The 144,179-nt window shown below is 39.6% G+C and overlaps 3 protein-coding genes across 7 annotated transcripts; all 3 read left to right on the top strand.

Annotated features, from left to right (window-relative positions):
- The first annotated feature begins 34,463 nt into the window (after positions 1 to 34,463).
- On the top strand, positions 34,464 to 59,046 carry pif1 (PIF1 5'-to-3' DNA helicase homolog (S. cerevisiae)). 2 transcript variants are annotated; one of them, XM_052012131.1, is made up of 14 exons: positions 34,464 to 34,536; positions 34,659 to 34,850; positions 35,565 to 36,135; positions 39,011 to 39,140; positions 40,160 to 40,285; positions 42,758 to 42,911; positions 44,533 to 44,647; positions 45,484 to 45,590; positions 47,269 to 47,408; positions 49,213 to 49,319; positions 50,633 to 50,720; positions 52,979 to 53,124; positions 57,059 to 57,250; positions 58,794 to 59,046. In XM_052012131.1, exons 3-14 carry the CDS (start codon positions 35,572 to 35,574, stop codon positions 58,836 to 58,838), a joined length of 1,914 nt encoding a protein of 637 aa, XP_051868091.1. In that variant the 5' UTR covers positions 34,464 to 34,536; positions 34,659 to 34,850; positions 35,565 to 35,571; the 3' UTR covers positions 58,839 to 59,046. The 2 variants fall into 2 exon arrangements, with proteins under 2 accessions (XP_051868091.1, XP_051868090.1); XM_052012130.1 differs by having other exon boundaries at positions 34,517 to 34,850.
- Positions 59,047 to 61,362: 2,316 nt separating this feature from the next.
- rad54l (RAD54 like) lies at positions 61,363 to 97,011 on the top strand. Of its 2 annotated transcripts, XM_052011094.1 has the most exons (19): positions 61,363 to 61,445; positions 63,988 to 64,112; positions 64,892 to 64,960; positions 65,853 to 65,972; positions 68,120 to 68,180; positions 72,643 to 72,778; positions 73,692 to 73,761; positions 74,599 to 74,887; positions 75,963 to 76,087; positions 80,114 to 80,264; positions 80,512 to 80,638; positions 81,601 to 81,675; positions 84,319 to 84,458; positions 84,987 to 85,097; positions 86,092 to 86,215; positions 88,868 to 88,946; positions 91,800 to 91,979; positions 94,129 to 94,292; positions 94,934 to 97,011. In XM_052011094.1, exons 2-19 carry the CDS (start codon positions 64,110 to 64,112, stop codon positions 95,133 to 95,135), a joined length of 2,226 nt encoding a protein of 741 aa, XP_051867054.1. In that variant the 5' UTR covers positions 61,363 to 61,445; positions 63,988 to 64,109; the 3' UTR covers positions 95,136 to 97,011. The 2 variants fall into 2 exon arrangements, with proteins under 2 accessions (XP_051867054.1, XP_051867053.1); XM_052011093.1 differs by lacking the exon at positions 61,363 to 61,445 and having other exon boundaries at positions 62,725 to 64,112.
- Positions 97,012 to 109,845: 12,834 nt separating this feature from the next.
- On the top strand, positions 109,846 to 141,671 carry atpaf1 (ATP synthase mitochondrial F1 complex assembly factor 1). 3 transcript variants are annotated; one of them, XM_052011098.1, is made up of 10 exons: positions 109,846 to 109,983; positions 110,639 to 110,919; positions 113,243 to 113,351; positions 128,969 to 129,025; positions 131,428 to 131,490; positions 132,744 to 132,794; positions 132,888 to 132,935; positions 133,855 to 133,950; positions 137,029 to 137,136; positions 140,140 to 141,039. In XM_052011098.1, the coding sequence occupies exons 2-10, from the start codon at positions 110,690 to 110,692 to the stop codon at positions 140,323 to 140,325; spliced, it is 948 nt and encodes a 315-aa protein (XP_051867058.1). In that variant the 5' UTR covers positions 109,846 to 109,983; positions 110,639 to 110,689; the 3' UTR covers positions 140,326 to 141,039. The 3 variants fall into 3 exon arrangements, with proteins under 3 accessions (XP_051867058.1, XP_051867055.1, XP_051867056.1); XM_052011095.1 differs by lacking the exon at positions 109,846 to 109,983 and adding an exon at positions 110,293 to 110,507 and having other exon boundaries at positions 140,140 to 141,671; XM_052011096.1 differs by lacking the exons at positions 109,846 to 109,983; positions 128,969 to 129,025 and adding an exon at positions 110,293 to 110,507.
- Positions 141,672 to 144,179: the final 2,508 nt, after the last annotated feature.

A 144,179-nucleotide genomic window follows, 5' to 3' on the forward strand; every position in this document is an offset into this window, starting at 1 on the left:
CATTTCTTTTACTTCAGAACTCCATGGCTCATATTCTATTCTACACATGGTTACACAAACATTCATTCCTTGGGAATATGCCAGTAACCAGCAGTCCTCTATCATCTAAGATTACACCTTTAAGGACCTCATTCATACTTTTAAATCTTTTAAATTTACAGACACACTTCACCCTAACCTTGCAATCATTTGAGTTTCACATTCTACTTATATCTGTTGCTTCCCCCACTTAGCATTAATGCTTATCTGCATAAACTCCCATATTGGAGACCTATCTTTGAAATGAAATGGCCTGTCATGTGAAACATTTTACAAAACACTTTGCCATGGTACCCCTCTCCCACCCTTTAACAACTTTCTAATTTGTCCTATCTTCAATTTCTCCTCTGTTCATATTAATCCCTCCTTTGTTCCAATGAGAATCCCATTCTTCTTATAAAGTTCTCAGTTATGACATTCCATGTGATGGACATTGCATATTACAGGAAACAAGCAAGTTGCCAGAACTGTTCCTTTACAAATTAAACGAAAATCCTGCCTGCGTTTTCATTTCTAAGTTAATAGAACTAACTATTGATGATATGTAGTATGCAAAGTTCCCCATGCATTTAACACTGTAAAACATGACTCATGATTGCTGTTACTTTCCATACCTCATTGAGTTATATAGATCATAGAGTCATATATCACATAAACAATCCTTCAGCCCTCCATGTCCATGTCTTGGTGGCATGAATTAATTTGATCACAATTCACCAGTCACTTCCTTTGATGGCAAGGAAGCAGTGTCATCTTTGGATAAGATGGCAATAATTTAGGCTCCCTGGGGAGAATTGTTGAGTAGTTCCATACAGTTTCTGAACATAAAAGCAGTCCAGTTGGAAAGGAGAGATTTACCGAGCCGTGGGGAATTACAGAAGAGCGATACTAATTAATACAATCCAATACAAATAATCCTATCATTGCCCTATATAAGGAAGGTATTCAGTATCTTTAATAAGTTTATAAGATAAATGATCATGTTCGTGATTTTAAGCTAAGTCCCTAAAATACATGCAAAATAGACTTATTGGACCAAGAAAATACCTGCATATTCACATTAGAACATAGAACAGTACAGCACAGTACAGGTTCTTTGGCCCACGATGTTGTGCCAACCTATATAAACCTACTCCATGATCAATCTAACCCTTCTCTCCTACACAGTCTATAACCCTCCATTTTTCTTACATCCATGTGCCTATCTAAAAGCCTCTTAAATGTCCCTATTGTATCAGCCTCTACCACCACCCCAGCAGTGTGTTCCAGGCACCCACCACTCTCTGTGCAAAAAACCTACCTCTGACATACCCCCTAAACTTTCCTCCTCTGATCTTAAACTGATGTCCTCTGGTATTGGCCATTGCCGCTCTGGGGAAAAGGTGCTGGCTGTCCACTCTTTCTATGCCTCTCATAATCTTATACACCTCTATCAAGTCGCCTCTTCCTTACTTTATGCAAATTTGGGAATTACATACATTTTATTATCTCTGGAAATATAATATGGATGGAAACACTCACACTGAATGGTTGTATGTTCCTGCAGTTGTGTTTATAATGCCAGAGTCCATGGATCCACTACTTGGAAGTTCTTTTCAGTTGATAGCAAGCTTCCATGATTTCCTCTTTGGTGAAAGACAAAATGCAGCCTTTTTAACATATCTAACTGCATTGTGATTTACACATAAGTCCTCTAATTCCTTGATCTACCCATACTCTTTCCTGGCTGAAGAATCCTTTATCTGCCTAAGCACAAGGAAAATTTGTAAAGGAATGCGCTAACTAGAGTGATGACATGAATGCTTGGGAAAAATGAATTGAATAATGAAATACAATAAGTGAAAACAAAAAAATAATTTTCTTCCTCTGTGGGAAGAATCTTACCAACCTTTCTGTTCCTTAAAATTTGTTGCAATTTACAGCAGAGCACATGACTGGAATCCCTTAACCAAATAGCTTTATTCAGATTGTGTGTTATACCTTCTACAAATATTATCAAATATTACCTGTATTCCACTTATTACTTAAATTTTCCACTCACAAATCGCCAAGATAGCTGATAGTTGCTGTGTCAGGCACATGTCAATTACAAAATGCAAACAGTGGCATTAGTAGTATATTAGTAAAGGCAAAACCTAGGGGTGAAAATCCTCATCCCCTCCCAGCGAGAAAAGTAGAGCAAAATTCATCTGGGAGTGGGGAACAGTGAAAAACCTGGTTCGGTGAGTGAACCCTGTCCACTCTGGTGCTCAGGTTATCAGGAAGGCTGGAGGCATGGAAATTCCCATTGTAATGATTCCCTTCCTTTGGTTCAGTCACCTCTGATGTCAGTGACCGTATTTGAATCAAATGGAAATCCCAGTGGCTACAAACAAGCAAGGTCATAGCCAACAATTTTCATTAGAGGGATCATTCATTTCTGGATGTTCTTGCCTGACTTGTGCTACCTTGCTCATGGACCTCAGCCAAAGGCACAGAGTCTCCTCCTTTAAATAATTAGCTGCTTCGTTGTTTGGTTTTCTTGTGGCCTATGTATTTATCTTATAATTATATTAATCTAAACTACCAACCATTCCTTACTCAAGTGAGGAAATGGTATTTCTTTGCCTGGATTTCATATGAGAGCCAAGTGTCATTGTAAGGATAAAAAACATGCAGCTTTCATATCTAGATAATGAGAGAGAAAAGGAATGTTAATGGATAGTTTGATTGAGACAATTTTTATATGTTGTATCTTCAGATCCTCTAACCCTGGCATCAGCAATGTTGCTTTATATTTGGTACACTGAAATTGAAGTCAAACTATAAAAACTCTAATTTAAAAATCTTATTATCTAAATACACCATTTCTTCAAAGAAACCAACAGTACTCACATCTATAATAACATAATAGTGCACTGTATTCTCTTTCTTCATTTATCAGTTACAATCTTGAATTTATGATCAAGAATTGCAAACATTATTCTGATTCCGGCCAGTCATTCCTTCAGCCCACACATAATTTTGTAGTCCAAAATATCATCTATAATTAACATTTCAAAATCAAGATGATAATATTTCTGACTAATTATTTATCACAGGCATTTTAGTTCCTTTTCTGAATTTCACTTGCTTATTTATCTTCAGCTTGCAGATAAAGCAAAACCTTATTTTCATATATAATGACTTTCATTTGTAAATGCATCAAAAAGTAATAAAGCAGCTTAAAAGAGTAATCTTCTCATGCTTTCTTAATTTTCCCCTCTCTCTCTTCCTCTTTATTCCACTTCTCTACTGTGAGCTGGAGTCAGATTGTCAGGAAGAATGAAAAAACCATGATTGTAATAATATTTATTGCAAATCAATCTGAAAGAAAACAGAGAAACAGAGTCACCCTCTGTTTACAGTCTACAGAGCAGTACCTCTATGGCCATACATATGCCTGCCGGATTGACCATGTACCTTCCCCGCCAACTTAGCCTGGTATCCTTACTTATCAAAATGATTCCAATATAACCATGCAATCCCTTTCAGATCTCCTTTTGTGGTACTGTACGATGTTGTGGAATTGTTAATAGTTTTATTACATCAAATCCATGTGTTCAAATCTCTCCTACAGCCCAGCCAAACTCCCATATATTCTGTCTACAATCCAATTGATCATTGTTTCAGCCTGTGCCACAGGGTTCTTTCCTGTCTAACAAATGCATTGAAAACAAAAGATCTTTCTTTTGTTCCAAACAGCCACTGTCATTTTTTCATCTGGGCATCACCTAAAAGGGCAAGCATTTATTGTCCATCCCCAATTGCTGTATATTATAATGTGACATGGATCTCAAATCTTCTGAGTACAGAGACAAGAGTGTTACTGACTGAGTTAAAGTACCACACTGTGTTGAATGATTCACTTCTTGTTTCGTCAAAGCTTTTCCACCATTGAAACAGCAGATGATGAGCATGTTAAAATTCTCTTTGCATTGGATCACTATCCTAGCACTGTTCAAAGCAGCAACATTATAAACTCATCACAAATGTAGAATCATAAACTCGTCACCAATGTAGCATCTCTAAGCTCCTTGTATTGCTTTGTGTATTAGCAAATAACAGGTAAACCTATAAACAGAACATCCTTTATAAAGAATAGTAACTTTACAATTAACACTAACGGTACAATAATGTATGAAAGTCATACTACATGGTACACTCAGTGGCAACACTTAAGTCTACTATGTTGCTTCTCTTCGAAACAAAAAGAGAAAAATTTATAGTATCCACCAATCCTTTACGTGCATAAGATCATTCAACCAATTCACTGTTTACATCAATTTACAAGTCATCCAACAAGGATATTACCAGGACTTGAGTTATAGGAAAAGGTTGAATAGGTTAGGACTTTATTCCCTGGAGGGCAGGAGAATGAGGGGAGATCTTATAGAGGTATACAAAAGTATGAGGGGCATAGACAGGGTGAATGCATGCAGGCTTTTTCCCCTCAGGTTGGGTGAGACTAGAACGAGAGGTCATAGGTTTAGGGTGAAAGGTGAAATATTTAAGGGAATCTGAGGGGAAACTTCTTCACTCAGAGTGTGGTGTGAATGTGGAATAAGCTGCCAGTCGAAGTGGTAGATATGGGTTCAATTGTAAGGTTTAAGAGAAGTTTGGATAGGTACATGGATGGAAGGGGTTTGAAGAGATGAGGTCCAGGTGCAGGTCGATGGGACTAGGCAGAAGATCAGATCAGCATGGACTAGATGGGCCAAAGGCCACACTCAGAGTGTGGTGTGAATGTGGAATAAGCTGCCAGTTGAAGTGGTAGATATGGGTTCAATTGTAAGGTTTAAGAGAAGTTTGGATAGGTACATGGATGGAAGGGGTTTGAAGAGATGAGGTCCAGGTGCAGGTAGATGGGACGAGGCAGAAGATCAGATCAGCATGGACTAGATGGGCCAAAGGCCCTGTTTCTGTGCTGTAGTACTCTCTGACTCTGTAAATTTATCTATCTGTTGGTCTCTTTATTGAAGATTTGTCACTGCAGGCTGTACTTGTATCAATCTCATTGCAAACCCACTTCTGAAGATAACATATTTCTATTCACTGCTGTTATGCTTCACAACAGCTTCATGTCACATAATTTTCCTTTAAATTTCTTAATTACACAACAAACAAATGCTTCATCCAAACCACTGTCCTCAGTCCTCCCAGGAAAGCCTCAAGTTTAACTTCTTGGTTCCATTTTTAGCCCAAGCTTCACATTCCTTGCCAGATGGATTCCAGCTGCAATGGTGCTGTCCTTGTGGAGAGAGCTTTCTGTATTCACTGCACTCTCATCCTGGGATGTACTGTCTGTCAATGTCCTAAGTAACTGCATTGTAGTTATTGAACTATAGTTTTCTATAGCTACCTTGTTAGAGCAGCAGGCTGTAACCCTGGTGTGCCAGCCTCTGCTAGTTGAAGGCCTCTTGCATTTCCCAAGCCCAATTGATCAGTTGTCAATGTAAGAGTAGTGCCTGGATCTCCTCGCTGGCCAATGGTACAGTCACTTAATCTGAGTGACATGATCCAGTCTATGCCTGTGAATGCTGGTACATCCTCATGACCCATTACTATGGCAGGTAACTGGACCTGTCCATCTCTTCTAGTAACCCAATAGTTTACCTTTCCCAATACACAGAGAGGTCTTCCCACATATATTCCCAACACCCTCTTACTCTGCCTCAATGGAAAATATTCGAGGTCACAAGATCACAAGATCACAAGACAAGGGAGCAGAAGTAGGCCACTCGGCCCATCGAGTCTGCTCCAAAGAAAAGGAAAAAAGAAAAAAAAATGAGAAATTGGGGGGTGGAACAAAAAAACTATTCTAACCCCAATTTCCGGCCTTCTCCCCATATCCTTTGATACCCCGACTAATTAGATATCTATCTATCTCTTCCTTAAACGCCTCCAATGATCTGGGCTCCACTGCTGTACGTGGCAAGGAATTCCAAAAATTCACCACCCTCTGGCTAAAGAAATTTCTCCTCATCTCTGTTTTAAACCTGTACCCCCTAATTCTAAGATTGTGCCCTCTGGTCCTGGACTCACCCACCAAGGGAAACAGCTTGGCCACATCTACTCTGTCCAGTCCTTTCAACATTTTAAATGTTTCTATGAGGTCCCCTCTCATTCTTCTGTACTCCAGTGAGTACAGTCCAAGAGCCGACAAATTCTCATCGCTCAGATGCATGTCCTGGCCAATGACAGACCCACTTGATGCAATAACAATGTGCATAGTTATAGCTGCTTCCCCAATCAAAAAGATGGCCTTAAGTGTACTGTCCTTATCACTCTCCTTAGGACTGTGATAGATTCTATGAAGTATTTGGAAGCACTGTTGCATAATCTGAGCCATGCAGAGATTACCATCTATACTGGCAGTTACTTACTTCAGGGACTTGCAACTGTAATATGTAACAATTGCAGCATCAACCCATGTTGAACAGGTATTCTGAGGCTAGCTTTCATAGTCACCACCACTCTCATGTGACCTATATGTTTCTTGCCACAGGGAAGCCTGGTGGCAGTTTGTGCTGCTGTCTCACAGCTCCAGAGACCTGAGTTTGATTGTGACTTCAAATGTTGTCCATAACCTCTGCATAACTGCATGGGTTTCCTCCAGCTGCTCCAATTTCTCCCCACATACTAAAGATAAGTTAATTGATTACTGTAAATTGCCCTTAATGTAGGTAAGAGGAATGGGACTAATGGGATTCCTCTACTGGGAGCTGGCATGGATCTGATGGGCTGAACAGCCTCCTTCTGTGTTGTAACAGGTAAGTAAACCTGTTTGTAATATCCATGCAATGAAGAAGACCATGCTACCATTATCACCTCTGTGGGCTTGTTTCCTGTTTGCATCTTGGAATTATGCCCAGAGTAAAATTGTCTCATAATTTTGACTGCCCACTCCACGATGACGGCTAGCCTATGCACCCACTTGAATGTTAGGTCCATTATATTAAATAGTTTGACCTGAATTCATCATAAGCCAGTCTACAGCCAAAAAAACTTGGCAACCTACAACCTGGAAGGGTCTGGAAATTATATCATTTCCTGATGCCTTTGGCCTGACCACATACTCACCAGCTATTTCCTCTGGACCACATCTGCATGTACAAAACTTTCAGCTCTTGAAATTCTTTGACTGTGCCAAATTAAAATATGTTTTCAAGTTTTCATTACATCCTCATATCGGACCTTGTCCATAGTTCATGTCACACATGGACTCATTGTATTGGTATTGGTTTATTATTGCCACATGTACCAAGGTACAGCGAAAAGCTTTTGTTTACGTACCATCCAGGCAGATCATGCCATACATAAGTAAAAAGATAAACAAAATGCAGAACGTAGTGTTGCAGTTACAGAGAAAGTGTAGTACAGGTTGACAAGTAAAGTGCAAGGTTCACAACAAGGTAGATTGGAAGAACAGAGGCTCTTTTTTCTGGTTGCACAAATAACAGAGGAAGAGCTATCAACAGAACATCCTTTACTGAAGGCAGTAATTCTGGGCAGGCACAGTAGTGTAGCGGTGGGCAGGCACAGTAGTGTAGCAGTTAGAGTAACACGATTACAGCGCCAGCGACCCGGGTTCAATTCCGGCTGCTGTCTGTAAGGAGTTTGTACATTCTCCCCGTGTCTGCGTGGGTTTCCTCTGGGTGCTCTGGTTTCCTCCCACATTCCAAAGACGTACAGGATAGGAAGCTGTGGGCATGCTATGTTGGCGCTGGAAGCATGGCGACACTTGTGAGCTGTCCCCAGAACACTCTACGCAAAAGATGCATTTCACTGTGTTTCGATGTACATGTGACTAATAAAGATATCTTATTTTATCATATCTTATCAACTAACAGCAATGTGTGGTACAATGATGTATCAAAGTCATACAACTCAGTTCTTATAGGTATACTTGAACTTACATACACTACAGACATAAGCTGCCAAGAACACTCTAGTTCTCATAGTCATAACACATCAAATTGATCTTAGAACTTCCTCTTCACTCTATACCACAGCTCCATCAGAGATCTATTGCACCACCAGATGAACGTAGCATTTCCAGTTGCGACCCTACTATATGGTTACGGAGTCATAGGGTCTTACAGCACAGAAACAGTCCTTTGGCCCACCTTGTCTATGATGCCTGTTGTACCTGTCTACACTAATCTCATTTACCCTCATAAAGTTTGTATCCTTCTATGCCTTGACAATTCAAGTACTTTTTTAAATGCTTCTTAAATGCTGTGAGAGTATCTGCCTCCACCACCTCTTTAGGCAGCATATTCCAGGCTCCAACTGTCCTCTCTGAAAAAAATTCTCCTCACATCCCCTCTAAACTTTCTACCTCTCCCCTTAAACCTATGCCCTTTTATCTTAGACACCTTCATCTGGGAATTTTTTTTACTATTTACCCTGTCTACCCCCCCTCATAATTGTATATTCTTCTGTCAGATCACCCCTCAGCCTCTTCCACTCCAATCATAAATCATTTCTACACTTGCTCAACTGAAGCCCCTTTGCAGACCTGCTTGGTGACTTACTGCTTCTACTCCCACACCAGAAGAAGCCTGGGAAAGTAAGGATGGTTTAACAATCAACAAAGAGCACATTGAGAATCAAATGAGGATTGCAACAGGACTATTCTTGAATATATCAGTTAAATGAGAGGTGTCTAGTCTTCCTGTATGTGTACATCCACATATAGAAATGACAAAGGTTGCTTTTTACCATGCACAGAATTGCTATAAATATTTGCACTTCCTCTTCTCAGCATTTTTTAGAACCAGACATGTTTGGGCTGGGTTTGCCTTTCATTAAATTTTACAGTACCAGAAATGACTTCTATCAATATACTGGACTGGATCATGCTGATAACAGGATATGAATTGGAGAGGGGAGAGGAAAGTAATACATTTAGCCACAAAAAAACAAAATTAATAATGACTACTTAATCCATTATGATAACAATACATATGTAACCACAATACATATCTGGTCGGAGATTTGGCTACAATCTCTGACAAGCTTTGCTGGCCAATGTCTATTTCTTCATCTGAAATTCATTATTAAAAAGATATTATTTGGACAATGTATTTACTGGGCAGTGATGTGTAATATGCAATATTCTTTCTTCAGTTATTAGCTGAGGGAGTTGCTATTTTAATTTTATAGGCATGTTTCAAATGCAAAAACAAGAATCATGGAGGGATGGCTGGATAATTCTCATCCCGCAAGCCACTGATTTTGACAGGCGATATTTTATTGTTGAAACTGGTCTCCCAAAAGAACAAATAAATAAGACATTGTAATAAAAATTGAATGCAGACTCTTACTGCATTTTTCAGTGAGTATCAAGCAGAGGGAGAAAGCAATAAGCCTGGAAAATACTGTCAGTTGTGTGTATGAGATGGAAATGCCAGCCTGTTAAATATCTTCTCTGACCTTTCTGATCTGTGTCTCAGTTATAGCTCTATGCAGCTTAATTCCACTTGAGCAACAGCATCTCATATTAGATTAGATGCTGTACAATCTCAATATTGAGTTCAGCAACTTCAGACCATAGCCATTGCTCCATTCTTCCTTGACTTTAGATTGTGAAGTTACCATTCGCATCTCCTCTGTTACTATCTTTCTGTCTTTATTATCTCATGACCCTTAAGCCTCCATCATTTCTGTAAATTTAAACAACCATTTTATCTACTTTATAAATCACAAATCTTCTCTTTTGCTCTCTTCTTCCTTCTTCCCTCCCTAATTGCTTGGCTCCACATTTGTCTATATACGGTTAAGTTTCTAACTTCTAGTTTTGATGGGAAGTCCTTTGCATTCAACATTAACTTTGTTACTCTATCGATGCTGCATGCTCAGTTTTTTTATTTTAGACTTCCTGTAATTCCATTGCTGTACTATTATTTTTGCAGAGAAAGGAACTTTTTAGTGTTCATATGATAGCGTTATTATGCATTATCATACCCATCATTCAGGAAGTATGGGCATATACTCCAAGGAATACAAGTTCAAATCTCACCATGCAAATTGAAAATTTTAATTCTTTTCAAAACAATCTGAAAATAAGTAATGGATACCAGTAAAAGTGGCAAGAAGCTGTTGGATCAGCATAATAATCCACTGTTTTCATTGATTTCCTTTAGGGAATGAAATTTGCCCTGTGTTAAAATTCAGTCTAACACTAATGAGGTTGGCCCTTAACTGTTCTCTAAATAAGCTACTCAGATGCATCAAACCGCTAGATAAGAAAATAAAATTAAAACCAAATGGATCACTCAGTTGCTGTCTGGGCATAGAATCAAGACATGAGAACAGCACAGTCAGCCCTGAAAACTCATCTGGGAAATGGTGTCAAAATTAGAACTGCCCACAGACTAGACAAGCAACAGGCTGGTCAAGTCATGGTCAAAACATCATACCTGTCATACAACTTCCCAGACTCATCATCATGTATTCTACCAGTGGCAGGACAGACTGACCAGAGGAGAAGGAAGAGAGCCATAAAGTCATAAAGAAGTGCAAAGGGAGTCCCCAGTATTGACGCTGGATTCCATGAATATGGTTTAGGAAACTTCCTGCTTATTTTTATTTACAATCTCTGTCAGCTGATGAATCAGGATTTGTTCACATTGAACATAAATAGGAGGATGCATGAATGGTATCAAGAAATGTACAATGGGCGGGGAACTTAAATAAAAATATCCTAGTGTAACTTAATAGGAGCACCACTGACCAAACTGGAAGAATACTGAGTTGTATAGTTGCTAGACTGGGCGAACGAATGGTAAGAGAAATTCCCTTAGATCTCCTCCAAACCTTCTACCTTTCACCTTAAATCTGAGGGAAATCTACTGCATCCCTCATGTTGCAAGACCTGGAGAACAACCAGGCTTAAGCTGCAAGGTGGCAAACTGTGTTCACATACCAAAAATGGTAGCCAATTAACACCTCAAATTGGATCAACCCTGATTACTTCTCCTTGATATTCATTTGTACACCATCATTGAATCTCCCAATCTCCAAATCTCAGTGGGATTATGAGTGGAAAAGAGAATGTAAAGAAGCTTCAAGGGGATATAGACAAGCTAAGTGAGTGGACAAAAATGTGGCAGACGTAATATAATGTGGAAAATATTATCCAAAATGAGTATTTTTAAATTGTGAGAAACTGCGCAACGTTGGTGTTCAAAGGGACACAGATGTCCTTGTACTCAAATAACTGAAAGCCACCATTAATTTAAAATGATCAAATGCAAAATTAGAGAACCTGGAAATATTTAAATTGTATTAGTACATTAGACATAATGAATGATAAATAGTATTAATGCAAGGAAGAGAATAACAAAAAAAGACCAAAAAGTCATTAGGAAAGGAGTTGATAAACTAATCATTCCTAAAGAACATAGTTCTCTGGTCAGGTTGGATTGCATCCATGCATAACAAGTTAAGGAAGGGAGAGCAAAGACTTTTTTTTATATATATGACTATTTGTTAAAAAAATGGAATAGTGCCAGAGGACTGGCAAACAGCTGATGCAATTCCTTGGTTTAAAAAGGAGACAGAGCAAGTCCATGGTATTAAAAACCCTTTGGCTAGTATCATGGATTGTATGCTGTCATGGAGCAAGCATAAAATGGAATGAATTCCTGTGGGCAGCAGAATTTGATGAGGATTCCACAGTCTCTGCTGTTTAATGGAGTCAAAGGCTTTGGTTAGGTAGAGAAACGCCTTGTATACAGACTGGTGCTGTTCTCTGCATTTTTTTGTTAAAAATGTTGTGTGGGCAAGATCATGTCCAATGTTCCTCTGGGTGTATGGAATCCACACTGTGATATGGGGGTGGGGGCACTTTGTTGGTCACTCAGAGGAAGTAGCTGAGGAGTCCCCTGGACCCTGGGATTGACTCTCCCTCTGGAAGGCAGCAGGGAGACCCCCTTGTAGTTACCAGTCAGACTTATCTCTTTTCTTGAAGATAGTCACAGCATTTCTGAGGAATATCCCACTGGTGATCAGGTTGTGAATTTGTGACTGAAACTCTTCATTGCTGAGCGTTAGGATTTCAGTGGGGATACTGTCTGCTTCCAAAGCCTTGATATCTCGATTTCTTGTCAGTGATGAGTAATGGCAAGTGATAAGTTTCTTTGGGATGTAGTCAAGTGCACTCACATCAAGGACAGAGTCATGACTGAAGAGGTTTTCAAAGTCTTCCATCCAATAATCATTGACTTTCCCTCATTACCTTTTGAGTTCACTGCCATTCTGGCTTTTGCCATTCTATTGCTTCTCACTTCCTACAGGAGTAGAGTAGATTTTCAGAACTAATGGGAAGCTGTTCAACATAATGGTAACCACTGTTACCCAAACCTCTGTATGTGAATAATGCCTGTGCTTGGAATTGGAATTGGTTTATTATTGTCACTTGTACCGAGGTACAGTGAAAAATTTGTCTTGCATACCATTCATACAGATAAATTCATTACACAGTGTATCGAGGTAGTACAAGGTAAAACAATAACAAAATGCCGAATAAAGTGTAATAGCTACAGAGAAAGTGCATTGCAGGTAGACGATAAGGTGCAAGGTCATAACGAGGTAGACTGTGAGGTCAAGAGTCCATCCTATTTTACTAGGATATCAATAGCTTTATAACAGCAGGATAGAAGCTGCCTTGAGACTGGTCATGTGTCCTTTCAGGCTTTTGTATTTTCTGCCTGATGGGAGGGAGGAGAAGAGAGAATGTCCTGGGTGGCTGGGGTCTTTGATTATGCTGGTTGCTTTACTGAGGCAGCAAGAAGTATAAACAGAGTTCATGAGAGTGAGGCTGGTTTACGTGATGTGCTGAGCTGTGTCTGCAACTCTCTGCAGTTTCTTGCAGTCACAGGCAGAGCAGTTGTCATACCAAGCTGTGATGCATCCAGATAGGATGCTTTCTATGATGCATCAATAAAAATTGGTGAGGGTCGATGGGGACATACTAAATTTCCTTAGCCTCTTGTGGAATTAGAGGTGCTGGTGAGCTTTCTTGGCCATGGCATCTATGTAGTTGGGCCAGGACAGATTATTGGTGATGTTCACTTCTAGGAACTTAAAGCTCTCAACCCTCTTGACCTCAGCATCATTGATGTAGACAGGAGCATGTGCACTGACCGCTTCCTGAAGTCAATGACCAGCTCCTTTGTTTTGATAACATTGACGGAAAGGTTGTTGTCATGACACCATGTCACTAAGCTCTCTATCTCCTTCCTGTAGTCTGACTCATTGTTGTTTGAGATACGGCCAACTACGGTGGTATCATCTGCAAACTTGTAGATGGAGTTAGAGCAGTATCTGGCCATGCAGTCATGAGTGTATAGAGAGTAGAGTAGGGGTTGAGGACGCAGCCTTGTGGGGCACCAGTGTTGAGAATAATCGTGCTGGAGGTGTTGCTGCCTGTCCTCACTGATTGCGGTCTGTTTGTTAGAAAGGCAAGGATCCAGTTATAGAGGGAGGTGTTGAGTCCTAGGTCTCAGAGTTTGGTGATGAGTTTGCTTGGAATTATAGTATCGAAGGCGGAGCTGTAGTCAATAAACAATAGTCTAACGTAGATGTCTTTACTGTCCAGAGATGAGTGTAGGGCCAGGGACATGGCGTCCACTGTGGACCTGTTTTGGCAGCAGGCGAATTACAGTGGGTCAAGGTTGTCTGGGAGGCTGGAGGTAATGTGTGCCATGACCAGCTTCTCGAAGTACTTCATGATGGTGGATGTCCAAGCCACCGGGCGGTAGTCATTAAGGCACATTACCTTATTTTTCTTAGGTACTGGGATGATAGTGGTCTTCATAAAGCAGGTGGGAACCTCATACTGAAGCAGGGAAAGGTTAAAAATGTCTGCAAATACCCCGGCCAGCTGATCTGTGCAGGATCTAAAAACACAGCCAGAGTCACCATCCAGGCCAAAGCTTTCGGCAGGTTCACTCTCCGGAAGACTAATCTTATGTCTGCAACAATGACTGTGGGTTCAGGTTCATTGGAGGCTGTCAGGTTGGTGGTGACATTCCAATCCCCTTCTGTTCAAAACGTGCATAGAGTGTGTTAATCTCATCAGGAAGGGATGCGCTGTTGGCGGGCATGCTGCCCAACTTAGTTTTGTAGCCTGTTATAGCATGTAAGCCCTGCCACAACTGACAGCTGGTCTGGGACTTGATTTTGTACTGGTATTGGAGATGCCAAGACTCTTTGTGCAGACTCAGATGCTGAAGTCCAAGCCATCGTTGATACTTTCACTAAAGCACACCAAAGGACAGATTTTACACTCAACATCTGCAAGACAAAGGTCTTCTGCCAAATTGTCCCCATCGCACCACATAGCTCTCCACCAAATAAAACATGAATCACTTCCCATACCTCAGGAGCCACCTCTCAGTGCAGGAAAACATTGATGATGAATTTCACACTGCCTCTAATGCACCACCATAATCTAGGGTCAATGTTTGCAGATCAAATCAAGTTGAGTTTATTGTTACACAAGTACAGTGAGGTGCAGCTACAATGAAAGACTTGTTTGCAGCAAGATCAAAGACATATAGATTCAGACAACATACAGAACATAAATTATACAAGTCAGCAAAGAGAAAAAAATGATCAAGACCTCAGACCTGACGCAAAATCATGTCCACTGGGCAGTAGTGATTCCTGCCCTCCTAATTGCTTCTGATACCTGGACTGTTTACAACAGGCACCTCAAGGTACCAGAAAAATACCACCAAAACCGTCTTTGTAAAATCCTTCATAGTGGATGGAAGGATAAATGAACCAACATCAGTGTCGTCTTCCAGGCCAACATAGCACTCAGGTACCTACATTGGTGTAAACCAAGTCATTTGCCTGTCTGACACAAGACTCCTGAAACAGACACTCTATTCTGACTCTGTCATGAGAGGAGACTACTATCAGACAGAGGAAAAGAATTAAGGATATGCTCAAAGCCTTCCTGAAGAAAAGCAACATCTGACTCCTGGTGATTTCTAGCCCATGACCAGCAAAATTGGAAAAGCAATATTGATAACCTTGAGTCCATGCACTGAAAGCACACAGGGGCTCTGCGTTAGCAATGGAAGGAGTGGACCACCCTCCCCAACCCGCACCTTGTCAGGCACCACCTGCTTCTTCTGAGAAGGAGTCTGTGGTTCTCACATTGGCTTCATCAACCATCTCAGAACCTATAAAACTTGAGTGAAGGTTAACCATTCTTGATCTTATGAGATTGCCTCAGAAGAAAATGAGAAGCTAATTAGCTGAACCATAGTAATGCAATAAATAATGGTATCTTTACTCAAAAACATAATACCAGATCATATACTAAGTGAAAATTTAATAAAGGGAAGTCTGAACAGATTTCAAAAAGGAAGGGCATTCTTGACCAAACTTTTTGAATTCCTTGATGAAAGGGTGTAATGGTAATTTGGTGGATGTAATATATTCTGAATTCCAAAAAGCCTTCACCTGGAATGGTCCAGCAGGTTCCTGAGTAAAACATTTCCACTTCCAACAGACAATTCAGGAGAAAATTCTTTACCCAGGGAATGGTTAGCATGTGGAATTCATTTGCAGAAGGAGAAGATGCATGGTTGAGCACAGATATATTTAAGAGGCAATTAAACTAAGGAGAAAGCAGATAAAAGGATATTTTGGTAGGGTTAAATGAAGAAAGATGGGAGGAAGTTTGTGATCCATGTGAACCAACTTGGCTGATTGGCACTACTGTGCTGTGAGCATTATGTGATAATTAAATTGATATGTAGCCATGCACTGTTAATAGCCATGTTATTTAACACTTTTGTTCTCATTGTGAGTTGGGTGAATGTAATTTCAAAGTAGGCAAAGCAATGGAAAATGTATTTGCACAAAGATAAAATAAAGTTGTTCCTTTTATAAAGGTCAAAGCTGATCTTTTTGTGTCATTGCCGGTTTCCTAGGATACAAATTCCTGCTAAACAAACTTAAAATTTTGTAATAGCTTGTTAAGACTTTCTATAGTGAATTAGCTTCATCGCTGTCAATCTTTTTTCTTTTTTTTATCTTTACCTATGCCAGAGAAACGTTTGAGTTCTTGTGAAATATATTGCATAAAAGAGGAAGAGAATGAAGTGCAACCCACATGAGAACAAAACAAAGTTAGGCAGGCAATTATTAAATGCCGTCATTGAAATCTAGTTCTGTTAATCAATGTCTGAAAAGTATTATTTATCCTTCTGATGCTAGATGTGACACCTCTGCTGATAAATGCAAAGAAGTTAATGTCATAGTAAAAGGCAAGTCTCAAATCACGGAGCACTAGTCGAGAACTAACATCTGCATTGTAGAGGAATAGGCAGCCTGGAATAGCAAGGAACCAGTAAGCTATGCTACGTAGCAATCAAAACTCTGCATTATCGGTTTTTGGTCCAAGAGTTGTTGGAGATTCAATTCAGCTCATTCTGAGCCTCATAAAAGGAATTCAGATCCAGCTCCGAGATTGAGTCAAAATTTGAATGACTGTGAACAATAAGATAGATAAGGTCAGCACAAATAAAATGTATCTGAGTGAGTTGAGGAAAGTTAAAGGCGGAGGGGTCTGCTTCTTAATCAATAACTTGTGGTGCTCAGACGTGATGGTGCTGGCAAGCTCCTGCTCACCCAGCCTGGAATATCTAACGGTGAAGTGTCGACCATTCTGTCTGCCAAGGGAGTTCGCTTCAGCTATCCTGATGGCAGTCTACATCCCACCACAGACGGACATGAAGCCTGCACTCAATGAGCTATACTCCGTGGTCAACAACCTTGAGACAGGATACCCTGAGGCCCTCTTCATCATCGCGGGGGACTTCAATCAGGCCAACCTCAAGAGTGTGTTACCAAAATACTATCAGCACATCTCCTGCTCCACCAGGGGCGCCAACACCCTTGACCACTGCTATACAACCATCAAAGATGCCTTCCGAGCCACCCCTCGTCCTCACTTTGGGAAATCAGACCACCAGGCTGTGCTCCTTCTCCCTGCATACAAACAGAAACTGAAATGGGAGGATCCAGCACGGAGAGTCATGCAGTGCTGGTCTGAGTAAGCAGATGAGCTCCTACGTGACTGTTTTGAGACGGTGGACTGGTCCATGTTCAAAGACTCAGCTGCCAGCCTTGATGAGTATGTCATCACCATCACAGACTTTATCAGCAAGTGTGTGGAGGACAGTGTACCAAAGAAGATAATACGGATGTTCCCAAACAGGAAACCATGGATGAACCGGGAGATCCACTCCCTACTGAAGGAAAGGACTGCTGCACACAAATCTGGTCATCCTGATCTGTACAAGAAATCGAGGTATGACCTTTGGAAAGCCATCAGGGATGCCAAGAGGCAATACCAACTCAAAATAGAGTCCCTGACCAGCCGCCAGTTATGGCAGGGCTTACATGCCATAACAGGCTGCAAGACGAAGTCGGGCTGCATAGCTAACAACAGCACATCCCTTCCTGATGAAATTAACGCATTCTATGCGCATTTTGAACAAAAGAGAAGTGGATTGTCACCGTCCACCCTGACAGCCACCAATGCAGCTGAACCTGTGATCACAGTGGAGGACGTAAGATCAGTCTTCCGGAGAGTGAACACGAGGAAAGCACCTGGCCTAGATGGTGTCCCGGGCCGCGTGCTCAGATCTTGTGCTGATCAGCTGGCAGAAGTACTTGTGGACATATTCAACCTCTCCCTGCTTCAATCTCAGGTTCTCTCCTGTTTTAAGAAGACCACTATCATCCCAGTACCAAAGAAAAGTGAGGTAACATGCCTCAATGACTACCGAGCAGTGGCTCTGACATCCACTATCATGAAGTGCTTTGAGAGGTTGGTCATGGCATGCATCAACTCCAGCCTACCAGACAACCTGAACCCCTTGCAATTCACCTATCGGTGAAACAGGTCTACAGCGGATGCCATCTCCCTGGCCCTACACTCAGCTCTGGAGCATCTGGACAGTAAAGACACATATGTTAGACTATTGTTTATTGACTACAGCTCTGCCTTCAATATATTAATTCCAAGCAAGCTTGTCACCAAACTCCGAGACCTAGGACTCAACACCTCCCTCTGTAACTGGATCCTTGACTTTCTAACAAACAGACCGCAATCAGCGAGGATAGGCAGCAATACCTCTGGCACGATTATTCTCAACACTGGTGCCCCACAAGGCTGCGTCCTCAGCCCTCTACTCTACTCCCTATACACTCACGACTGTGTGGCCAGTTTCTGCTCTAACTCCATCTACAAGTTTGCAGATGATACCACCGTTGTAGGCCGTATCTCAAACAGCAATGAGTCGGAGTACAGGAAGGAGATAGAGAGCTTAGTGGAATGGTGTCATGACAACAACCTTTCCCTCAATGTCAACAAAACAAAAGAGCTGGTCATTGACTTCAGGAAAGGGGGCGGTGTACATGCACCCGTCTACATCAATGGTGCTGAGGTCGAGAGGGTTGACAGCTTCAAGTTCCTGGGAGTGAACATCACCAACAACCTGTCCTGGACAAACCATGTGGATGCCATGGCCAAGAAAGCTCACCAGTGCCTCTACTTCCTCAGGAGGCTAAAGAAATTTGGTTTGTCCCCTTTGACTCTCACCAACTTTTACCAATGCACCATAGAAAGCATCCTATCTGGATGTATCATGGCTTGGTACGGCAACTGCACTGCCCAGGTCCACAAGAAGCTGCAGAGAGTTGTGGACACAGCCCAGTGCATCACGGACACCAGCCTCCCCTCCTTGGACTCTTTACCTCTCGTTGTCTTGGTGTAGCAGCCAGCCTAATCAAAGACCCCACCCACCCGGGACATTCTCTCTTCTCTCCTCTTCCATCAGGTAGGAGATACAGGTGCCTGAGGGCATGTACCACCAGACTTAAGGACAGCTTCTACCCCACTGTGATAAGACTATTGAATGGTTCCCTTATACAATGAGATGGACTATGACTTCACGATCTACCTTGTTGTGACCTTGCACATTATTGCACTGCACTTTCTCTGTAGCTGTGACACTTTACTCTGTACTGTTACTGTTTTTACCTGTACTACATCAATGCACTTTGCACTAACTCGATGTAACTGCACTGTGTAATGAATTGACCTGTACAATTGGTTTGTAAGACAAGCTTTTCACTGTACCTCGGTACAAGTGACAATAATAAACCAATACCAATAGGAAATATTATAAATGAAAATTCATGTATTTGTATAAAATTACGTGAATCTCCCAAATCTATTACTTCACAGACCAAGAACACCAGAATCTACTGGTTTCCCTTTAAGTTGCACACCCTTCCAGTTTGGAAATACATTGCTGCTCCTTCCTCGCTACAGGGTGTAAATAGAGAAACTCCTTCCTAACAGCACAGTGGGAGTACCTTTATCACATGCTCTGCAGCATTTCAGGTAGTTCACAACCACCTTCTCAGGGGCAATTAGGGATCAACAATTAATCCTGACTTGTCCTGCAAACTGTGAATGAGAAAGAAACGCAAGTGTTAAAAAATTATCTATCTCTCTGTACGTACTGCAGCTAAAGTCTAATAAAAGCAAGAAATATTTCTGCAACTCTTACGTACAGTCTTTGTCACCTCTGAATCTTAAATATTTAAACTATTTGTTGGCAATATAAATACAAACTACCCAGTAATAGTAGCCGCCATTAGTTCTGGAGAATGATTCCACTAACAATATAGAATGACCTTGCAATTGCCATTGCTATCTCCTGCTAGTGTAAAATTACTGCATATGTTACAAAATGAGACCAGTAGTTCAAAGCTACAATTTAATCTCTCCATAGACACAGTGAAGCAACTTCTGTCTTTTCTTTAGAAAACCAATTATCATGAGTAATATACAAGTCCTGAACTAATCAGCAATGGCTGATATGATGACTAGCAAGTTTAGGGAACCCTGGCTTACAAGAGATATTGAGGCTCTGGTCAACAAAAAGAAAGAAGCAGACATTGGGTTCAGCAGGTTGGGGATGAGTGGATCCCTCGATGACTATAAAAAGATTAAGAATACACTTAAGGGGGAAATCAGGAGGGCAAAGAGAGGGTATGAGATGGATCTGGCCATTAAGGTTAAGGAAAATCCCAATAGGTTCTATAGATTATTAAGAGTAAAAGGGTGGTTAGGGTGAGAGTAGGTCCCCTTAGAGATCAACAGGGCCACCTATGTCTTGAATCACAGGAGATGGGTGGGATTTTTAATGAATATTTCTCCTCGGTATTTACTGAGGAGAAAATCATGGTTGCTCAAGAGATATAGGAAACAAGTGGAGATGTTTTGGAGAACATTTATATTACCAAGGAGGAGGTATTTGCAGCCTTACAGTGCATTAAAGTGGATAAATCCCCAGGGCCTGACTGAGTGCATCCTTGGACTTTGTAGAAGATTAGAGAAGAAATTGCAGAGGCCCTTGTGCAGATATTTGCTTCATCATTGGCCACTGGTGAAATTCCTGAAGACTGAAAGGTGACTAATATCATTCTGTTGTTTAAGAAGGGGAGCAGGGACAAGCCAGGGAACTACAGGCTGGTCAGCCTGACATCAGTGGTGGGGAAGATACTGGAGTGAATTCCAAGGGTCAGGATCTACCAGCAATTTGGATAAACAGAGTACGATTAGAAGGAGTCAGCACAGCTTTGTGCATGGGAAGTCATGTTTGACAAATCTTTTAGAGCTCTTTGAAGCGTTAACCAAAAGTGTAGATGAGGGTAGGGTAGTGGATGTTGTCTATTTGGACTTTATCTTTCAGAATCAGAATCAGAATCAGGTCTATTATCATTGTCTTATATGATGTGAAATTTGTTGTTTTGTGGCAGCAGTACAGTACTAGTAAGGGCTTCAACCAGGTCCTGCATGGTAGGCTGATCTGGAAGTTTAGGTCCCATGGAATCCAGGGAGAGCTAGTTAGGTGGATTCAAAATTGGCTCAGAGGTAGGAAGCAAAGGGTGGTGGTTGAAGGTTGTTTTTTGGAATGGAGACCTGTGACTAGTGGTGTGCCACAGAGGTTGTTTTGGGACCCTTGTTATTTGTTATTTATATAAATGATTTGGATGTGAATGCCCAAGGCTTGATCAGCAGGTTTGCAGATGACACAAAATTGGGAGGTGTTGTTGATAGTGAAGAAGGTTATTGTAGATTACAGTGGGATCTTGATCAGTTAGGGAAATGGGCCAAGGAGTGGCAAATAGATTTCAATACTGATAAGTGTGAGGTGATGCATTTTGGAAAGTCAAACCAGAGTCAGACTTATACTATATGAATGGTAAGGCACTGGGGAATGTAAATGGAACAGAGGGATCTAAGAGTACAAGTGCATAGTTCGTTGAAAGCAGCATCACAGGTAGTCAGGGTGGTGAAAAAGGTGTTTAGCATGCTGGCCATCATCAGTCGGGCACTGAGTGTAGGAGTTGGGACATAATGTTGCATTTGTATCAGTCACTGGTGAGGTCGCACTTGGAGTACTGTATACAGTTTTAGTCACCCTGTTATAGGAAAGATGTGGCTAAACTGGAAAGAGTGCAGAAAGATTTACAAGGATGTTGCCAGGACTAGAGGGCCTGAGTTGCAGGGAGCGGTTGGCCAGGCTAGGTCTTTATTCCTTGGAATGTAGGAGAATGAGGGGCGACCTGATAGAAGTGTTTAAAATTATGAGAGGCATAGATAAGGTGGATGGTAACAGTCTTTTCCCTAGGGTAGGAGAGTCCAAAGCTATGGGGCATAGATTTAGGGCGAGAGGGGTAAGATTTAAAAGGGACCTGAGGGGCAACTTTTTCATGCAGATGGTGGTGAGCATATGGAGTGAGCTGCCAGAGGAAGTGGTTGAGGCAGGTACAATAGTATCATTTAAGAAGCACTTGGATAAGTACATGGAGGGGAGGGGCCTGGACGGATATGAGCCTAATGCAGGAATTTGGGACTCGCTAGGTGGGCACTGTGGTCAGCATGGACTCATTGGGCCAAAGGGCCTGTATCCAGGCTGTATTGCTCTATAACTCTATGACTCCCATCTCCAAGTTGAATTGGTTCATTAATTTCACACTCCAAGACCACTGTTCAATCTGACCTCAGAGAGGGAAGAAGACACATACAGAAAAATAGTTTTTTCTTGTATATGGCTGCAGCAACACTTACATTTTGTATTTGCAGTTCAGAAGCCACAATAAGGCCTTTTTGGAGAGGGTAATTATCCCAGTGGTATCACCATTGAATTTGTATTGAGAATAGGGTGTGATATGGTCCAAAGCTTGATCCAGGCAAGGGAGTGTTGGTTTTGCAATATATGCATTAAACTGACCACATTGCTCATGTCCTGTTGTGATCCTGTTTAAAAATGCCCATGTCCTTTAGGGTTGCTGAAATCCAGGGAACATTATCATTGGGTCTTGAATGAATTCCTTACAATGGAAGATATCAGCTGACTTGCAGCCCACGCTGTTAAATAGAATACAGCTTAAGTGGATACTCTGACTAATGTCATTAAATCGGTGACCAAACATTAGAAAAATAACTCCCAGTCAATAGGGCAACTTTCAAGAAAAATAACTGATATAAACAAATAAATGTAAACACTGATATGGTCCATGATCTAAAAATGATGCGGCATAGAAAGAGTTTAAACAATCCATTATGCCTTTAACACTTCTTCAAAACATTCAGTCCCCTGTCCTTTTCATATAGACTTGCAAATTTTTTGTCTTTGAGTATTTAGAATTTCCTCTGAAATTTTTGAATCTGCTTCTACTACTCTTTCAGGCAGTGCATTCCAAGCTACTGACTCAGAGGCTCACTCCAGAACATCAACCATAAAATTATGCTGGAGTTTCCTGGTCTAGACTTGCCTGACACCAGTAGGAATCCTGTTCTGCTTGTGTTGATCTTAGAAGCCATTGGGGATAATTTTCCAGTAGGTTTATTTGGCCTCCATCCATTTTCCAAAGGGAAACCGCTCATAGTCATAGCTCACCACGTATGCGGGCGGGTTCTGTTAACCGAGTGGATTCTACAAATAGCTGTCTGTTTCACACCTTACTTTTTGAAAATAGGCATTCGTCACCAGTGAAACAATTAGCCGCTGTCCTTCACCACCAGTGGATTCTCACTCAGCGAGACTCTAACCGTATGAATTCATACCACATTTACTATTCTTCATTGTTGACACAGACAGCTCTTCTTTCCAAATCTTCAGTAGTTTTTCATATTTCAAAGGGATAAAGATGTTGGAATATCATCAGCATCAAATTGAAATATTTGAACAGGTAACCATATTTCCAGCAGTGGAAGACAGGAACTATTTTTCAGCAGTGTATGGCAGACAGAACTGGAAATGAGCTCTGTGTTATTTACCATGCCAGAAATGAATCAGCGGTGGTGCTTTCATTTCTGAGTCATAAGATCATGGGTTCAAGCTCCACTCCAGCACATAATTTAAGTTGAGACATAGGGTAGTAATGAGGGGTGTTGCTCAGATGATGATGTTGTTTCCAGTAGAACGAGGAGCAAACCATCCAGCGTCTGAACCAGTTCTAACATTGAACTGGAACATGCGTGCTCTATCCATTCATATCCATTGGTACCCTTATTTGACACAATGGTATGGGAACAGTGACCCTCAAAGTCAAGATGGAAGCCATCTGAGCTCTGAGGGTTGTTGAAAGAGGCTCCAAAACAATGGGTGCTACTGTTATACTGAAGAGCTATTCACTTACTCAGTGTTGTGCAGAATAATCTTCACGTTTCTGCATAAAGTCTTGATACCATTTCAAAGCGGGACCCTCCAAATTCAAGTCATTGCACCCAAGCTCGCACCTATATTTTTAAGTATGTGTCCATCTATCTTCTTCAGTAGCCTGAACAGCCTAAGCTTATCCTTCGATTGGCACGTCCTGCAATCCAGACAGTCCCAAACGATTGAGGGAACAGATCAATAAGTAAAGTGCTAATGGAGTAGAATTCCACCATAGCTCATTTTGTCTCCATATTCTGTGTCTACTGCCCCTGGCCTAACTCCACCCACCCCCACATCCCTTTGGCCCCCACAATCTCCCACTCCACTGGGTATAAATCAATATTTCAGGATCTTGGCCTTTTTACGTAACTCCTCTGCCCAAATTGAGGGAATAGAATGTCATTAGGATACATCTGCTGACATTAAAGTATCTGACCTGAGCTCATTGCGGTATTTATAGGGAGTCAATGCCAGCCACAGAGAATGAAAATCTTTTTTCTCCTATAATTTTAAAATATTTTCTGTGAAATCAGCTTAGTGCAAATTTAATTCAGTGTCCATTGGGCATGTGTCAACAGCATTGAACTAGCTGGACAACTGACAATAATTGACATTTAAAAATAAGTAAAACCAATAGAAAAATTAAGTTTTTTTATCCATGATGAATATTCCATTGACACTACAAGACATGTCTTTAGAAGAAATTAGCATCCATAAATTTACAACATACCTGGTATAAAAACAAATAACAACTCAGAATTATATCTTCTGGTAAGATGATTCAGACCACTTTGCATTGAAATATACTTAAATGGCTTTATTTTAAACCAATAGTAGTATTACTCATGCTTCAATCTTTGATCTAGGATCTTTGAGTCCTTTAATGCTTCAATCTAGGATCTTTGAGTCCTCGTTGTCCATGGGAATGGTACCAGAGGATTGGAAGGTGGCAAATGTTGTCCCCTTATTCAAAAAAGGTAGTAAGGATAGTCAAGGGAATTATAGACCAGTGAGCCTTACGTCTGTGGTGGGCAAGCTGTTGGAAAGGATTCTTAGAGATAGGATCTATGGGCATTTAGAGAATCATACTCTGATCAGGGACAGCCAGCATGGCTTTGTGAAGGGCAGATCATGTCTCACAAGCCTGATAGTGTTCTTTGAGGAGGTGACCAGACAGATTGATGAGGGTAGTGCAGTAGATGTGGTCTACATGGATTTTAGTAAGGCATTTGACAAGGTTCCACATGGTAGACATCTTCAGGTCAGAGGACATGGGATCCAGGGAAGCTTGGCCGTGTGGATTCAGAATTGGCTTGCCTGTAGAAAGCAGAGGGTTGTGGTGGAGGGAGTGCATTCAGATTGGAGGGCCATGACTAGCAGTGTCCCACAAGGATCAGTTCTGGAACATCTGCTTTTCATGATTTGTATTAATGACTTGGATGAGGGGGTAGAAGAGTGGGTTGGCAAGTTTGCAGACGACACAAAGGTTGGTGGTGTTGTGGATAGTGTAGAGGATTGTCGAAGATTGCAGAGGGATATTGATAGGATGCGGAGCTGGGCTGAGAAGTGGCAGATGGAGTTCAATCCGGAGAAGTGTGAGGTGCTACACTTTGGAAGGAAAGGCAGAGTACAAAGTTAATGACAGGATTCTGGGTAGTGTGGAGGAGCAGAGGGATCTGGGGATCCATATCCACAGATCTCTGAAAGTTACCTCACAGGTGGATAGGGTAGTTAAGAAAGCTTATGGGATGTTAGTATTCATAAGTCGTGGGACAAGTTTAAAAGCTGCATTTAAAAACTCTGGTTAGACCACACTTAGAGTACTGTGTCCAGTTCTGGTCGCCTCATTATAGGAAGGATGTGGAAGCATTGGAAAGGGTGCAGAGGAGATTTACCAGGATGCTGCCTGCATTATGAGGAGAGACTAAAGGAGCTAGGACTTTACTCTTTGGAGAGGAGGATGAGAGGAGACATGATAGAGGTGTATAAAATATTACAAGGAATAGGTAGAGTGGACAGCCAGCGTCTCTTTCCCAGGGCACCAATGCTCAATACAAGAGGGCATGGCTTTAAAGTAATGGGTGGGAAGTTTAAAGGAGATATCCGAGGAAGGTTTGTTACCCAGAGAGTGGTTGGGGCATGGACTGCGCTGCCTGGGGCGGTGGTGGAGGCAGGTACATTGGTCAAATTCAAGAGATTGCTAGATAAGCATATGGAGGAAATTAAAATAGAGGGATATGTGAGAGGAAGGGGTTAGATAGCCTTAGGCAAGGTTTAAAGGTCGGCACAACATTGTGGGCCGAAGGGCCTGTATTGTGCTGTACTGTTCTATGATTCAAACATAAGGCAAGTAGTTTATTAATGATGCCTATATTGAAGTAAATAATTCCAACTAATATTTTATGATACTAATGGTTTGAGGACTTGACTGGAAACCCTGAAAAGAGCATGATGGATTTTTTCTTTGAACTTTAAAGTCCTTGCACTTATGATGCTGTTAGGTAGAACTCTTCAATAGTTTGATTCCATGAATGTTGAAGAGGATGCTGTCACATGTTTGGTAGAGATCTTCTGAATGTTTTTTTCCCTTAGGTTTCTCTCCATTTCCCACTGCTTTACCTATTCATTATAATTTAAATAAAATGGTTGGACTGAATCACAATGCAATTTCAATATTTTAAAGAATCACTTCCTTGTCTGTAGTTATGACTAAGAATTGTTCTTTTCAAATCTTCTGTGCTCTTCAAGCTTTGGCTTCTGCAGTTCTTCCCTCCCACCTGCTGTCCCTCATTCCAGCTTCTTTATTTCATACTGTTGATTGCTGAGAATTCAGACATCTGAGTGCTAAACTCTGGAATTCTATCCCCAATGTGCCTTTCCTATCAACTTCTCCCACATCCTTTTAAACCTACCCCTCTTTAAACCTACATCCCTAATTAAGCAAGTGCTGGTCCATCTTAATATTTCATGATTTTGGCCCCATTCTAATTTTGTCAGATTACACGTGTGTAAAACAATTTGTAACTTTGTATTATGCTTTAGAACTTTATTAGCCCTAATTTTGTTATTTACGTGTCTTTCAAATTTTGGCTTAGTTCTTACCTCTTTAATCTATGCATGGGACTTTATTTTTCATTTTACCTGTTTTCACATCATAGGAATTTATTTACTTTCTGTACAATCCATTTCAAAGTTTGAAATCATTGACCCATCAGCCAGATTGCTCAAGTTTCTACACAATTAGTTTAGCTGTTTCTTTCCTAATATTCCTTTATATTTTTGGTCCAGTACCCTCATCTTTGACCCTTCCTTATAATCAAGCCACGTTATTGCTTTCTCCCATCTGTTCTACGTCCACATCATTTATTTGTTCCAATACATATCCCAGCAACAAATCATACTGGACAGGAAGCAAACTCATAGAGTTAACAGACTTGGATTGAATCTGATAACATGCATTTCCTCTGTTCCAGTCTATCAGCTGAAAATCAAACACTATTTTGGTCAATTTAAGAAGTCTCTCAAAATTCCCTGTAGAACAAACTAAACCTATGTCCCATCTCCATTACTTGCTTGTCTTTAATGCATTTCAAATATGATTCCATTACCCTTCCCATTTTCTAATTCTAGACATACAGATTCTGTTTTAACACGATCCTTATTGTTTCTAGCAATGCGCTACGATTTCATACTCAGCCTGTCCCTACCCTTCTCTTTTCTCTCTCTACCTCATCTGTAAATGTTCAAGTCATCACTATTGAATGTGCATGTCCAAACTAAATCTAAGTTTTCTTTAAACCGATTACACCAGATCCCTCCGTAGTTATTAACGCTTCAATTCTCCAATTTCATTTTGACTGCTTTGCGTAATCAAATACAAACAACTTCAGCTTGATTCCAGACTTTTTGAAAAATGCTCCTTAATTCTTATGCCATGACTGCTCCTTTTTTGTTTCTTTTTCACTTCTCTGTACCAGTGAATACAGGAAGGCTCCCTACATTAATATTAGACACTGGGGAGTCAAAGAGACTGGATAATGTTGCAGTTATATCATTGATGTAATAATGGAGAGAAAATGGGCTAAAAGTTGTGCACAGAAACTGATGCTAAAATTGCACCATGGAGTTTATTATGTGGCCACAAGTCATCTTTTCACATGCTTAATATGCAATGCATTGTGCATGTATGTAGCATGATTCAGCAGGTTTTTGCAGTAAACACGTGCAATCTCAGAAGCCAAGCAAAAGAGCATGTGATTTCCTAACAGGACAGGATCTCATAAAACAGTGATTCTCAGTAGAAATTATTGCTGCAAATGGAGGTGCTGATTTTACTGTCCTTACATTAGGAGTGGCAGGACAGTCCAACTTCTCTGTCACTTGATCAGACATCGTGACAGCAGAGGGAAATACCTGGGGCAAGGATTGGAGGAGTTAGGTCAACTCTCCCTATGGAATATGGATGGATTTGTTCCATCAGTGTACTTGAAAATACATAGTTGAGTGACTTCACGTTTCCACAGATGATAGCCTCTTTGTATTAGTGTGTCACATCTGCAGAAATGTGTAATTTAATTTTCCACGTGCACTATTCAAGCTTGGAATTGCTTAACAATTTCCATTCCCATTCAGATGTACATGATGCGATTGTATTTCTGGGTCAGTGAGTTTAGACTTCAGCATGACCATTTGTACAAAGTGTTTAAAAACTCAGAAATCTAAAAGGTGGTATAATTAAAATTGACCATATAGCTGTTGCATTATTGTGGTTTATGAAGGTCTCTTAAGAGTAGGAAATCTGTATTCCTTATTCATCCTGACTTGACCTGTATGTGACTCCTAGGCCAGTAAGCCATTCTATAATTCAAACCACCATCTTCCCTTCCCTTGCCAGTCACATCTACATACAGGGAAGCAATTTAAAAAGGACAGTGTTGAAATTTGCTTTTTCACTTCAAATGAGCATTTATTATTAGAAAGCATGATGTTTACCTCAAGGTTAAACTCTTTGAATGCGCACTCCTCTGTGTGATCATGGGCCAATGGTCTCCAACAAAGAATTGGGCACAGAAAGACCTAGCTACTCATAGTTTAGTTTTTTTTTAAATATTCAGCAAGATAGGCAACATGTAAAACAGGAAAAGACAAGTTGACATGACACTGTAATCTTTCAAAGTCAGATTGAATGATGGGTGGTTACTTACCTTCACCCCTCAACAAGTTACTGAAAGCGGAGGCTATTGTAAATGTTATGTCAGCATAGCCTCAATCCATGTTGTCCTACCTTTACCTTGCTTTTTTTTTATATTCATTCACACAATATAGCCATAAATAGAATTTGTTTACTGAAAGAGGCAGATGATTCTGTGGTCTCAAACCAATTTATTTTTAGAAAAAGATAATAGACTTTGGGATTGTCATAGGTTTTATGCTGCAACAGGCTATGTATCATGATTGAACAATACATCCAGGATCAGATTCACATTTTCAGGAAACAAGGGCTATAAAAGGAGTTGTGTACACTTCAACGCAATTTATTTTTATATCTGTAATCTTTCCAGGATAAATTAATTTCTTGGTTTGAAAGGGAGAATTTCTGAAGGTTCCAAAATGCACAAGATAAAGACAAAAATCAGCACAAGGATGCTTGTATGAACATTCACTATGGTATACACAATAATACAAAAGAAAGCAGACAAGGCCTCAAAGGAGGATTGCAGGGAAAACAACAAATTGCTGGAAAAATCTGAGACCACATCAACAGACGTTTCAATCAAACATTTCAAGATGCTTTATTCATTTTATTTAATTCTAATTCCTTCCTCATGGCACATATCCAAATTTCTTTAGAACCATAGAACCATACAGCACAAAACAGGCCCTTCGGCCCACCATGTTGTGCCGTCCATCAAACCACCCTCACACTACCTAACCCCTTCCTCCCGCATATCCCCCCATCCCACACTCCTCCATATGCCTATCCAACAAGCTCTTGAACCTGTTCAATGTATCTGCCTCCACCACCACCCCAGGCAGTGCATTCCATGCACCAACCACTCTCTGGGTGAAAAACCTCCCCCTGACATCTCCCCTGAACCTCCCACCCATAACCTTAAAGCCATGACCTCTCGTCTTGAGCATTGGTGCCCTGGGAAGGAGGCGCTGACTGTCTACTCTATCTCAGTATTTTATATACCTCTATCATGTCTCCTCTCATCCTCCTCCTTTCCAGTGAATAAAGCCCTAGCACCTTAAGCCTCTCCTCATATTCAATACTCTCCAATCCAGGCAGCATCCTGGTAAATCTCCTCTGCACCCTCTCCAACGCCTCCACATCCTTCCTATAATGAGGCGACCAGAACTGAACACAGTACTCTAAGTGTGGCCTAACTAGAGTTTTAACCTGAGTTATCGCAATGATATATGGATCACATAATAGGATAATAAAGTGCAGAATTACATTTCTCAGATCTAAATGAGAGCTGCTGGAACCTTAGCATTATTGTGACAAATGCTCATCATTAAGTTGTTAGGAATCAATAAAGTTGGCACTCATTCAGTGACGTACACATCATTCTAAAGCTGGCTTCTGATCAGGCGATATAAACCAGAACAGGATTTGAACAATGCTGCAGAGATGCATTCAAGTTTGCCAGTTGAGAGATCAAATAGCTGAGATACTTGCAAAGGGATGAGCATGATATCACACACAGACCTATACAGGAAAGGTAATTAGGTGCGAAATAAAGCAGAGCAATTAAATGACCATTGTTTATACCATTTGATCAATTGAGTTTCCCCTCCAATATGGAATGAATCATCCATTTCATGCTTCTGATTGAACATAGTTGTGAATGCTTCAATCTTGTCTTTAGCAAGGCTTCAAGAATGATAATCTTGGAACCTCGTCCTCCAATTGTTTAATTGCTCATCACTTATTCATTGCTAGATGTGGTTGGACAAGAGCCTCAGTCTGATCCACTGGTTGTGAGATTGCTTAGTTCTATTAATTGCATGCTGTTTTTGTTGCTTAGCACACCTGTTGTACTGTGTTGTAGCTTCATTACACTGGCACCTCATTTTTGGGTTCACTTGGTGCAGTTCTTGGCATATCATTCTGGATTCTATGAACCAGCATGGATCCCCTGGCTTGTTAGCAATGGTAGAGTGAAGGATGTGGTCTGAGGTAAGACTGTGTTGAGCTACTGCTCATGGCTTTACACCACCTCAGTGATGCTGAGTTTTGAGTTGTCAGATCTGATCTATCATATTTAGTCTTTCAGCATCTTTCAGTCTATTCAGTGTTTCAGCAGATTTACGGGACTGTTTGTGTTCAAGTCTTTTGTATGTATACATTACATCTACATTGAAATAGCAATCAGCAATGAAATTTGATTGGTGATTATGCCTGGAACTAAGAGGTGGCGTTGATTAGTACATATTCCTTGCACCACCAGGAGGTGGATTTAAATTCTTACTGAACAGACAAGAAAAGATTGTGCTTCCTGTGAGTTACTAGTTCACCTCCATTTGAGTCAAATATTTTGGGTTTAGAACACAGTCAGCAAGTCAGGTAGCAATTGTGGAAAGAGAAACAGTAAATGTTTCAGGTTCAAGTTCAGAATCCCTCAGCTGAACAGTGAAAGGGGGAAAACAAGTCAGTTTTAGGCAGCAGTGAAGGTGTTGGGGGGGGGGGTTGCATGGAACAAAGGGAATCTCACTGATTAAGAGCAGATGATTTAATGTGGCAAATTAATTGCAGCAGCAGCAATGTTTACTATTTTTCATTTACTGTTTTGTGTCTAAATTCTGCTTCAAGTACTGAGCACATCCTATTGGTTGACAGTTTCACAAGATCACAAGACAAGGGAGCAGAAGTAGGCCATTTGGCCCATAGAGTCTGCTCCAAAGAAAAGGGAAAAAAGAAAAAGAAATGAGAAATGGGTGGGGGTGGGGGGGGGGCGCGGGTATGTTGGTATGATAGTTGAAGGTATGTTATTATCTTCAGGCACAGTAGTGTAGTGGTTAACATAACGCTTTACAGCGCCAGCGATGCGAGTTCAATTCCGGCTGCTGTCTGTAAGGAGTTTGTACGTTCTCCCTGTTGTCTGCATGGGTTTCCTCCGGGTGCTCCGGTTTCCTACCACATTCCAAAGACGTACAGGTTAGGAAGTTGTGGGCATGCTATGTTGGCGCCAGAAGCGTGGCGACACTTGCGGGCTGCCCCCAGAACACTAGATGCAAAAGATGTATTTCACTGTGTGTTTCGATGTACATGTGACTAATAAAGATCTTATCTTATCTATTCTTCAGATGTGACATTACACTTTAAATCCCATCCCTTGTTTAAGTGAGCATTAATGACCTCTCAGTACTTGTATCAAAGTTTTTCCATCAACTTTGATAACACAACCAAATTACTAGTTATTGATCTCTGAAATCATCACACTTCTAAAAGATGCTCTGTGTGCAATAACTGCTACATAATTACAAATCTTTTGTTTTTAACTGCTGCATAGATTAAATCTTCTGGATAATTTTAAATACAAGAGGGAGTGGGAGGATGGAGGAAACAGACATTGCTGAATATCTGAAATTAGAACAGAAAATATTTGAACTATGTACCAGGGACATCAGGATACTAAATTAAGGATTTGTTACTTCTCCCTCTTTTGCTTTATACAAAAAAGATTTAACACAATCTTTCCTTTTCAGTGAATAGTTAAAACTCAATCTGCAATGTGTCCTATATTTTCAGTATTTTTAGATTTTAGTACTGAAACAGAATTCTGGTGACAAGCCCATAACTAATGGTAAAATAAGCAAGATCATTCTTATGACCAAAAGAAGTTCATACAAGAGATTCCCAAAAGAGGTAGAGTGAGAAAGAAGGCAGGTTTCCAACAAAGGAGCATACACAGAGCTCAAGCGAACTAGATTTGGAGATATTAACCTGAAACCCTAACACTCTCTCTCTCCCCTCAGATAATCCACAGTATTTCATGCGTTTTCTGTTTTCACACCAGTTACAACCTCCTTATTTTTTGGATTTCCAGCAACTGTATTTGTTTTTTTTTGATTAGTTATAGAACATTACAGCACAGTACAGGCCCTTTGGCCCACAATGTCGTGCTGACATTTTACCCCGCTCTGAGATCTATCTAACCTTGCCTCCCACATAGCCCTCCATTTCTCTATCATTCATGTGTCTATCTAAGAGTCTCTTAAATGTCCCTAATGTATCTGCACCCACAACCTCTGCCAGCAGTTCATTCCACACACCCACCACTTTTAAAAAAAAACTTGCCTCTAACATCCCCCTTATATCTTCCTCCAATCACCTTAAGATCATGCCCCCTCGTGTTAGCTATTGTTGCCCGGGGAAAAAGTCTGACTGTCCACTTGATCTATGCCTCTCATCATCTTGTACACCTCTATCAAGTCACCTCTCATCCTCCTCCTCCTCCTCTCCAAAGAGAAAAGCCCTAGCTCATTCAACCTGTCCTCATAAGACATGCTCTTCAATCCAGGCAGCATCCTGGTAAATCTCCTCTGCACCCTCTCTAAAGCTTCCACATCCTTCCTATAATGAGGCGACCAGAACTGAACACAATACTCTGTGTGGACTAACCAGAGTTCTATAGAGCTGCAACATTACCTGGTAGCTCTTGAACTCAGTACCCCGACTAATGAAGGCCAACACACTGTAAGTCTTCTTAACAACCCTGTCAACTTGTGCAGCAAATTTGAAAGAACTATGGACTTGGACCCCAAGATCCCCTTGTTCCACCACACTGCTAAGAATCCTGCCATTAACCCTGTATTCTACCTTCAAATTCGACCTTCCAAAGTGAATCACTTCACATTTCCAGGCTGAGCTCCATCTACCAACTTCTCAGCCCAGGTCTGCATTCTATCAATATCCTGTTGTAATCTACAGCAACCTTCTACACTATCCACAACAGCACCAACCTTTGTATCATCAGCAAACTTACTAACCCACCCTTCCACATCCTCGTCCAAGTCATTTATCCTGGCTAAACCCGATAATTAACAAAATGCTTTGCTCCCAATTAAGAGTGACACACTTTAAAAAGTACTGAACTGAAAAGCACGGGAAAGTCCACACACAATTAAAGGCACGAAGTCATCTCCGCGATGATTGTTCGTCCCCTCTCCTTTTTGTTTTGCTTACTTGTCTGACTAAAGTGTGTAATAAAACAAAACATTGCATATAGCTTTTAAATAAATTAATTAAAACCTACTACAATAGTTCCTTATCCACTACTGCCCTGTAGATTGTATAAAGTTTATCCGGCGAACGCAAATACCATCCTCTAAAACTTTCGGAAAATTCACCATTTCTCCCGTCCGTTCCCAGAAAAAAATAACTCGGATATGGATTTCTTAAATAAAAAGCAGATGCTGAACCTGATAAAAATATAAACTCTAAGCCTTTAGCGCTTCCTTACAACAGCGACAGTGTCTATTTCCAGCCCTCAGTATAATTCACCCAATGTGTTACAGCAGAACCCGTCGCAGTAACGTCACAATAGCGAATACAACCTCTGACCCGGTGGACACAAACGTGATTGGTTAGAAATTTAAAGCACCTTGCTTTGATTGGTTTAATTCACGCCGGCAAATTTGAAAATTACAGCGGATGTCGTGGGGAACAAACTAAAAATGTATCACCCAGGTTGGGGCATATTGTGAAAATATCAGGGCGGGACGGAAATTAATTCTCAGTATGTGAATGAACCTGAGACGTCTGTGTTTCACTAGCAAGGAAATATCTGCTGCTATCACTTTTGCTCTCAGGATCTGCTAGTTGATGAGTGAAATCGTACTGGGGCAACGCTGGAGGCTGACACGAGCCTGCGAGGAGGGAGGAAGAACACAAGAAGCTCGCCTGAAGGGTACACAGTCATCTACATCTACGGACTGCAGGTGAACTCGAAATAGGACTGAAATTTAGGAGCCAACTCAGATTCAGAAAGTAAATTTCTGACGGTAGGATGCTGCCCTTAAATTCTTGTCTATTCCAGTTATAAATTTCGTCACACTGTCTTTCACGTTAATTATTTCCATTACCTTGCTCTCAATATCAAACATTTAGTTATTTAATCACTCGTTCATTTTTACTTTAACACACTCTTCATATTTCCCCCGTCCCTCTTTGCCAACAGCACCACCCACTCCGTTCCTCTTTGCCACCAGCACCCCCACCCCCTCCCCCCGGTCCCTCTTTCCTCCCCCAACCTCCGACTTGTCTCTTTTATTTGTAATAATATTATTGGAATATTTTCTGCTCTTGTATGACAATATGAAACTTAGTTTGATCTACTCCAATAGTAAATGCCACAGGCACGGAGTGCAGATAGAGACCGAGGTTCATACCTGACCCTGGGTGCTCTCTGTAGAGTTTGTACATTCTCCCTGTTGCTGTGTGGGTTTCCTCCTGTACTTCCGTCTTCCTCCCACGTCCCAAAGACATGTGGGTTGGTTGGTTAATGGCCACTATAAATTGCCCCTAGTGTGTAAAATCTGACGGGCGTTGATGGGAATGTGGGGAGCATAAAATGGGATTGGTGTAAATGGGTGCTCAATGGTTTTGTGGACTCAGTGGGCCAAAGGGCTTGTTACCATGCTATAACTCTCTATAAGGACATCTGGTAACTAAGTTTTATTTCGAATTTTTGCGGTATCTTTTGCTTCTCCCTGGAGGAGTAAAATGCTCCCTGCTTCAGGCGTGGAGGTCCAGTGCAGTGTTACAGTGGAATACCTCAATCAGGCTGGTGAAGCTACCAAACGCAAAAATATCCGTAATGCTACTGTTACACTTGGGCGCAACGAATTTCGAGAGATTCTCCTCCTAGTGAATGATGGGAAGCTGTCACAAAACTTTGTCTTGCGTGAAATCCAGTTTTTTACCCGGTTCATTCGGGATGGGAAGAGTTCCATCAAATTGATTCCTGAAAATATTCAGATCCTAGTTTCGAACAGCCCACCGGACAAACTGAAAATGCTTTTCAAAACATTATCCATTAAGTATGCTGCAGATAAAAAGATCAGCAAGACAGTCAGTGATCGAACACGACTGCTCTCCACACTTCCACGGACTTTTGATACAATTAGTCCTGTGCAGGTCCAGGACATTGAAAGAGCTAATAAACTTCAGTTGCAGAGCAACGTGCAGTCACCAATTTCTACTAAAGGACTGAAGAATCAAATAGGTAACACTGGTCCACACAAGCAGATCAAGCGATCACGGACCACCTCATCAGAAAACTGCCTGGTATGTAATCTTTTCCTCCTCATTTCTTTTATACACAGAGTGGTAGGTGCCTGGAACATGCTGCCAGGGGTGGTGGTGGAAGTGGTGCCAATTCAGAGGCATTTAGACGGGCACATGAAGATACAGGGAATGGAGGGGTATGGATCATGAGCAAGCAGATAGGTTTAGTTTAATTGCACATCGTGATTTGCATAGTCATTGTGGGCCAAAGGGCCTGTTCCTGTGCTGTACTGTTCTATGTTCTGTTTTCTGTTTAATTTTAATTTCAGGACAAGGTTTGCATCAAAATGCCACTAAGAACACATAAGGATGGTTGACTAGATGAGTGATGCAGGAGCTTCGGTGTATTATTGTACCATGTATTTCGATATTTTTCTCATGCCAGGTAGATTGTTGACAAATAAGTCTCAATCAAGCAAAATGTTTCTTTCACTGAGGAGAAAGTATTAGGATAGTCTCCCTCTGTGGCTCTGGTATATCTGTTTCTTTATGATTTGTAAATGGGGCTGCATTGACAGTTTGTCTATCTACTTTATTCATTAAGGGGTCTCAGGTAGATGAAAATAACTTTTAAAACTTTATTGCAGGGATGTTTTATTCTGTAATAGAATAGGATGTTGGTCTCTTGACTGTTAGCCAGGAGGCCCTAATGTGAATAGGTCCCACCAGTTTTTGATATTTAAAAGCTGTGGTCTTTCCATACTTAAAGTATAGTAGATTAAAACAAAAATATTTTCCTTACTCTTGTAATCATTCTGATTGAAGTGTGCTGGAATGGCCAGGAACCAGATCAGCTCTTAAAACCACCTCTTATTTTATATAAGAATTCCCCTTACCCATCACATTCTTTGATACTTATAACTAGCAAGAATCTGTCAACACTGATCTTGAAAAGCTTGCTGATCCTACTTTTTAGATAGAGCATTTAAGACTTTCACCCTATTGTGTAAGGCGATTTGGAAAAAAAATTGTAATATCCCTTTACAAAATGGATGTGTCCATTTTGGCCTGAGGGGTGGACTCAGCATCTCCCTCTGCTACGAACCCAGCTGACTATGTGTGGCCTGAGTTCAGCTAGTAGTTGAGTGAATGTCCACTAATGATGTCTTGTATTAGGTGGCTTCTCTAACATATTGCAGTGTATCAGTGTCAGAGGTCACTGACAGGTGAAATCTTATGGCATTGGCAGGGTTGCTGGCTGGCCCACGGTTCATCTAGACTCAATGGGCTGGACACTTCTTCACACAACTCCAAAAAACAACAGTGCTGTGCAGTTGAACATAAGCCTAATCTGAAGCAGAACAATATTGTGCACACTTCTAGTCACACAGTAAATCATTGCTTTCATTGGTACCTGGATTTTCATTTGCCTTTTTGCCATTTTTCTGAGAAAACTCCAAGTGACATCAATTATCTTGCAACACCTAAATTAATCTCCAATCTGATTTTTCAACTTTACTGGTCTGAAAAATGACATATACTTACAGAACAACTAACTTTTACTAACCTTGCTTCCCCTATAACAGTACTATTTAGAGGGCTAATACTCAGACTGCATTCTTTTTTGTCACTACGATCAGGGACCTCTGCAATATCAAATATTGCCTTACAAAGTTGATATTGCAGGACTACTGTTATTGAAGTGCCTGGACCACTTTGATCTTGGAGGTCAGGGTCATGGTTGCTCCCTGTTTCCTAGCCTAGGGATTGTTGCAGCCTGCTGCTGCTGAGCTCTGCCACCTCTCACAGTTTGCTCCTTGTACTTTGGAGAGGTCACCTAAACTCCATGCATGATGAGAAAAGACTTCATCTACTTTTCCATCTGGAGCAGAGTGGGCATGGTGATTGGCCCACATTGTAGGCTTAATCAAAATGCAGACTTTCATAGATTGCAATCATGTCATATTATCCCTGGCAATTTCCTGAGTGCCTTTGTGTGCCTTGTATACAATGCAAGTAACTTCTGCGGGGTACTGTTCTTCAGCCTTTCAAGATCTTTCAGACTACCTCTCGCCCTCCTCCCATTCCTGCATCATCCATTCACCAGGCACCAACACACCTTAGCGGCTGGTTTGTGGTATTCCCCTTTAACAACTGGTTACTAAGGTTGAAGCTGCTAGTCTAAATGCTGACAGATGTGAGATTTTGTAATAGATTCATGTAACAGCACCTCACTGAAACTAACACAGTGTGATGTTACACTGGGAAACTCAACAGTCTGGTCCTCTGAACCACATGATTGAAGGCTAAGCTATTTAATGCCACTTAAAAACAATGTTAGGGGGACTGACAATAATACTTAAACACTATTTTAAGAAATTTTTAGCCCTATCTGTTTAAGTGTTTATAATAGATGGCTGCACAGAAAATAAAGCATTGCTCCCATTACTGCCTGTTAAGTCTTACTTGCCATTCCATGCCATTTACAAACATGCAAAATAGGTCCAGCAGCACAATTTAGTCATCGAGGTTAAATGGTTTACCTTTTGGAAAAGCACAAGGTTGTTTCTATCATTATGCAGTATAAAGATTGTATTCAATTTAAAATGTAAAAAGAAAGAGACCTCTAATTGTTCCCATGTCTGATGTGGAAATGCTCAATGTTGGTGCTTTAAGCAAAATATTTCATGAGTCACTTCTTGGCCATGGTCCATTCCTTGTCAGCAGAGCATCTCCTTTCTCTCTTATCACCACAAAAATATATGATGTGTATTTGAATTGTGAGTTGATAATGTGACCCCAAAGCATTTGCTTCCTCTGAGTGTCTGCAGGTAAATACCTGTAACTTGACATTATATTTTGTGAATGGGTGAAGAGAAGATAGGGTGAGAAAATACTGAAAAGGCTTTGAATGTTGTATGCTGTTCTATTGCAGAGTACAGAGCTAAAACCAACCAAAAAGCCCATTTTGTCAATGCCAGTGGGAAGGAAGCTCTCAAAGGAACAGTCACACGTCCTTGCCATGATCCTTAAAGGAAAGAATATCTTCTTCACTGGAAGTGCTGGTAATTTAATGGGTGTAATTAGGCTTGAAGAGGCAGACTTTGGAGGCTTTTCCTTTACAGAAATATTGTGATCTGCAAGTCAAGTGTTTATGTGAGTCTAAGTAAGTAAAAGGTATAGACTTAATTTCTTATGAGGCTGGGCATAGCCTGGAAATGATGAGTTTATTTGGAGTGCAAATATTGTCCAATGCATTTCTGAGGGAATTTTGGATCATCTTATTCCCTCTTTTATTCTCGAGTCTTTTTTTTTCTCTCTAGCTGAACTAGCATTTTCCTGAATGAACTCTGCCAAATGAAGAATTGTGTAGACTGGGGTGGGGGGGTTGTTGGAGATCTGAAATTCAGGACAGGCTTATTCTTTCCCTGTTGACTCTGAAGAAAGAATACAAATTTAGTTGTAGATGAACCTTGTGCTGTAACAGGCAGCAGTGCTGCCTCACAGATCCAGTGAATGGGATTCATTTCTGCCCTCCAGTGCTGTCTGTGTGGTGTTTGCGTGTTTCCTTGTAACCACATTGGTTTCCCCCGGGTGCTCTAGTTTCCTTCCACCTCCCAAAGATGTGTGCATTGGTAGGTTAATGAGTCAGTTTAAATTGGCCCTAGTAAGTAGGTGGGTGATAGAATCTGGGGGGAGTTGATGGAAATGTGGGAGAGTAGGTTACAGGAACATTAAAAGGAACATTTATAGACTTGATGGTGAATGGCCTCCTATCTTAAAGAAATATGAGATATCAAATGATATGAAATGGTGTGATTATAAATCTGCAGTCCAAACCTATCCAGATATTTTGGACATCTATACTTAATATGAGCAAGTGATGCTCCGTAAATGTAAGGTTGGCATGGGAAGCTTAATTGACATAGAGATTGGATCTAATGCAGAATACCAGGATAGGAAAGGTAGACTTGCATCCTATTTCCTAAAATATTTACATATTAGGTAAAAGTTAACTGATTCTTCCTACAGAATGTGTATGAATTTGTACTTTCCCAAACACAAATCTTTATTTTGCTTCAAGGAACTGGGAAATCTTTCCTACTGAAGAGGATTGTGGGAGCATTACCACCAAAGAGTACATATACCACTGCCAGTACTGGAGTAGCTGCCTGTCATATTGGAGGGACAACTCTCCACGCATTTGCAGGTCAGTTGTGCACCATAGTACATGGTAAGCAGGCAAAAGATCAGGACTAATGAAAATATGCACTGAAGATTTAGCCACATGACTACATTTCATGAAAAAGAAAGACCACACTGTGAGGAACTTACTTCTGTCACACCCCTGTGAATAAGCTAGTGCTCATTGTTTTATGAGCCTAACTTTTTTTTGACTGATTATGTCCATTAAAATGAATTCTCTTCGACTGGAGAGGTTTAGAACCGCTACTTGTCTATGGTGGCCTTTTCTTGAATATTCAAAATTTAATTCAAAATTAATTTTAAAAAAATTCAATAAATAATTACAAAAAAAGGGATGCTGCCTGGTTTGGAGAGTATGGATTACGAGGAGAGACTAAGGGAGCTAGGGCTTTACTTTTTGGAGAGAAGGAGGATGAGGGGAGACATGATAGAGGTATACAAGATATTAAGAGGAATAGATAGAGTAGACAGCCAGCGCCTCTTTCCCAGGGCACCAATACAAGAGGGCATGGCTTTAAAGTAATGGGTGGGAAGTTCAAAGGAGATATCAGAGGGAGGTTTTTTACCCAGAGAGTGGTAGGTGCAAGGAATGCGCTGCCTGGGGTAGTGGTGGAGACAGGTATGTTGGTCAAGTTCAAGAGATTGTTAGATAAGCATATGGAGGAATTTAAAATAGGGGGGATGTGGCAAACGAGATGAGAATCTGAGGAATGTGAATGAGAATGTGGGACGAAGGGGTTAGACAGTCTTGTGCGTGGTTTAAAGGTCGGCACAACGTGGTGGGCCGAAGGGCCTGTATTGTGCTATGGTTCTATTTATCACTCTTCCCATCAGCCCAGATATTCCTGTGTTTCAAATGCTTATCCATTTATCCCTTTAAAAGTAAGTCTGTTTAATCTCCTCCAAATGAATGGCAATTCCAGGTAAAATTCAGATGACAGATGTGGTCTTTCCCTATTATTCCCCAAAAGTAATATAATGACAGCTCCAGGATAGCTGGTACATGGTAAATGAAATTTAGTGAAAGTATTAAGTGATTATGTTTCAATAGGAAGAATAAGCAGAATCATTGCAAACTAACTAGTACAATACTAAAGGAGGTGCAGGAACAAGCCGAAGGATGCTAATATTTGAATGTGGCAGGACGAGGTGAGAATCTGCTTGAAAACATTGATGGGCTCTTTGACTTTATTGAAAGACAAATAGTATTATAAAATTAAGGATGGTGTGCTAATCATTAATAAATAAGGAAGTTTAACTAATCCTTAGGCCTCAGTTGATGTATTGTATTCAGTTCTGGGCAGCAAACTTTGGGAAAGATTTCAAGATTCTGGGTTGAATCCTGAAGAGATTTATCATCATTTTACTTGGCACCAGGAATATCAGTTCTCTGGAAAAGCTTGAGTCCTTTCTTGGGGTAGAGAAGATTAAAAGGAGAATAGTTAACATTCTCTATTCCGAGGAGAAGGACCCAAACTTCTCTGGTCTCTCTAGGGAACTGAAATCCTTGATCTATGGTGCCATCATGTTCAAATCACGAATGCTTTTGGTAGCATAATTGTATTGGATTGTTTTCACTGAAAACGGTCAGAACAAGAAGACACCAATTTAAGCTAATTGACAAAAGAACTATAGCCAGCACGAACAGAACATTTTTTCCACAGTGAGTTGTTTGTAAAGGGTCCTGGCTGCACATTCAATGGTAACCTTTGGAAAAGAAAAAAATTGGAAAAAATACTTGAAAAGAAGAAATTTAGGGCTGTGGGAAGACTTGGGAATAGATTAATTGGTTAGCTGCAACAAAGAACTGGAACAGGCATGGTAGGCAAATTGTTGTCTTTGGTATTATTCCAACTGTTACTTCCCCTTTGTTCCAGCTGTTATTGTCCATATTATTAGTCAATCACTGCATTTCCGTAGACAATAAGTTTGAATATATCAGAAAATTCTGTATTGTGGAAATGGGGATCAATAACCAGAGGTCATGATCCACAATGGCACCAATGACATGGGTAGTAAAAGGATTGAGATCTTACAGGCTGATTTTAAGGAGTTTTTCCTTTTTAATAGAGTTACACCAACTTAACAGAAGGGCTTTCCTATTATGACTGATGTTTTATTGGTCATCAAACAATCAGACACTTTTACTAGATTTCATGATGAAAGAAATTTGAGGCAACCGGGAATTTCCTAAACATCTCAACAGGCTTACACAATATAAAAAAGACAGCCCTAACAAACAGAGGCCAATGTCAAACAAAGAATGGTCATTGACCTTAAATGTTAACACCCTCAGTAGATTCTACCCGACCCACTGAGGATTTCAAGTATTTTCTGTTTACATTTCAACTTGTTGGCACCTTGCCAAAGTGAGAGAGACTCTCTTACCAATTTGAGATTGAGACATTGAAAAGCTAGCAGTAAATACTACTTTTCCCAAAGTATGTTACAAATTTTGGATTTATTGTGTCTATAGGAATTGGATCAGGAAAAGCTCCTCTGCAACAATGTGTAGAGCTGGCTCAAAGATCTGGGATCCTCAGTCACTGGCTAAATTGCAGGCACCTTATCATAGATGAAATCTCTATGATAGAAGGAGAATTCTTCGACAAGCTTGAAGCCGTGGCCAGGTATGTCATGCAGTTAAAAGGGAACTGCACCTTGTCCATTGTATCTCTCTGGCCTTGGAAAAGGATAGTGCTCTGTGATGTTTGAGAGAACATGTTCTTCAGAGCTGACCATTAAGAGGTGTGTAAGAGTTTGTCAGAGCCTCAGGCTGATAAATATTGCCACCTTCCTTGTGAGAAGTTGTCCAGCCTTTCATTGTACTTTCACACAACAGCAGAGGAGATCAATTTTGTACATTGATTGAATATAGATTGCTAATGTTCCTCATTGCACTTTATGCTATTTAACTGGTTATTCATTACTATATGGTAGTTATTAAATGTATAATTTGCTATGTTTCTGAGTACCATTAAGTGTTTGTAATGATATCTGTACTCTTGAACTTACAAATGTTCAAGGGGTCTCTAAGTATAACCACTATTACGTAGGTGAAAATGCTTGTTTTCTCAGCGTGCTTTCTGTACAAGTACATGATAATGATGCAATTTACCCTACAAGCATAATAAAAGGCCTAATTTGGTGATATCATCCAAAATATGCAGTCAGCTTTCACATTTTCACTGGCAATTTTAGGCTGTACTTCAAGACCTCCTAAACGTCATGTAAATACCCTTGCTACTGATATAATCTCACTCCTTTGCTGTCTTAGGTTAAGTAAGACTTGATAACCTTGGCGTCATCTTTCCCCCAGAGATGAACACTTGATTCGAAATCCACAAGGTGCACCTTGCCTCAGCTCATCTGTTGTCAGACCTCCAACCCACGTCTCTTGCCACTTTCAGATTTGACTTTTTACATTGCTCTCCTTGTTGGTTTCCCATGCCCCACACTCAAGTTCAGCTCCTTCAGAAGTCTCATACCTATATCCTCTCCTGTACAAAGTCTACTTCATCTATCATCCTTATCTTTAGTAACATGCATTTATTCCCAATCCTCTAACACTTCCAATTCAAAATTGTCCTCTAGGCATGACCTTGGCTCCTCCTTTCTCTGTAACCAACAACTTTATTTTTCCCTTCATGCCATCTGACTCTGGCTTCTGCTCTTTGGTCTGCGATTGGTGGCTGTAGCTTCAGTCTCCTAGTCTGTTTGCTCTGAAATTCCTTCCCCCTATTTCCCAGGTACCTTTTCTGCTTTGCTCCTCATTTTAAATTCTGCCTTATTCATCCCATCCTACAATTAATTTCTTTGCTGGTGCCAAGCTTTTTCTTTTGATCCTGCCTCTGTTTAACTTCTTGTTGTTTATATATAAAATTAAAATGGATGTGATTTTCAAGGGCTTTACAAGTAAATGACAGATGTTTTCTGTGACTATTTGTTGCCAATCAGCTATAATTGCCTTCTGCTTAATGTGTAACAGATGGAAATTGCTGGATGTTGCTGATTATTTGTGGATCTTGGCTTGTGTTGTACTGTCAACTTTTTTTTGTTGCTAATTTTTTTTATGTAGCTATGTAATTACAACATATCTAAGTCTCAGCATCTCAAGTTAATCGAATCTAATGTTTATAAATTGCTGTAATAATGACTAACTTCTTCATGAAATATTTCAGATGACTCTCCTATTCTCATGCAGTTGCTCATTACCTTAAGCTATATCAGTGTTCCCTTTCACTTTTGCAGGATCGTTCGAAAGTGTAATGAGCCTTTTGGTGGAATCCAGTTAATAGTTTGTGGAGATTTTCTACAGCTTCCTCCTGTGACCCGAACCAAGGAAAAATATAAGTTTTGCTTCCAGGTAAGGAGTTGACAAAGTTAAACATTTATTTTGGAGAAACCCAGTATTTTTATGGGGGGAAGAAGAGAATGAAATTCACCTTCATGTTCTCCCTGCAATTTTCAATGTGTTTAGGGTTGGGCATCAATCACAGTACATGTCCCTGATGCAAAATGGATAACGGTTCCTGAGGAGATTTGTTTTCCTTTAATAGCCTGGGTCCAAAGTTATCGATGTGCAGTGCAAAATAACTTTCATTTCTATTGTAAATATCTCATTGATAGTGACATACTCTATAACCTTTAACAAAAGACCATTTTTAAGTTTGTCAAAATAGTCAATAATTCAGCACCAACTGTCTGCAAAACATCAGTCACTCCTTTATCCAATGAAGTTTTGAGGACACTTGTTGCTTATTGATTGTGTTTGTGACCTACATTAAGCCTTTGGAATGTAGAAATAAGAAAAGTCTCTTGAATGAAGTGATGAGAGTGAGAGAGTGTGTTGTCTGCTATAACTGGAGGGGGTGGGGGGAGGTGTTTATTCATTAGGATCTTGATTGAGGTTGGATTGGTAAAATAAGGCTGCTCACAAACTGGGTTAATTAGAACTGAAAGTTCTAAATAATGTATTGTCTTCCATGATGAGGGAACAGACAATGAAAAGTAGAAGATGGACCCTGAAATAAAGGAGAAAAATGTAACAAATGCAGAAACTACAATGATAGTACATTATTTATTTAACAAATGGGAAAGAATTTGGAGGAATTACTATTCCTGTCTGTTCCATTTCTTTGATTTTGGGAGCTTATAATCAATTGTTCAATAAAGTGGACTGTACCTTGCAATTTGTTTAAGGCAAAGAGTTGGGACAAGTGTATCCAGGTGAACGTGGAACTGACAGAGGTGCGAAGGCAAACTGATAAAACATTCATTGCAATGTTGCAGGCTATACGGCTTGGGAGGCAAGTACTATTTATCATAGTATTTACAGCACTGATATCTTGCACAAAAAAGCCCTTGTGCCTTTCATTTTCAGTAACTAGCTATGCATGTATGTATGTAAGCGTGTATATGCATGTGCAATGGAAGTTTTCATTGAAATAAATACAGACCGGATGTCTGCCAAAAGCAAAATCTGTCAAAAATTCAACAGGTATGGATAATGAATCGGATTGTGTTAATAAATTTAAGAAGTAATTGAATACCTTTCTGGAGAAATGGAAAGAAAGAAGAGGTGCAGTGCATGTAATTGACCTTCAAAAATCTGACTTTGCAGATAATATCCTTCCTAAAAGTTGCTGTTACTGTAGTTCTTGCTAAAGAGTGCAATAAAAGTTAACAAATTATTGTAAGAAATAATGCCACTGAATTTAGCCAAGAAAGGAAGTGCCTCTTTCTCCCATTCCAGAGTAGAAAATAGCAGGCTGTGATTTATTTCTGTAGTTATCATTAAAAGAGCAGGGCTGTGATCAAGATTTGAAAAAAACATAATAAGTAAGAAGGTGAAAGCACACGGCACCTTGAACTTGTTCTGACATTCACTAACATTATAGCTGACTTCCTACCTCGTCTAGCTTCTTACTTGATCTCCATATCACTTTTATTCTAAAAATCTATTGATCCCAATCTCAGAACATACAAATAACTGAAAATTCACAGCCCTCTGTCACAGAGAATTGCAAAGATTCACTACTTGCGAGTGAAGAAATTTGCTTTCATCAGTCCCAAAGGCCGAGACTTTAGAACATAGTTCTAAAAATTCTACACCAGAAACGATGAACTCCTAGCATCTAACTGCACTGTTATTTAAACCTGAAAATTATACTCTCTATAATGAGAAGCAGCAGTGTCAGTCTTGGGCCTGCAGAGAGCACTCTTACCTCACTGTCAAAAACTGTGGGATTAAGAATCACTTTTAATCATTGGTAAAGGAATGGATTGGAATGCACTTGCTAGTCAGGATCACTAAGCACTGGTTTCAAAAAAGTAGCTTTGTCAACAGAATTATATTTTGAAGAAATGGAGTGGATATTTTACATGCAGTATTATGCAATAAGAAGGAGTTAATTAATAATCTGGTAGTTCAGAGGCCTTCAGGAAAGTGTGATCATAACATAACAGAATTTTCTATATATATAAAAAAATTGTAAGTGATTTAATTCAGTCTGAAACCAAAACAAATTACACAGGCATGAGATGCAAGTTGTCTATGATAAATTGGGAAAATGAGCAAAATTTTGAGAAATGAGAAATAAGAAATGAATATTGAGAGAATAAGTGCATAATTTACAAAAAATATATCTCCCTCTTGAGGCATAAGAACACAACAGGAAAAGTGAACCAGCTGTAGCTAACAAGAAGTTAAAGATGGGATTAGATCAAAGATAAATTCTTATAATATTGTCAAACTAATCCTCAGGCTTGCTACTCTTTTTAACTTCAGATTTCTACAAAGGAAAACCAAGAAATGCACTCTGTATTTAAATATAAATGGGTGAAGGATGAGAGGATTAATCTGGCTACTGACAATGATCTATTTGATTGCTCAGGAAGCAACATCAATGGTGAAAACCTTTCTAATCTGGAGAGTAATTTGTCTTTTTTTCAAAACACCTTTAATTTCCAATCTCTTTCGATCAGATGTCCAGAGGAGGTTGCAACCCAATTGATCAACACTGCCTTCCAGAAGATAGATCGAGATGGAATTCTAGCTACGCGGCTTTGCACGCATAAAGATGATGTGGAATTCACCAATGAGAAAAGGCTCCAGCAGTTACCAGGTAACAAGTGAAGGTCCAGGGCAGATTTCTGTGATTGTTCAAGTCTCTCATGGATGACTAAAAGGTATATTCAAACCTTTAGTGGAATTCAACTTTTCCAACCAGATTATCCCACTTGATTTCTTTTAACCATTCAGTGTTATTGGATCCAATAATTTTACACTAATGGACCATTAAGTTTGTATTTGAAACGGGTTGAATTATTCAGTAAACCTCTAATGTGGGTCCTGAAATGTTTTCTCTTTACAAGTGGGTTTGTAAATTTGAGTTCTTTTTGTGCTCTGGAAACCACATGCAGATGAAAGAACCTCTGATCCCCTGATGCTGTAGCTGTGTGTTGTCCTGTGGACTGAGTTGTTATTGCTCAATATGATGCAAGACTGTTGGGTTTTGTGAGGTGTTATTTTTGTTCCTCTGGTCAGATTAAAAGAGTCATTGTAAAAATCTGAGTTAGCAGGTAATACACGACTATAAGAATTCCAGTTCTTACTCTGAGGTTATGGTAAACCCTTAGTGAAATTCAATTGCTTTCGAAGTACAGCTTCCATTTTGTTTTCCTTCACCTCCTCCAAGTGAGGAGTCCCAACGTTATTAAGTAGAACACGAAGTGTTGCCATCAAGGAGTCCCAGAGAATTAAGCTGCCATTCATTCCTAACCCTAATCTTAGAGGTGGCATCAGTAGAAGCCAGCTCATCAATAGAATCATGGAAGAGATCAATAGCATGATCTCTTCCTGCCTGAGTGTACTGCAAAGTTGCAGTTGGCTCCCACACTGAAAATTGGGACTCCAGTTTGAATGGTGTTTGGTAGGGTAGATTCAGGATAGTAGTTTGAATGATGGTGGGGTTGGTAAAATGAACAGTGATGGAAGGGAGGTTTGGTGTGGTGGGGAAGGATTGGTACAAGCAGATTGAATGGTGAAGGGTGGGGTAGTGGAATCAAGATTATAAGTTTGGAAGATGGAGTAAGGGGACTGAGGGAAGGAAGGCCTAGGGTTTGAGGCATCTGGAAGAATCTGGAGTAAGATGGGATTACTGGGTAGAGTCAGTGCAGTAAGAGGGTGAGGAGTGGGTTGGGAGGTGTGGGGACTGCAGGATTCCAGGTTAGTTGTTGACCTATTTCCAGGAGTCCTGGTGAAGGTTTTTGATATTAAAACCCTTTGTCTCAAGAGTGTCTAGGAATTGTTTAGGGGTGCAGAAATAATGTCTTTGTCCCTAACTATTAAAAGCCCTATGACTACTAAATCTCCCATAACTACTGAATTTCTACTTTACATTTCCTGTGTGTTAAGAGTTTGATTCTCACTACTTGAAATTCAGTCAAGGGCTCTTTCCACTTTGCTAGAGGGGAAGCCATGCTTCAGAAGCTGGCTTTGAGTTTAGAATACACAAGAAGATGACAACTACTTAGGGGTATATACTGAGAATCAATTCCCTGTACTTTGAAACTTATCCTTCTAAATTCCAGAGATTCCACCCCAATTTTATGTAATTTTTTTCCACGTAATTTAACCCTTAGGAGTTCAAGTATTATCCTGTTATATCTATGGTGCATTCCCTCCTAAGCTAATACATACTTTCGAACAAGTGGAACTGTTCAGAGTACTTCAGGTAAGGCCAAACCAGGGTTTTGCATACTTGTCGTCATGTTCTACAGTGCGCTGGAGCTCTGCTGCGTTCTGTTGTCCTTTTTCTTGCTTCTCAGCATTTAAGTATCTCAAACTGATTTGCCCTTTGACTCTGAAAAATCTGCTACCTCAGGCAGTTAAGTGTTTCCCTGCTCATGCATATCTCTGTGTTACAGGGGAGATGCTCACATTTGAGGCTGTTGACAGTGATCCCATGTTGGCAGAAATATTAAATGCACAATGCCCTGCAGGCCAGAAACTGCAACTGAAGAAAGGGGCACAGGTCAGTAGAGTTTCTGAACTGAAGCTGGTTCGTTTTTGTAGTCTAACATTTTAATATTTTTATCCCACGCTGGTGCTAGTTCCTTCCTTTGACTCTGTGGTCTTAAAAGTTGCTTAGTATGTGCAAGATTGGTGGTGGGTACCAGAATATTGAATGAATGTTCCTTTCTCTGTCGTGAGCTTTTGTGCTGTATGTTGAGCTTTGCTAAGTTAAGCAAGCAAAGTAATGGTTTTCCAGCATGTTGTAGGGTACCCAAAGGAAAATGGATAACCCTGGTCATCAGTTGTGATGGGTAGGCTTGGGGTATCAGTTAGCAAGCAGGAGAGATTGACACCTCAAAGGATCTGGCCAGAGCCTGGTGGTGTCATAATCAACTGCTGGGAGGTGTGTAGGAGGTCTCAGTCCTGATTTTGACCCAAAACCTAGGCACGGTAGTGTAGCGGTTAGCGTGATGCTATTACAGCGCCAGCGATTGGGGTTCGATTCCTGTCGCTGTCTGTAAGGAGTTTGTACATTCTCCCGTGCCTGCGTGGGTTTCCTCCGGGTGCTCCGGTTTCCTCCCACATTCCAAAGATGTATGGGTAGGTTAATATGGGTTTAAAGTGGCCGGCGTGGACTCATTGGGCTGGAAGGGCCTGTTACCATGTTGTAAATAAAATTTTTAAAAATTCCTCTCTTCTTACAGATGCTGCTCGACTCAAAGTTCCTCCAGCAGATTGTTTGTTGCTGGTGTTTAGGGGAGGTTGTGAGTGGATTAGAGTTGGGAGTTATGATTGGAGTTGGGAGCCCCTGAGGGAGAGCCATTGTGAGGGGTTGAATACTTAACATAAAGACCAACTACCTAAGATGGGCTCTTCACACCAGACTTGTCAGCCTGGGACCTCCACAGGCATGACTCAGTTAACTTGTGACGAAGCAGGTTTTGCATGTTGCAAAGGCCCGTGTCTGTGTCTAGGCCACCTACAGACCACACATGGAATTTGTATCCAAAGGCACTGCACTGTACATTCCTCCAGCATTGGTACATTGGAAACAAGGAAAGGAAAATGATACATTTTACAAAGCACAGGATGAATCTCTGGTTTCTCTTTGCTGAAAACTTGTTTAACAGACATATTATTATGTAGTGAATAAGAACATGGTGTTACCTAGAATTTCTCGGCTGAAGATTTGTGTTTAATTCCATGTCTTAGTTCAAATGGCCAGTGGTATCCAGAGGAAAGTGTTGTATGTCAGTGTCCAGACAGGGAAACTGTAACAAAGGAAAATATCAAGTGCAGGAATATCCCTGACCACGTTCTTCTGTTTTTCAGGTGATGCTGACCAAAAACCTGGATGTACAGCGAGGGATGGTAAATGGTGCTCGAGGTGTTGTCATAGGCTTTGAACCTGGAAACAAATGTAGGTGTTCGAACACGTGCCATGAAACACAGATGTAAGGTGGCTGGTAATTATTTCAAGAATAAAAGACTGGGAACATGTTCTTGTTTAAACAGGTTTCTATCTAGCAAAACAGAGCAATAAAAAAATTATAATACTTCAGATGATAAGAGGGCAGGCAGAAGAGAAGTGAGAATTATAAAACATGAAAATAGGAAAGACCTGAGGATAAACGTATTGTATATGTTCTTAGGTGTTATAAAAGAGATTTACTTTTGTTTATTGATGAGTGAGTTGTTTATGGTCATAATTTAATAAATACTAGTCAGCACACTTTTGAAGAAAGATTCTGCTTGATCAAAGTTCTTGATTTGTTTTGACGAGTTGACGTCCCAAGTGGACTGTGAAAAGTCTACATTTTTATTCAATCTTTACTTTTAAACAAAAAATCCCTGCAAAAAAAGCTGTTATTTAATCTTAGACCAATAAGACATGATCCCTGATCTCAATTTATTTTACTTCACCAAATGCTAGTCTTCTGATCCCAATTTTAGTAGAAGACAAAAGGGTAATGATGGGATTGTTCTGCTGAGAGCTCACTTGGACCCAATGGGCTGAACAGCCTCCTTCAGTTTCCTAGTAAGAAATGAGCTTGTGAACTTTTGTTTACATACCATTACCACCATCATTTTTCTTCCCCCTGCTACTGAGCCCAGCTTCAGAAGGGAGTACCAAGTAGCACATTTTTAGCTCAAAAAATGTGCAATGCCTGGTTTCTTGGAGTGTAGTGTGGAGGGGTGCATTAGAATTCATAAGTGATTTACAGATTAATACAGAATGTGATGTGTAACTTTTGCTAAAATAAATTGATTTTCTTTACCTATCGTGACATAACTTAATGGTCAGATGGAGAGAGATCTGGAACATTATACTCAGTGCTTCTCTGTGTTATCATGTCTAATAATTGTGACATAGAACAGCACAGCACAGGAATAGGCCCTTCGGCCCACGGTGTCTGTGCTGAACATGATGCCAAATTAAACTAAACCTCTTCTGCTTATGTATGATCCATATCCCATTCCCTGCATATTCATGTATCAAAAAGCCTCTTAAATGCCACTATTGTATCTGCTTCCACCACTAACACTGGCAGCCTGTTCCAGGCACCTATCACTCAATACATTTTAAAAAAAACTTGCCCTGAACATCTCCCTTAAACTTTCCCCCCTCACATTAAATGCATGTCTTCTAGTACTTGACATTTCCACCGTGGGGGAGAAAGATTCTGACTGTCTACCCTCTCTATGCTTCTTGCAATTTTATAAACTTCCATCAAGTTTCCCCTCAGCCGGTGATGCTCCAGAGAAAACAATCCAAATTCATCCTTTATACCCTCTAATCCAGGCAGCATCCTGGTAAACCTCTTCTGTACCCTTTCCAAAGCCATATCCTTCCTGTAATGGGGTGACCAGAACTGCACACGATGTTCCAAGTGTGACCAAATTTTATATAGCTGCAACGTGACTTCCTTACTCTTATACTCAGTGCCCCAACCAATGAAGGCAAGCATGCCATATGCTTTCTTTATCACACTATCTACTTGTGTGGCCATTTTCATGGAAATATGGACTTGGACCCCAAGATCCCTCTGTACATCAATGCTATTAATGGTCCTACATTCTGTTTGATTACCTGACATGGTAATCAAACAGAATGCTGAGCTACATAGCCAAAATATTAGCAGGAAATTCCACTTAAACTTTACATATTTCTGTCTATGGTCCCAGTTCTGATCATTGCAATATTAGAGTGAAGTCTTAAAGGCAGGAGAGAGATCCCTTGTTTCAAGGGATTGAGGGAAGACTGAAGAAATGTGATAGTTACAGCTTCAAAATTCACCAGAACATAGTGTAGATCAGTGCATATTATGAAAGGAAGGGAAGCTGTGGTAGGTGATGCTTTGGCATAACTGCATGGAGTAGGATAGAACCAGGAATGTAGTCTCACCCAACTGGGTAATGATGAAGAAATGTTGGAAGCAGATTTTATGTTCACAGGCTACAGTGTGAGGGACTGATTACTTTTATCATAGTCACTTGGATGTCATTTATGACTGTGCAACCTACTTCTTGTGTTCTCCACCTCCCCGTAAGTCTTCTGACAAGTGCATCTCTATACATTTTTGGTCTTGATGGTGTTGGATCTGTAACGTATAGCCATCCAGTCTTGATAATTGAAATGTATAATTCATTAAGAGATTCTTTTTTATTCCTTTATAGCAATGCCCCAAGTCCGTTTTATGTGTGGTGTAACAGAGACTATAAAGCCAGAACGGTGGTTGGTCAAAGCCTTGGGTGGGACCTATTTGACCAGACAGCAGCTGCCTCTGAAGTTAGCGTGGGCCATTTCCATTCACAAGAGCCAGGTATGCAATCTCATTTGATTAAGCTCATTGGCCTGGATTGTGTTTTTTTTTAAATTTCACTCATTTAATATTAATTAAATTCATTAAATTTCTTCAATTTAATATTGCAAGGCAAATCTTGGGATCAATTATGCTTAGTAGATTTTTCAGTTATTATGTGTGCACAGATCAGGTAGTTTATTTTTTATTTTACTTCACAGCGGAAAGAAACATGAAGTCTCTTCAAGATATGCCTACTTTGAAGTATTTTAAAAATATTTTCTGTATTTTTTAATATTAATTTTCCCATTACAAATCTATTTCAACTGTGTCTGATTACTGTGGAAGAGTATCCACTACTGGGTCTGAACCTTCCAGTTCCAAGGCAAGAGTGTTGCAAACTGAGGCACTTGTACTGAAAAATATTTTCAATTTAACCGAACTTTCATGTGCACACTTCAAAAGTTTGGGTGTTTTGTTTAACTTGCATCACATCAGTCTCTTTGCAGAACTCGGGAGTTGGAAACAGTTGGTAACAAATGCGTGCAATGACTTTGCATGCTTAACTTTAAAGCTTCCTTAACACGGAAGTTTTTAATTTTTCAGCATTGCTATCAAGGCAAGCATTTATCGCTCATTCCTTGTTGCCCTTGAGAAGATGGTGGTCACATTATTCCATCACGTCCAACCACGTAGATGCCACGGCCAAGAAAGCTCATCAGCTAAAGAAATTTGGCATAGCCCCTTTGACACTCACCAAGTTTTATCAATGCACTGTAGAAAGCATCCTATTTGGATGTATCACGGCTTGGTACGGCAACTGCTCTGCCCAGGACCGCAAGAAACTGCAGAGAGTTGTGGACACAGCCCAGCGCATCATGGAAACCAGCCTCCCCTCTATGGATTCTTGTCTATACCTCTCGCTGCCTTGGTGAAGCAGCCAGCATAATCAAAGATCCCACCCACTCGGGTCATTCTCTCTTCTCTCCTCTTCCATCAGGCAGAAGATACAGGAGCCTGAGGGCACATACCACCAGGCTCAAGAGCAGCTTCTATCCCACGATGATAAGACTATTGAACGGTTCCCTTATACAATGAGATGGAATCTTGACCTTGCAATCTACCTTGTTTGCCCTTGCACCTTATTGTCTACCTGCAATGCACTTCCCTGTAGCTGTAACACTTTACTCTGTATTCTGTCATTGTTTTTACCCTGTACTACCTCGAATGCACTGTGTAATGAATTGATCTCTACGAATGGTATGCAAGACAAGTTTTTCACTGTACCTCGGTTCAAGTGCCAATAATAAAACAATATCAATAACAATACTTCTAATAAAGGTAGTCCCACTCCCAAAATACCGTTGAGTAGGGCGTTCTGGGATTTGAATGCAGCAATGACAAATGAGCAGCAGCGTATTTTCAAATCTTTCCTGCGTCCTCACCACAAAATTCAGCGTCAGAAGTTTGCAAAGGAACATCTAAACAAGCCTGATGCATTTTGGAAAAAGTCCTGTGGACTGATGAAGTTAAAATAGAACTTTTTGGCAGCAATGAGCAAAGGTATGTTTGGAGAAAAAAGGATGCAGAATTTCATGAAAAGAACACCTCTCCAACTGTTAAGCACGGGGGTAGATCGATCATGCTTTGGGCTTGTGTTGCAGCCAGTGGCATGGGGAACATTTCACTGGTAGAGGGAAGAATGAATTCAATTAAATACCAGCAAATTCTGGAAGCAAACATAACACCGTCTGTAAAAAGCTGAAGAGGATGGCTTCTACAACAGGATAACAATCCTAAACACACCTCAAAATCCACAATGGACTACCTCAAGAGGTACAAGCTGAAGGTTTTGCCACAGCCTGCACAGTCCCCTGACCTAAACAATCATCAAAAATCTGTGGATAGACCTCAAGAGCAGTGCATGCAAGACGGCCCAAGAATCTCACAGAACTAGAAGCCTTTTACAAGGAAGAATGGGCGAAAATCCCCCCAAACAAGAATTGAAAGACTCTTAGCTGGCTACAGAAAGCGTTTACAAGCTGTGATACTTGCCAAAGGGGGTGTTACTAAAGTACTGACCATGCAGGGTGCCCAAACTTTTGCTTCGGGCCCTTTTCCTTTTTTGTTATTTTGAAACTGTAAAAGATGGAAATAAAAAAAGTAATCTTGCTTAAAATATGAAAGAAATGCGTCATCTTTAACTTTATGCCTTTTGGAAATCAGGTCATCTTTTACTTGCTTAGCTATTCACAGTAACAGAAATTTTGACCAGGGGTGCCCAAACTTTTGCATACCACTGTAACTGCAGTACATTTTGTAATGGTACAGACTACTCATGGTGATGGAGGGAATAAATTGATGGAATGCCATTCAAGCAGGCTGATTAATTCTGGACACTGTTGAGCTTCTTGATTGAAAGCATTTTGTTTTTCATTGGGTAGCCTATAAACCAATGGTATGAACATTTAATTTTCTAATTTCAGGTAACCCACAACCCTACTGTACTATTCCCACTCCAACCAGTCCACCTTGATTCTCTTTTTCCCTTTGTTTACCTGTTCCATTCACCCTCATTACCTAAATTTGTTACCTTCCCCCACCTGGTTCCATCATCCACACACCTATCCACCTGTGTTTCTTCTCCCTTGGCCTACCCTTCCTATTTCCTCCCTTTATCGCCTTTCAGCCTCTGTCTTTGTCTTTATCTTCCTCATTCCCCTCCTCCCACCTGGCTTCATCTGCCTGATTTTTTTTTTCCCCTAGCTATCACTCACCAGCCTCTGTCTCTAGACTCCATCCTCCCTCCTCTCCCTCCCCTACCTGGCTCCATCTGCCCATCATCCCCACCTCACCTGGTTCCACCTATCACCTACTGGCTCCTGCCTTACCCCTCCCTCTCACCTCTTTGTACTGGCTATCTTCCCTCTATGCTCTCAGTCTCGGTGCAGGTTCTTGACCTGAAATGTTGACCATCTCCTTGCCTCCACAGATGCTGTTTCACCCACTGAGTTCCTCCAGCAGTTTGTTTTTTGTTCTTGATTGCTGTTGCTTCACTGAGACAGGCAAATGGAAAGTATTCTATCACACTCCTGACTTGTGCCTTAAGCATTGTGGAAAGGCTTTGAGGTGTCAGGAGCTTAGTCGCATCTTGTAGGATGCCTAGCTCTGATCTTATTTACTCGCATATTATGACCTGTTCTTGTACCCACAGTATTGATGTAGCTGGTCTAGTTCTGATAAATGGTGATCCCCAGGATGTTGATGGTGGGTGGACTTAAGGATAGTAATGCTTATTAAGAGTGGAGCCAGTTCCTCAAACCTCTTTATTTTGGTGCTGAAATCCTCTGGTGTTTCAGGGGTTAAAGCTGGACACAGAGGTATAGAGCAGGCATTTTACAGACTAACTACTGCTATTATTTGTGTTCTTCTCTCTGCCAAAACTCTTGGATGTGGACTCTGGTTCTTTTTAGTACAGCATTTGCCAGTAAAACTTGTGTCTAGTGTACGAAGATTATTAATAAAGAGACCACATAGGCTCTGCGAGTTTTTACTGCAGAGGGATTCAGCTTCTGGCAGAAACTATATTGATGGACATATTTGGGCAGAATGGTTTTCTTGTCGTACTTTCGAGTGAACATTACATGCCAAGAATCAGAAAATGGAGAGATAAGAATGAGATAAATTTCTTTAATTTGTTTCATGTAAGTTCAGATAAAACTCATAGTACATATTTATACAACTGCTTTCAAATTGCAATGCTTTCTGCAATTCAGCAAATGGTTGCTAGAGAATTAGTGGTCTGTTTGACATCATTCTCAACTTTAATATTTGTCTATTTGTGGGAATTTGTGCTTGGTTGCTTTATGGTGTGTGTGTTTGGTCTCTCTAAGCTGAGATAACTGTGTTGTGACCTATTTATTTTAGTGTTCTCTCTTTCCTTCTCCTATCTCAGGGTATGACATTAGACTGTGTGGAAATTTCGCTGGCACGAGTCTTTGAAAGTGGTCAGGCATATGTGGCTCTCTCTCGTGCACGAAGCCTGGAAGGGCTCCGAGTGATGGATTTTGACAGAAAAGTAGTCCATGCCAACCATGATGTCTTACGCTTTTACAACAGATTAAAAAAAGAACAGGTGCTGATGCAGGTGAGTGGGATGGGTTGGAGTTTATTTCGGGCCTTGATTGCAGTTGTCTGAATTAGATATTCTGTTGCAGAAACCAGCAGCCTAGGTTCTGAAGGGGAGGTGGGAACAGCTCCAATATTCACAATGCCCAACTTCGGCGTGTTTTAGCTTACAAGTTATTACTGTTCCATGGAACCCTGGCATAATTTGCGCACAGAAATAATTACTTTTCACATTCTGAAACCATGGGGCTGATTTTAACTTGCAAAGCAAAATCAATATGATACTTCTCAGCAAGGGTGTATGAATTGAAGGCCCAGCAAATTTTAACTATTTGAACAAAGATATCGGTGCAATAGGAGTGGGAAATGGAGAAGTTCTATTTCAATTGATGCTTGCTCCTTTTCAACAATCAAGAAGATCAAAATTTCCTGTGACATTTTATGATCTGTTGCTTGAGTTTTGTCATTGTTGTCACCAGTTCAAATAGATTCACCTTATGAATTGGATCTGAACTTTGCTCAATACTGTGCTGCCTTTGTGCACACTTCTCTGTCCATTTATACATTGTATAAAGCTATTGATGTGATTGGTTCTTTCACTTCTGTGGCTTCAGTCAGAATCCAGGATAAACTAATAAGATAAAGAAAACCTCAACTAACCTATACTGGCATTAATATTAAGTTTAAATTGGCACAAAGCTGGCTGACTTAAGAAATGGAAGTGTGTTTCCAGGTAGGCTTTGGGGATTAAGGTGGAGGCAGCAGAGAACAGCACTGTGATTAATGTTACTTGATTTGTTCCATCATTTTTCTCTTTATGGATGCTGATAATTCCTACCAGGATGTACTGTGCTAAATTGGGTAACATTTCTTGCTCAAAAATGCAGTTTTGAGTCTCACACAAGGACTTTTAGCTGATATGTAGGTGGACACTCCAGTGCAGTATTATTGGGGCTTGGTGACTTTTAGGAAAAGAAGCAAAACTCTGACTCAGTTTGATCGTTCAGGTGGACATTAATGAAATCATGGCACCATTCAAAGGAGAGAGCAGAGTTTAAGGTGTCCTGGCATGCATCTATGTCTCAGCATCTCGACCTGATCATATTAATTGATTGCTGTTTGCAATATATTGCTGAATGCAAATAGCTGATGCATTTCTCTGCGTAGCCAGTGTTCACTGTATATGAAGCACTAAAGACATCTAGATAATATGGTAATATATTGTCCTCTTCCTCACCCAACCATTCAGAAGTTCTCTTATCATTAGCACAAAGAATTACAAGTTCAAGAATGAACTGCAATAAATTAGTTCTTGCATATTCCTTAGTGATTCTACAACACAACAATTTATAATAAGGACTTGAAGTGGACAGAACACTTTATTACCAGACTTCTGCCGAGGCTTAATTTTCTAGAGGATCTACAGTAACAGGAAATTAGGTTTGTCAGAACACGCCAGCATCTTTGGTCACTCGCTTCTTATTGCCACAAGTGTTCCTGCTTTATTCATTGTTTTCTGAGGATAGTTAAACCCATTTATTCTCCTTTCCCCTTTATTTCAGTCCTCATTGGATGGCTATGTTGAAATAGAAGATCAGGATAACTAGAAAGACAGCAGAATCTTCTTTGAAGATCTTTCCTACATCATTGTCCATTTTAATATTGTCCATTTAATATCTGTGCTAATTTTGTATATCTATTTTAAATATTTGTCGTGGCATTATTTTAATATTTGTGAACTGATAATGAGATGATGTGACAATAAACCAGTTTTCTTGGAGATAGAAAATTTAAAACTGGCTTTTCTAATCCCAACAATATTCACTCCATCAGGATCACACAAATGAACCTTTATTTAATAAAAATAAATAAATTAAATGCATCCTGCCTGGTAATTATTTTTCCACATAAAAATGAAAACATACTCTTCTCCTTTCCTCTCTTTCTGTCAGTGTTTCTCTTCCACTTCACCTGTTGATGCTTCATTGGGTTATTGTTTTATAGCTTTTGAGTTGTAGCTCACTTTATTTGCTATTCTGTATATTTGACCCATCACTTGATCACCTCTGTTAGATACTTAGTAAAAAAAAATGAAATCTTTGTGAGCATTCTATCCCATGAATGGCTGTTATACTCCTTTGGGTATGAATAACCTGTGCTTAAGTTACTGCTAAGAAGCTTGTAAAGACCAGAGATTAGGACTGGAGTCATCCTGCTCTGTTTGCTTTAGTTACTTGCTGGTTTCAGCAGCACAGCCATGGAGGACTCTGAATAATTTAAAAAATAGTTTTCTGCAAAGCAAAAAGGGTGCATTAGATTCTAAAACTCAACTTGCAATAAAGGAAATGGACTTATGCCTAGAAATTAGTCCTGGTTTGAAAGTGCTAAACATTTGATTATAGTATCATTTACATGCTGTGTGTTGTACCAAATTTCAAAGGTCAAGATGTCATTGCCTGGCACTTGCATTGCACAAATGTTATCTCCAACAATACAGAGTCCAACTACCTCCAGTTGACAATCAAATTCCCAACTATCAATATCTCAGAAGCTCATCATGGACCATAAATTTAACCAGATATATAAACATTGTGGTTACAAGAGCAGGTCAAAGGCTGGGTAGTCTTTGAATAAATCCCTTTCTGACACCCTAGTGCCTCTCCATCATCAATAAGGCATGCCAGGGTGTTCTCTCTGCATTATGCTGGATGGTCAAGTCCAACAGCACTTGAAACGTGAAACCATCAAAGAAAAGATCACTTGACTGACAGCCATTCCATCATCATAGATGTTCACTCTCTACATCACTATAGCTGCAGCATATGTACCATCTACATGATTTCTGCAATAATTTCAAAAGCATCTCTCAAACCTGTGACTTCTTACTACCTGAAAGGATAGAGACAGCAGAAGCGTCATCATCCACAAGTTCCTCACCCAGGTAACACAGCTTTGGAAATACAGCAACATTCCTTTGTCATTGTGGGTTTAGATAATAGAATTCCATATTTAACAGTACTGTCTGGGACTACCCTTGCCACATGAAATGAACTGTTTTCTTAAGTGGATCCAATACCTGCTAAGTCAATTAGAAATGTGCAATAAATGCAGGCCTTGCCAACAACACGTGCATTCTATAAATTAATATAAAATTGATATTACTTGAGACATGAAAATGTACTATATAAATGCATGTTGTTTCTTAAGTTTGCATTTTTTTTAATCAGAATGATTTACAAATCAAGTATTTTCAAATCTAAAGTAAACTTTACAGTTCTTGCAACCTGGAAGGCTGACTGTTTAATGGATGTGACAAATTTTTAATTAATATAATGTGTCTGAATGTAACCAATTCCTTAAAATATCTTTTTTTTAGTTTTGGGACATTATTTAATCTGTAATGTGATGGCAGATACTGACAGATACAGTCTGCCATCTTCTGGTCAGGAAAAAAAATTGGCATCTGTCTAAGTATAAGATGCAAAATACTTCTGTTTAAGTGCTGGAATTTGTGAGCTCACTCAATATAAAATTAAGGTGCAAATTGTGACTGCATGAGTGCATCTGAGGACCATTCCATAGTGGTTAGCAAACTGCATCTGGATGCTTGCTTGAGTGCCTGGTGAGGATCATGTCCCGCCACACTCCTCATCACCACCTGTTCCCCCTTCCCCTCCCTGCTACATCCTGCCTTGGAACACTATATATTCCTTTATCATTCTCAAGTCTTTGAGACTAGACCTGATGCAATTAGAGCACATCTAATGTTTGAATGGCAAGTGCAGTGTGTGCAATCTGTTCCTCCAACATGGACATCAGAATTACTCTCATACAGGAGTCTGTTCCGTCATACACTATTATCCTTATATGAGACAATTTGGTTCTGACAGAGATAATTTATTAAGATATTGAATGAAGTAGGAAGTCTACAGGTAGCATCTTAGTAAAGATATTGGCACAATGATACTGTTAACAAAATCAGCATTAAAACACTCTGTTGGTGATATTTGATTTAAAAACATTCCTTCCCTTTAAATGCTGGAATTAGTTGTTTGGCCCCAGCTGTTCATAATCTAAATCAATGACTTAGATGAGAGGACAGGTTATATTCTAGATAATACAAAGCTAGGTGGTTGTGTGGAGGATGCAGTAGCAGCAAGGGTTTTGTTTAAAAATATGTGATGTCGTCTATGTTGTTGGAAAAAAATAGAAAGGTGGAGTATTTTTTTTTAATTCGTAAGATCAAAAATGCTGGTGTTCAGAGGATTTTGGGCACAAATCACAGTTAATGTTGCCAGTTAAGTGGGTAATTAGAATGGGAGATAGCATACTACCTTCTAAAGTACAAGAGTAAAGAAGTCTTCCTCTGATTATAGACTCCTGGTGAGAAAACATCTGGAATAATGTTTATAGGTCTGGTCTCCCTACCTAAGAAAGAATATACTTGTGATATAGGAAATGCAATAGAGTTTTACCATATTGATTCCTGGGATGGCTATTTTGATACATTAGGAGAGATTAAGCAGACTGTTTTCTGGGTTTTAGAAGAATGAGAGGTGATCTTATGAAAATGTCCAAAGTTCTTTTGGGGCTTGGCAGGGTAAATGCAGGGTTTGTTTCCATGGAAGAATGTGTCCAGAAACAGGTGTCAGAATACAGGATTGGCCATTCAGAAAAGAGATGAGGGGAAAAAAATTCTTTACCTCAAGTGCAAATCTTGTAAATTCACTATCTAGGGTTGAAGTGGAGGCTCAGTTGCTATGTATTCAGGAAATGAGATTGATAGATTTGTAGTTATTTAGAGAATCTGGGGATAAGGAATTAGTGCACGTTAAGTGGAGGTGAGGTCGAAGATCATCTTTGATCTTATTGAATGGTAAAGTAGGCAAAAAGGGCAGAATGGGCTGTTTCTGTTTTTCGTGGAAATATTTAGCAATGCAGCAGGTTTTGTAGGAGGTATGTCACCTTGTGCAGAAGGGTCAGGGTAACATCAGCACACAGCCCAGTCAGTTAACCTGTACCTCTGATTGTTCTGATAATTCAGAAATTCTTCCACTCCTGGTAATTGTAAACTCTTCGCCACAGAGATCTTCTGACCATCTTGATAATCCACTTTTTCCACTAATTACATCCTTTTCCTCAAGTTCATCACCGCCTTCTGCCTTGCTTCAACTCCCTCAGCTATATCTGTCTCTTATCTGGTCCAACAACCTTTAAAGAGGTTGGTTTTAGCTTCAATAAAAACTAAGCCGCACACATTCTCTGAAAAGGATAGTTTAGAATGAATAACATCCTTCGATTTTAACGGACAGACCGCAGCTGCACATCGAATAACCGAAACACGACGTCACTTGGCGACAAACCCGCCACAAGGACTCGGCGCAGACAGGGCCCTGGTCCGAAACGCGGTCTGGCTCAGCGTACTGAACCTCAGCAGCACCCGTAGACGGGCATTGCGCAGGCGCGCTGCGGAGTTCCCGGGTCCGGGCGGCAAGTTTAAGCGGGGAAGGAGGGCGATGGTGATGTCCACGTAAGTGGATAGATAGAGACGGAAAGGGTGAGTGAGAGAGAGAGAGAGCTGGAGAGATAGTGATATCCAGATAGAGAGAGCGGGAGAGATAGTGATATCCAGATAGAGAGAGTGCGGTAGGGTGATACTGAGAGAGAAAGGGTGAGAGAGAGAGAGGGAGTTGGTGGAGTGAAAGAGGGAGAGGAATGAGACAGGTAGAGCAAGAAATAAATAGACACAGCAGTCATTGAGAGGCGGAGAAACATATTAAAGAATGAGAGAATTAGACTGAGCAATTAATAGAGAAGGAAAGGGAATAACTAATGTGGACTGAAATCATTAGTAAATGTTAATGCTAGAAATAGAGATAGAGGGTGATAGAAATAGACAGAAGGAGAAAGGTACTGAGAGAGAGAGAGATCATCAGCCACTGCAATATAACGCAGAGTGTGCTTCTAGAGAAAGTGATAAAGAGGGAAGTGAAGAAACGGGCCTGGCGATAGGGGAAAGGACAAAAATAGACGAGGAATACTCACTGCATTAGAGGGCAAGAAGAGGGAGGGTTTGTAGGGAGGCTGATCTATTACCTGGATTTGTAGAGGGAGACACGTTCACTTAAGGACAGGGCAAAAACAAATCAGATGGGGGAAGTGCACATATTCTGATTGGACAGGCTAAAACTTTTGAAAGTTTGAGTGGGACAGGCTGGTGAATAGAATATATCTTTATTTGACATATCATTTAAGAAATTGGACAGAAGTAGGAATAGGCCAGAGAACTGAGTAACTAGTGGATTTTGAGTTATTCATACTTATATTGCATAATAGATGTACTGTAGGGGAGTGATTTACTGAAAAGTTAGGAGTAACCATTATAAAATAACAGCAAAGTTATACTAGAAGGAAAATATGTAGCAGATTTTGTATGATAAAGATAAAAAAAACAATAATGAGAGAGAAAATAAATTAGCTATAGATAACTTTGAAGAATTAAATTGTGTAAACATTTCTAAAGACATAACTAATTGTTTGGCTGGGACTTATGAAGTCAACCAAGTTTATCAGAAAATCTTGACAATATAAGAGAGGGATCAGTCCAAAGGGAGGAGCTGCACAAGTGGAAATTGAAAAATAATTGCTGGTTAAGACGTAGTAAATTAAAGTTCTTAAAGCAGTGGTAAGGATGCTCTATAATGGAATAGAGAATGGAAAGTAAAGTGCTCCCATCATTCATCAATTACGGACCAGAATTTGGAAGAGAAAGGCAACCACTGATCAGTCAACTGTTCAAGAATATGCTGGATTTTTGATGTTGGAAGAAAAGAAAGTTTAAAATTGATTGAATTCCATTGGAATCATATTTACAGAAAATGGTGAGTAAAGAAGTGATATTCAGTTAGGAGAATATGTATTTAGAATATGCATTCCATCTAACAGTTTAATTAGGGTATTCCAACAACAGCCGAGAAGTTTTAGCAGCCTATTTGGTAGTTCACTCACTTCTTGAGTTAGATAGTTGTGGCTTTGCATGTCACTGCAAAACAGGAGTATAGCATGTTGCATTTTTGTAGCAGTACTAACAAAGTAAGACATCCCAAGATACTTTGCAATAACATTATCAAACAAAATTTGACAAAGCCTCATAAGGAGATATTAGGTCATGTTACCAACAGTTTGGTAAAAGGAAAAGAACTGCTGGAAATACTTGATCAGTGTCTGTGGAGAGAGAAACAGAGTTAATGTTTTACCTGTTTCTCCCTCTGCAAATGCTACCTGATCTGTTGAGAATTTTCAGCACTTTCTGTTTTTTACTTCAGATTTCTAGCACCTGTAGTTTTTACTCTTCGAGCTTGGGAAAAGTTGTAGGTTTTGAGGAAAGTGAGATGCTGAGGCAGAGAAGTTTAATTGGACCTGGGTGGCTGAAGGCATGGCTGTTGTTGACAGAACATTTAAAATTATAATGCTCATGAGATGAGAATTGGAAGAGACCAGTAACTTGGAGGATTGAAATACTTGCAGCAATACAGGTTAGACTTCAAAAGTAAATTGCTGCCTTTAAAGGATTTGATGTTTTGCAACCTCAGGACAAGCTACTTAAATTTAAATCCATATTTCTCTCTGCTTCTATAAATTTGTCACTTTCTTTTCATAGAGACGAAGTCTTGCACCGAGTCAGCTTGCTAAGCGAAAGCCAGGAGATTCCTCTGATGAAGAGGATGTGGTACTGTAATCCAGTGCAAATTTCAAATTCCTGATCTATTAATGTCTTTTGTTTGTTTGTGTGTCAATGTTGTGTGTCAATTCTTCAGTCGTCCTTTTTTTTTTAAGCGATTTTGTTTTACTTGATTGTTGCTGCACCTGAAGTCAATAACATTGTGATGAAGCAGTTCAATGTGACCTTTATAGTTCATCAGTTTAAATAAAAGGTTGTAAGGCAGCAAATGTAAGAATGTAACTATCTGTCCATGAACGGCTTCTCATTTGAAATTAATGTTTTTCCTATGAACCCTTGTAAAATTCAAAAGTTAAGCTGACTGAAGTCAAATAAACATTTTCATACTTCCACTTATACAAAAGTAAAATCTGGCCTGTCCAGACTACATCCTGTAACTAGTTGTGTTCGAGTTGCAATGCAATAGACTCTACATTTAATAATGTCCTGTGGATTAACAGAATTGGCTTTAATAGTCCAATGCATTTTTCTTATCTTCGAATTTCTTTTGTTCTTAGGAGTATTATAGGCAAGACCTCTGAAAACAAAACACTGGAATTTCTTCCTGAGTCTAAAAATAATCATAAATGCTAAAAATATATAAAATAATTTGAAGAGGTGTAAGATTAAATATGGTAGACCATACAGAGTATAGGATGTGGACTAATTCTTGCCTCATTTTGCCATCTGATTTTTGTGTGACTCTGAACTAAAATTCACATAATATTATTTCTGTACAATTTTGTGCTGTTGCCTTTTGGAATCCCTGATAGTTTGGTTATAGGAGGGGTTAAGAATTAATTTTGGGGGTGGGGAGAAACTAAAATAAGTAGTTTGCATAAAATCAAAAAGATAAGGAATTTATCTATTTTAAAATATGGATTTTACCTTTTTCTTACAGAACACAAAAAGACGAAAGTTGGGATCTGAGCGCAATAACATTGAAAGTTTTGTTTCTCCATTCCGGAAACCACTAGCACAACTAACCAATAGGCCAGTGTGTCTTGACAGCAGTCAGCATGTGAGTGACCAGTCTTTAAAAATAATTGAGCATGGGGAAGGGACTTGGGGGCATAAGGGTCCTATGAGTGTAATTTTGGAGTAGAGTGGAAGTTAATTGAATTCTGTTGAATGCATTGGTAGTAAAATTGCAGTTGTAGTGGAAGTCACTAAAATATAACCATATGCAAACATAGAATTGCATTTTTCCATTTACTGATATTCTGACCTAACTAGGTTATTTATAGTGTATTGAACCTGCTATTTTCTATCCAAATAATAATATTCAACCACTTCAAGAAAAGGAAAGCAGGGCTCCAGAATCTTGCTTGTGTCCACAAACTATGTATTTTGGAGCAGATAGACTAGAAAAATCCTTGATTTGTACACTAATCCAGCCCAGAATTGTTCTGGCTTCTTGTCTTTGGAGTGTACTGAGGATTGCATTGGTGTATCCCATGATGATCCTATACAAAGCATTGTTTAATATTCCCATTACTTTACATATATTTCATTTCTGAAACTAATGAGAGGTGATCTTATTGAAACATTTAAGATTCTGAAGGGGCTTGACAGCATAGAGGCTCTGAAGATGTTTCCCCTGTTGGAGGAAATCTAAGACTAGTGGCCATGGTTCCAGGATAAAAGGTTGTCCACTTCTTGTCTTGAAGGCTTGTGAATCATGGGGATTCTTTATCCTAGTTTGTTGTGGATGTAGAGTCATTTAAGAACTTTTATGGTTGAGATGAATTTGTTGTTTATTTCCTGCATCATGAGGGTCATGCAGGCAAGTGGAGTTCAAGGTCAATGATTGGATTATTCTTAGTCCTAACCAGTAGGCTTGGGGGTCTTATGGGCTACTGCATCTCGGGGCTGGCTCAGTATTGCAGGTAGTAGAATTGCTGCCTCGCAGCTCCAATGACCCAGATTCAGTCCTGACTTCTGGTGCTGGCTGTGTAGAGTTTGCATGTTCTCCCTGTGACTGTGTGGTTTCCTCCCATTAACTGGCCACTCTAAATTGCCTGTAGTGTGTTGGTGAGGGGTAGAATCTGGGGAAAGTTGATAGAAATGCGAGAAGAATAGGCTAGAGGGAAAAATTAGTACGGCAATGGGTTTGCTTTGTGAGCTGACATAGACTGGATGGGCTGATGTGGCCTCCTCCAACATTGTAAGGGGATATGGAAATATTTCTCAAGTTCTACCAAACCCTGGTGTTTGATCAGGGATTCTTCACTGAGCCTATTTCCAGGCTTTAAAATGAAAAGAGGAGAAGGCAAGGGTGAAAGGGAAATAAGATTGTCCAGCTAGGGCTTCAGCATCTGGACTGCTGTGTAGACACATTGTGAAGAATCAGGTTGAGATGTCTACTTGACATGCTGGGATAATTGCAAGTCCTATACTAAGGAGGGGCAAGCATGAATTACCTGGGATGTGTAAGGAGCAAGTCAGGATAGCACTGGGTTTCATAGCAGTGGGAGATCTGTCCTGATGCAGGGTCTCGACCCAAAGTGTTGACTGTCCTTCTGCCTCCATGGATGCTGCCTGACCTGCAAAGTTCCTCCTGCAATGTATTTTTTTGCTCCAAATTCCAGCATCTGCATTCTCTTGTGTCTCTCTTTGATTGCAATATATTTTAGATCCATGATCAAGTGTAAGCTTGTGTTTTTAGAAATCATTCTTCTGGCAGCTTGTTACATGGCTCCACTCAGCTTTCAAATCATTACATTAAAAAAAAACTTAATTCTTAAAACTTGTTCACAGGATGTCTTCTTGATATATCGTTTATGTTAATGTTGTGTTTTAGAAATGTTGTACTTGGAGAAAGAAACCTGAATTCTATGCTTCATAGTATTATATTATGAAGGACCAAAGTGCTGTGTCTTAGATAGCTAATGGATTTGTTGATTGTATCAATGTTACGTAATGAAAGAAGGCCTTCAAGTTGTCTAAGAACAAAATTCTTTTGGTTACATTAGGGGAAAATCTCAAAAATCAGACTTCATTTCAATATTATTAATTTCGATCAGTAGAAATTTACAGATCTGTAAAGGGCAACTGCAGTCCATCTAACTATTCTTGGATATTGTGTGAAACTTGTTTCAAATAATTTGTCTTGCTTGTGTTAGTAAGATCACTGCATTGCTGGATAACATTTTCTGTTCCTCACAGGAGGCTTTCATTCGAAGTATTCTGGCCAAACCTTTCCGAGTGCCTATTCCAAATTACACAGGTATTTATAAGTCTGTCTGGCAAATACTGCTGTTTGTAGAATATTAACAATGGCTTCTGGTAGCACGGCTATATGATTGGCTAGATTAGAGTTGAAATATAACAGCTGCTTTGATCGTAAGAATTTTTTGTAATTATTTTTGAATACCTTAACTGGGTTGTTTATAATTATGAAATGATGGATATGCTGAAGTGAATTCTGTGGAATTATTCTGAAGCTTTGAGAATTAATACGGTAATTCAAACATATAAAGAGAAGTAAACATTAAATAATTCACTAAACTCCTATTAAATTGTAATTTTGCAATAATTGCCTTGTATCTAATACTGCAATGTTGATCTTGTGACATTTATATATAAAGTAATTTGTATCAAAATATAAAACAAGTTGACCCTTTAGACAATTTGATCTCTACCTCAATGTACACAATGTTGTTTTGATTTGTACTTTATAATCTGTCATAATTCCTTTTATTACTTCTAATATATTAAGCAGAGTAATACTTTTTGTGTAATTTAGAGTGCATTTGTGTAATTTAAATGCATATGTTATGGTGACAGATATGTTGAGGGAAAGGAGTGAACACTAAAGTTCACGTGGATGTATGTAAACAAGTCTGAAAGAAGGGAGAGGAACTTCTGAAATGGAATTGTAGTAAGATATGCCAATTGCAGGAATTGGGAATTAAAGATATGAGTGTGATTGACTCTGAGGAAGGTTCTTATGGTCAGTGAAAGACTGAGTTCCTAAGTAAGGAACTGAACAGAATCTGTGAGCTGGGGGTGCAGGGTTTGGTGCATGAGGTAACTAAGTTGAAGGGTGGGAGTCAATTAGAAGGAAATGGTGTTCTGTATGGCTTGAACTCTTGCAGGTTTGATGGGAGCCAAAAGCTGAAGTCAGGCAGTAACTACAGTAAGTTGTCCGGTTCAGTCATACAAACTTGCAGTGAATTTGTTGTTTTCTTTGCCTTTATTGTGATAGAGATTGAGTCAGAGGAGTTGTATGACTCAGAACCTTGGACCTGAGCTGTTCAATATATATTGAGGCTGTTCAATATATATTGAGGCATCCTAGGAGAAGCAATAAAAGTGAATATAATCATAAGTTACTGAAATTCTCTGAGAAACAAAATTTGGTAGTGGACCTGAGAAAAGGCATTGTGATATCTGAATTTTTCAGTTGTTGACAGTGGAGTCTATAACACAGGATGAAATTAATGAGCACTGGGAGAAATGCAAGTTCATTAAGACCAGTTGACATAAATTTCTGAAAAGCAAGTCACTCTCAATCAGCCTAATAGATTTTTTGAAGAAATAGTACAAAAGATATTTAAATGAGTTGTTTTTTTTAATAAACCTTTGCTAAGAGATCATGACTACATGTACAGAATGAGTGGATATGATGTTCCATTCAGATCAGCTTTTGTTCATAATGGATCTAAATAATCTGGACATGGAGTCCAACATCTTCTGAGAGAGTACTCAGCCATATCTTAGGAAATGAAACTGGGCAGGTGGTGGAAATGACAGTGGGGGAACAATTTGAGAGCAATGACCATAATTCTGTAAGTTCCAAGATAGTTGTGGAAAGGTATAAGGTTGGTCCTCAAGGTCTAGAATTGGGGCAAGGCTGATTTCAACAATAAAGGAGAGGACCTGGTGAAAGTAGATTGAGAGCAGATGCTTGCAGGTAAAATGACAGTTGACAAGTGTGTCTTTTAAGAGTTCAGGGCCAACATGTTCCGGTAAGAGTGAAAGGCAAAGATGGCAACATTAGGGAACCTTGAATGACAAAGGATATTGAAGTTTTGATCAGGAAAAGAAGGAAATGTGGCAACTATAGGCAATTGGACTCAAGGGAGTCTCTTGATGAATATAGCGTGTAGGAGAGAACTTAAGAAAGAAATTAGGGCGGCAGAAAGGGGCAAGAAAATATCACTGGCAAGTAAAATTAAGGAGAATCCCAAGATGTTCTATAAGTATATCATGAGCAAGAGGGTAGCCAAGGAAAGAGTGGGTCTCCTTAGGGAATTGGAATTGGTTTATTATTGTCACTTGTACCGAGTTACAGTGAAAGGCTTGTCTTGCATACTGTTCATACAGATCAATTCATTACACAGTGCATTGAGGTAGTACAAGGTTAAACAATACAGAATTTAAAATAAGTTATCTTTATTAGTCTCACGTACACCGAAACACAAAATGAAATGCATCTTTTGCACAGAGTGTTCTGGGGGCAGCCCACAAGTGTCACCACGCTTCTGGTGCCAACATAGCATGCCCACAACTTCCTAACCCATATGGCTTTGGAATGTGGGAGGAAACCCACACAGGCATGGGGAGAATGTACAAACTCCTTACAGACAGTGGCTGGAATTGAACCTGGGTCGCTAGCACTGTAATAGTGTTATGGTAACTGCTACACTACCGTGCAGACTAAGTGTCACAGCTACAGAGAGAGTGCAGTGCAGATAGGCAATAAGGTGCAAGGTCATGACTAGGTAGATTGTGAGGTCAAATTTCTATTTTATTGTACTACGGAACTGTTCAATAGTCTTATCACAGTGGGATAGAAGCTGTCCTTGAGCCTGGTAGTATGTGCTTTCAGGCTTTTGTATCTTCTGCCCGATGGGAGAGGGGAGAAGAGAGAATGTCCCGGGTGGGTGGGGTCTTTGATTATGCTGGCTGCTTTACTGAGGCAGCGAGCAGTATAGACAGAGTCCATTGAGGGGAGGCTGGTTTCTGTGATGTGCTGAGCTGTGTCCACAATTCTCTGCAGTTTCTCGCAGTCCCGGGCAGAACAGTTGCCATACCAAGTCGTGATACATCCAGATAGGATGCTTTCTATGGTGAGTTGATAAAAGTTAGCGAGTGTCAAAGGGGACATGCCAAGTTTCTTTACCCTCCTGAGGAAGTAGAGGTGCTGGTGAGCTTTCTTGGCCATGGTGTCTTTGTAGTTGGACCAGGGCAGGCTATTGGTGATGTTCACTCCTAGGTTGAGTGAGGCATCAACCCTCTCAACCTCAGCACCATTGATGTAGATGGGTGCATGTGCACCGCTCCCCTTCCTGAAGTCAATAACCGGCTTTTATTGTTTTGCTGACATTGAGAGAAAGGTTGTCACTAAGCTCTCTATCTCCTTCCCACTGTGGTGGTATCATCTGCAAACTTGTAGATGGAGTTAGAGCAGAATCTGGCCATGCAGTTGTGAGTGTATAGGGAGTAGAGTAGGGGGCTGAGGAAGCAGCCTTGTGGGGCACCAATGTTGAGAATAATCGTGCTGGAGGTATTGCTGCCTATCCTCACTGATTGCGGTCTGTTGGTTAGAAAGTCAAGGATCCAGTTACAGAGGGAGGTGTTGAGTCCTAGGTCTTGGAGTTTGGTGACAAGTTTGCTTGGAATTATAGTATTGATGGCAGTCAAAGGGGTAATCTCTGTGAGGAGCTGGGTAATGTGGGCAAGGTCCCAAATGAATACTTCTCATCTGTGTTCACCAAGGACAAGGATTTGGAAGATAGTAAGTTCAGGGAGAGGTATGTAGATAATCTAGACCAGGTCAGTATTAAGAAGGATGAGGTGTTAAAGGTCATGGGATGCATAAGGGTTGATAAATCCCCAGGGCTGGATGAGATTTATCCCAGGTTGCTATGTGAAATGAGGGAGTAGATAGCTGGGGCCTTGATAGAAATTTTTGCAAGGCCAGTAATTTTTGCAAGGCCAGTATTTATTGTCCATCCTTAGCCATTGGTGTCTTTCTGGTGAATGTACTACAATAATGCTGGTGAGTACAGAGTTCCAGGATTTAGGCTCTCCAAGAATTAAGAAATGATGATGTATTTCCAAGTTAGGATGGTGTACAGCTTGGAGGGAACATACAGTTGATGTTGTTTCTGCGAGCTTGCTGCCTTTGTCTTTCCTGCTGGTAGAGAATGCATGTTTGAGAGATGCTATTGGACTAGCTGAGGATGGTAACTGCAGTGCCTTTGTATATCATACACACTGTTAGAACTAATTGTTTCGAAAAGGAAATACTGTAGGCGCTGAAAAAACAGAATTTGCAGGGAATTACTGAGTAGGCTGAACAGTGTCAGTAGAGAGAGAAGCAGAGTTAATAATTCAAGTTTTTAAAGCTCTTATTAGAACTCAATGTGTGACCCCTTAATATAAAAACTATTGGAGGTAGAGTTTTTCATTAAGTCTCAAGAAGTGGATGTCGGTATTTTTCTGGTAATCCCTACATTTGAATACCTTCAGAATAGTTCACAATTTATATCTTAATCCAAGATTTAATTTTCTGTTGTGTCCAATTCACACCAGTCCTTCTTATCACACTTGGGGTAAATCTGCTCTGGGTATCATTTGTCATTGTCAAAGGACAGAAGAGCAAATATCCAATGGTCTGTTCTTTAGCAATGATATGTGAACTCTTTATAACTAATTTGTGCACGTGTGCTGCATTTAAGGTTCTCTCGGATTAAAGGCACTTGGGATTAAACGTGCAGGAGCCAGACGATCACTTCATGATCCATATGAAGAAGGTGCTTTAGTTCTCTTTGAACCTCCACCTCTTAGTGCGCATGACCAACTAAAGGCAGACAAGTGAGTAAAAATATTAGGTTATCCTGAAGTGTAACAATATTGTTAAGATTTTTAACTTGCATTTAAATATTTTTACCAAATTATATAAAATAAATTATAATTTAATGTTCATTATTTTGCCATACGAGTATTTAAGTAATGTTTGCTTATTTATTCAAAATATCTGATCTGACTTTACTGTCAGTTAATTTGTGAGTTTAGCAGTGAAAATATAAGATTGGGGAGCACATACAATTTGTTCCTGATGCAAAATCTCGCTCACAACAAAACATTGTTTCAGCAGTGCTGATAAAATTGATAGAATCTGTGTCAAAGATAGGGTTCATTTTAATCTTTTCACTTTAATCATTTGACCTAGAGAATTTTTTCAAAGTTTCAGTTAGTTCATTATCCTAAGCTTAACTCAGTACAAATATTGCAAGTTTCATCTCTTGTCTGCTCTGCAAGAGGTATTTATAATTCCCTCTATCTGAAACTTGTGTAATTACTGAACAAATGGATGTCTACAAAAAATGACTTTTACAGTGCAAAAAATGAGAACAGGGAAATTACAGTTCATCCCAATGGAATTATGTAAATTGTCTGATTTGAAGCAATTACATTGATTTTTAAATAAGAATGTGAAAAGAGGAATCTAAATAAAAGATGAAATCTGATCATACAACTGGAGAAGCATTTCAAAAGTGATTCATACAGTGAAAATATTTATGACACTGGGCTAGTAAAAGGATTAAGGTTGCTTTGCAGACCTTTTGGAAATGAGGTAATTAGGAAAAATATTTTTTTAAAAATCAGTAATAGGATGATAATGGGTAAATTTGTAGTAAAGTCAGGAAGTGAACAACGTATTCATGTCAAGATAACTTGGCTTCATTTGTGCATTTCTGATTCTTGAATGTTCCCTTTCCTTTAGAGATAAACTTCCAGTACACGTGGTGGTGGATCCTATCTTGTCTTCTGTCCTAAGACCACATCAAAGAGAGGTGGGTTTAGGAATGTATTTTATTTAATGCTGTTAATGTCATTTTCTACTGTGACATTCCAATATAACTATTGCATTGCTTAAAGCAATAAGGGCAAACTCAAATCAGACAAAACAGACTGAATTGAATGGTTGAATTGACTTAAGAGGCTCCCTGCTCACCCCTTTCCAATCTCGGTGCAGCGGTAGTGGTGGGGTGGAAGCAGAGAAAGATAGATGTTGTGATGTCACATTTCAGATAGGCAACTGGTTTAAATCTGGTATAATCTGGAGCTTTCCCAAATTGAGTTCTTGAATATGCCACCATAGGCAGATGCAGAATGGTAATTCTTGCTTCCCCACAGAGAAAAGAATAATTGAAAGACCTGATGCAGGTTGATCTTGGTTTTCTGAGAATCTGGTTGTGACATGGAACATGTTACCAGAAACAATCGGAGAACATATGCCCTTTTATTCATTTGGCTTCAGAAGATTGGTGAGACAATTGATGGAGAAAAGATGAAGGGAGTCATTCCAGTTTAAAAAAAACTCAACAATTTAAATCTGAATGCTTCACTCTTACTGCATAATTTAAAAGAAAGTCTATAGATAAACTTCTCCTAAATTCATGTTGATGCAATTTGTGACCTGGTACCAGTGGATAGACCAAGCATAATGGGAATGACATTATATATTTTCATTCCATAAACTGAAAGGATATGGCTTCTCTTAGTGTTTCCAATTAGACACAATTAAGATATGTTTAAAATCATGAATATAAACTATTGTGTCCTTCCACATGATCTACATAATTTTCTGTTTTCATCTATCTTGAAGATAATTTTTATTTGTCCTTCAGGGTGTGAAGTTCATGTGGGACTGTGTGACAGGCCGACGTATTATGGATGGCTATGGTTGTATTATGGCAGATGAGATGGGATTGGGCAAGACTTTGCAGTGTATTTCTCTAATGTGGACCCTTTTACGACAAAGCCCTGAAGCCAAGCCAGAGATTGAAAAAGTCATTGTTGTGACTCCATCCAGTTTAGTAAAGAACTGGTATAATGAGGTGGAGAAGTGGCTGGCTGGAAGGTTGCAATCGCTGGCTATTGATGGAGGAACTAAGGCAGAGATTGACAAGAAACTGGGTGAGTAAATTAAAACTGGTTTGTAAGATTTTCATTTGCTTGGCTTGTTGCATGTTCATCTGAGTTAGAAGGTTTATAGTTTTAAACATAGCTATAGTTTATAATTTGAACAGATAACCTTGGCTGACATTCAAATTTGGTACTGAGTTTGCTCTTTTTCAGATGGAGCATTAAGTTTCTGTAAATATGTCAATGTGGCTTTTTTGTGCAAGACTGCAGTGAGAAAATGGTACTTTGGAAAATTGAGGTCAAACTGGCTAAAATTTCAGATGAAGAAAATTCTATCTTGTAACATTGCAGTAATTTTTTGACTAAAGTTAAGGAGGATTGGAAAAATTGGATTTCTATTTGGCGCCTACTGACTTAATTGCAGGTTTGGCACAACTTGAAGATTAAGATAACGGGACTAAATGTTAAGTTCCCCTATGAACTCACTCCTTTATTACAAGTATAACTGTGCTCAGTCTGTTCAGAGACTTGCTTTGAGCAGACTTTACATAGGCATCAATTTCCTCTCTGAGATGTAGGCAAATAATCTAAGCTGAACTTCAGTGGAGCAATATACTATTGGTTCTAACATTTTCATACTACATGTGAAATTGAGCTCCTATCTGTCCTCTTTGGTAGACGTAAAATCCTGTTAGTTTTTCCAAAGAGAGCAGGAAAATCTTCCTATTGTTTGGCTGTTATTTAATGGTCAGAGGAAGAGAGTGCTCAGAGTGAAAGTTTCAGACAGGAGAAGCTTACACAGATGGTGAGGAGTGAAGGCAATGAGTTTAAATACATCAATAAGTATATTAAATTTGTGGCGCTGGGGAATTGAGAGCAAGGTTCAAGTATTCAGACCTGGTGTGGGATGGAGTACAAAGAGCATAGATCTGGATGTGCTAAAGTTTATGACTGACACCAATTATAAAATATTTAAAAGACATAATATGCTGGAGAAAATTTGGTTATAAACCACAGCTTTCATAACGCTCATTAGTTAACAATCCATCATTGTAAATTACTGCTTTAAATAGAAACTTATGGTTCTGAGATTTATTTCCTCTTCACCTTTCTCCACCTTATACAGCCACGTTTATGAGCCAACATGGGTTGCGGATTCCAACTCCAATCCTAATAATTTCTTATGAGACGTTCCGATTACATGCTGATGTGCTTTGCAGAGGTCCTGTTGGTTTAGTCATCTGTGATGAGGTAGACTGTCTTGTAATTTAGTGAAATGTTCATGCACTTTAACAACATTTCCATTCTCTGTGACTAGCTTGCATCTGTTTTCATGTTTTACTTTAATTAACTCTCTCAGCATATATTTCCCATCCCAAATCTCGTCGTTAAACAAGATTACAAGATAATTATAGATGAAGCAAAGCTGTTTATTTCTGATAAACTCATCCATCCAGAATGAGGTTAATTAATGCCTATTCTCCCTCCCCACTGTATTGTTTCATGATTTCGGAGTTACAGTCCCCATTGCTCTACCTGAAGATAATTCCACGTTCTCTGACCACTGATGGTCACTCATGACATATGTTCTTGTATATAGTGCTTATATAGAAGCTTATGTTTCATTTAGATCTCATGTATTACTGGCTGTGAATAATCTTTGAGAGTGTAAAAATGTGCAGCATGTATACTTAACGTACTAGGAGGGCACGTATTGCCCTCCTAGTACGTAATGCATGGCTGAGTGACTGGTGCAGGGGGCAGGGCTTCAAATTTCTGGATCATTGGGACCTTTTTTGGTGGAGGCATGACCTATTCACTAAGGATGGGTTACACCTAAACTCCAAGGGGTCCAATATCCTGGCGGGAATATTTAATTTAGCTGTTGGGGAGGGTTTCAACTAATCTGGCAGGGGGATGGAAACCAGGATGTTAGGATACAGGATGTTAGGATAGAGGAAGAGGTATATAGAAACAAGTCCAAGATAGTGTGCAGTGAGGATGGTAAGTAGGACAGGCAGGTGAAAAGTCAGGATAATTTGCTGAACAATAGAAGTACAACAAAATCAGTAGCAGATACTGGACTAAATGTACTATATTTAAATGCACGTAGCATTAGGAATAAAGTGGATGACCTAGTGGCACAACTACAGATTAATAAGTACGACATTGTGGCAATCACTGAGTCATGACTTTATGACGGATGTGATTGGGAACTCAATGTCCAGGGGTCCACAATGTATTAGGAAGGATAGACGGGTAGGCAGAGGGGGTGGTGTGGCCCTGATGGTTAGTAATGATATAAAATCAATAGAAAGGAAGGACATTGTCAGAAGAGGTGGAATCCTTATGGGTGGAGCTAAGAAATAGCAAGGGTAAAAGGACAATAGTAGCAGTTATATCTAGGCCCCCGAATAGCAGTCAGGATGTGGACTATAAGTTGCAGTTAGAAATAGAAAAAATGTGTCAGAGTGACAATGTTAAGATAATCATGGGGGATTTTAATGTGAAGGTGGATTGGGAAATCCAGCAAGGCCAGTAGATCTCAGGAGAGTGAGTTTGTGGAATGTCTACGGGACGGCTTTTTGGAGCAACTTGTTGATGAGCCCACCAGGGGATTGGCTGTTTTGGATTGGGTGCTGTGTAAGGAGCCGGAGGTGATTAGGGAACTAAAGGTAAAGGAACCATTAGGAACTAACAATCACAATATGATTGAGTTCAGTTTCAAATTTGAGAAGGAGAAGCTGATAACTGGTGTATCGATATTTCAGTGGAACAAAGGAGATTACAGTGGCATGAGAGAGGAGCTGGCCCAAATTGATTGGAAGAGTAAGCTAGCTGGAGGGAAGGCAGAGCAGAAATGGACAGAATTTCTCCAAGAAATAAGGAAAATGCAGGATATATATATTCCAAGAAAAAAGGTTTTGAATGGAAAAAAGGCACAAATGTGGATTACGAGAGAGGTTAAGGCTAAAATGGGAGGGCATACAAGGAAGCAAGAATTAGTGGGAAAACAGAAGACTGGGAAACTTTTAAAAACCTGCAGAAAGAAACTAAGAAGGTCATTAGGAAAGAAAAGATGAATTATGAAAGGAAGTTGGCAGATAACATTCAAAAGGATACTAAGTTTTTTTAAATATATGAAGAGTGAAAGAGAGACACGGGTTGATATAGGGCTAATCGATAATGGTGCAGGAGAGATTATAATGGATGATAAAGAGATGGCAGAGGAACTAAGTGAGTATTTTGCATCGGTCTTCACTGTGGAGGACATCAGCAATTACCGGATAGTCAGGGGTCTCAAGGGATGGAACTGAGTTCAGTTAAGATTACTAGAGAGAAGGTGCTAGGGAAGCTAAATGGACTAAAGACAGATAAGTCTCCTGGACCGGATGAGGTGCATCCCCAGGTTCTGAAGGAGGTGGCTTTAGAGATTGCGGAAGCACTGGTGATAATTTTCCAGGAATCAATAGACTCCGGCATGGTTGCAAATGTAGTTCCGCTGTATAAGAAAGGTGGGAGGCAGCATAAAGGAAATTACAGACCTACTAGTCTGACATCGGTGGTGGGAAAGTTATTAGAATCGATCCTCAAGAATGAGGTTATGGAATACCTAGAGGTGCAAGGCAAGATAGGTCCAACCCAGCATTGTTTCGTGAAGGGAAGGTCCTGCCTGATCAACCCATTGGAGTTTTTTGAGGAAATCTCAGGTAGGGTGGATAAGGGAGAGGCTGTAGATGTTGTGTATTTAGACTTTCAAAAGGCCTTCGACAAGGTGCCGCACAAGAGGCTGATTAATAAGATGAGAGCTCATGGAATTACAGGTAGGATAAAAGAATGGGTGGAGCATTGGCTGGTTGGCAAAAAGCAAAGGGTGGGAATAAAAGGATCCTGTTCTGGTTGGCTACTGGTTACTAGTAGTGTTCCGCAGGGGTCGGTGTTGGGGCCGCTTCTTTTTACTTTGTACATTAACGATTTGGATGATGGAGTAAATGGTTTTGTGGCTAAGTTTGCAGACAACACGAAGATAGATGGAGGTGTAGAGAGTATTGAAGAAACAGGAAGGTTGTAGAGAGACTTAGATAGTTTAGGAGAATGGGCAAGAAAATGGCAGATGAGATTCAATGTTGAGAAATGTGCAGTTGTACACTTTGGAAACAGAAATAAACGGGCAGATTATTATCTAGAAGAGGAGAAAATTCAAAGTACAGAAGTACAAAGGGACTTGGGGGTACTTGTGCAGGATACCCTGAAGGTTAACCACCAGGTTGGATTGGCAGTAAGGAAAGCGAATGCTATGTTGGCATTCATTTCGAGAGGTATAGTGCATAAAAGTAGGGAGGTGTTGATGAGGCTCTACGGGGCACTAGTGAGACCGCATTTGGAATACTGTGTGCCGTTTTGGGCCCCATATCTTAGGAAGGATGTACTGATGTTGGAGAGGGTTCAGAGGAGATTTACAAAGATGATTCCCGGAATGAAAGGGCTTACATATGATGAGCGTTTGTCGGCTCTTGGACTGTACTCACTGGAGTACAGAAGAATGAGAGGGGACCTCGTAAAACATTTAGAATGTTGAAAGGACTGGACAGAGTAGATGTGGCCAAGCTGTTTTCCTTGGTGGGTGAGTCCAAGACCAGAGGGTACAGGTTTAAAACAGAGATGAGGAGAAATTTCTTTAGCCAGAGGGTAGTGAATTTATGGAATTCTTTGCCACGTACAGCAGTGGAGGCCTGATCATTGGAGGCATTTAAGGAGGAGATAGATAGGTATCTGATTAGTCAGGGTATCAAGGGATATGGGGATAAGGCCAGAAATTGGGGCTAGAAAGGAATAGTGTTTTTTTTTCCTTTAGCTCATGGAGCAGACTTCTTTCCCCCCATTTCTCGTCTCTTTTTTCTTTTTCCCTTTCTTTTCTTTGGAGAAGACTCGATGGGCCGAATGGTCTACTTCTGCTCCTTTGTCTTGTGATCTTGTATTCATGAAAAGTTTACACAATGGTTTTTATGGGCCTACAAGGGATATGATAGTTTTGAAAACATTGTATATCTGCTGTATGGCTTATCTGGGTCCTTTGAAATTACTTTCCAACAAAGCTGCTACTAAATTATACTGTGTTCCGGTTGGAAAGAAATGTTTCACTTTTAACTTGAATTAAATTTTAATTTCAATATTTCTGCAAGTTTTCAAAATCAGAGATGTCATTTTATGACGCACGTTGAATTATGAAGTGAGGGACTTTCTAAGATACTCTGCCGTTCTTCGTTTACATCATAGGGTCATAGGCTAAAGAATTCAGACAATCAGACATATCAGGCGCTGAACAATCTGAATGCCAAGCGTCGTGTGTTGATCTCAGGAACACCAATCCAGAATGACCTGTTAGAATATTTCAGCCTTGTCCATTTTGTTAATGCAGGAATACTCGGTAAGCATTTTTTGTCTTATTATCTGCACGGGCCTGTTTAATTAAAATTGGACCATCGCAGGCACTTAATGCATGTGCAGACTTCTTCCTATAACTAGTAGTTGGAAATCAATTATTGCACTCCTTTCCTTGTCCTTAATGTGATGAGAGTTAAATGTTACAAGGATAACCTCGTACTAAATATTCAGCATGTGGCTTTTGCATCTTAATTTGCATGAAGGTTAATAATTGTTCAAATCTTCACAAGGGACTGTACAAGAATTTAAGAAGCGGTTTGAATTGCCCATCTTGAAGGGTCGTGATGCAGATGCGAATGAAAATGAAAGACTGTGCGGTGAGGAGAAACTGAAAGAATTGATCAGCGTTGTGAATAGGTAAAGCAACAGGTATTTAAGAAAATAACTCCTTGGGAATTAATGGAGTAATGCTGGAAGATCACCTCTATCTTTTTGCATTGACTCTTAGGCTGTGAATGGCACGGGCAAATCACATTTTCTTCCCGTCCCTACATGCTGAGAGATGATGATGGGCAGCACTCCTGGTAATGGTGCTTTCAAAATGTTATTAGGGAATTCCAAAAATCTGACCAATGGTGATGGAAAGGTGACTGAATGTATCAAAATTTGAATGTTATGTGTCTTAAAGGAGAGCTTTGACATTTTGTCTGTCATATTGCTGCTCTCTGTCAGTGATGGGGTGATATAGTGGCACAGCAGTTAGTACTGCTACCTCATAGCTCCAGGGACCTGGGTTTGAACCTGCCCTTGGCTCTTGTTTGTGTGGAGTATGTACATTTTCTCAGTGACTGCTTGGATTTCCTCTGTGTGCTCCGGTTTCCTTCCACATCCCAAAAACATGTTGGTAGACTACTGTAAATTATCCCAGAGTGTATGTAATAGCAATCAAAAGGGTGTTGATGGATGTGTATGAGAGAGAACACGTTGCATAAGTATAAGAAAATGGGACCAATGAGATTGATCCTGGGAGCCAGCATAGACCCAGTGAGCCAGCTGGTTTCCTCCAATGTCATTAAAAGTATAAGGAAAAAAACATTGGTTGCGGTTGAGTTTCAATTTATGGGTGAAAAATATGCTGAACTATGACGTGTACTTCATCATACTGTTTTAACTTATGGTAGAATCTTTTTTGTTGGTTAAAATGAATGGCCTCTAATGTTGAGTATTGTAAGCATAACCTGCCCAGAGGTAGCAGAAATAAAGATCACAATGAAATACTGATTTGGAGAATGTATTTAATTATAAATTAAATTTATTTTTGACTTTTTCACTCTCAATTTCATAATAGATGGTGCCTTATTTGATAACCTTCATTTCAGGTGTTTGATTCGAAGAACGTCAGATATTCTCTCCAAATACTTGCCAGTGAAGATAGAACAGATTGTCTGCTGCAGGTAACTGTATTTTATGTTTTGTTAGTCTGTCTGATCCAGATCCATTAATGAGTCAACAAGATAGCAAGTTAACAGAGCAGGTGGAGGAATAACATGCTTCCTAAGCCACAGGGATACAAATGGGTTTTAGACTTCTCCACCTTCAATTCTGCCATTCATTCTCAGTAAAGATGTGTTGGTTTTGGAATGACACATTCATGGAATCAGAGAAAAGTTACAACAGGGAAGGAGGCCGTTTGGCCCATTGTGTCTATAGTGGTTGAAAAAGATAAACGACTTTATCCTGCCTTCCATCGCGATGCAAAGCCCAATAAGATTGTGGCTCTTCAAATAAATGTCTAAATTTGATGAGGACTTCTGCCTGTATCAGTCTTCCAGTTACCGAGTTCAAGATTCCTACCGCTCTATGGGTGAAAATATTTTCCCTCATCTCCCCTTTAATCCTCCTGCCAATTATTTCACATCTATGCCCCCTCATACATGACCCCTCTGCTAAGAGAAATAGGTCTTTCCTATTTACTCTACCTAGGCCCCTCATTTTATACACCTCAATTGGGTCTCCCCCTCAATCCCAAAGGAGGAAATTTAATCTTATGCAATCCTTTGCCCGAGCTACATCTTTCTCTGTGCAATCACATTTTCCTGTAATGTTCTGACCAGAACTGTATGCATTGTTCAAAGAGGAGGTACGGTGATGGTGCAGCAGTTAAATTACAGGAATAAAAATCCAGAGACCCAAGTTCAAATCCCACCATAACCACCAGGACAATAACGATGACTACAAAACTACTAAGCTGTTTTAAACACCCATCTGATTCACTAATGTCTTTCAGGAGAGGAAATCTGTCATCCTTACCCACTCTGGTGCATTTTGAGTCACATATAGGTCAATGTGGTTTACTCTGGCATGGCTTATCAAGCCACTCGGTTCAAGAGCAATTAAAAATAGGCAATAAATGCTGGCTTGTTAACTATATTAACTTGTGTTGTAGACAATTTGAGTATAACCTTCCTGCTCTCATATTATGACCCAGCTGATAAAGGAAGACTTTTCAAATTGATCTGTCCTACATTTAGGGATCTGTAGATGTACCCTCCCATGGTCCTTCCTCAGCACCATTCAATAACCTCTCTATTCTTTATTTCCTTGTTACGCCTCCTCAAATGTATCATCTTGTACTTTCCTGGATTTTAACTCCAGTTGCTATTTCTCTGGTTAACTGACTGGACTATCTATTTCTTTCTGCAGTAAAGCTTTCTTCCACACTGTTGACCAGGTGGTGAATTTTTGTGTAATCTGCAAATGTTATAATGTCCCCTACATTTAGGCATAAGTGATTAAATTATGAAAACAGGTTGCCAAAATTTGGCATGATGCATTTTTTTTTAAGTTTATGAGATGTGGTAAGGCTTGCATTTATGGCCACGAAAGCAAGGATCTCCTGGTGGCCAGCCACTTCAATTCCACATCCCACTCGCATACTGACATGTCTATCCATGGCCTCCTCTGCTGCCACATTGAGGCCCAGACAGAGGTTGGAGGAACAACACAACATATTTCGCCTTGGTAGTCTCCAACCTGACAGCCTCAACATTGATTTCTCCAACTTCCAGTTAACCCCCCCCCCCCGCCTTTGTCTTCCCTCATTCCAGTGGCCCCCTCACCCCTTCTCTTTCCCCTCCCCACCCTCATGACCTGCCCATCTATTTTCTACCTTTTTTCCATGGTCTATTTCCCTCCCCTACCAGATTCCTCCTCCTCCTCCAGCCCTTTTCCTCTTCTACTTGTCACCTCTCAGCTTCTTGCATCACTCCCTTTCATCCCCCCTCGCCCACCCACCACCTTCCCCCCCCCCACTGCCCCCCTCACCTGGACTCACCTATCACCTTGCCAGCCTGTGCTCCTCCCCCTCTGCCAACCTTCTTATTCTGGCTTCTGCCCTCTTCCTTTCTAGTCCTGATGAAGGGTTTCGACCGGAAAAGTCGACTGTTTATTTCCCTCCATAGATACTGCCTGACCTGCTGAGTTCCTCCAGCACTTTGTGTGTCGCATTTAGCACCCATCCTGGTTGTCCATGAGAAAATGGAAAGTTGAACAGCATCAAGTCTTGCTTTCTAATGTAATCTTTATTCTCTACTGGTAAATGACAGTCTGAAGGTGAGCATCATAGATGGAGTTAATAAAATATAACATTGTACAACCATTCCAGTACAATTTCTCTGGAATCTGCTCAATAATTTATATTAAGGAAACATTTTTGTTGGAGGATAAAATTAATTTTGGAATTTCAGCTCTGCAAGTACAACTCGTGCACGTTGAAATGGAGACGGCTTCTATTGTTAATAATGATCGCACTTATCATATTTGTAGGCTTATTGGTTTTACTCTGCAAAAACCAAAAGCATTTTCAAAAATCAATTATTATAACCTCGGCAGTTTTAATTGAATTTCACTTGTCCAATTGAATAAACTTTTACGTATAGCTTTTATACAGAAAGTTCACAGTAACTCTTTTTCCTATTTTTTGTACCTAGCCCCTGCCCGCTACAGAAGAGTAAAACAAGTTAAGATGAATCTGTATTTTTTCTGCACTATGTTCTTCATTTTAATCAAATTATATTAGTCTTGTTTCTTTTCTTCAGACTCACTCCCCTGCAGTTAGAGTTGTACAAGCTGTTCTTAAAACAAGCCAAACCAGCATTAGAAGTGGAGCAAGCTCACAATGGGAAGATAAGCATTTCCTCCCTGTCTTCAATTACCTCGCTAAAAAAACTTTGTAACCGTGAGTAGTAAAATAATTAGAGTCGGAATCAATATTTGTCTGTCTTAATGTCTCATAATATAGCAATTACATACTTCAGTTTTTTGGGGATATACAAAAAGGAAAAGTCTCAGTTTATTTTTTATTGAAGAACTAACATTTTAAAGAGTAAAAGAGGAGTTTGAAATGACTCTTTTAACAACATTTCACATTGGCCTTGCTCAGAAATCAGTCAGTGAGTAGATAGAAACATTCGTATCTGATACAGTAAATGTGTTCTGCTGTTGGGAATTAAGTCACATTGCTGAATTAAAATTTTTTGGGGAAATGGACTTGCTGTATATCTTTTGGCAGCCAGTTGTAATGAAAAAGCCTGGGAAAAGTTGGTGGAATTCAGTCAATGAGAGGGATGATAAAAATGTAAAATTGTACAGAAATCAGGATCCAATCTTTTTACACAATGAATGAATTAGATCAAATGTGAATAACTTCTTTAGGAGAAAGTTTACCATTTATGTTTCAGCTGACACTGTTTTCTTTACTGTGTAGACCCGGCATTGATCTATGAGAAGTGTGTGGATGGTGAGGGAGGATTTCGGGGAGCTCTTGATCTCTTTCCATCAGGATACAGTACAAAATCAGTGGAGCCTCAGTTATCTGGTAAAGCAAGTCAAAATTCCTGATTCAGAATTAGTTTTCCCACTTCTAATGCTTTCTATTAATCATGGAGTAATCTGTGCATGTTCGATTGGGCTCTACACTTGTTCCCATAACAGAGTGGCTGGTTATTACTTATTATCTAGAAATGTCACTAGATTGAGCTGCCTACAGTTGCACTGGATTCATAGAAGCTATCCATATATTGTATATTTGTTCCATTTGGCATTTGCATTGGGCAGCAGCATGTAAACCAATGCTCACTAGTTGCATTTCACATACTTTTAGCCCCCACCTCCCAGTTGCTGCATTTATTGTTTGTTAGTAATTCACCATCAAGTTGTATTCTGCTAAACTCTTCAAATATTTGAGCAAAGCTATTAAAAGTCCCTCAATTTTCTTTGCTGTAGTTTGTCAACTTCCTTGTCAGAACTACTGGTGTGAGAAGGTGCTTGCAGCATTTTTGTCAGGTGAAAATAGGATCATCTTTAGGAAGGATGACTTCACTGGGTAGTATTTTACTTAATGAAGGGTTTCAGCCCTGGAGTACTCTTGTGGGTCCTACTTCAGTTCTCCTCTATACTAACCTTGTTGTGATAATGTGCAAACAGAGAATTTATTCTTTCTCACTATGACACAGAAGGAGGCCATTTGGCCCATTGGATCAAGGCTTGCAACAAGCAGTGCCATAAATTATTTAATGCCTGGCAAATCCTGCCAGAATTTACTTGTTATCTGACTTACAGGGGAAACTAAAACTACTATTCTCCTGTGCCCTTGAAGGCAATTTCCTCAGCAGTCTTCAGACATGGACCTACATTCCACCTTGTTTGTTCCCTTCTTGCAGTCACCCAAGTATATCACTGGATGCAAGGAAACTCAGATGAAATTTTTACCAGCAATCTTAAGAAGCACTCTTATCTTTGTATTTAAATGATAGGTTGTAAAATATGATATTTTTAAAGGTCTCTTTTAATCCACGTCTGTTTTACTCCAGGCAAGATGCTTATCCTTGACTATATCTTAGCGATGACTCGAAGTACCAGCTCTGATAAGGTGGTTCTGGTATCAAATTACACACAAACTCTGGATTTATTTGAGAAACTTTGCAGAGATAGGAGGTGAGTCAGGGCAATACAAGTAAAAACATATTTTGAACCTGTTTGCACCTTCCACTGCAGGTAGATATTACAAAGTAATCTTCAGTAAAAATCTTGTAACATATTGTACAAGATATTTTGGAACAAGTAAAACTGTGAACTTGATTATCAAGTATAGCCTGAAATTGATTTGCAGCTGTAAAATTGAGGTTGTAAATGAAGTATAATTAATTTATTGTACATTCCATCCCATGTGGGGAACCTAAACAGAATTCTGTGCTGGCTGTTGGATCTTCACTGTCAATGTTAACAGTACTGATACAGTGATCAACATCTCATCAGAATGATGGCTATACCGAAATCTAAATTGAAGTGTTAGCCTAGATTATATCTGAAAGTCTGAGTGTGGGGCTTGAGATGAAAGTATTTTCAGCTAGTGATTTGTGTGTCCTCTCTGTAAAGTCATCACAAATACACGTGTTAATTTTGATACATCAACCTGTGGATATCTGAAGGCTGATGCAAAATTCTGCCTGTATCCCTGTTCTAATCAAGTCCTATGCACCTATTGTGCTTGCTGACCAGCATTGACTCCTGCCTAGTAATGTCACAACTTTAAAATTCTCAGCCTTGTTTTCAAATCCCCCTCATGCGCTTCCTCCACCATATCTCTGTAACTCTCTCCAGCCCTACAACCCTAGTTCCCAAGTTGCTTGCACCCTGTTCACTATTACAGGTGACCCCTCCCCCCCACATTATAGCCTTTTGAGTCATGGATTTTCACCTTTGCAGAATTCACAATTCACTACCTAAAGATTTGAGATGCTAAATGACATGCACTCTCATGGAATTTATGTGGAAAAAAATGTAAATAAATACAGACTGTCCCTGGATTGAATGCCCAACTTACGGACACTCCCATGTACAAGCAAACTCCCATAATATTATTAAATTCAAAAGTCTGACATATGTACATTTGTTCCTATGAATGGCAGAACTAGGTTAATCTCTCTCTTCACTTTTAGTGATTGTTCTTATCAGTCTTATGTGCTTTTGACACCATTCATTACAATACTGTTGAGGTATGGTTAACATATCAACTGTTTTTTTTTGTGTATATTTTCCAACTTGCAGACAAAATCAACTTATGAACATCTGTAAAAACAGAACCTTTTCGTTACCTGGGAATGGCCTGTGAACAATTTTCTTTTTTCAATTCTAGTTTCTTGATGCATGTGTGGACGATGGAAAATTGCAATTATGGCATGTCTTCTAGGAATGTGATTCTCCCCTCACTGCAACACAAGAGTCATCTGTACCTCTCAAATGTCTTCCTAAAGTTTCTCCAGCTTGCCACCTCTCCTGTTTTAGGATTCCCCTCAAATACCTCTGTAATCAAGCTTACCTATTTTCGAAGCAGATGTTCAACCAGCTGAAGGCTGGTTAAATGCTGGTTTAAAAATATAGCTTGAATCTCAAGTATGGATTCAATTCAAAGAATAAGATAAATAGTAGGTTAAAAATGACAAAAATAGTGCAAATTTCCTCAGAGATAGCAGCATTTCCTCACCTCTCTGATTAGGATGGTCATGGTTTCAAATCCTGCTCCAGGAGCATGAGCACACAATCTCACCTCAAACTTTATAGTCTAGATAATGAGAGGTGAAGAGGTGGCATTCTTTACATGAGATTTTGACCTGTGGCTTCACCTCTCCTGTTGAATAAACATGATACTGAGGGCATGTTGTACTGTTGCAAGTGATGTCTTTTGGATGAACCATTGAAAAAAAATTAAGTCTGGTCATTACCCCATTGCCTTTAAGGCCTTCTTACTGTGTGCAGTTTGATTTCCTGGTCCCTACATTGTAACAGTGTACATACACTGTGACATGATCTCAAATACTTCAAAAGTACTTCTTTGGCTGTCAAGCACTTTAGAATCTCCTGAGGGTATGAAAAGCAACATGGAATGCACAACCTTCCTTTTGGGAATGTTGGGTTTATTATTTTGAAATTTGTAACTAAAATGAAGAAGGAGTGGAGAATGAAAGAAAGACTGTTTTGATTTTGTAATTTATCAATACTAGTAATGAAACCACTTCTATTTGAGTGTTAGCAGTAATGTTTGTTTTGACATTGTGGAATTTGAAGCACAGGAACAGGCCCTTTGGCCCACGATGTCTGCACTGAACGTGATGCCAAATTAAACTAAATTTCTTCTGCCTGTGCGTAATCCATATCCCTCCATTCCCTGCATGTTTTGTGTCTGTCAAAAAGCCTCTTAAACACCACTATTGTATCTGTTTCCACCACTGCTCCTAGCAGCCTGTTCCATGAATGTATAGAAAACAAACTTGCCCTGTACATCTCTTTTAAACTTTCTCCCCCTCACCTTAAATGCATGTCCTCTAGTATTTGACATTTTCATCCTCAGCAAAAAAAAACTGCTGAAGTTGACAGCAATCTTAAAGACTATATTTGAGTCATTTGTTATGAGGGTTGAAATAAACATCATAGAAGTGGCATGACATAGAGAGAACCAAAAGATACATGGATAATGTGATCCTATGCATCTTTTGCTTTTAGATAATAGATTTGTTACTATGTTTCTATAGTATCGAATGTTTGTTCATGATTAAAAGAATAACTTTTAACTTCCTTTCCATCTATCAGGTACCTTTATGTTAGACTGGATGGTACGATGACAGTAAAAAAGAGGGCCAAGATTGTGGAGCGTTTCAATAATCCTACAGTAAGCTACAGCATATGGTTTTAAGAATTAAAGTAATGCCTGATTCCTCTGCATATTATACCTGCAAAGCTTGAAATTTAAAGCAAGTTGGAATCTGGACATCACGTGCAAAACCAGCATTATTGCCATACATAATAGTCCTTGGTAGTGGTATGCTGCATTCTTGAACCACTGCATTCTTTCTTGTGTAGATAATCCCACAGCACTTGGTTAGTGAGTTGCAGGATTTAGACCCAGTAACAATGAAGGACTGACATTGTATTTCTAGGTTAGGATGGTGCATGACTTGGAGGAGAACCAGCAGATAGTGATGTTCCCATGCACCTGCTGCCCCTGTGGTTGGTGGTAGATTGTGGGCTTGGAGTGGCCTGGGTGAGTAACTGCTGTGAACTTTGTAGAAGGTACCCACTGCAACCTCTGTGTGGTTCAGGGTGATTGATGGGGTGCCCATCAAGCAGGCTGCTGTGTCCTTCATGATGTCGAGCTTCTTGAGTGTTATTGGAACTTCACTCAACCAGGAAACTAATCTGTGTAAATGTATGCGATTAACATGAATGTCAGTTATTGTGCTATATTTTCTAGTTAACACCAAAATATAATCAATGTATTTTAAATAAATAGATGCTCTACATATCTTCTCTGTGTTGAATGTAGTGAACCCTGAACTGCATTAGAGTTGGGCTAGGCCCCTAGGGTGAAGCTTGGGAGTGAAGGCTGCAAAATGGCAATCTCTTCCTCCCATGTAGCCATTGTGATGGAGAAGATAATGTCCAGTGTAAAGGCCTCAGGTAATGGCCACTAGCTGATTCATGTGTCTCTTTGGCAATGACAATTACTGGTATAGGATCTGCTGTGTGGCAGCAAAACCTGAAGTCTTGCTCCATGGCCTTTTCTATTTTGTGAACATTGACAGACTCTTTGGCTGTAAATGATCTCGCAATGTTGACCTCTGATACACATCCCATTCCCATCACAACCTGTAGGACTTTTTATTCCTCTTGCGTCCATTCACCAAAGTTGAGGAACCTTCCTTTGATCTCAAACTTATTGATATATTTGGTGATTAGTGATAACAAGTCCTCAAGATAATTGAAACTGAGGGTTAATTAGCTGTGGGTCTGACACATTTCACAAAACCAGAGTATCTAAAATCCTGCAGCACAACTCACGATAGACAATAGATTTCATTTCCTGCTACCGTTTGCAGAGAAGGACCTGCATAAACCAAGAAGGAAGGAGGAGTAATGCTACAAAAGCCCAGCCTCTCCTGGGCACAGATTTCTGATGGAAGGCTGAGACTCCTTTTGGTTCGTTGCTGGCTGTCTGGATGTTGGATTGGGTGAATTCCCCAATGTGGAACTAGTGGAAGTCAATTGCATTTTGAATTTGCAGCTGTGCCCTGATAAGGATTCTGTCTGGTAACTTGCATCTTTCCAGTTAACCTGAAACTAACTCTAGTACTACTTAGTCCAGCTCAGTCACCACAACCAGAGCAATTGGAGAATGAGGGCCATTCAAAGCTGAACCTGTCTGCCTAGACTTCTCATTCTGTTCCCTGAGCTTCAGGCTCCTCTCCCCATGGAGTATGAAATCCAAAATTCAGTGAGCTGAGAATGTAACAAGCTCTTTGAAAATGGCCCAAACAGTCTCCAATGGCACAGTGAAGGAAATCAGGAATATGAAAGATAGATGAAGAAGTATGAGGGATTTAGGACTGGAGGAGGTTACAGAGCTAGGGTAATTCTACTAGGGATCTGAGAATTTTAAATTGCATCATTAGAGATTATAAAATCAAAGCATTTTGCATTGGCCCTTACAAAAAATATTGGTATTCTATTATTAGTACAATTAGGTTAAACTGATTAATGGGAGATTAATTTTCTGTGATGAATTACAATTATTACTTTTAATTTCTCGACAGTCCCACAGAGGATTTCCTCATGATTGATTCGTTGAAAAATCCTCTTTAAAATGATGCAGAAATTTCAGCTGTTCACAACTTTTGTGAAAATGTATTTCTACGTCCATCTCAACTAAGTCATCTCAGTCAAAATGATAGTTAGGCATCTCTGTTTTAATTGTATATTTCTCAGTAATTGCATACTCAATTGTATGTAGAATTTAATACCATGCCAAGCAGGAATAAGTTCTGCTATGTAAGTTGTACATAAATTAGACAAGTAATTATGTCATATTTGGTTACAAATTTTATTATGCTTTTAAGTTTTTACCTAAACTGTTAACACATCCTGTACTTTATTTGCTAATCAGGGCAATTAACTCAGACCCTAGCTCTAATGTAGAGTTTCAGATGCAGAATGCAATTGGTTTCCACTAATCCCACAACTAAGGCAATTGGTCCAAACCTTGTGCAGTTGAGGTCCTCCAATGCCTTAAATTTATGCTCCTTATTTGTTTAGGAAATCCATATTTATAATTCAATTTTATAATTAGCATAAATCTTAGAACCATAGAACCATACAGCACAAAACAGGCCCTTCGGCCCACCATGTTGTGCCGTCCATCAGACCACCCTCACACTACCTAACCCCTTCCTCCCGCATATCCCTCTATCTCACGTTCCTCCATATGCCTATCCAACAAGCTCTTGAACCTGTTCAATGTATCTGCCTCCACCACCACCCCAGGCAGTGCATTCCATGCACCAACCACTCTTTGGGTGAAAAACTTCCCTCTGACATCTCCCCTGAACCTCCCACCCATAACCTTAAAGCCATGACCTCTCGTCTTGAGCATTGGTGCCCTGGGAAGGAGGCGCTGACTGTCTTCAGGATGAAGTAAGATTTTGCCAGGGTGCCACTGTTTATTTATTTATATATTTTATTTCCTCAGAATCCTGAATTTGTCTTCATGTTGAGTAGTAAAGCTGGTGGGTGTGGCTTGAATTTAATTGGTGCAAACCGGTTGGTCATGTTTGATCCAGATTGGAATCCAGCTAATGACGAGCAGGCGATGGCTCGTATATGGCGAGATGGACAGAAGAAGACTTGCTACATTTACAGGCTTTTGTCGGTAAGGAGCTGATGATTTGTTATGGTTGCAGTTCTGGCATTCTTAAAGTGTTATGTCTAGATAATGAAGTATTTGAATCAAATTGAAAGTAATAGTCAGCTGTATCAGGGGAGAGAAGTCTGAACAGTTTATAATGTATTTGAATATAGTTCTTTATAACACTTGGTGATTTTTAAAAGTAATTACAAGTAGTAGGGAAAATTTGCTTATTTTTAAAGTGTATGATTCAGTTGTGGCCTATGTTTATACACGCAACCAGTAAAAATTTGTCTTGATAATGAACAATTTTTGCACGTTGCTAAATAGATTGGTGACATTCTGGGGTTGCTGTGACAAATTACCAGAGCACAGTACTCTTTTTCATAGGTATTCTCATCTCTTCCAATTTCCATTCATCATTGGCCACAAGTTTGATGATTTAGACAAGCTCCTGGTCCCTAATACTTTATCTGAGGTTGAATCATTTCATGTTCTTGCATTATTCTTAAGTCCTCCAACTGTAAAACCCTAGGATCTGGTGTCACACACTTCCAGGGCTACCTTTTGGAATTCGTTATTAAAGCTATGACTTTTCATCTGCCTCCTTTGAATTACTCCTAAAAATCCACATTTTATTTTTGTCAAGTCTTTGCTATTCCAAACTTGGCATCCAGTTTTTTTTCTGATTACATTGCTTAAATATATTGGGATTTTTCAATGTTACAACACAGAACAGTACAGCAGAGGAACAGGCCCATGTCTGGATTAAATTTAAGTAATGTAATCCTGTATGAAATGTTGCCGGCATGGTTTAAAGCAGCGATTTAGATAAAGAAGTGGTTTAAAAATAAGATTTTATTTAGCTGGATAAACCATGCATGATACTTTACTAAACTGTTAATTATTCTTGGCTAATAGTGTTCTGAATAGAATTTTTGAGCAAGGGATATCAGTGACATTACCTAAATATGCCCCAAATTTTCTGTGTCCCCTGACAATACCTATTTGTGATTTTAGATATGAAACGTTCTGATAAAATGCTGGGAGGAGGGTTGAGGTGGTTGGTAAACAAAATCTGGGTAATTGTTGCTAGATATTGGTCTATAAATCTCCATAAGATCTCCATAACCAGCACATTGCTTGAGCTTGTTCTTGCAATTTTTTTCTGGTTTTGGGAGTCAGCCAATCTACCTCAAATGTTTTTCTATGAAATTTGCAATTAGTTCTTTTATTTTCTAATAACTCACCTTAATGAAATGGATTCAGCCATTTAAATATGCTATGGCTTATATGGATTCTTTACAATAACAAATGAGTTTAAAATGGTAGGTTGTAGTTTTATCAGTTAGCTAGGTTTCCTGATTCAATTTTTGTGTGTGAGGTTGGCTCAGTTGCCTGCACTCTTCTTTCCGAGTTGGAAGATTGCAGGTTGAAGCCATACTCCAGGATTTAAGTTACATAATCTGAACTAAAAACTACTGTAAGCGTTAGATTGTCAATTGACATTTTTGAAAGTGAACAAGTAAACCAAAGCTTGTCTGTCTGGGAAAATCTAAAGATAAAGAGCAGAAAATTCTCCTGATATCTTAGCCATTCACTTCAACTGCTCTTTCTGGGGATTTATTATTCACATTTATGTACACCACATCCATGCTGACCATTTTGCCCATCATTTAGGTGCTCTGTTTGTCCATATAATGTCAATGACTCCATTTCAAAAGTAATCCATGATTGCAAAGCACTTTTAGTAAAATGCAGATTATGATGAGGTGGTATGCAATTCTAATTTATTCTCTTTAGATCTTTTTCACTCTGGTACTACAGCATTAATTTTAATGACTTTGCAAAGATTCTTTGCATTGGAGAAGGGGAACCATGGCATCCTCTTTATAAGCTTTGAGCTTTTCTGTGAAGTTTTTGGTTGCCAAACCATTTATTACATATTTTGGCATATTTGTACTGAGCCTTATTTATTATCATTTTAAAGAAGCTTTTTTTGATCAGCTGGAGTGTTTGAAAATATATTAATATAGTCCCAGGTTTCAAAACATTAGAACAAATATGTCTTTTATAGAGAGACTCTGTACTTGACTAAATATTTGGGTGAAGACTTTCAAGATGTTATTGAAATAATAGAACCCAAAGGTATCTATGTCCTGTAATGTTTCAGACAGGGACAATTGAGGAGAAGATTTTCCAGCGTCAAACTCACAAGAAGGCACTGAGTAGCTGTGTAGTTGATGAGGAGCAAGATGTTGAACGGCACTTCTCCCTTGGAGAGCTTAAGGAGCTCTTTACTCTAAATGAGAACACAGCAAGTGACACACATGACAGGTAAGAATTATAACCTGATCAATTTTACAGCTATTTTTAAATCTGTTACTTCAGAGAAGCATAGTAATGTGGTGAGTTACTATAAAGGCAGGGTATGGAGTGATATTGATCATTAAGGATAAATGTAACTAACAAAAAGCAGAAATAAAGCTTCTCATAGAGAAGGAAATGAAGATAATTTGTACAAAATGGAAAGAGAACAGAGGAAATATTGTACTTTGTGAGGAATGGCAAAGGATAGGGCTCAAATCCATAGTTTTGGTGTGCTTTTTCTTAATATGCTTGCACCACACGTTGTTACTGCTGGGAAAATTGCTGTCAAACATCCCAGCTATAGGAGAAATGCATTACAAATCCATTTTGACGTTTATCTTATTTCCTTTCCCTCAACATGGGGGGATATGTGAGACTGAACATTTGTCGATGTAAGTTATGCACTTAAACAGGGAATCTTCAATTCAAAGTTCATTGCATTTAATTAAATTTGAATCTGTTGTATGTAGGTCAGAAATTATCACAAGACAGAGGTCAACTAAAAATTAAGATCAGCCGAACAGTTAAACTGCAGTGGTTTTGTGAATCACTGTAATTTATTGTCTTTGTCTAAAGCCTCACTGTGGTGTTACTATTTCTTTCTGCAGGCTGAAGTGTCGTCGATGCATGAATAGTCACCAGGTGCGCCCTCCTCCTGAAGGCTCTGATTGTACATCAGATCTCTCTCAGTGGAATCACTGTGCGAATAAACGTGGACTGCGAGATATGGTTCTTCAGTCAGCCTGGGATGCTGCAGTCTCCTTTGTGTTTCATCACCACTCCCATGAGGAGCAACGTGGAGTTATCTGAGATACCCAATGGTTGTGCAAAATTAGTGAAGGTTCATTAGTTAAAGGTGACTCAGATGGATTATTTGCCTTTAAGAAATCTTATTGCATTCCAGTATGCCATCAAAGGAGGTTCTGAACTTTGAGGAATCTGATGAGGATCATCTGGCTGTGTTAGTCCACCTTGACTTCATTTATTTGAATCTGCTGCCTTGTACGCATTGCTAGAAGAGCCCTTGAATGTTGTATCATTTTCATATAAAATACATCTCTTGTCTATTGTTGTGGAACATGAATGTCTGCATAGCAGACATGTAAAGATGTTTTATGATTTATTCTGTGAATAGGCAAAAGGTTGTTCTAAACTATATTTTGTAAAGGGTATTGGGAAGTTGTAAATTGTGGGGATGATTCAGTAATACAAGTGTTAAAACAGTATTCATGTTCAAAGTCTTTGAGGAATAGCTGATTTAAAATTCATGTGTATAATACTATCTTCTGTCTGTTATTATCTCTGATGCAAAAAGCTTAGAATTTCAAGATTCCTGATGATCATGGATCATTGAGCCACATTGTCGGCAATACATTTAAGTACTGCTTTAAAATAATGGTTAACTCAGGTGTGTTGTTATAAGACTCGCTGATCATTGGGAACATCAGTACTAACTGTTTCCCACTATTTTTTTTGGAGATGTAATATTTTATCTTTGGCTTTGCCTAAAACACTATCTGCTCTCAGTTGAACTACCTCTGATGGCTTAATAAATTACAGCTATAATTAATGGCTAACTTATTCTGCCCTCATCAATTGTCTGCAATTTAAATTTATCAGAAGGCCCTGGTTATTGTCCTTCATTGAATCCACGATGTGATCATCTGTGGCAGGGACAAATGTAATTGTCTCTCTCATTTTTAAATGTACCTGTTGTACAGTACTGAACTTAATGTACTAAGCCAATAAAAATCATAGTTTCCCTTTGGCTTGAATGTAAATTGTGGCTGAAGCAAACCAGTTTCCTTTAAATTGTGAAGTATGTTTGGGTTAATCTTTATATAAAGATTTGCCTTTCTCTCATGGGATGTGGGTATCAGTGATAAGGGCTGTATTTAATGCACATTTCTAATTGACCTTGATTGTGGTGGTATGCACCATCTAGAATGGCTTCTGTCACCATGTCATGTGCTGATCGATAAACAAAAAGTTTCAGAATTTTCAGCCAGTTGTTATTGATGGTGTTCCCATAGACTAATGTTGAACAAGGAAATGAAGATCAGTAGGGAGGGTACTGAAGCAGCATGCTTTGAAAACATTGAGGTTAAGGTGATTAATGTGAAACAAGAACCACACTTGAGAGGTTTTGACTCTGCAGTAAAAAGATTTCCTTGACTTATTTTATCGAGGCTCCTTGATGCCATAACTGGTCAAATGCTGCTGCTGTCAAGTTACTCTTACATTGTCTGTTATTTACTGGTGTAGCTAAACTCTTAGCTTGTACTTAAAAAAGCTTTGTTCAGTGAACTTTATTGTAAAACTTCATTAGAATACTTCACTCAATAATTCATTACCTAAAACTGTTATCTTTATAAAACCAGGCAATATTAAGGCATAAAAAGAATAGAGCAGATTAGTACATTCCAAGGCTTACTGAGCCACCCTAAAACAAAATCCTACTACTAAAAATATTGCCTTTTAGTACAAAGTGCTGTATGAGAATTTGGGGGGAAAAATTCCTATTTCATTGTCTTTCCTGTCTAAAGTACTTAAACAGAAGGCTTGAATGAGTATTTTGGCTTGGATTTCAAGTCAGTTTAAAGAAAACACAAACTACTTTTCAACTGCAAGTATGCAAAAAGCTTTGGTCATAAAATAACAAATCCATCTGAACAGAGGCTACAATGTAGATATTGGAATGTTTACATTACACTGGAATGGTCAGCAAGTGCCTGTAATGGATCAGTAAGAGACTGTACTGTGATTACATGACATTTGTTTTTGAAGAGTTCAAGTGCCTCTTGGGTAAGTACAGGATCTCTGAAGAATAGGTTCTCGCTTACATTCAGTTCTTTCAGCTTTAGCCCCCCAGGCAGTTCTGATTCAGCTCTCATTAGGAATGTTGCAAACTCAAGTAGTCCATCTCCACGAATACAATTAGCACTTGAAACAGAAAATTACATACTGGGATTATGAAATTTGATTTATTAAAAATGCATCAATTTTATAAACTGCTATTGTATTATGCAATCAATACCATTGGTGAAATTAATTATTAGTTATCAGTTTTGCTTCAAGCAAATCAACACCTTTTTCTCAATGTAATCTGCATTAACTGCAGTGCAACCCTCTTACAATTTCTGCCTGTCAACTTTATTGCTATATTTACAACAGGGATGTCTTAGCAAGCAAAGTTGGATTAAATCCTCAGGGTTTGGTGAGGTGTATACCAGGCTGCTATGGGAGGTAGGGAGGAGATTGTTGGAGATTTCTAAATCTTTGCTGATTTAGAAGGAGATTGACAATTTTTTTAATCTTTGTTGGCTAAAGGTAATGTGCCAAATGATTGGAGGACAGCAAATGTGTTATCTTTACTCAAGGGAAGTGGGTTTAAGCCAGGTAATTACAGGTCAGTGGTGGCAAAGTTATTGGGGGGGGGAAAAAAAATCTGAGGGACAGGATTAATTTATCTTGGAAAGGCAGGAATAGTCAGCATAGTTTTGTGGGTGAAGGATCCTGTCTGATATGATTTGAGTTTTTTTTGAAGAAGTAACACTGTTGACAAGGGAGGACAGTTGCTGTAGTCCACATGAACTTCAATCAGGCCTTCGATAATGAAAGCTGGTCAAAGGGTAGAGACCATGGGATCAAAGGCAAATTAGATACAAAGTTGTCTTGGTCAGAGAAGTCAGAGTGATGATGGAGGATTGCTTTTGTAACTAATCAGCCTGTGACCAGTGGTGTACCACAAGGATAAGTGCTGGGTAAGAAAAATATTAATTTTGAAATTTGAGCATGTAATTCCATGGCATTGTTGTGCATCTGGTAACAGCTCACATACCACCTCCTCAGTCAATCTGGGGAAGCTGGATTTGGAATGAAGAAATTCAAAAAAGATGATTACCTCACATTCAGGCAGGAGATGCAGGATAAAGAATCCTCAGTAAAGAGTTTTGCCAGCAACAGCAGACCTTTGTTTCCTAATTACAAAAAGAACTGTAACATGTTATGCATTTATGAATTGCTACAACATCAAATCACTTTTGTCCATTATAAACAAATTTGAAAAATGTTTCTACATTGACTTTTTGATGTAAGCTATAGCTACAGACTCCGAATTGGGAAAATATGAAACATACTTATAAAACAAGATTAACATGCTAACTTTCCCTACGAAAAGCAAGCAAAGCTTGTTAGCCGATCTCGACAGTTACTAGTTGCCACTGTCAAATCATGCCATCATATTTGAATGTATGTCTATGGGATCCTTGCACAGCAAAGCTTAATCACCAGTAACATAAAGCAATGCATTTAATTGAGTTATTATTCTTAAGTATTTCAAATATATAAACCCATTCATGGACTTTACACATTCCTACTATATAACTGACACAACCATGAGTGAAAGAACCTTTTGTGAACAGGTGAAATTTGTTTCAAATTTATAAAAGCAGAACTACACTAACAATTGTGTATTGACAATAAAAGTAAGGGAATATACCAACCCAATCGATTTGCAGGCAAAGATAGGAATCTGAGGAATTGATTTTGCTTCAGAGCAGCAACAACTTCAGACACTCTTTCTGTGTGGTTTTCAAACAGACGGCAGTTTTCCAAAGTTAATCCTATAAACATGAAGAAACAAGATATTTATGTTTAGGATTAGTTTAAGAAGTCATACCTGTTTGTAATTGAAAAAGTAAGTGATATATAGAGGAAAATACATTAATATACACCCATCATAATCTCAAGGTATCACAAATGCTCTACAGGCAGAGAACTATTTTTGGAATGTATCCACAAGGCTGATGCCAATTTTCATGCAGAGAGTGAAAGGTGAAATAAATAGCAGAAAAATAAAGGAGTATTTACTTATCTAATTTAGCAAAGGTTTAAGTATAATTATTGGCCAGAAAATTACCCAATGTATTCTTCAACTAAAGCCATGTGATCTTTTACATTAACCTGAAGGGATACACAGTGCCTTGGTTTCAAGTTTCATTCAAAGTCAGAGGAAAGAAGAATTATTGCGACAGTGTTCACCATTTCAGATTAGTATAACATTACTATTTTACATTGTGTACACTCGTTACTGATGCCTACATATTCTTTCACACACAATAAAAGCTGTCCAAAATTTTTATTGATGAATGTCAGTACTATATCTCACCTTTGAGAGGAGCATTGCGCAAAAGATCTAGAACTTCCTTAAAGCAAACAGCAAGGTTAACATCTTCTATGGTAATCCATTCTAATGTAGGAAGAGAGACTAGGAACAAAATCATTACATCATTAAGTTATGGTGCTTTACAAATAAAGACATTTGATAGGGCCAAAGCTTTTTTTTGAACTCTTTCACCAATAATACAAGAATATTGAACATGAGAACCTAAAAAGTCATTTGAGTTCCAAGCAACTGATCATACCAGGGAGAAGTGTGAAACTAACAAACTACATGTTAAAGTGTTTCATAATCAGTACATAATTAAAGTTACATGCTACAACAGCCAGCATGTTTTTACTTTCCATGTGACAAATAGCAAATTTGTGATTGTGGTTAAGACATACAACTGTTACAGCAAAATATTTTTAAAAATATTTTTGACAAACTTCAGGGTACATTACCACGCACATGTAGTTGCATGCAGCAATTTGCCAAGTTCCTCAGGTGGATTGAATGATGCCCTGTGCAGATTTAGGCATTTGAGGAATTTCAATTCTTTTAAAACAGTGAGCAGCATGTCAACCTGCAGAGGCACATTTGTGCAACTCAGACATAAATCCTTTAGACAGCTACCTGCAAAAACAGAAATGAACATTTAGAAAACATTTCAAAGAGAGCGTTCAAATTAATAAATTTTTACAATTAGAAGTTAAAGAATAGTTTTATAATGCCCATGTCCATTAACTAGGAATAGTTGACCGAAGTTCTATCTCCACTAAACTATGCAGGTTTTAAAAAAAAATTCAAAAATCAGGATCAGGAACTGATCACTCTGTGTTCAAGCCTGCTCCACCATTCAATGGCTGATCTGACTATAACCTGAAGTCTGCATTCTCAGTTACGTGAAGTAACACTTTCCCTTCTTTGCTTATCATGAATCTATCAACCCCCATCTTAAAAATATTCAAAAAACTCTCTTTCTATGATCCTTTGATGAAGAGAGTTCCAAAGACTCATGACACTGAAAGGAAAGAAAATTGCTTCATCTGTTTTAAATGGGCAACCACTTTTTTTCTGAAACAGTGCCCCTTATGAGAGGAAACTCCTCTCCGCATTCATCATTACAATTCAATCAAGCTGCCTTTCACTCTTCTAAACTCCAGTGAATATAAGCTAAGCCTGATCAGCCTTTCCTCATAAGGCAGCCTGTCCATTCTAGATCTGTCAATCTCTCCTGTCTTTACCCAAAAGAGAACCTCCTTTTCCCTTCTCTGTCTCCGTAATTGATTATAACTCAACTACACCTCCACTGATACTGCTGTTATTCAACATCTTTCTTGGCAATCTTCTGAAGCCTGAATACGATTTCACAGGGAGCTTTTCAGACAAGTACAATGATCATACTTTTCTCCCAATCATCCTGATAGGAATGTGAAGTAACTCAATACAATTGAAACTTATTACCAACCTGTTATTTCCGGACTACCCGTCAACAGCTTGTTTTCTAACGACTCATTTTGTATTTCCAGCAGGAATCCCAAATGGAACGTTTGAAGGTGAGGGAAGATGCCAATTATGATTTTAATTAGTTTTACCAGGGGAAGGTGTAGGATATCATCCTTTAATATAAGAGTGGAAAGACAACTGTTGTGGCAACAAGAGAGGACATAGAGTCCCTTGAGGATCAGAAAAATGGCAGGACCCAGGCCTAAAAGCAAGAGAAACAACCAAATGTGACAAGTGGGATCTTTTTTAAAGCTTATAGCATGTATCTAAACATTATTTCTATTATTGCAATTTTTTGTGAAGCTATGTGACTGAGTCAACCCCCATCTACCAACAGGTTACAAGGCTGATTGAGGCCTACTTACAGATGAATTACTTGATCCAACTGAACTAAGGAATGGTGTAAACACAAACTATGTTGACGTTTATTCCTCAAAAACTCACGGGGCTCATTAAAACAGCAACATTACTTAATGGGATTAAACAAAAATAACTATTGCTCTGTTCTTTATATCCACAGCAAAGTGAAAAATAGTCCCAACAATATTCATATACTAATTTGACAGCATTTCTAACAAATTGATACATTTGTAAAATACTTTTGAGAGAACTGTAAATGGCAGAAAACCCAGAAGTGAAACTTCCAGTGAAGTGTTCAAATTTGAACTAAATTCCTTTTTTTTTGAAGGCAAGGATTGAGAATTGGAGGTAACAAATAATCTTTTACAGTGGTATGGTCATTTGTTGCACTTACAAACCAAATATTAAAATATTAAAATATACCAATTTTGTCAGATACATGACACAGCTAAATTAAAGATACTTAATCATGTTCAAGTTTTCTGCTTCTCGAAACTGAAGCACAGGATTAACTATAGTTCCAAATCATGTAAAGTTTTTATTTCTTCTTCATAAACCTCACAAACTAACCATTACCATTATATTCCAAGACCAGTTTCTGGAGGGAAAACCACGAACTGAGCAACTTGGATAGCATCACAGCAGACTTGTAGGACAATGAGACTGATGTAATTTCCAGCACTGACACACTCCTCACGTACAGCTCAGGATAAGAAGGAAGTGTTTTGTCAGCTTGCTCTTCCCCAGTGAAGCCATGATCACTCAGTTCTTCTAATAGGCTGTCACTGTTTTCATCAGTGCCTGATGTTTTTCGTACAGATTTTGTTTTATTTTTACCAATCATGAATATATAGTCATAAATGTCCCCTTGTTTCTCAATTTCTTCAGATAACCTTTGATTTGTCTTTGATTTTTCTGCTGACTTGAAGTTACATACATCAGTGAGTCGTGGCTTTTTACATGCTCTATTATTTGTATAACATGGAGCCAAATCTTCCGAGGGACAGCTGCTTGGACGGAAAATATATGATTCATCTAAAGTTCCACTGCGTGCATTTGTTCCAAATTCATGAAAGCTCATACTTGGAGAACTTGGTCTGTCCGAAAAAGCAACTTCTTCTACAATTACAGAATTGTGTTTCTGAAAACCATTTGCACATTTACGACACACCAGCTTTTCTGAAGTCCCAGTGACAGCACTGGGAGACCTTGGTTCTTTAAAAGTTCTAGTGTTAGCTTCATGAGAATAGCTTGTTTTTTGTTCAGAAGCACTGTGATGTGGTTCAGAATACTCAATTTCTTCCACAACTCTGCTACGTACAGGATACAATTGCCCTTTAATAACCTCCTGCCCACTGCAACAATTGCTTTCACAAGTCTTGTTGGAATGATACGTGGGTTCAAACAGATCATGTTGTACATAAGAATGTGGTTCTGCCAAAGCTCTGCCATTACCTTCTGAAAAAAGCTTTACATCTGAAACAACACTGTGTGCATCATGATTCCTTAATGGATCATACATCCTGAAACAGGATTTGCATTTCTTAGGATAAGTCTTGCATGTATTACAACCACTCGACTCATCTGCCATCCCAACTTCGCCATGAGGTATTTCTCTATAGGTCACATGATGTGTACTTGGAGATATCAGATCATCAGAAGTCATGTTGACAGTTGCAGACATGACTTTCTTCGCTCCACTGTTGTCAGTAATGGCAAATCTATCAGATAAGGCAGTCTTTCCAGCCTCCTGCTGGTAAAAATCCAATACATTTCTCTGAACTGTTGGATCCTTTGCTTTAATGTTCATCTTCAACCTATCCTCATCACGACAAGCAATGCACTGATATTCCTTCTTCCCTGCATGCCACAGTCCTGCACTTGTCCTCAGTAGGAGGGCTAATAATTCAGGATGGGGTTCATTCCAATGTGACAGTGCCACCTCTTTCACAATTCCATGATGAATAAGACTATGAAGCAACGTTAACAGCGAACGTTCCAACATTTGATCCACAGAACGTAGATGTTGGAACACCAGCTTGTGCACTGTGTGTGTCAAACGGCTACAAATGTTTGGATTGTCAGCAAGTTCTTTCACTCCTTGCAGCTTGTTGCGTATGACCAGCTTGCTAACATGTCGGGAAGCAAGAATTAATGCAGAAGAACGAGAATTAGTTAATCGTCTGTCACTCAAAATATCCAATGTTCCCCACAAAACACCATGAAAGAAAGTTTGCAAGAATTTTTGTCTCCAGTTAATAGGTTCCTGTAGCAATGAAGGAAAGACAGGTCAATATACAAAGCAACATTTCACTGTGGCATTTCCAAAATCATTTTGAAAATTCTTAAGAATTAACTTTAATATTATTTTCTCTACTCTTCACTAGGAACTTATGCTAATGGCCATGACAATATTACAGAAAAATGCACAAGGAAACATCCCTTCATCATCTGTGGGAAAATGAATCTTTTAATCCACCTATTTCATCTAATGATCCAGGTTTTTAGTTTGCAAGGAAACTGCTCCAGTCAGCTAACATTTGAAGCAACGTTGCCGTGAATGAGCACAGGAGCAGCAAAATATTAGATTACAAGAGAACTATATATAACCACATTAGTGTTTGCCAATATTAAGAACTTTTTAGTCAAGATATATATTTGCCAAAGGAAGCTCAGTTGATGTCAAATAAGTAAGAAGACCATAAGCTTACTTTCAAACAAATTCAACTGGCATCAAATCTGAACCAACAGAACTTTTCATTTTTCTATTTGGCATCAGCAGATTGGTGCACAAGTTTATCATGACACACCAAGATGAAGGCCCAAGTAAGAAAAGAAATTCATTTTTGTTTAATACTGAATTATACAATTTCAGATAACTTCCTTTCTGACTGTATTAGTTGTCTATCTGTAATATTAGCTCAGTTTGTTTGGGTTCTTTTCTGTTCTTTTTGCCTCTGTGAGTGGAGGACATGCCCAGCCCGACTTGCCGGGCACGTCCCCCTGCTCAATTTTGCTACTCCACATTCTTTGGTCCCTGTTCTCACATATTAACTTCTTCTATTCACTCATTGACTAGCTAACCTTGTTTACAGCCTATTCCTGTGCTCACCCCAGTCTTACTGTCAGAGACATTGCTCTTTCCCCACCCTCCCTATAGCTTAATAGGCTCCTTTTGTCTCCTTCCCAGTTCTGATGAAGGGTCTTAAACCTGAAATGTTAGCTGTGTTTCTCTTCCTACAGATGTGGCCTGACTTGCTGAGTACTTCCAGCATATTCTGTTTCTTATAGTAATTTTTATGTCTTTATGTCTTGCACTGTACTGCTGCTGCAAAACAACAAATTTCACAAGATACAGTATGTCAGTGATAATAAACCTGATTCTGATTTCATTTTTTTTAAAACTTGTTTTAAGCTTCTTTACATTCTGGTGAATTTAATTCATCAATGAAAGACTGAATGCAAATTAACACTCTGCTAGGGCTTTTCATTGATAACAATAAATTACGTTGCTACTGATGTTTCCACAAAATTGGAACATTGGCGAAATTGGCAAATAATTCCACAAAAATAGTAACAATGAATCTAATTATTAGTTGTATCGAATTCCCTAATTTTTGCTTCAAAAATATTAAAATGTATAAAGAATGCATAGAAATTATGCGAGGGGCCCAGGGTGGGTAAACTTACTGTTTTAGCTTTAGGATTTGTTCCTATCACATCCTTCCAAATCTGAAGCCAAAAAGTCTGAGTAGAAATACCTAGAATATACAAAAATGGAGATAATAATATTAAAAGCTGGAATATAGCTGTTAGTCCACGAGAGGCTAGATTGCAGCATAGTACCAGAACCCCAAAGGAAGGGAAAAAGCAGAAAACACACAGGCAGGGCACCATCGTTTATCAGAAATAATCATCTGGCCCCATGTTATGTACAGGTGACCCCCGTGTTATGGAGTGACTACATTTTTAGAAAGCAGGCTGAACCTTGATTTTCCGTAATGCAAAGCCACAACATCTGTGCATGCATCAAGAAACGTGAGTTGAAAAGAAAGAAATTTTATGTTCATTTATTTACATTTTTTTTCCATGTAAATTCCATGAAAACAAATTATATTCTGTATCTCAAATTTTTGGGTAGTGATTTCTGAATTCTGTAAGGCCAACTATCCATAAACCGAACAGCTGTAACACAGGGGTTGCCTGTATATTCATTTATCTCTTGAGGAATTGGCCATCTTATGAGAAGTACACAATTCAGCCATGAAGGAAGACTGAACTGCTTTGGTTCTAACAGCATTGTCTTCAAAGTGCCATTTCTGAACTTTGTGGAGATGGAATAAACATGCAGTTGCTTTAAATAGGTTAGAATAAATGTAGCATTCTGCTCACAGACTTCCACTTATGTAGTGACTATTATGCTGATTTCTCAAAATTTTTGTTCAAGAATGTAAACAAAGTGCCATTCCACATTAGCCTCATCCAATATTATTTATTTTCATAACTATGACACAGGAAAATATATCCCAGAACAATGGATAATTCTCAGCTCCTCTTCAAATCATAGTACGAGGCCTGAACCATTAAAATCGGGAGGTGGGATCCTAGTCCAACATCTCATCTAAATGATAGTCAACTAAATATTTATCAAGAATATTCAGGAAAAGGCCTGAAACACAAACATAGGTGGTACATGGGAGCATGTTTGTAACACACCTTTTGACTCTCAACACAGCCTTATTCTTATATTTACTTTCCAAACTTCTGATCTGATGCCATTTTGGAGAAGGCACAAATAAATGAATGGCAAGGAATATTTGCTAAATACCATTCATTTAACAAAGCCAAACATGGCCAGGAACTTGAAAATAGTTTAAAATGATATGTTTTCTACTTCTAACTTATGTCTGTTAATAAGTTAAGGGAGATATGGGATCACTGTTTGGAATTTTGGTTCCATTCACAAAATAATTTGCATAGCGATCTTCAGGAGAAATTCCACCAGATGTAAAGTTGACAATATATAAAAGGAATAGAAAGAACATATTAATATTTCATAATTTTTGAAATAGTTATAGATTGGTGGTGGTGTGGATCACATAGAAGATTGCCAAAGGATAAAGTGGGATATAAATCAGTTGCAGATATGAGCGGAGAAATGGCAGATGGAGTTTAATCTTTGCCAAATGTGAGGTGTTGCACTTGTGCAAAGGGACAGTGCACTGTTAATGGTAAGACCCTTAACAGTGTTGATGTACAGAGGGATCTTAGGGTCCAAGTCTATAGCTCCCTGAAAGTGGTTGTAAAGGTTGATAGGGCGGTAAAGAAGGCAGATGGCATGCTTGCCTTTATTAATCGAGGCACTGAGTTCAAGAGTTGGGAAGTTATAATGCAGCTTCATAAAACTCTAGTTAGGCCACATCTAGAGTATTGCATTCAGTTCTGGTTGTACCATTTTAGGAAGGATGTGGAGGCTTTAGAGAGAGTGCAGAAGAGGTTTACCAGGATGTTCCCTGGATTAGATGGCATGTGCTACAAGGAGAGGTTAAACAAACTTGGGTTGTCTTCTCTGGAGTGACGGAGACAGAGGGCAGACCTGATAGCGGTTTATAAGATTATGAGAGGCATAAACAGAGTAGACAGCCGGTATCTTTTCCCCAGGGTTGAAATATCCAATACTAGAGGGCACGCATTTAAGGTGAGAGGGGTAAGTTCAAAGGAGATGTGTGGGGCAAGTTTTTTTTTGTTACACAGAGTGGTGGGTGCCTGGAATGAGCTGCCAGGGGTGGTAGTGGAGGCAAATATGATAGGGGCATTTAGGAGGCTCTTAGATAGGCACATGAATATGCAGAGAATGGAGGCATTTAGGAGGCTCTTAGATAGGCACATGAATATGCAGAGAATGGAGGGATATGGACATGGTGTAGGCAGAAAGGACTACTTTAGTTAGGCATTTAATTACTAGTTTAATTAATTCGGCATAACTCTCTGCAGTTTCATGCGGTCCTGGGCAGAGCAGTTGCCGTACCAAGCCATGATGCATCCAGATAGGATGCTTTCTATGGTGCATCGATAAAAGTTGGTGAGTGTCAAATTCGGTATGTCCCTTTGACACTCACCAACTTAGAAAGTCACTGTGGTGCATCCAGATAGGATGCTTTCTATGGTGCATCCTATCTGGATGCATCACGGCTTGGTACGGCAACTGCTCTGCCCAGGACCGCAGGAAACTGCAGAGAGTTGTGGACACAGCCCAGCGCATCACAGAAACCAGTCTCCCCTCCTTGGACTCTGTCTTTACCTCTCGCTGCCTTGGCGAAGCAGCCAGCATAATCAAAGACCCGACCCACCTGGGTCATTCTCTCTTCTTTCCTCTCCCATCAGGTTGAAGATACAGGAGCCTGAGGGCATGTACCACCTGGCTTAAGGACAGCTTCTATCCCACTGTGATAAGACTATTGAACGGTTCCCTTATACGTTGAAATGGATTCTGATCTCACAATTTACCTTGTTGTGACCTTGCACCTTATTGCACTGCACTTTCTCTATAGCCGTGACACTTTACTCTGTAGTGTTATTGTTTTTACCTGTACTACCTCAATGCACTCTGTACTAACTCAATGTAAGTGCACTGTGTAATGAATTGACCTGTACGATCAGTATGCAAGGACAAGTTTTTCACTGTACCTCGGTACAAGTGACAATAATAAACCAGTACCAATACAACACATGGGCCAAAGGGCTTGTCCCTGTGCCGTATTATTCTACGATCTAACTCGTCCATGCTGACCAAGATGCCTGCTTATGCTAATCCCATTTGCCTGCATTTGGCCCATATCCCTCTAAAATTTTCGTATCTATGTACTCATCCAAATGTCTTTTAAACAATGCAATTGTGACTTCCACCTCCTCTGGTAGCTCATTCCATATACCCAACACGATCTTTGTGAAAAACTTGCCTTTCAAATCGCCTTTAAATCTTTCCTCGCTCAGTGTAAACCTATGCCCTCTAGTTTTGGACTCCTCTACCCTGTGAGAAGGGTTGTGACTATCTACCCTTAGCATAAAGTATACTCCAATTTTGAGAACAATTCAATGCTCAAAGTTCTAAAATTTCTTCAAAGAATGGTTTAAAGGACTTAGAAATTTAACCTTACCTTTCTTTACTGCAACCTCTTCAATTCTCTCCAGGTCATAAATGTTAAGAAATTGCAGCAGCTCCTGAAAAATTGCTGCTGGCAAATCTACATGAGAAACATTAAGATTGAAATAGATTATAGATCTATCAAGCAATCACTTACAAACACTTCCCTTTCCATGTCCTTACCATTTCTTCTCCAGTCTTCCAGATTCAGATTAGTTTATTGTCATATACACCAGGGTGCAATGAAATTCCTTGCCAGTGTGAGGCTCACAGAATAGCAGTACATGTGGTAATAATAAACACAACAATACAAACATTGAGGAGCCTAAAACAACAGGATGGTGCAAAGTACAACAGAATGATGCCAAGGACTATTCTCGGCTCCCTACTGTTTCTCATCAGCATGCTTCCCCTCAGCATCATCCAAAAAATCCACATACACTAGCATCATCCACCTCTCTTATTACCACCTCTACCAAGCCTTTCACTTTCTTTATGAGTTGTCAGAAATGTCCCAGCAATGAAACAGCAGAAACTTCTTCCAGCTAAAGACTAGTAAGACAAAAGCTACTGTTTGCTACCCCTTTCAGAAATCTATTCCTTGGTCATTGGCTTCAACTCTCTCCAACAGGCCCAACTTCATAGGCACATATTGCACCAAGTTGAATATTCATGTCCATGGCATCACTCAGTGCACTTCTCCATCACCTGACTCCAGCTGTCTCAGTTCAGCTATCACTGAATCCCTCATCCATGCTTTTATTGCCACTGGACCTAACTATTCCAACATTCTCTCAGTTGGTGCATTATTTTCACCCTCCAGGAACTTCAGCTCCTCCAAAAGTTTGCACATTCAGCCATTACCTCTCCTAAGTCATCACACTGATGAGCCACACTCTGAAATTCACTCCTACATTTTAAAATTTTTGCACTCCCTCACTCCTCATTGTCTCAGTAATATCCTCTACCCATAAAACCTAACGAGCTTCCTTCATTTCTGGCCTCCATTGGCACGTGCCCTTGGCTCCTGTATTTGTGAACTCTGGAATCCCTTCCTTAAGCATACCTACTCCTCTTCGAAATGCTACCCAAAACCTACTCCTTTCATCTGATAGATATACGATTCTCTGTCACATATGTATCACGACAATCTAACCTTAGTATTTTAAGACATTACATGAATTGCATTGAAGTGCAAACTACTGTTCCTGAAGGAATGGGTCTACTTAAAGTCACCCTGGCAATAGAGGAAAGGGGAAGTTCTCCTCAGTGGCGTCAGTGCCAATATACGTATCGTAACACAAGTTTTTTTTTTACTATGTGGCTCAGATCTGAGTGTTTCACGGACCAAAGAACAGATGAATGAAGTTCACCTGCGCCTCGTAGAAAGAAGTGGCGTGGGGTTCAAGCACAGGGAGACACCAGAGAGACTGCAGATGCTGGAAATCTAGAGCAACACACAAAATGCTGGAGGAACTCAGGAGGTCAGGCAGCATCTATAGAAGGAAATGGACGGTCGACCTTTCAGGCCGAGACCCTTCCTCAGGACTGGAAAGAAAGGGAAAGACAGCCAGTGGGGTGGGGGTGGAGTGTGGGGGGAAGGAGGGAGGGAGGGAGGGTGCGAGAGCAGATGGGTGAAGGTAAGTGGGGTGACAGGTGAATCCAGGTGAGAGGGGGCAGAGGAATGGGAATGATGTGAGAAGCTGGGAGGTGACAAGTGGCAGTGGCAAAGGGCTGGAGCTCACAGGGAGCGGGCGCTTCAATAATTACAGCTTCATGTCTCTTACCGCACAGTCCCGGCTCCAGCCTGGCCACGTTCTCACTAATGCTCCTTGCACAGAAGGTGAATAAGGTGGGCACATCACAGCTCATCTCGCCGTGGCCGCTCGACCCCATCATCTGCCCGTCTCTCGGGTCCGCCGCCACCTTGAGAAGGTCAACGTCAGGCCGACCTTCATTGACGCGTCCGGCATCTCAATTAATTCCGCCACTTGACGAGCTAGACTTGGTATAAATTTATAATGCTGTTGGTAACTAAATACAGTAATGGTTGCAAATATAAGTTATACTGTAAAGTCATTTAACCTAACAAGATAATTCCAAATAAACATTTATTTTCTGTTTATTTTCTAATTTCAGGTTTGGGGGAGGAACGTTTTTCCTGGGACGCTGTTTCTGTGGTGCTGTGTTATGTGTGCGGAGCCGGACAAGATGGCAGCGGTCAGGGGGCTCTGGTCTTTCTCCAGCCGGGCCCTGGCCGTCAGAAGCCGCTGTCATCTCCCTCTGGGGCTCGGTGTGGTTTCCAACCACCTACGTACCTTCTCCCTGGCCAGTAGTTTAAGTCGGGCTGAAAAGGAGCAGGATTTGCAGGCGAATCCCTTTTACAGCAAGTACCAGGGCAAGATCCAGGAGCTGCGGAGGTGAGAGAGGAGCGGCGCCCACACCCCGCTTTGTGTTTAAATCAATTTCCGTCTGTTTCCAGGCTTTAATGATCGTACGGTTATCCCTGGCCAGACACTAACCATTCAGTACAGAGACTATGTAGACGCCATGGCCATGCAAGCTTACCAGTGAGCTCCTAACTTTCTCAGGAGGCCAAAGAAGATCAGCATGTCCCCATCGACCCACTCCAACTTATATGGATGCACCGTAGAAAGCATCCTATCCAGATGCATCACAGCTTGATATGGCAACTGCTCTGCCCAAGACCACAAGAAACTGCAGGGAGTTGTGGACACAGCTCAGCACATGTGAAACCAGCCTCCCCTCCATGGACTCTTTTGTTGCTGTCTCAGTAAAGCACCAACATAATCAAAGACCCCCACCCTGGACATTCTTTCCTTTCCAACCCTACCCCCTTTCCTCAGGCAGAAGATACAAAAGTCTGACAGCATGTACCACCAGACTCATAGCTTCTGTCCTGCTGTTATAAGACTATTGGATGGTCCCCTTATATGATAAAATGGACTTTTGACCTCACGATCTGCCTTGTTGTCTGCCTGCACTGCACTTTGTCTGTAACTGTAACACTTAATTCTGCATTTTGTTATTTTTTCTTTGTACTACCTAAATGTACTGATGTGATGAAATGATCTGTATGGATGGCATGCAAAACAAAGTTTGGTTCACTGACAATGATAAACCAATTTAACAAAGGAAAGTGGAAAAATGCAACATTGCCCAAACTGTGCCAGTAGCACTTTTAAAACTGTCACGAACCAGCAACAAAAGAAACACACTGAGCATGATTTAGTGTTAAAAACTATTTTATTAATCACTACTTATGATAATACGTAAAATAAAAGTAAAAATGTTAGTATGTTAGAATTCAAAAATGTTAAACCTCGAACGTTAACCCCAAAACTAAACTCTTCGTGTGTGTGTGTGACAAAGTCCAAAACTCCCAGTTCCTGAATGGTTCTTAAAGTTCAGTTCCGCAAGCCATAAGGTGAAACGTGAGCAAGGGCTTCTTCAACAACCACCGTTGTCTGAAGATAAGATGTAGATGTAGAAAAACATAGAGAGAGTACATACGAAATCCAAATGTTCCACGATGGAACCCAAACGACACTTCAGTGTTTACTCGGTAGTGACTTGCTCACCCCGAAAAGCATCCGAACCGTGGTCGTCCACACACAAATACCTGTTTCCTTCTACAGGTCAGCAACAAAGTGAACTCCACCGGATTACTTCCAACTTCCATACATGGATTTCAGTGGCAAACACAGTTATTGTTTCTCATCCATCGATAGAGAAAACAAGCAGGCTGGTGTCTCTCTCCCTTCTCTCTCTCTCTTTCTTCTTCTAACTTCTTCAACAACGTCATTACGTCCTTTGTCTTCTATTGACGTAAGCACGCCCCACACACACATACACACACACTCTCTATCTTAAAGGGACTTTCACTGAGTCCGTAACAAAACTATTGTAAACTAGAAAAATCTTGTAGCATGGAACAAGGCCTTTCAGTTCATTGAGTCTCTGCTGGGGGTGTCCAAAGTCCCTTGTCCTTGGAATCATTGTACTAAATCTCTTCTGCATCCTCTCTTGGGATCTTCATAGATTTCTTTGTGTGGTGCCCAGACTAAAGCTGAGTACTCCCAGTTATATCTAAATCGGTGTCTTACTGAGGTTCATCATGAATTCCTTTCTGTTATGCATTTGCCTCTATTGATAAATACTAGGATCCGGTATGCTCCTTTTACCTGCACTTTTAACCTACTCTGCCACTTTCAATTATGCACTTATACCTCTAGCTCTCTTTATTTCCATACCCCTTTAAGAATTGTGCTCCCTGGTTTATATTCCTTCTCCTTGTTCTTTCTACTGAAATGTAACACTTAGTTCTTTTTTATCAAATTTCCTCCTGGAAGGTGACTATTAACATTCCGTCAGCACAAGGATGTCTAGACATAGAAATGGGAGCTGGAGTAGCCCAATCAGTCCCTTGAGTGTGCTCTGCCACTCAGTAAAATCATGGATGACATTTTACTGACAGCAACAACTTGAATTTATATAGTGTATTGCCTCTTTAGAATAGTTCATAATAACATGAAATTGATGTCTTATTTTTCTTATTTTGAATGTTATTACATAGCTATGGTAGATAAAAGGTGTTTGACCAATCTTTTCCATACTTTATCTTTCACATGCACCTACTTCCAATTTTAAGACATTTTCCTTCCTCTTTCCATTTTCTTCCAAGAAGACCATGCAAATTAAATTAATTTTTTAAAATTCTAGGACAAAACCAGATGAGTATGAAGCTCGTATGGCAAAGAAAGAAGAAGTTAAGCGGCAGCCACTAGGACATTCGAAGCAGGGTGAATTTGTCAAACTAATGGAAGAGAAGGTAAGGATCTGTATGATATGTCACGAACCAGCAACAAAAGAAACACACTGAGCATGATTCAGTGTTAAAAACTATTTTATTAATCACTACTTATGATAATACATAAAATAAAAGTAAAAATGTTAGTATGTTAGAATTCAAAAATGTTAAACCTTGAACGTTAACCCCAAAACTAAACTCTTCGTGTGTGTGGGACAAAGTCCCAAACTCCAAGTTCCGGAATGGTTCTTAAAGTTCAGTTCCGCAAGCCATAAGGTGAAACATGAGCAAGGGCTTCTTCAACAACCACCGTTGTCTGAAGATAAGACGTAGATGTAGAGAAACATAGAGAGAGTAAATACGAAATCCAGATGTTCCACGATGGAACTCAAACGACACTTCAGTGTTTACTCGGTAGTGACTTCCTCACCCCGAAAAGCATCCGAATCGTGGTTGTCCACACACACAAATACCTGTTTCCTTCTACAGGTCAGCAACAAAGTGAACTCCACCGGATTACTTCCAACTTCCATACATGGATTTCAGTGGCAGACACAGTTATTGTTTCTCATCCATCGATAGAGAAAACTAGCAGACTGGTGTCTCTCTCCCTTCTCTCTCTCTCTCTCTCTCTCTCTCTCCTTCTAACTTCAACAACATCATTACGTCCTTTATCTTCTATTGACGTAAGCACGCCCCACACACACATACACACACACTCTCTGTCTTAAAGGGACTTTCACTGAGTCCGTAACACCTCCCACCTAAAAAAAAATTTTTCCCAAGAAAAATTTAACAGCGCATACAGTTAGTAATGTTAATAATTATCATTCTACACAACTACAGACTATCAGATTAGTACAGATACATGTTTCCCATTTAACATCGGGAAAGACAATCAGCAATCACATTATCTTTGCCTTTAATGTGAGTTATCATGAGATCAAACTCTTGCAAAATTAAACTCCAGTTTAACAGCCTTCTGTTCTTGTTTTTGACTCGGCTCAGAAACACCAATGGGTTATGATCTGTTTATACAGTCAATGGTTTCTGAGCGGTGCAAACATATACACTGAAATGTTGCAAGGCTAAAACAAGCGACAGTAATTCTTTCTCTATGGTGGAATAATTCTTTTGATGCTCATTAAATTTCTTTGAAAAGTAAGCTACAGGATGGTCAATATCATCAAGGTCACCCTTCTGCAACAACACAGCTCCTGCAGCTTCATCACTGGCATCTACTGCTAACGAAAATGGCTTTTCAAAGTCAGGTGTTTTGAGCACAGGATGGTAGCATAAAATGGCTTTCAGCCTCTCAAATGCTTCTTGACAAGAATCTGTCCAAACAAACTTTACTCCCTTCTTCAGAAGATTAGTTAAGGGAAGAGCAATATCAGCAAAATTTTTACAAAATTTTCGATAATATCCAACCATTCCCAAAAACCTTCTAACAGTCCTCGTACCTGTGGGAATAGGGAACTCAGATATTGCTTGAACTTTTGCCTGAACAGGAGCTTGCTTGCCTTGACCTACAACATAACCAAGATACGTCACAGTGGCATGGCCAAATTCACTTTTAGCCAAGTTAACTGTAAGGTTAGCCTTGGAAAGTCTTTCAAACAACCTTTCTAACGCAGAGATGTGATCTTCCCAAGTATCATTCCCAGTCACTAAGTCGTCAATGTAGGCATCTGTATGTTTTAACCCATGAATCACTGAATTAATCATTCTTTGAAAGGTTGCCGGAGCATTTTTCATTCCAAATGGCAAAACATTGTATTCATACAATCCAGAAGGGGTTACAAAGGCTGAAATCTCCCTTCCTCTATCTGTTAATGGAACACACCAATACCCTTTTATTAGGTCAATCTTTGTAAGAAATTTTGCCTTTCCCACTCTATCTATGCAATCATCCACCCTAGGAATAGGGTAAGCATCTGACTTTGTTACAGCATTCACTTTCCTGTAATCTGTGCAAAATCTAACAGTTCCATCAGGTTTAGGTATAATAACACAGGACGAACTCCAATTTGAAGTAGAATGTCTAATAATATCATTTTCCAACATGTATTTTATTTCCTGATCAACAAGTTTACTTTTTTCCACATTCATTCGATATGGGTGTTGTTTGATTGGTTTTGCATCCCCAACATCAACATCATTGGATAATTATCGATGTTCTGTTTGGAACATCTGGGAACAGATTTTTAAATTTTAAAATTAATTCTCTCATCTGTTGTTTTTGTGAAACTTGTAAATGGTCCAACTTTGTTTCAAGGTTCTCCAGGATATTTTGGTTTTTTAGTTTCGATGGAACAATATTTGGTCTAAATTGGCCTTCCTCAACATCAATATCAGGCATTCTAGAAACAACCTTCACATCATCCACCAAGGCCACAACTGAATCCCTCTCATAATAAGGCTTTAGCATGTTTACATGACAGAGTTGTGTTTTCTTGCGTCTATCTGGTGTTTTGATTATATATGTTAAATCAGTCACTTGAGATTCAATAACATAGGGTCCAGAAAAACGAGATTGCAATGGATTATTTTGGCTAGGGAAAAATACCGACACCTTTTGCCCCACTGCAAATGTCCTAGGCTGAGCACGTCTATCAAAATATGTCTTCATTCCTATCTGGCTGGTTTTCAAATTCTCTCTCGCTAGCTGGCAGACTCTCTCCAACCGAGTTTTAAATTTTTGGACATAGTCCAACAGACTCAAGTGCATTTCTTCACTAACCCATTGCTCTCTTAACAACTCCAAAGGTCCTCTCACCCTATGTCCAAATACAAGCTCAAATGGACTAAATCCTATTGACTCCTGGATTGAATCTCTAACGGCAAACAAAAGTAAATGAACGCCTTCGTCCCAATCCTTTGTGTTTTCAAAGCAATAAGTCTTCAGCATATTTTTGAGAGTAGAATGAAATCTCTCCAGAGCTCCTTGAGATTCTGGGTGATATGCAGATGATATAATCTGCTTTGCTCCCAGCTCATAGACTAGTTGTTGAAAAAAATTTGACATAAAATTACTACCTTGATCAGATTGGATTTCTTTTGGCAAACCAAACGAGGTAAAAAATTTTAAAAGAGCCTTTGACACCATCTTGGCCTTAATATTTCTAAGGGGTATTGCCTCTGGAAATCTAGAAGTGGCACACATGATGGTTAACAAATACTGATTTCCAGTCTTAGACTTTGGCAATGGGCCAACACAGTCCACAATCACCTTCGAAAAGGGTTCACCAAAAGCAGGAATTGGTTTCAACGGAGCCACAGGGGGTTTTTGATTTGGTTTACCTACCATCTGACATGTGTGACAGGTTCGACAAAACACCACCACATCTTTTCTCAAACCAGGCCAATAGAATTGTTTCAAGATCTTCCCTACAGTTTTATTCACCCCAAAATGACCACCCAAAGGCATACTATGGGCCAGGTTTAAAATTTCATCCCTATAAACTTTTGGAACAACAACCTGATGAATAACTTCCCATTCCTCATTAACAGGAACATGAAGAGGTCTCCATTTCCTCATTAACACTCCATTTTTGACATAATATTCAATTGGCACTTTTTCAGTCTCCTCACATGAGAGTGCTTTTTCTTTCAATTCTGTCAACTCAGGGTCCTTTGTCTGTTCCACCATAAAATCCTTTCTCGACAAAGACAAATCTTTAAATTCAGGCTGTCACAAACCAGCAACAAAAGAAACACACTGAGCATGATTCAGTGTTAAAAACTATTTTATTAATCACTACTTATGATAATACGTAAAATAAAAGTTAAAAAAAAATGTTAGTATGTTAGAATTCAAGAATGTTAAACCTCGAACGTTAACCCCAAAACTAAACTCTTTGTGTGTGTGTGTGTGACAAAGTCCAAAACTCCCAGTTCCTGAATGGTTCTTAAAGTTCAGTTCCGCAAGCCATAAGGTGAAACATGAGCAAGGGCTTCTTCAACAACCACCGTTGTCTGAAGATAAGATGTAGATGTAGAAAAACATAGAGAGAGTACATACGAAATCCAAATGTTCCACGATGGAACCCAAACGACACTTCAGTGTTTACTCGGTAGTGACTTGCTCACCCCGAAAAGCATCCGAACCGTGGTCGTCCACACACAAATACCTGTTTCCTTCTACAGGTCAGCAACAAAGTGAACTCCACCGGATTACTTCCAACTTCCATACATGGATTTCAGTGGCAAACACAGTTATTGTTTCTCATCCATCGATAGAGAAAACAAGCAGGCTGGTGTCTCTCTCCCTTCTCTCTCTCTCCTTCTGACTTCTTCAACAACGTCATTACGTCCTTTATCTTCTATTGACGTAAGCACGCCCCACACACACATACACACACACTCTCTATCTTAAAGGGACTTTCACTGAGTCCGTAACACCTCCCACCTAAAAAAAAATTTTCCCAAGAAAAATTCAACCGCGCATACAGTTAGTAATGTTAATAATTATCATGCTACACAACTACAGACTATCAGATTAGTACAGATACATGTTTCCCATTTAACATCGGGAAAGACAATCAGCAATCACATTATCTTTGCCTTTAATGTGAGTTATCATGAGATCAAAATCTTGCAAAATTAAACTCCAGTTTAACAGCCTTCTGTTCTTGTTTTTGACTCGGCTCAGAAACACCAATGGGTTATGATCTGTATACACAGTCAATGGTTTCTGAGCGGTGCAAACATATACACTGAAATGTTGCAAGGCTAAAACAAGCGACAGTAATTCTTTCTCTATGGTGGAATAATTCTTTTGATGCTCATTAAATTTCTTTGAAAAGTAAGCTACAGGATGGTCAATATCATCAAGGTCACCCTTCTGCAACAACACAGCTCCTGCAGCTTCATCACTGGCATCTACTGCTAATGAAAATGGCTTTTCAAAGTCAGGTGTTCTGAGCACAGGATGGTAGCATAAAATGGCTTTCAGCTTCTTAAATGCTTCTTGACAAGAATCTGTCCAAACAAACTTTACTCCCTTCTTCAGAAGATTAGTTAGGGGAAGAGCAATATCAGGAAAATTTTTACAAAATTTTCGATAATATCCAACCATTCCCAAAAATCTTCTAACAGTCCTCGTACCTGTGGGAATAGGGAACTCAGATATTGCTTGAACTTTTGCCTGAACAGGAGCTTGCTTGCCTTGACCTACAACATAACCAAGATACGTCACAGTGGCATGGCCAAATTCACTTTTAGCCAAGTTAACTGTAAGGTTAGCCTTGGAAAGTCTTTCAAACAACCTTTCTAACGCAGAGATGTGATCCTCCCATGTATCATTCCCAGTCACTAAGTCGTCAATGTAGGCATCTGTATGTTTTAACCCATGAATCACTGAATTAATCATTCTTTGAAATGTTGCCGGAGCATTTTTCATTCCAAATGGCAAAACATTGTATTCATACAATCCAGAAGGGGTTACAAAGGCTGAAATTTCCCTTCCTCTATCTGTTAATGGAACACACCAGTACCCTTTTAATAGGTCAATCTTTGTAAGAAATTTTGCCTTTCCCACTCTGTCTATGCAATCATCCACCCTAGGAATAGGGTAAGCATCTGACTTTGTTACAGCATTCACTTTCCTGTAATCTGTGCAAAATCTAACAGTTCCATCAGGTTTAGGTACAATAACACAGGGCAAACTCCAATTTGAAGTAGAATGTCTAATAATATCATTTTCCAACATGTATTTTATTTCCTGATCAACAAGTTTACTTTTTTCTACATTCATTCGATATGGGTGTTGTTTGATTGGTTTTGCATCCCCAACATCAACATCATGGGTAATTATCGATGTTCTGTTTGGAACATCTGGGAACAGATTTTTAAATTTTAAAATTAATTCTCTCATCTGTTGTTTTTGTGAAACTTGTAAATGGTCCAACTTCGTTTCAAGGTTCTCCAGGATATTTTGGTTTTTTAGTTTCGATGGAACAATATTTGGTCTAAATTGGCCTTCCTCAACATCAACATCAGGCATTCTAGAAACAACCTTTACATCATCCACCAAGGCCACCACTGAATCCCTCTCATTATAAGGTTTTAGCATGTTTACATGACAGAGTTGTGTTTTCTTGCGTCTATCTGGTGTTTTGATTATATATGTTAGATCAGTCACTCGAGATTCAATAACATAGGGTCCAGAAAAACGAGCTTGCAAGGGATTATTTTGGCTAGGGAAAAATACCAACACCTTTTGCCCCACTGCGAATGTCCTAGGCCGAGCACGTCTATCAAAATATGTCTTCATTCTTATCTGGCTTGTTTTCAAATTCTCTCTCGCTAGCTGGCAGACTCTCTCCAACCGAGTTTTAAATTTTTGGACATAGTCCAACAGACTCAAGTGAACTTCCTCATTAACCCATTGCTCTCTCAACAACTCCAAAGGTCCTCTCACCCTATGTCCAAACACAAGCTCAAACGGACTAAATCCTATTGACTCCTGGATCGATTCTCTAACGGCAAACAAAAGTAAATGGATACCTTCGTCCCAATCCTTGGTGTTTTCAAAGCAATAAGTCTTCAGCATTTTTTTTTGAGAGTAGAATGAAATCTCTCCAGAGCTCCTTGAGATTCTGGGTGATATGCAGATGATACAATCTGCTTTGCTCCCAGCTCATAGACTATTTGTTGAAAAATTTTTGACATAAAATTACTACCTTGATCAGATTGGATTTCTTTTGGCAAACCAAACAAGGTAAAAAATTTTACAAGAGCCTTTGACACCGTCTTGGCCTTAATATTTCTAAGGGGCATTGCCTCTGGAAATCTAGAAGTGGCACACATGATGGTTAACAAATACTGATTTCCAGTCTTAGACTTTGGTAATGGACCAACACAGTCCACAATCACCTTCGAAAAGGGTTCACCAAAAGCAGGAATTGGTTTCAAAGGAGCCACAGGGGGTTTTTGATTTGGTTTACCTACCATCTGACATGTGTGGCAGGTTCGACAAAACATCACCACATCTTTTCTCAAACCAGACCAATAGAATTGTTTCAAGATCTTCCCTACAGTTTTATTCACACCAAAATGACCACCCAAAGGCATACTATGGGCCAGGTTTAAAATCTCATCCCTATAAACTTTTGGAACAACAACCTGATGAATAACTTCCCGTTCCTCAGTAACAGGAACATGAGGAGGTCTCCATTTCCTCATTAACACTCCATTTTTGACATAGTATCCAGTTGGCACCTTTTCAATCTCCTCACATGAGAGAGCTTTTTCTTTCAATTCTGTCAACTCAGGGTCCTTTGTCTGTTCCACCATAAAATCCTTCCTTGACAAAGACAAATCTTTAAATTCAGGCTCACTATAAGGATGTTGATCCTCCAGTGAAGACAGAAAAGTCTCAGATAAGGCATCATAATTTTCTTCCTGTTTAGGACTGTCACAAGGCACCACACCGGACTGTCTGTCTTGGCTAATTCTTTAGCTCTTGCTCGAGTCACCGCACATGATGGGTAAACATCTGGATCATTCTCAGACTCATCAATCCTTGGTTTGGTTGTTAACCGTACCACAGGATCACTTTCTCCATCTGCAAGGTCATTTCCCAATAACAAAGAAACTCCTTCCACTGGCAAACTAGGTCTTATCCCTATCTTGACTGGTCCTTCTACGAACTTTGACTTTAAAATCACCCTGTGAAAAGGGACAGACATGGTCTCACCTGTAACGCCTCGTACTAGATTTACTTCACCAGTGTCACTTTCTTCACCAAAATTTAAAACACTGTCCAGCAAGAGAGATTGACTAGCCCCAGTATCTCTAAGAATTTTCACTGGCACCTGGGGTGACTCATCATTCAGTGAAACAAAACCCTCTGATACATACGAACGGAATTCTTTTCTCACCTCCTCCAACTTTTCCGCTTTTCCCTCTTGCAAGGACTGATCTTTAACAGCATCTCCTAAACCTTTTTGATTTTTAATTGCCTGAAAGCAAGCATTGGGCCCAGCTTCCTTCTTTTTCTTCAAAAGGGCACAATTAGATATCACGTGGCCAGGTTTCCTACAGTAATAACAAGTACGCTCAACAGGTTTCTCCAGCCCTGGCTTCTTTTCATCTTTTCCTTTTTGATTACCTCCCAATTTAATCTCTGGTTTACCTGGATTGTCTTTGTAACTCTTTTGAAAGGTTTTAGGTTGTCCCCATTTGGATTTATGGGTTAAAGCATAATCATCTGCCAACCTAGCAGTTTCTTGTAAAGTTTCCACTGCCTTTTCATTTAAATATGTTGTTAATTCAGCTGGAACACATCTTTTAAAGTCTTCCACTAGTATCAATTCTGTCAATTTATCATAATCCCCATCTACATTTTTAGCCAGGCACCATCGTTCAAAACATATTCTCTTTCCATTGGCAAATTCCATATAAGTCTGATCTGCAGATTTCCTCAAGTCTCTGAATTTTTGTCTATAAGCCTCAGGGACCAATTCATAGGCCTTCAATATAGCTTGTTTTACCTTGGTATAATCAGCTGCATCCTCAGCAGACAAAGCAGAATAAGCTTTTTGAGCTTTACCTTTAATCACACTCTGTACCATAAGAGCCCATCCTTTCCTTGGCCAGTTTGAACTCACAGCAACCTTTTCAAAATGTTGGAAATACTGATCAACCTGATCTTCTTCAAAAGGAGGGACTAATCGAACCTCCCTGCTGGCTGAAAAACCATCATCAGAATCAGATTCCGAACTCCTACGCTTCATTTGTAACTCATGCTGCCTCTGTTTTTCCTTCTCCTCTGCCTCAAACTTTAACCGAATTAGTTCCCGTTCCCGTTCAGCCTCTAACTTCATCTGAGTTAGCTTTTGTTCGGCCTCTATCTTTAACTGGGTTTGCTCTCGTTCGGCCTCTATCTTTGCCAGCTGCACCTGTGCCTCAGAAATTGCTATTTCACTGCCAGGAAACTGTTTTAACACTTCCTTCTCAAACACCTTCTTTTCCACATAATGGCCGGCTATCAATCTCTGAATATCTGCCTTTCTCATAGACTGCTTTACTTCTGTAAGGTTTAACCTTGTAGCAATCTTTATCAAATCATCCTTTTTCGCCACCTCCAATCCCTTTTGGGTTGGTGACTCCAAAAATGCCTTAATATCCATTGCTGCTGGTTTCCACACACACAAGCCAATTAAAAAGAATTTATCAGACCTCCCTCAAAATCTTTGGATTGAATCCCGAACAAATCTCGTCAATCTGGGGAACAATCCCAGACGACACTCGTTAACCTTGGGAACTATCCCGGACGAGCCCCCAATTTTGTCACAAACCAGCAACAAAAGAAACACACTGAGCATGATTCAGTGTTAAAAACTATTTTATTAATCACTACTTATGATAATACGTAAAATAAAAGTAAAAAAAAAATGTTAGTATGTTAGAATTCAAGAATGTTAAACCTCGAACGTTAACCCCAAAACTAAACTCTTTGTGTGTGTGTGTGACAAAGTCCAAAACTCCCAGTTCCTGAATGGTTCTTAAAGTTCAGTTCCGCAAGCCATAAGGTGAAACATGAGCAAGGGCTTCTTCAACAACCACCGTTGTCTGAAGATAAGATGTAGATGTAGAAAAACATAGAGAGAGTACATACGAAATCCAAATGTTCCACGATGGAACCCAAACGACACTTCAGTGTTTACTCAGTAGTGACTTGCTCACCCCGAAAAGCATCCGAACCGTGGTCGTCCACACACAAATACCTGTTTCCTTCTACAGGTCAGCAACAAAGTGAACTCCACCGGATTACTTCCAACTTCCATACATGGATTTCAGTGGCAAACACAGTTATTGTTTCTCATCCATCGATAGAGAAAACAAGCAGGCTGGTGTCTCTCTCCCTTCTCTCTCTCTCCTTCTTCTGACTTCTTCAACAACGTCATTACGTCCTTTATCTTCTATTGACGTAAGCACGCCCCACACACACATACACACACACTCTCTATCTTAAAGGGACTTTCACTGAGTCCGTAACAAGGCTCACTATAAGGATGTTGATCCTCCAGTGAAGACAGAAAAGTCTCAGATAAGGCATCATAATTTTCTTCCTGTTTAGGACTGTTACAAGGAACCACATCAGACTGCACCGGACTGTCTGTCTTGGCTAATTCTTTAGCTCTAGCTCGAGTCACCGCACATGATGGGTAAACATCTGGATCATTCTCAGACTCATCAATCCTTGGTTTGGTCGTTAACCGTACCACAGGAACAATTTCTCCATCTGCAAGGTCATTTCCCAATAACAAAGAAACTCCTTCCACTGGCAACCTAGGTCTTATCCCTATCTCGACTGGTCCTTCTACAAACTTTGACTTTAAAATCACCCTGTGTAAAGGGACAGATATGGTGTCATCTGTAACGCCTCGCACTAGATTTACCTCACCAGTGTCACTTCCTTCACCAAAATTTAAAACACTGTCCAGCGAGAGAGATTGACAAGCCCCAGTATCTCTAAGAATTTTCACTGGCACCTGGGGTGACCCATCATTCAGTGAAACAAAACCCTCTGACACATAAGAACGGAATTCTTTTCTCACCTCCTCCAACTTTTCCACTTTTACCTCTTGGACTGATCTTTAACAGCATCTCCTAAACCTTTTTGATTGTTAATTGCCTGAAAGCAAGCATTGGGCACAACTTCCTTCCTTTTCTTCAAAAGGGCACAATTAGATATCACATGGCCAGGTTTCCTACAGTAATAACAAGTACACTCAACAGGTTTCTCCAGCCCTGGCTTCTTTTCATCCTTCCCTTTTTGATTACCTCCCAATTTAATCTCCGGTTTACCTGGATTGTCCTTGTAACTCTTTTGAAAGGTTTTAGGTTGTCCCCATTTGGATTTATGGGTTAAAGCATAACCATCTGCCAACCTAGCAGTTTCTTGTAAAGTTTCCACTGCCTTTTCATTTAAATATGTTGTTAATTCAGCTGGAACCCATCTTTTAAAGTCCTCCACTAATATCAATTCTTTCAATTTATCAAAATCCCCATCTACATTTTTAGCCATGTACCATCGTTCAAAACATATTCTCTTTCCATTGGCAAATTCCATATAAGTCTGATCTGCAGATTTCCTCAAGTCTCTAAATTTTTGTCTATAAGCTTCAGGTACCAATTCATAGGCCTTCAATATAGCTTGTTTTACCTTGGTATAATCAGCTGCATCCTCAGCAGACAAAGCAGAATAAGCTTTTTGAGCTTTACCTTTAATCACACTCTGTACCATAAGAGCCCATCCTTTCTTTGGCCAGTTTGAACTCACAGCAACCTTTTCAAAATGTTGGAAATACTGATCAACCTGATCTTCCTCAAAAGGAGGGACTAATCGAACCTCCCTGCTGGCTGAAAAACCATCATCAGAATCAGATTCCAAACTCTTTCGCTTCATTTGTAAATCATGCTGCCTCTGTTTCTCCTTCTCCTCACTATCCAGCTCCATCCTCTTCAATTCCATCTGCTTCATTGCTAGATCAGCCTCTATCTTCATCTGAGTTATCTCTCGTTCAGCCTCTAATTTCTTTTGTTCGGCCTCTATCTTTAACTGGGTCTGCTCTCGTTCAGCCTCTAATCTCCTTTGCTCTCGTTCAGCTTCTAATTTCTTTTGCTCTCGTTCGGCCTCTATCTTTAACTGGGTTTGCTCTCGTTTGGCCTCTATCTTTAACTGGGTTTGCTCTCGTTCAGCCTCTATCTTTGCCAGCTGCACCTGTGCCTCAGAAATTGCTATTTCACTGCCAGGAAACTGTTTTAACACTTCCTTCTCAAACACCTTCTCAAACACCTTTTCCACATAATGGCCAGCTATCAGTCTCTGAATATCTGCCTTTCTCATAGACTGCTTTACTTCTGTAAGGTTTAACCTTGTAGCAATCTTTATCAGATCATCCTTTTTCGCCACCTCCAATCCCTTTTGGGTTGGTGACTCCAAAAATGCCTTAATATCCATTGTTGCTGGTTTCCACACACACAAGCCAATTAAAAAGAATTTATCAGACCTCCCTCAAAAATCTTTGGATTTAATCCCGAACGAATCTCGTCAATCTGGGGAACAATCCCAGACGACACTCGTTAATCTTTGGATTGGATCCTGGATGAGCCCCCAATTTTGTCATGAACCAGCAACAAAAGAAACACACTGAGCATGATTCAGTGTTAAAAACTATTTTATTAATCACTACTTATGATAATACGTAAAATAAAAGTAAAAATGTTAGTATGTTAGAATTCAAAAATGTTAAACCTTGAACGTTAACCCCAAAACTAAACTCTTCGTGTGTATGTGTGACAAAGTCCCAAACTCCAAGTTCCGGAATGGTTCTTAAAGTTCAGTTCCGCAAGCCATAAGGTGAAACATGAGCAAGGGCTTCTTCAACAACCACCGTTGTCTGAAGATAAGACATAGACGTAGAGAAACATAGAGAGAGTAAATACGAAATCCAGATGTTCCACGATGGAACTCAAACGACACTTCAGTGTTTACTCGGTAGTGACTTCCTCACCCCGAAAAGCATCCGAATCGTGGTTGTCCACACACACAAATACCTGTTTCCTTCTACAGGTCAGCAACAAAGTGAACTCCACCGGATTACTTCCAACTTCCATACATGGATTTCAGTGGCAGACAGTTATTGTTTCTCATCCATCGATAGAGAAAACTAGCAGGCTGGCGTCTCTCTCCCTTCTCTCTCTCTCCTTCTTCTAACTTCTTCAACAACATCATTACGTCCTTTATCTTCTATTGACGTAAGCACGCCCCACACACACATACACACACACTCTCTATCTTAAAGGGACTTTCACTGAGTCCGTAACAGATAATATTAAAATATGTAGATTTATGTTTCCAGTTAGTTCACTGAATCATCTTTAAAGGCAATTTTTGGTAAACTTTGAAGATTATCACTTTTTTACAAAATCCTTTCAGGGTTAAATGGAATATGAGAATAGAGGCTATGCAAGTCAGACATATAGTGTCAGATTTGGCCCAGGTGGTAGTACCACTGCCTCTTAAATCAGAAAGTTGTAGGTTTGAGTACCACTCCAGAGAACTAGACACGCAAATCTAAACTGTAATAAGTTCAGTACTAGGTGACTGCTACACAGTTAGAGCGGCAGTCTTTTCAAGTGAGATGCCACTGCACCCTCAAGTCCCATGGCAGAATTTCAAAGAATAGTCAGGGAACCAACCCCAGTGTACTGGTTGATACTGATCCCTCAGTGAAACATTAGTTCCACTGGTTATAAAATGTTTTAATAAACCTATTTATGTAAACTTTCTGTGCAGAAATTATCAGTCACATTTCCTATATTACAATGGAAAAAAGACATGAAAGGTGCAATATAACTTCATGTTTTCTCTGTATTAAATTTATGGGATGTGAGGTTTAATAGCAAAGCCAACATTTAGAATGAAGCTTCAGAAGAATATTGACCAATTAAAGAGCAAGAAGGTGGCAGATATAATATAATGTTGGGAAAGTATGTAAAAGTCAAGATTTTAAGATGTGAGAGACTAACAGTAAATGTTGGAATTCCAAAGCATTTGAGGATTTGAGATTTTTGTACACAAATCTCTGAAAACTTGCATGCAAGCAATTTAGAAGACAAATTGTATGTTAGCCTTTATTGCAAAGGTTTGCAGTATATAGGTGAGGATATTTCACTGGAATTCTATAAGGCTTTGAAGAGGCTATGCCTGTAGTATTGTGCTCCAAGGAAGGATTTACTTTCCTTGGAAGGCTGCAACAATGATTCTCAATACTTAATTCCATGTTGAGAAGGCTGCTGTTTGAGAAGTCCTGTACAATGCACTGCTCACAGGACTTTAGAAGAATGAGGGTGGTTTTGCTGAAATGTATAAAATTCTTAAGCAGTAGATGCTAACAAGCCTGTTTCTCCTGGCTGGAGAATCTAGATCATAAGAGCCAAAGTTAGAGGATAAGTGGTTAGGCAGTTACAGCTGGAAGGGAAATTTCCTAACTTGGCGAGCTGCAAATTTTCCTCTGAAATGCTCAGCTGTTGAGTTCATTCAAGATTCTGAACTTTTGGGTACTAATGGAATGAAGGGAAAATGCTGATGGGGTTGTTTCAGCCATGATTTTATTAAATGGCAAATGGATATTGACCGCTAAGGTAATTGTTAGAAAATATAGTGAGCTAGCCATGATCTTGAGTAGCAGGGCAGACTTAAGGGAACATATTTCTGCTTCTGTTTCTTATGTTCCATACTGTTGTAATTTTATTGGCTTATTATGAGCACCAATCTAGAAAAAAATGAATTTTCTTTTTCTCTGCATTTTCTGGGGAATCCACAGTTGAAAACATTGGTCTGGATTTTACAGTTATAATGTTGATAAAACTATGCATGTCCATTGATGTTAAGCTGCAAAGCTTTCAACATTTCTGGAAAATAAAACGCACAGTCAGATACACAAATCCAGAAATTGCTGTCAGTGATCCCTTTTCCTCTACAGATTGCCCTGTTTTTGCAAACTTTCCTGGTGTCGTCAACAGTATGGGTGAACTGAAGAGAACGGGTATTTCCAAACAGTTCTCACTGTTTAAAAATGAAATCCTTTAAATGTTGCACTTTATTACAGGAATTGAGTGAGTTTTTGATGGCACATTAAAGTATATTTACTACTAACCTATTATAATGTCAAAATTTCCTAAAATTTATTTCAAAATTTGGTGCTTTTTAATTTTTTATTATTCTTCAAAATGTTTTTGTTATTTAAGCTTCTAACTTAATTTCATGTGTTTTTAATTTACACTCTGCAAAATGTTTAAAATATTTTTTTGCTCTCTGTGTGGGTCTTCAGTGTGAATGATTGTTAAGCCTACCTGATGACATCATAGCCACTAGAGACCAGGGATCCCCAGAGCTGATGTTAAGAAAGATGAAACCCTTGCCACAGGGATAGCAGGATCGTTGTGTGCAGCTACCTTCGGGGCTAATGCCGCTGCTTCACTTGTGTCGACAAAATCCAGGCTTTTGTTCCAGCAGCTCTGTTTCAATATTTTGACTTTGGTAATTGGAACCCTCTGGTGGCAATTACTGGAAATTTACAACCTAAGTTCTAAAAAAGATGTTTCTTTTTGGGTTCTGCATATAAATTTTAAGAATCCTTTTTAATTATAACAATTTGTGTCAGTTGGTTCAATGCTCAGCATTTCAGAAACCCAAGACCCATTTAAACTTGTCATTCTAGGACAGACAAGACATATTTCAGTCCATTGATTATACACAGTACAAATCTAATTTGCAACAAATGTTTTTTATATTACCATTCTCTCACAGTAGTACCCATTTCAAGAGGTACTAATGTGCAATACAGATTTCATTTATAAAAATAAATTTTTCAGAATAATATTGTTGCATTCCTGGATTTGAATTCCTTTTGTAGACTGAAAACTGCAAACAGTCTTGGAGAAATACTTAAGTCCAATTAATTAAAATACCATTTGCTTGACTGAATATCCATTGTGTGAAGGGAGGCCTTTGTGAACTGCTTCAAGACATAAATGTTTAAATGATGCATCGTTCTTCAGATCGTCAGAACCTCAATGGATTTTGGAATTTTTATTGCACAGTACTTTTTGTTTCACAGTCAAAACAACTTGGTGAAAGAACATCTGGGAAGAGAACTGGTTTCACTAAAGATAAGGTAGGAAGTGTTTGGACCCTTGAAATTCTGTTCCTTGCAGCATTACAGATCATTGCCAATTGTAAATGTGGCTACAAATAACAGTTCAAATATTGCCATCATGTTGCTTGAACTGTGAGATTAAATTGCAACATTTCAGTGTTCTTGTGGTACTCCGGCTCTATGCAATTTGGATGATGAAGGTTATAATTTGTTCTGTAAGTAACCTGCAACTGTCTTGATATCATTGGTAAAGTATGCATGATTTTCTTTGTTGTCTAGGTTAAGGTGTTCACATTGAAGCCGTAGGGGAGGTCCTTAATGAATACTTTGCTTCAGTATTCACCTATGAGAGTGACCTTGATGTTTGTGAGGACAGCGTAAAACAGGCTGTTAAGTTAGAACATGTTGATATTAAGAAGAAGGATGTGCTGGAACTTTTGAAAAACATCAGCATAGTTAAGTCCCTGGGGCTGGACAGTATATATCCCAGGATACTACAGAATCGAGGGAAGAGACTTCTGAGCCCTTGGTGGTGATCTTTGCATCCTCACTGGCCACAGGAGTAATGCCAGGTGATTGGAGGCTGGCAAATATTATTTCTTTGTTCAAGAAAGGGAGTAGGGATAACCCTGGGAATTATAGACCAGTGAGTCTTACTTCAGTGATGGGCAAATTATTGGAAAAGATTCTTAGGAACAGGATTTATGAGCATTTGGAGGAGCATAGTCTGATTAGGGACAGCCAACATGGCTTTGTGAGTTTCAGGTCATGCTTCACGAGCCTGATTGAATTCTTTGAGGATGTGACGAAGCACATTGATGAAGGTAGAGCAGTGGATATGGTGTACATGGATTTTAGTAAGGCATTTGATAAGGTTCCTCATGGAAGGCTCAATCAGAAAGTCAGGAGGCATGGGATCCAGGGAAACTTGGCTGTGTGGATTCAGAATTAGCTCGCCCATAGAAGACAGAGGGTGGCTGTAGATGGAGCGTATTCTGCCTGGAGGATGTTGACCAGTAGTGTTTTGGGATCCCTGCTCTTTGTGATTTTTATAAATGACTTGGATGAGGAAGTGGAAGGGTGGGTTAGTAAGTTTGCAGATGACACGAAGGTTGGTGGTGTTTTGGATAGTGTAGAAGGTTGTCGAGGGTTACAACGGGACACTGATGGGATGCAGACCTGGGCTGAGAAGTGGCAGATGGAGTTCAACCCGGGAAAGTGTGAAGTGATTCACTTTGGAAGGTCGAATTTGAAGGTAGAATACAGGGTTAATGGCAGGATTCTTAGCAGTGTGGTGGAACAGGGGGATATTGGGGTCCAAGTCCATAAATCCTTCAAATTTGCCACACAAGTTGACAGGGTTGTTAAGAAGGTTTATGGTGTATTGTCCCTCATTAGTTGGGGTATTGAGTTCAAGAGCCATGAGGTAATGTTGCAGCTCTGTAAAGCCGTGGTTAGACCATACTTAGAATATTGTGCTCCGTTCTGGTCGCCTCACTATAGGAAGGATGTGGAGGCTTTAGAAAGGGTGCAGAGGAGATTTACCAGGATGCTGCCTGGATTGGAGAGCACGTCTCTTGAGGATAGGTTGAGCGAGCTAGGGCTTTTCTCTTTGGAGCAAAGGAGGATGAGAGGTGACTTGATAGAGGTGTACAAGATGATTAGAGGCATAGATCGAGTGGACAGCCAGAGACTTTCTCCCAGGGCGGAAGTGGCTAACATGAGAGGGCATAATTTTAAGCTGATTGGAGGAAAGTACAGGGGGGATATCAGAGGCCAGTTTTTTTTACACAGAGAATAGTGGGTGTGTGGAATGCGCTGCCAGGGGCGCTGGTAGAGGCAGATACATTAGGGACATTTAAGAGACTCTTAGACAGGCACATGGATGACAGAAAAATGGAGCGGTATGTGGGAGGGAATGGATAGATTGATCCTAGAGTAGGTTAAAAGGCCGGCACAACATCATGGGCCGAAGGGCCTGTACTGTGCTGTCATGTTCTAAATCTGAACTGGATGACTATTGTATTGATAATAGTATTGTAATTGTTATTTCAAGCATCTTAAGTATTTATATATGCTTGCTAACAAAGTGGCAATTTCAAATTTCCTTACTCCATGATGAGTAGACATGCTCTGCTTTCCAGAGTAACACTGAAAAATTCTCTAAGCTCTTTATAGATCGGTAGATTTTTTTGCATAGGTCACCTTGTCCTGTCAACCCTTGAAAATAGCAATAAAAAAGTACGACCAGGTTGCATTGTTGTTAAATTAGAAAATCATCTTTTGCGTCTAGATTGTTGATGATCTCATTTGCCAAATTATTTGTTCCATAAGCTGCCAGTCTGAAGTTTGAAGTAATTGCTCTTGATTACTATGTGCAAATATTATTCAACATTTCCATCTTTTCCTTTGCGCTTCAGACGCTCCAGTCAATACTCAATCTGGATATGGTGAAAGATAAAACTCCAGATGAAATAGCACAAGTGAGTATTTCAGCCATTAAATCAGCAACTAAAATAAAAGCTGCAATCAGTTTCTTGTCTGCCAATCACCAATGAGCGTCATTTCTTATTTTGCTGGCATGCTAACCACTTTTAGTCAACTCCTATTACAGAATCTAACAAATACAACAGAAAATGCATTCTAAAATGGTAAAAAAGTGTCAATAAGTGCAACATGATATTCTTTGAGTTGTATATCATAAAAGTTGTGGTGCAGTTAATGATTGGATGGTGCAACTTGCCTATTGAAATAGATGAAGATTTAGCTTAAGCAGGAGTTTTTTTGGGGTTCCTCAGAGCATCTGCTTAATTACTATTGATAGTAGGTTATGTTCTTGTGTGACAGGAATTTTATCTGTTAGGATATCTTGAGGTCCAGAAAGATTCTATCTCTGCCATTCCTCTTTTGGGGGCAGAGGAATTGATAGTCAAGAAAATAACCAGGTCATTCTAACTTGCCTTTTGCTGTTGTTCTAGTAGATAATGTATTTGTTAACTAGTCATACACCCTTGCATAATCTGAGGAAAAATACAAATGGTGGAGAACTTTGAGAATCAAGTTTAGTGATCATAATGTTTGCATAAACTAACATAACCCTGAAATATTTTCTTTCACCCCCCCACTCTTCTCCTCTTTTCACCTAATGGAACCAATTCTTGATGACAACATTATTAGACACTGGTAACTTTCGGTTTTCATGCCTCGTGGCTTTTCCTCGTACGTGAACCTAGATAGCAAGCGTCGAGTGAGAGAGGCAGAGCAGATCCATTTCTTGGCATACTTCCAAATGCATTATTTCCATTGAGGATTAATACCAGTTGTAATGGGTCTTTGTAGCTCAAGGTTAAAACAGCCAATTAAAGCACAGGTTCTTAGTTGAGGTGACAGCAGAACTTTCTTTACCTGTAAAGCTTAGTATTTCAATGCCACTGCAAGGGAAAATATTAATAATCTGCAATATCTTGACTTGTGAGAGGAGTAGATCTCCTTTTAAGATCAAGTATCTAGTTACTGTCACTTTCTTTCACTTTAGAAAGTGAATTAATTAATCAGTAAGAGTATGCACATTGGGCCAACATCTTACATACGTGTGAATGTGTGTTGTGTGAAGGAAGAGTTGGAAAGTTGTGTATATGGGTTTGACTACTGCAAAAAGATTTTGTGCTCATTTCAAATGTTATTTAAGCCTTGGTAATGTCCTTGATTTGCTCCAGCTGTATTTATATATTTTCAGATCTGGAATCTGTATTTTGCTTCAAAGAATACAATCTCAGCAGTCATTCCTGTGAGTATGGCTTTGATTTAAGAATTAAATGATAAATTATTAATTTTAGCTTTTAAAATTATCATTTTTTATATAGATTTTTTTCCTTAAAAGGGTACAACATTTGAACTGATGCACAGCAGGTCGCAGAAATGCCCCACTGTAAGTAAATATTACAGTTCAATGACAGCATAATGGGATCTATGAATTTTGGAACGAAATATGACTTTAGGTAGTTGAATTATGGAAGAATTATATAACTCATATGTTCAGTATATTTTTAATGGAAGTCTTGTGTATGCTTCATCTTTTTCCAAACTGTTGTGTTCTGTTAATAAAATTATATCAAAAATTGAAGGACTCCATGCCAAACAAGTATATTTAAAGAAATGGAGTTGGCAAGAGAGAAGTTAAAACTGTACATGTGCAGCTGAGAAAGAACAAAAAAAGGAAAATTCAAAACCAAACTCTGTTTTAATATTGATACAAGCAAGTCAAGGAGATTGTTATTGGCTGAAATGGAATAAGACAGGGAAAGGGAGGGCTGTAATTTAGAGGGGAGATTATGACCACGTATCAAACATGTTTTGTATCTCCACCAGATATGCAGTAGTTGTTTTAGCAGAGCCTTGCCAAATATGGGAATATATTTAAGCCTAAGAATTACTTGATGCAAAGGAAAGGAAGATTGTGCCTTTCGATATTGGGCAATGGAGCAGTTAGGGAGCCATATTAATATTTAGAAGCAATCCAGTAATCAGGATGCACTTTTCCTTTGGTGCTGTTATCTTGCATTTCTTCTGTGATGCAGCCAGGTTTGAAAGTTTGCTGAGTCAGAGTCCAGAGATATGGTCTTGAATCGCAACCTTTTGGCATTTTAAAGAAAAACATGACAAAAAAAAATCCTCCCAACTAACTTCTAGAAGGAGTCTTGAATGGCAAGAGTTGCCCTATCTGGGCTGGTGTGACTTGTAAATTCAAGCTAATTTATGTGTATTGACTGTGTTCCATGCCACATAGATATCTCTGCAGAGGATTTCTCATATAGTTGCTATTTATAATCAAACTGTTTTTGTTCCAGTTCCTATATGCTTTGCCAAGACAAACAGGGTATGAGTTCTTTGTGGGTCAGTGGTCTGCAACTGAGCTTCATTTTTCATCATTAATAAATCTTCAGGTATGTGACCGAATGTTTAAGAGGAGCTTCAGGGTACTAAACTGATACTAGGGAGAGCACTTTAGCAGCTTAGTGGCATACTGATGGTGTGTTAACAATTTCTGTTAATGATGAAGCTTACTTCCATCCAACCTGTTCTATTACAATTGCTCAAAAGAACTTCCCATTTTAGAACATATAAAAAAAACAGGAGCAGGGTACTGCTGAAGTGTTTTTGTTCTTCCTCATCCTTGGTTTTCCCTCTATCGTTGTAGGCAGACCTCTTGACCACAACTCTTCTATTTCCCGCGTCTGCTCTGACCCCTTTTCCTCCCTCCTGGACAGTAGGAACACATGGTCCTCGCCTTCCACTTAACCAGCCTCAAAATTCAATGGATCCGTTTTCACAATATTCGCCAGCTCCAAAAAGATTCCACCACCAAACACCTATTCCCCTCCATCATTTTGAAGAGATCAATCCCTTTGCACCTCCCTGGTCCGCTCTTCCAATCCCACATACTACTCTCCTTTATGTTGCACTTTCCCATGCAATTGCAGGAGCTGCAATACCTGTCCTTTCACCTCTTCCACCATCCAGAGACCCAAATGGTCTTTCCAGTTAAGGCAGTGATTCACTAGCACTTTATCCAGTCTAGTGTCCTGCATTTGCTATTCGCCTTGTGGCCTCCTCTGCAATGGAGAAATAAACACAGATTGAGTGAATGCTTTGCAGAGCATCTGTGGTCAGTCCATAGAAGTGACCTTGAGCTTCCAGTTGCCTGCTATTTTAATTCCCCATCCTGTTCCTACCTTGACCTCTCGTCCTGTGGCCTCCAGCACTGTTACAATGAGATCCAATGTAAGCTCAAGGAACAACACCCCATTTTGTTTTATCTGGGTACCTTGCAGCCTGCAGGACTCCATTGAATTCTCCAACTTCAGATAACATCCTCTTTCTTTCTGTTTGTAAAATGAGTGGCTATTTGTGATTGCCATTCCTCTCCCTACCCCACCACATGTTCTATTTTTTTTCTCTCATTTGTATATTCTGGCCTACTCAACACATCCCAGTAAGCCAGACTATACAACGTCACCCAGACTTCACAACTTTAGCAACACATTGCACACACAAAGCTTAAGTTTCCATTCAATAGCTACATCATCTCACCCTGAACCAGCAGCTACAGTATTTGTCATCACTGTTGAGAGAAAAATATCCCATTGGAACACATCTCCACTTATGACATAGGGTTCAGTGAGCAATAGAGCTTTGCATTACGGAAAATCGCGATGGTTTTCTAGGAAAGCAACCTCTGCTTTACGTGGGGGTCGCCTGTGTATGCCCATACCCTGCTTAGTGCTATCCTGCAAAAATGTGATGAATTCTAGCTGATGCATTGGTCCTGGAGTCCTTAAGCTCACAGGTGTACATGTCCCTGTACTCATAAAGAGACATCCACTCGCTGTCTGCTGGTATATCATAGAAAGCATCCTATCTGGATGCATCACAGACCATAGAAAGCATCCTATCTGGATGCATCATGGCTTGGTATGGCAATTGCTCTGCCCAGGACAGCAAGAAACTGCAGAGAGTTGTGGACACAGCCCAGCACATCACGGAAATCAGCCTCCCCTCCTTGGACTCTGTCTTTACCTCTCGCTGCCTTGGTGAAGCAGTCAGCATAATCAAAGACCCCACCCACCTGGGTCATTCTCTCTTCTCTCCTCTCCCATCAGGCAGAGGACACAGGAGCCTGAGGGCATGTACCACCAGGCTCAAGGACAACTTCTATTCCACTGTGATAAGACTATTGAACAGTTCCCTTATACGATGAGATGGACTCTGACCTCACAATCTATCTTGTTGTGACCTTGCACCTTATTGTCGACCTGCACTGCACTTCCTCCGTAGCTGTGACACTTTGTACTGTTATTGTTTTTACCTGTACTACCTCAATGCGCTCTGTACTAACTCAGTGTAAGTGCACTGTGTAATGAATTGACCTGTACGAACGGTATGCAAGACAAGTTTTTCACTGTACCTCGGTACAAGTGACAACAATAAACCAATACCAATATCAGGAATCTGTCACAATACCCTGTGCTTCATTGGTGCTCCCACAATAATGAAACAGTGATCTCATCGCTTCATGTCTTAGTGTGGAGTGATCTATTTATGCAGTTTGCAGAGGTGCCTGTGACCACTAGTGTTGGGTGAGCTGTGGTGGACTATGTTGAGATGTGGAGCTCGAGGCTGCAGCCTTGGCTGACGCCTTGAAAGGAACATTGCTGGGGATTGGCAGCAGCTAGCAGTGTGCAATGATTGCCCCTAAGGGCTGGTGTTGGGGGATCTGGGGCATCGTGTGGCTTCCCACTGCTGAAATGTGGACTTGGAGCTGCACCCGGGCCATGACATAGACTACAGGCTTGATGGGAACTGTTCCGATGGTCTGCTATCTCCCCCTCTTCATTTGTCTGCACAGCTCTTCGCAGCCCAGAGGTTTCTCTATGACAATAAGCACAATGGTGGTCACAGTCCCCAGCAGCTTCCATCACATCCAGGAGATGATGAGAAACTGCAGGGTCCAACAGTCTGTCAACATGTGGAGCAACTGCTGCCAGTCCCAGGAATGGTCTGCACTTGCCATGCTCACCAGGACGCAGCCCTGAGCCCCCATCTTAGCACTGAGCCGCCATTCTACTCTTTCCGTCATGATCAACACCAGTCCTCCCAGGCAGCCATTGCACATTGCCTCGGTAGTTCACTCCACACTCAGCCACAAAGTGATGAGGTCTCTTTAATTGTTTCACTGTTGCAGGATCAACAATGGAGTGTGGAATCCTCAACCAGGTTTCTGGCACAGCAGCACCATCAGTAATACACCTCTCTCACTTACAATGACCCCTTCTGGTGCTGATTCCATTAGTGCAGTAACTGCTGGGAATGTATTCTGAGTTCTCGGTGAGGCACCAGCATCTTGTTTTTTTTCATTCATCTATGTTCTTTCTATGTACAGATTATGTATCTTACTGTTCAAGAACCATTGGTATAACAAGCTTCTTAGTTCTCTTTCCCGTGATTTCACTTCTGCTTTGCAGTCTTTGGGAGAGAATTCACCAAGCCAGCTCATAATATATCATTACCCTGACCTCCATAAGGAAAAGGGCATTGTGCTTCTTACTGCAGAAATTGACACAACTTTTCTGGTAAGACATTTTATTTTTCGATATAATAAATATCTTGAATAAATCTTTTTTAAAAGTAGTGGTTAAGGCAATTAAGTCTTTTATGGATATCTGGTTGCAAGTGAAATTGAAAATGATAGGGTTAAGAATAGATAGGGATAAAACTGTATAGAACTAATCCATTGGAGTTTTTTCATTTGAGTATTAGAGGAATGACCACCACTGCCTTTTTGCTATATAATGTAGTGCCTACCAAATGGGTATATGTGTATAAAAAAATGAGATATCAAACAGAATTCATTAGCACAGAGTTTAATAGACAAGGCCAGATACAGCATGGAAACGGACCCTATGCCCCTCCAAGACTGCTCTGACCACCAGCCACCTATTTACACTAATCCTTCATGAATTCAGTTTTTTAATATTCTCCCCACATTCTCATCAAACACTTCCACCCACCCACACGCTAGGAGGAATTTACAGTAGTCAGTTAACCTTTGGGATGTGGGAGGAAGCCTGAGCACCTGGAGGAAACCCATGTGGTGACGGGAAGAATGTGCAAACTCCACACAACACATGAGGTCTGGAATGAAACTGTGAGGCAGTGGCTCTACTAGCTGCACCACTGTGCCAACATGAATGTAAGATTATCAGAAAAGGGGACAGAGATGTGTTGAGAAAACATCTTTCAAACTGAAGAATTATAAGGGTGTGGCACTCAAAGCCTGAATGGGCGGTGGTGGCAGAAACTCTCATTGCATTGAAATGTACCTGGATAAACCCTTGAATTGCTGTAACCAGCAGGGCTATAAAGATAGCTGGGAAGTCAGATTAATCTAACTTTCTCTTTACTGGCCAGCAGGGGGGATGATGGGATGAATAATCTTTCTCTTGACTGTAAATTTCTATTTGTGACATTGTGTGTGATATATTGGAGGAATAAAAGACCTTTACTATAATGTTAATAAACAGTTTTTTATTAAAAATATGTATTCCTACTTCCACCATACTAGGTAAATCTGCATGTTGACAAGTGTTCTTGTAGTAATCTCCCACAGATGGCACTGCTAGATACTTTTCAGACCTACACAGTATCAACTCTATTTTTCTTTTACCCAAATAAAAAGCTAATAGAGACAGTCTCTCCAAAATGGGAAACAGTTGAGAGTAGCCTCTGAGACAATATACTTATCTTGCAGTTTATCATATCTTGGTGGTTCCAAATACCAGTTATTCATCTGAGATTGAGTTTACAGTATACAAAGTGTGTGGAGCAGACGGTATCCGAACTGTGCTGTAATACAGTAAATCAGTGCTTCAGCGAGGAATCGGATATTGAAGGAAGTAAAAGGAAATGTAAAAATAAAAGTAAAAATAAAACATAATGTTTTATTGACATCTAAATGATGTCTTCAGAAGTTGCAAAGCATGTTAATTCTGTTTAGTAATAGCAATAGACTGTTCATTTAAAGTTAGAAATCAATGTGTTAACAAGAATACACTTTTTGCAAATCTAAATAATTGGCATTTGTAAATGGGAGAAAAGTGTGGTTGAAGAGAACAGAAATGTTAATAAGTCTTGAGCTTTACATTTTAAAAAATTATTTTTCAAGTTGTGGGCATTCTTGGCAAAGCAGCATTTATTGCCCATTCCTAATTGCCCTTGAGAAGGTGGTGGTGAGCCGCCACCTTGACATTCTGGATGTTACTCCCTCACTGTTGGGTAGAGATTTTAGATCTAGTATCATGTATAAATATTCTAAGATTATAGGAGGTAATTTTTTTCCATTGAAAACCAGGGTCATAAATCTGAATAAAGCAAATTATGAGGCACGGTGGTTTGTTCTTGTTGATTGAAAATCTGCATTAAAAGATATGGCAATAAAGACTAATTAAGCAATGGTTAACATTATATTTTAAAAAAACCTAGTTTGCAAGTTACATATATCTCTTTTAAGACAAAGAAAAGGAAAAGTGATCCAGCATTGGCTATCAAGGGAAGTTAAAGATGGTATTAAATCAAAGATCAAAGCTTAAGGAACTCGGAAATAGACGACTAAGATGATGATAAGAAAGGGAAAATAGAATATAAAAATGGTTTAATGAGAAACATGAAAACAGACTGCAAGAGTTGAAATTTAAATGAAGATGTAATTGAAATTTAAAAAAGAAATCAGCAAAAGTTAATGAGGCAGCCGAAACTACACTGGGAAATAAGGGAATGGCAGAGAAATTAGTCAAATCTTTAGCATATCTTCACAACAGAGGATTCAGAAAATTTCCTGGAAATAGCAGAGAACTAGAGGTCTAGAGTGAATGAGCAGTTCTAAGAAATTATCATTAGTGAAAAATATAGTGTTCATGCCCATGAACTCCCCTTGATTCTCTTGTCACTTAGCAGTACCAAAGGTTAATTTACTGTGGACAGTTAACCTACCAGCATGTCTTTGGGATTTGGGAGGAAACCAGAGCACCCGGGGGAAAACTCATGCAGTCACAGTGAGGAGGTGTAAATTCCACCCAGCCAGAACCCACGGTCAGAATTGAAACCAGTCCCTGGAGCTGCGAGGCACCACCATATTGACTTGTAACTTGTAGATGGTGAAAAAGCTATGGAGTTGTCAGGAGGTAAGTCGTGTGCACAAGAACCCCAGCCTCTGACTTGCCCTTGCAGTTAGCCCAGTTGAGTTTCTGGTCAATGGTGGTCCTGTCAATGTTAATGTTAAGAGAATCTCAGTAATGACTCTTTGTTGTTTACCACTGATTATTCCACGCCTGAATGTTGTCTAGGTCTTGTTGCACGCAGTCATGGACTGTTTCATTTTATGACATTCCCACTTCTGATGTTACGACTGAAGAAAAGTCATTAAAACAGCAGAAAATGGATGGACCTAGGATTCTGTCCTGATGAACTCACACAATTATAATCTGGGCCTGTGTAATATTTAGAGAATGGGTACTAGAAACCCAGATTATGATGTATAAATAATACAATTTATTCAACTTTGTGGTTCTGACTTGCAGAGTGTACAAGATGCACAGTGTCTGGCCAATGAAGCACAGCTATTCTACGCCACAGACTGCCAAAGGACCTTTAATCTGGTAGAGACATTCAACCATAAACCCAGTGATTTCAAACACATGTCAGTCATTGCTGAGATTGAGCAGCATGGAATTGGAGGCCAGTTGATGAAAGAGGGGAGCAAGTAGACGTGTATATCTCTCATAAAAAAGACTTGAAATTTATTATCGATAAATCCAAGTGATCTTTTTCATGGAGCTTAAACCACTGACCTTAAAAAAATACTCATTGTATTTTTTATTGATGGTGATGCGCAGGAGCTCTGTCAAACAAATCTTGGTATTCAGTTGCTTAAGGAGGTATTGAGCATTTATTTGATCTGCAGGGAGAGGTTTTAATGAGTATCTTAAATCAAGAAAGAGAGGTGGAGAGGTTTGGGGAGGAATTCCCAGAGCTTAGAATTTTGGAAGATAAACATATGACTTCTGATGGTGGTTTGATTAATATCAGTAATGCTGAAGAGGCTGGTACTGCAGCATCACTGGGACAACCCATTTCCACACTCTAACATTGCTGACACCACTGCTGTCTCATCCACATCTTTGTTATCCTCGAGTCTTAACCATTTTAATTCACACTTGACCAGTCATACTTGTTCCACCCCCTATAAACTTCAAAACTCTGGTCCAAATTTGCACAAGAACCTGTTTACCTATCTCCCTAGTGCTCACTGACTTAAAGTAGATTCTGGTTAAGCAGTTCCTTGAATTTTAACATTTTCTTCCACTCCCCTGGTCTTGCTCTTCCCTTTTCTGCACTCTGAGGTGAGGACTAGTGAGATTATTAAACAGGTTCTAGTGCAAGTTTGGACCAGAGTTTTGAAGTGCCTTGAGTTTATAGAGGGTGGAACAAGTATGGCTGGTCAAGTGTGTATTAAAATGGTTAAGACTCAAGGATAAGAAAGATGCAGATGAGACACCAGTGGTGTCTGCAATGTTACAGAGGTAGAAATGAGTCATTTTGGTGATGCTGCAATCTGTGGTTCAAAACTTCTGTTAGACTGAGTTTGCAAACAGTCTCATTCAGTCACTTATGGTTACCTGGGAGCTAGAATTGGTGGTTACAGAATTGGCTTTGGAGTCTGTATTCAGTGGTTTCATTTTTCCCTGGTGAAAATCGAAAAGGCTACAGATGCTGGAAATCCAAAAAATGCTGCAATCATTCAACTGGTTGGGCAGTGTAGCTTTAACCTGCAGTTTCCAGCATTTTCTGTTTTTATTATAGTTTTCCTAGTTTTAAAGCTCGATGCAGATTAGATAAATGTTAAATGACGCAGGTTAATTTCTAAATGGAGATGAGCTGAAATAAAAATGATCTCCTGTAATGACATATAATGAAGACATTTTGTTAAATACAAATGTGTGCAATCTTCCATATTAGTTTTGATGTTTGACAACAGCTTTAAAATATGCACAATTCATTGTGGATTATATGTGCAGAGTATGAAGGTTAATAAAATGTGACAGTATCTGACCTCTAGTTTGATTCTGACTTTTGCTTTGAAATGCACAAGCGTGGAAGTCAGAAACGAGCTGATCTGTATCAGTATCTGATCCTCAGCTCAACCCACATTGCTCTGCACAGAGACTGAAGCCAACCTGCATTCTGTAGCTAACCTCAATGAAATCGTGATCGGGCTCAATATCTAGAAGCTCGGGCTCAATATCTAGAAGCGCAAACTCAACTACACTTTGACCTAGTGCTTTTGCCAAATTGCACTTTTTTTGGGTATGGTTCATTCAGTTTCAATGTGACATGAAACCGTTATAGAATTTTAGGCACCAATGTGTTTTTCATAAATCAAGTCTACTTTATCTTTTGTGTTAGACTAAAACTGGCCAGAAATGAATGGTAATGCTTGGGTATTTATACAAATTGTGTTTGACTGTGTGCCTGTGAGGAGGTTTCAGAAATTAATCTGAACCTTGTGGGTATAAAGAAACCAACATAAATATTTTGAAAGGTTCTGAATGATTTTGTTCTTAAATTATGGAGGAACTAACAACCATACCCCAACCATCCAACTCGAACACAATTTTATATAGTTTTTCAGTGTCATTTTCAATAAATTAAATGTTGGCATGAAAGAATGCCAACAGACAGCTGTGTGAAAATCTGTAATACCCTAAATCAACATAACTGAAGACCTTATGAATTAATTTTCTGGGTTCAACTTCATGGAAAGTTTTGTTCTGTACTTGATTGTGTTACCATGGCACATCACCTTCCAGCTTTCACACCATTGACTGTCGACATCCTTCCATGCCAATGTGGCAGTCTCCTTTACAAGTGACAAATGAATCAAGCAACTTTGAATGTAGTGGTGCAATCTGTTCATTATGTAACCAACCACTGTCACTATGTATGCGCAAGAGGTAACAATGCTATCCGTCGAGCAAATCATGAAACTAGTGAATGTACTGCCAAATTCAATATCCAGTTATAACATTTTGTTGATTACTTTTCAAATGCCATTCATATAAATAAAATAATTTATACATTAGAATAAAACAATTTTAATGGCAATGATTCAGGAAGCTTATTTCTCTGATAAAATTATTTTCAGTGGTACTAATCAAACTGTTTCATGTCATGTTTAGTATTTTAAAACAAAATTTGAATTTCAAAATATTGAGATTTTGCATTTTGTCACAGATTTTCTGATATAAGTAATGGAGTTTGATTCACATGATGCCTCCAAAGCAAAATTTTAAATTCTTTGTTGTTACAGGCATCAACAGGAAAAAAAATCCACCCTACCCTAAATCTGTGGCTCCTTGAAATATCACACAGTTTTTCCAGTTTTAATTAAATCACTTTTTCCTCCTAATTAGAATTTATGTTGCTTAAGGTTCTTTTGTTCTGAAGGAGAGCAGATCTTTTAATTATGCTTGCCACTGATTGCAAAGCCTCTTTCTCAAGAAATTTTAAGTATTGGTCTCTATTAAAGTCATGGCAATTTGGGTTTACATTTAATTATAATTGTGTAAAGAGAATATCTAAGTTTCAATAGTCTACATTGGTGAATTTTTAATCAGATGTTTCCTAAATGGTCGTCACCCAACTGCAAGTTTGGCAATATATCACCTTGAAAGAATAGGCAGTTCATCTTTCCTCCCTTTTCTGATACTGCTTTTCAAAGTCAAGTCAAAGTTGACCTTACCGTCATATGCACAAGTACATGTATGCACAGGTTCAATGAAAAACTTACTGCAGCAGCATCACAGGCATGTAGCATTAGAAACACAACATTCACAAGAAAAACATAAATTATACAATTATATAATTATTTAAGCTAGTTGCTAAAAGATGTATAGTAATGGATTTAGAGTGTCTTGCCTGTCGGTTCTCTTTTCTCTGTCAGAAACATCTGTCATGTAGCTGGCAGAAATATATAGAAATGCGTGAAACCTCCCAATTCATTTTTAGCAATCTTCAAGTGGCCATTGGCTGATAGAAAAGCCATCTATTTTATTGCTATTTGAAGGCCTATTGTGAAAGTTATTTAGTAAAGGACTATTAATGTTATTTTGTTGTGTATTTTTGGCTAACTGCTGGATCTGAAGGCAAGGATGAAAGTGGCTGGTCAAATAAAAGTCAAAATAATTTGAATACATAAGTCACTCATCAGGAATAAAAGAGTAGCAGGATCGTAGGACATGCAAATATGTTTCCCTAGGAACCCCATATCTTGCAAAGATCATTTTAGGCAATTTTAGTCTTTATGGAGCAGAGAAGTATGCCCTTTGGCCCACTGAATCCATGCAGACCATTTTGTACCCATCTATACTAATTCCATTTTCCAGCACTCAACCCATAGCCTTTACTGCCACAGCATTTCACATTTTCATCTAAATATTTAAGTGTTGGGAGAATAGCTGCTTCCACCACTCCCTCAGATACTGTGTTCCAGATTTCAACCACTCTCTGCATGAAAAATATTCTTTCCCAAATCCTCTTTAAATCTTCTACTCTTTAACCT

The sequence above is a fragment of the Pristis pectinata genome, chromosome 3 (genome assembly GCF_009764475.1).
Source record: "Pristis pectinata isolate sPriPec2 chromosome 3, sPriPec2.1.pri, whole genome shotgun sequence".
In the NCBI taxonomy this organism is placed as follows: Eukaryota; Metazoa; Chordata; class Chondrichthyes; order Rhinopristiformes; family Pristidae; genus Pristis; species Pristis pectinata.

Coding starts and splice junctions, on each gene's coding strand:
- pif1 (XM_052012131.1), top strand. CDS start 35,572: ATGCTCCCTGCTTCAGGCGTGGAGGTCCAGTGCAGTGTTACAGTGGAA. Junction 42,912..44,532: donor AAGCTTGAAGCCGTGGCCAG/GTATGTCATGCA, acceptor TCACTTTTGCAG/GATCGTTCGAAAGTGTAATG. Junction 45,591..47,268: donor CAGGCTATACGGCTTGGGAG/GCAAGTACTATT, acceptor TCTTTCGATCAG/ATGTCCAGAGGAGGTTGCAA.
- rad54l (XM_052011094.1), top strand. Junction 85,098..86,091: donor AGTGGAGCCTCAGTTATCTG/GTAAAGCAAGTC, acceptor GTTTTACTCCAG/GCAAGATGCTTATCCTTGAC. Junction 88,947..91,799: donor AGCGTTTCAATAATCCTACA/GTAAGCTACAGC, acceptor TTATTTCCTCAG/AATCCTGAATTTGTCTTCAT.
- atpaf1 (XM_052011095.1), top strand. CDS start 110,325: ATGCTCCTTGCACAGAAGGTGAATAAGGTGGGCACATCACAGCTCATC. Junction 110,508..110,638: donor CACTTGACGAGCTAGACTTG/GTATAAATTTAT, acceptor TTCTAATTTCAG/GTTTGGGGGAGGAACGTTTT. Junction 131,491..132,743: donor CTCCAGATGAAATAGCACAA/GTGAGTATTTCA, acceptor ATATATTTTCAG/ATCTGGAATCTGTATTTTGC.